Consider the following 107,203-nt stretch of genomic DNA (forward strand, 5'->3'; position numbering starts at 1 on the left):
TTTTTTTAAATTTAAATTTTGTTGCTGCTTCACAGAATTAGGAATTATATATTATGGATTATTATGTTCTTTTAAAAATAAATACCCAGTTTCTGAAGGCTTGTTTCTTCCTCTTGGTCAGAGGAACCTTTCTAGGTGATTGGAGTGGACTTAGCTGAAAGATGGAGCATGGGTAGGACTTCTCTTTTCCTTCTTATTTACCAAGTACTTTTAAAAATCTGATTTCTTTCATTAGAAGCATGGTATTACTTAATCTGTGCATTAAGCATAGTATTACTTCTTTTTTTTAAAAAAAATAAAAAACTGTTTTTCTTAAAAGCAGGTTTAGGTTTACAAAAAAAATTGTGCAGAGAACAGAGAATTCCCATATATTGCCTTCCCTCCCCCTCCCTCCAGTTTCCCTTACTGTTAATACCTTGCATTAATGTGGTCCACTTGCTACAATTGATGAGCCAATATTGATGCATTATTATCAACTAAAGTCCATAGTTTACATTAGGGTTCACTCCTGTTGTTGTACATTCTGTGGGTTGTGATAAATGTATAATGGCCTGTATCCACCATTATCAGATCATACAGAATAGTTTCACTGCCCTAAAACTCCTTTGTGCTCCCCCTATTCATCTCTCCTCCATCCCAAACCCTGGCAATCACTGATATTTTTATTGTCTCCATAGTTTTGCCTTTTCCGGAATGTCATATAGTTGAATTCCTACAGTATGTAGCCTCTCAAATTGACTTCTTTCACTTAGCGATATGCGTTTATGATTCCCTCATGTCTTTAGTGGCTTGATGGTTCATTTTGTTTTACTCCTGAATGATATTCCATTGTATGGATGTACCACATTTTGTTTATCCATTCACCTATTGAAGGACATCTTCCAAAATTTGGAAATTATGAATAAGGCTGCAGTAAATATTCATGTGTAGGGTTTTTTGTGGATATAAGTTTTCAACTCATTTTGGTAAAAACCAAGGAGCACAATTGCCCTTCTTCTTCAATACAATTTTTATATCTGGTATTCATATCTTGATAAATGGTAATTTGCCCTTGATATCTAACTCCTGTGCCTGGGATCCTAATTTCTTGTCCTTAATACTATTTCAGTTTCTGCCATGTATGAATCGCTAAGAATGCCAGACAGATGTCAACAACTTTGTTTTTGAAGAACAAGAAAATGTTTTCAAATCTTGTAGGAACTGTCCCGATACAATTGACACTTATTGATAGAAGTGGACCATGAAATATTCTGTGTACTCTTTCTGTGGATGGATATTTAATAGTCACTCCTACCAAAACACACTGCCTTGTCACTTCTGGTTCCTGTGATCATATACATCTTTCTTTTGATGATATCCCAGCCTGTTTATTCTGATCTAAAACACCATCTAATGAGGAGAGAATCATGACTTCAGAATTCATATTCTCCAGAAGTGTGTGTAATATTGGAAAAAATTCTCAGCCTTTCTTATCTTCAACGTCCTCACTTGTGAAATGGGGCAATAATACCCACCTTGAAAGCTGGTGTTGAGGAATGGAAGCAATGTGAATAAAGCATCTGTATTTCCTATATGCCTGACATATTGGAAGCAATCTGTTGATGGAGTGGTGGTGGTGATGATTAATAACAGCTGTGTGTACAGCCAGGAGAATTAAGTGCTTTGTGCTTCAATAGGGAAATTTTATCTGAAGAGTTAGAATGATGACCAGCACACCTAAACATATCTCCCAATAGCCTCCCTTCTCCTACTGATGTCCACTCATGTTTAAAAGCATTCAGAGCTGTCCCCTTGCCGTTAACATCTAACTCTCTCATGGACTTACCAGCAGGTCCTCCCATCCAACTGCATCACCTCAGGATCTCCAGATCTAATAAATAAGCAATTTTTTCTTTGTCCTGTCACAAATCCTGTTGTCAGCATGGCCTTCCTCCCTCTCCATGCCCGTCTGAGGCTTCCTAATTAATCCAGAAAGCTTCGCTGCATGCTCTGGTCCACATAGTTTGTGCAGTTCCCCTTCTTTCCTGACACCCTCAGAATACTTGGTGACTGGTCATTCATTAGTTCATACTCATAGACTCTTCTTTGTTGTGGTGGTTAATCAACCTCAGCAAGGTCTTGAACTTAGGGACCATGACTTCTATTTCTTGTATTCCCTACAGCGTCCTATCACATAGAGCTCTTTAATTAATCAATGAATTAGTTAATTTGACTCAATCCCAGAAACTAAAAGGTATTAGGCAGCTCAAACCCATAAAGCTACAATAGATTTCTAGGCAACTTTAAAATAAGGAGGATGTTCATTTGTCCAGGAGAGGTCCAGTTTTATTTAGAAATAAGAATATGGACTTATTAAATATCTCCGGATGTCCTTTCTAGGTGATAGCCCCTGTCCTATGTATTCGCCATCTGGGCAACCTTAGGTTGTCTCTGGATGAGCTGGGATTGACCTTTAACATGAGTCACCAGCCTCAGCATCTACCACACCCATGTTGACTTCATCATTTCCTAAGGGGCTTATGCTCAACATTAATGACCACATTAGCCCAAGTGACATGTAATTCGGAAAGCAAGATTTTTTACAACAAAAATAATATGAGAGAGTCAAAATCCAAATAGAATATATTTGTGGGTTATTTCATATTTGTGTTCATGTTATTCTCCTCTCTCTTCTCCACTAACATAGACTGTCCTCTAAGCAAGCTCCTTCTACTGCTGTCACCTGTGACACCGGCAACGCATTTGCTGCAGGGGAAGCTCATTAACAAGGTTAGTAACTCAGTGCAGGGTATTTGTAGGACATTCGTTCTGAGTCTTGAGTCTGAGTCCAGAAAGCAATGGAATATTCCATGTATCCCCCCACATGACTTCTGCTGCCCCCTAGGGTCTGTTTCTCCTGTAAGGGGTCAGAGCTGCCTGGCAGAGGCTGGCTGAAATCAGAGGAATCCTGACTTTAGCTGTTTCAGAAAAGTGACCCAGTGTTTGAAAATGACAAGAACATAATTAAACATGAGTAAAAGGCTTGGAGTCATTCCCGTTCTCCATAAGGGGTGTTCACCAGCGTGACTGTTATTTTTGTGACTATCGCTTTATCTACATTTTGACTAACACTGGGAACACTACCTCTGGGCAACTTAAATGAAAGCTTATTTTCCAGGATGAAATAAATTGGCAGAAATTTCCATTGTTCATCAAATCTGGTGTAAATGGTTTGCCTGAGCTGGATATTTCTGGGTCCTGGGTGCACTCCTGAAGAAACAACTGCTGCTGTTCCAAGTAGAAAGTGGTCGAGCAGACAGCTATTCCACACTTGCAGCTTTTATTTTCTATCACTGAGATGTGAAAAGATAGCCTAAACTATCTGAGAAGGAACAGCATTCAGCTATGCTGGATTTCCAATGCTTCCCAGATTTTGTGCTATTAGCTTATTTTTTCCAACACGGCTCTATGATAACAATCCCCTCCTTTCCCTGCACTCCTGGCCCCTCACGATGTTTTATTATGGTCCTGCTGAAAGAAAAGGTGTCTGTGCATACTGTAGCTCTTCATCTGGCGTCAGGGATTTCCCTTTGATTTGGAAAGAATAATCTTTCAAATTCCGCTATAAAATATACAGGAGGGAGAAAGATTAAGCTCCAGGAATGTGCACCGGTGTTGACATTCGTTCAAATAATGAGCTGAAGGTCATTTTTCTTTAATATTGCTCAGGTGAGTGATCAATTGCTCTAAAGTCTGCATTATCAGCAATGCTGTTCACCACTGATTTATACAACATGGTTTAGCTTCGTCTCCATCCTTCCAGATATTCAAGCCTAGCCAATATTCAGCAGGTACCTCCAAGACATCACGAGCAGCTCCCCAGCCCCCTCCTTGCTCTCCCCCTGGTTCTGCCCGGAATGTTTATGGTGAATAGCCAGCTATCTCCTCCTTGGCAACCGTCCATGCTTTCCTGTAACTGGAATTGCCCACATTCGCATTTGCAAACAGAGGCTCACTCAAGTGTTGCTAAAGGAGAGGGGTGGAGCCAAAAAGCTTTAAAAAGGAAAGGGGAGTCACTCTACTTTTCAAAAAGAGAAACCGCGTTTGGGGAGGAATCGTATGTCCATATTTCTTCTTTCAGCCTCATCAAGCGTCGTGGTTGGAACTTTCCACCAATTCTTTCCTTTTTTTTTTTCCTCTTTCTAGCCTTGGCCCTGCCGCTTTGCCTGTCACAGTGAAGTCCGCGGCAGGCCTCCAGTGCATGGCAGTTAAACTCCGCGAAATTTGTCATAAGGGTGTCAGGTATTTCTTACCGGCTTCCCAAAAACTTAGATAAAGAAATCTTTCCCTGGAGTGTCCCCTTCAGGCTGCATTTTGACGCTGTCTTGAGTTGAAGGAGAAGGAGCTCGAGGGCAACAGGGCAGCAGAGGAAAAGATGCCCCAGGGCTGCAGGCCAACCCGGGTGGACACACTGGGGGTCAGACATACCCACCTTGCTCGGGCTATGCTCAAGCAAAGTCAACTTATTTTCTATTGAGAGTTCAAGCCCGTCAAGATTATGCTGCTGTTCCTTATCATTCTGTTGCCGGTAGTTTTTAAATTTAGTTTTGTTAGCCTCTCAGCACTGCAGCGCTGGAGCTGTCCTGAAGCTGCTCCCTCGGGAAACGGGAATTCTACTTGTGTGGGTAAGTAACCCCATCAAAAGGAGTTCGCGTCTTCCCGGGAACTGCCCTCAGATACCTGTTCATTCCGTCTTGTATACGTGGGCATTTTTTTTTTTTTTTTTTTGGTTTGTCTTTGGGTGTGTATATTTGTTTCCTTTTTGTTTTCTAAGGCTGGCTGTTAGAGCTAATCTGCTACTAACTATAAAAATTCACGGCTCTCAAATCGTTCTTGTGTGTGTGAGTGAATAGGTCTCATTTTTAACTAGCTGAACGTTTCACGTAAACCTCCGTCTTGATTCTGACATGAGGAGTGATTAAATACTTAGTTGATTAGCTTTACACGGGAAACTGGGGAAACAGATGGCTTTTTTTTTTTTTTTTTTTTTGAGATTGTCTCTAAGCCATGAAGAAAAAAATATCCTCCTTCGGATAAATTTGTTTTAAGAACTCAGAGGCTGCTAAAAACCAGTGAAAAATGGGAAGGGAATTGGGAACAAATGTGATTCTATCATTGTGAAAGTTAAGCTAAGTTTCAAGTTAAACCGCCTCCCATTCTCCCTCACTGCTGTTTCTGAAGCTCTGACGCAGCTCCAGTTTTTAGTAACAGGTGCATTGTAATTTTGGGAACTGCTAAGAAACGCTAATATGCCACAACCCCTCCCATATTAAATGGGTTTTTAATCAAGAGTGAGTGGGAATTCTACTGAATGTAAAATAGCAATCCTGAGTAAGGACTTTGCCTGAAAAAATGTCTCTTCCCCCTGCCCCCTCCTCGATTCATTTAATTTAATCCTTGGGTGGGTCTCCAACCTGCTGCTCCAACAAGTTAGACATTTCCATCCATGACAGACCATGAACTGCCCTGATATTCCTTTCTTGGCATTTTGCCCTTCTGAGAAGAAGGCTAGCTCCCAAAAAGAGGTAGATTGAAGGAAATACAGTAGATTTTCCAGAAGAGAAGCCTCTGGAATATAGCACGAAATAGTGGAAATAAAGGGAACACTTCTGAGGCAAACAGCTGTCGTTGGGCTCCTGTCCTGGCCGTCCCGTAAAGGAAGTTACCAGTGAGGAAGTCAGGGCCCTGTCACCAGGCAGCATTTACTGGAACAGGTGAGCAGAGCCCTAGGGTACTGGAAGCAAGGACTGCGTTCTAGTTATCTCCATGTCCCCAGCACCTAGAACATTTCTGCTCTCGTAGTATATGCTCAATAAATTCTTGCTGAATGAATAGAGTGTGTTTCCCTGGTCTGCTAATCAAAGCCCTGAAGAATAGCAATGAAAAGGGAATAACAAAAGACAAAAATGACCTCATGAGCCTGTTACACAGCTGTTGGAGACATAGCTTTGCACATAGTCATGTCGAGTGGACTGGACCGCTTTGGGGTGGAAGTAGTTGGCAAGTGACCAGAGTCAGGCACTGCCATCTGCATGGGATGAGGGGAGATAGTGGGAGCCACTCAAGAAGCAGAACCTGAGAGAGCAAAAATAATACGAAAACGAACTTTTACTCATGGCTTTAGAGTCTCAGGGAACAAGCCGATCCCTGCTAGCAAGTGAGTCTGCACCTCATGCTTCTTGCTGCCCCCCCGCCAGTGGCTCAGAAGTGCCTTCACTGAGGCTGGTTGAAGAAATAAACTTGAAGCCCAGGATAGAGACAATGAGTTAGGGGGACTGTGTCACGGAGTGGAAGGAACAGAGGTTTTAGAAGCAGACATACCTCATTTCAAATCCATGCTACCTACTTAATACTTGAGCTACAGTGGAATATTGCTGAAAAATAATAATGCCCCCTTTCAGAATTGTTGTGTGGATTCCATGAGATAACACGGGAAGTGCACCTGCCACGGAGGCTAGCAGATTGTGCTCAGTAAATGTCGTCTGGGCTCCATATCTTGGCTGAATCTCTTTGATCAAATCCTATCACAAAATGCCTTACTTGAACACTGCAGTGACATGGCACAGACCCCACGGAGGGTGGAATGTCTGGATGCCACTTTGTGACTCTGTCTCTTTGCTCTCTTGTTCCTCGCGAGTCACAGGTTTAAAACCCCTACTTTATACTCCACGTCTCCTGTTAGCTGATAACTGCCTGGGTCACACCCTATGCCCCATGCATTTCAGAGGATAGTATTTCTCCTCTCTAAATAGATATGGTGCCATCATCTTTTTTTCCTCTAATTAAGTTCTACTTGCCTTATTCCTTGCCCCTGGCATTGAGACAGACCACCTGTAGCCAGCCTGACCCAGCAGGAAGAATGCTTTGTGGTCTGATTCAGGTAACTTTATGCAATGTTGTCTTGCATGTGACTGTGAGCCAGAGAAAACAAGTGATAACACAACTGGGTTTTCTTTGTTTCTTCCCTCCCCTACACCTCCTGCTTTTTTTTTTTTTTTTTAAAATCAACTGTGTATTCTGTTAGCTTCTGTTTGAACTACAGTACATAAGGAGAGCAGTAAGGAAAACTGCTGGCCAGTGGCTTCTGAACTTTCAAGCCTATTTGCCCTGGAGGAGAAATAGCAGTTGAAAAGGAACTGTTCCTGTTTTATGTCTGTACCTGCATTATTTATATGAACTTTCCTGGTAAATAGAGTGAAGAAGGAGTACAGGTCAAGCCTCAGAGAGCTGGCTGCAGGCTGGATCCTGGGGCACTAGTTAGCCAACTGGGGAGATCACTTTTAGCAGTAAACAGTGAAATCACTGATTTCAGCACCGGTTAAGGCTTGGTCAGCTTCCCAGTCAAGTGCAAACCAGAGGAACTCCATGATCAAAACCTTGTTTGTTTTTTCAGCCAGTTACGCAAAAGCTTTTTCAAAAAAATCTAACTGCAAAGAAATTACAGGAATGATCTTTTATGCGTACCATGTGAATAAAAACATCACCTAAATACTCAGTGGTTTGTGGTCTTTGAGGGGGAGTAGAGCTTAGTGGTAAAGAGCTTAAATTTTGGAAACTGCCTGCCTGGGTTCAAATCTCAGTTCTGCTGCTTGTGAACTGTGTGTCATTTTCCTCAGTATCAAATAAAGATAACTACTCCCTCCTCCAAGGATTGTTGTCAGGGTTGTGTTAAAGTATTTGTTTTCAATGCTGGCTGTACATTAGAACCACCAATGGGGTTAACATCCGGTCGGTGTGAGTGAGTGAGAGTCCCTTCTGGAGGTGGAACCTGGGCATCTTTTTCTGTTACTCTCCCTTGGTGATTTCAACAGGCATAATGGGCAGCCTGGGTTTAGGACCACTCAGTTAATACATGTAAAGTGCACAAAACAGAGCCTGGCATGTAATAAGCACTCAAAAGTCTTAGCTGCTATTAATATTTTTATTGTTGTTAACATTTTATTGGTGGGAATAGTAGTAGTATCTTCTAAATATGGCTTAGTTTCTTCTATAATAATTGAATTTCTTTTACACATGGAAAAATGCCACATTGAAAAAACCCAATGACAGTTTTATAACATTACAATTTGTAGTCAAAATAATTTCAACATACATAACTTGTATTTCTGTGCTCAAAGGAAATGTTTATTAAAAACCCAGAACTGTATCAAACTGGTTTGAGTGAGTGCCCTTGTGGAACTGCAGCTCCAATATTTGTCTTTCTGTGACATCAACTGATAAAAAATTCCACTGAGTGCAAAGTAAGTCTGCTTGTTAGATTTCTTACCAGTAGTGATTTTAACAACAGCAAAAAACAAGCCACTTGAAAGTATTTAAATTTCTTATGTATTTTTTTCCTTATGTTTGGAACCAATCTCCCTAAGATTTGTAAAGCTGTTGAGGGCATATAAAGGAATGATAAATTAGTTCTTCAAATGAATTTACATTTTTGGGCTAGTTGGGGGTTGTCCATTTTATTTGACATTCAATTTAGAAGTTGGAAGGCGAGACTTATTTGCTTATTTCAGAGTAGAGCAAATAATTGTTTCCCATCAAAAGTAAATGGACTAGTAATTTGGCTTTAGTAAATTCAGAATCTTACTTTATCATCTACAAATTTGCCTTCATAAAAAATCCATTTGAAATAATTCCTTGTATAGAATAAATGGTTGGGCTTTTTTTTTTTTAAACATCAGTAGTCTCCAAACTCCCATCTGTAAAAAAAAAAAAAAAAAAAAAAGTTAAAATGTGGACATACGCTCCCAATACACATTTGTTTATTTATCAGTTACTTACATAATATATATACTAATATTATGAACATTATACAACACATAACATTTCTAACATTTTCTTTCCACACAATAATGAACCATCTTACAATATCTAAGTGGTACACATCCTACTTGGGAGAGACTGTTTCAGAGAACTAGTAAAATGATGGAATAAATGCTTCATCCTTCTTCCTTATTAGCTCAGCTCCTTTCACGTAAGCATGAAGAGAAAAGCAAAAAGGTTGCTAAGTTTTTTTTTAAAGTAAAGGGGAATTATTTATAGTGAATGACTTTTTTCAGAATATGTAATTGTAGAAATAAAAATCGATCTCCCCAGTTGGTTAACTTAGCGCCCCAGGATCCCTCCTGAAGTAGGGTTGCGCTGAAATTCTGCCATAAGGGCCAGAAGAACAGACCACATCCCTAAGAGTGGGTTGGAGTTTCATAAATTCCTCTATGGCCTGCTGGGGTCATAGTATCTTAGGATTTTTAAATAAAAATGGTCTGTGTCTCTATCTCATGTTCTGGAGAAACTCATTGTCCCCATCCTCTATCCTGGAGGATTGCTGGGCAGGGACGGTGATGTGGAAGGAAAGGCTCTGTGTCCACTTGGTCCTTCCACTGAATTATTATTATTATTATTATTATTATTATTTTTTAGAGCTCCTGACTTATTTATTTATTTATTTATTTATTTTTTGGCTGTGTTGGGTCTTCGTTTCTGTGCGAGGGCTTCCTCTAGTTGCCGCAAGCGGGGGGCCACTCTTCATCGCAGTGTGCGGACCTCTCACTGTCGCGGCTTCTCTTGTGGCGGAGCACAGGCTCCAGACGCGCAGCCTCAGTAGTTGTGGCTCACGGGCCCAGTTGCTCCGCGGCATGTGGGGTCTTCCCAGACCAGGGCCCGAACCCGTGTCCCCTGCATTGGCAGGCAGACTCTCAACCACTGCGCCACCAGGGAAGCCCCTTCCACTGAATTATTGACTACTGTGTGCCTTGCTTCCCTCACGTGCTGTCGCTTTCCCACACTCCATTACCTCACACCCACACCACCCTGTTTCACTTCTCAAAAGAGCCAGTGCCTTGGGCTGTGAGGGTACAAACTTAAACTGAAGGCTTGGGGCAAAAAAAAAGTCATGGTCACATCCTGATCCAGCACATCAAACAACTAGAACAAAATGTTTTTCATTCTTGTACTTAAAAGTTAAATAATTGTTTTGTGTGGAAAAGCCTTACCCACCATCCTCTCTTGAGCGCCAGCTTCTCTCCACATTTAGCCATCCCTGTTTCTCCCTCAGTGACCTTGATCTACACCTACTCCTCTTTTTCTCGGCCTCCTTCGTCTGTTTCAGGCAACCATTGTAGATTTATTCCTCCTCCAATTCTGTTTGCTTGATCATAACCTAGGCCTCTCTTTATAAATAATAATTTAAATACCTTAAACAATTTCTAAATAGTACACTGGACTGTTTTAGTAAAAACAAAACAGTTGTTTCTCAGAAGAGAAATTCTGGCCACAGGTTAAACCAATCTTTTCGCTTGTCTTTCCACAATGGGGGAATGTTAAGTTTGAGACAGAAGAGAAGACCAGGTGGTGGGAATGCCACGTGAAGCGGAGACTTTTCCTGAACTCTCAGGCTAGGAAGGGGCTGCGGAGTTCCAGGGTTAGGGGAGCCCTTTCTCTGGCCCGGTGGACACAGTTCAGAAGTGAGGTAGGGCGCTGCCTTGAAAAGAGACCTTCATAAGTCTGGTCTTGGCCAGCCATTTTAAGGTGGGTTGTTCTTCTTTTCTATTAATCACTAGTCATTAAAGAAAATCTGATTAAAAGTTAAAGATTGATCTCACTTGCGCTGAGGAAAATGAGCAAAAGGCCAGTCCCACGTTTCAGGTGAAACGGTAGAATGGCAGGTAGGAGGGACTGTCTCCCACAAACACTGTGACTCCACAGTGATGTGGCCGGAATGGGAGGAGGACGGACGAGAGCCACCAGTGGGTGAAGATGAGAGAGGCAGAATGTTCCCCAGTCAGTGGTCTGCTATTAGGAGAATCAAATTGTTTGGATTATGAAGCAATTATGATGTCTCCTCTCTTATTTTTATCATTGACCCGTAGATTCTATTGTACTAATTTATTTAGATTAATTTATATACTGTCTCTTAATCCAGACAGTTAAAAAAATCAAACATTAGACCTCAGATGAAAGGAAACAAAAATTCCTTATCTGGGAAACTCGCCTTCTAAAATCTGTTCGACATTCTTAACCTTTTAGTCACTTTGATTATAGTGGAGAAAAATCGGAAAAGAAACTAGTAACTTTCCAATATGTGTAAATTGCCTGATCTAAGATATTTCAGCAATTACTTTAATGAAATAGTTTTGCAAACCTGTTCTGAGGAAAAAAATTAAAGACTCAGTAGCTAGCCGCAATAGCTGAAGAACTTTTTCAGAATGTCCAAGTCAGTTTTAAACAATGTACTTTCTTTCAAGGAATTTCTCAGTATTTTTCAAGAAATTCTCAAATTCCACAAAGCAATTTAGTGTTTAGTTAAGTTTTAGTAATAACTCCAAATTTGAGCAATCCTAGGGCTAGGGAACAAAATGTTAGTTTCACTGTGTTATAGTTTCTAATGTTAGAATTAGAATTAACTTTAAGAAAGAACCAGGAACAAAAACAACAACAGCAACAAAGAAAACCTTGAGCATTGAAACATAATTGTCCCCACTGTCTATTTACTTCTTGCCTACAGGTGAATACTTTCATCCAGAACGCTAATACTACTCACCATGAAGGGAGTATTACCTGGATATTAGGTGAACCAGGAATGCAGATTTATTTTGTAGGGATTCTTTATTAACAATAATGTTAATACAAATATTAGCTTTGCATACCATCACTCCAGTCATGTCCCCAGCTGTCCCATTTGCTGGGACCCACAACAAGAAGATGACTGAGATCCAGGCCTGAAAGGATGTGTAATGTTTTTGTCAGGTGTAGAAGAAGAAAAAATTACATTAAACAGAGGAGACCTTTATACTTCTTGAAAGATCTAGCCATATCTGAAAACACATTGTATTTTATATGGCCAATGTAACTAACCTCTGAGGGCAGTTGTGGAATAATACATGTAAATACATGTATGTCTTTCTTTTTTTTTTTTTTTCTACACTTGTCTTTTCTTATTTTCCAGTATCAGATGTATACACAAAAGGGTTATCTTAGCTATCTGGTGGCCAACAAATTTTTGTACAGTATGAATTATGCTAAAGAATAAGCCAAGTAGCAGTACATTTAAAAAATGTATAAGTAAATGAATATTATAGATTTTCCCTAAATATTAGAGTCAGATGAAAATGCAGATTTTTTATAAAGGAAAATTATGTAAATTATGAACTACTAATGCATTGGTATACATCTTCCCTGTATAGTGTCTTATATTCCACTTACTATATTACAAACATTTTTTTTTTTCACACACACACACACTGTATTTTATTTTTACAAGAGATAAATAGACTGACACCAAGCATTGTACATGGATGACCACAACAAAAGCAACAATGATTGCCATTACCAAACATGAAGCACACTCATACTATGTCATAATATTGACATTCAGTCCAATAAACCTCCACTGTAACAGCTCCTTTACTTTGCAGTGAAAATTGATTTGTATATTCTTTGCCTCTGAGTCCTTGTGGGATTTTTTTTTTTTTTTAATTCAGACAGAAAGTCACAAAAATTATACTCATCCTCATCAGTTCACTCAGTCCCATGTAATTAATTGTTTTTTTTCATCTTGATCTTTTGTTAGCACTTTTATGAGTTCATCAGTTTTTCATCAGAGTTCTGAAAATGCTTATTCATTCAGTTCAGCAGTACAGTCAGTTACCAGAAACCTGTACATGTCAGAGTCTTTTCCATGAATTTCTTGAAGATGAAACCCTTTTATAGGAACATATTTGCAAAATCATCAGAGTACACCCAGAACTGTCTGTAAATGACAAAAGCCTTAAAAATGACCACGGTAAAAGATTTGATGAAAGTTCATAATAATGCAGTTGACAAGAAAATTAGTTATTTCTGAGATATACATTTTAAAGTAATAACTAGGATTATTACTTATAACATTATACCAAAACATATAAGATTTTTAGAAATTTCATGTAATGTCTGAAACATTTATATTAACATATTTCCATACATATTTCCATACAAATACAAATATAAGATTTTTAGAAATTTCATGTAATATCTGAAACATTTATATTAACATATTTCCATACAAATACAAATATAAGATTTTTAGAAATTTCATGTAATGTCTGAAACATTTATATTAACATATTTCCATACAAATAACCCAATGAAAGTTTAGTATTAGTTGTTTTGTTTGCTTTTTTATACTGCAGGTTCTTATTAGGCATCAATTTTATACACATCAGTGTATACATGTCAATCCCAATCGCCCAATTCAGCACACCACCATCCCCACCTCACCTCAGTTTTCCCCCCTTGGTGTCCATATGTCCATTCTCTACATCTGTGTCTCAACTTCTGCCCTGCAAACTGGCTCATCTGTACCATTTTTCTAGGTTCCACATACATGCATTAATATATGATATTTGTTTTTCTCTTTCTGACTTACTTCACTCTGTATGACAGTCTCTAGATCCATCCACGTCTCAACAAATGGCTCAATTTCGTTCCTTTTTATGACTGAGTAATATTCCATTGTATATATGTACCACAACTTCTTTATCCATTCGTCTGTTGATGGGCATTTAGGTTGCTTCCATGACCTGGCTATTGTAAATAGTGCTGCAATGAACATTCGGGTGCATGTGTCTTTTTGAATTATGGTTTTCTCTGGGTATATGCCCAGTAGTGGGATTGCTGGGTCATATGGTAATTCTATTTTTAGTTTTTTAAGGAACCTCCATATTGTTCTCCATAGTGGCTGTATCAATTTACATTCCCACCAACAGTGCAAGAGGGTTCCCTTTTCTCCACACCCTCTCCAGCATTTGTTGTTTGTAGATTTTCTGATGATGCCCATTCTAACAGGAGTGAGGTGATACCTCATTGTAGTTTTGATTTGCATTTCTCTAATAATTAGTGATGTTGAGCATCTTTTCATGTGCTTCGTGGCCGTCTGTATGTCTTCTTTGGAGAAATGTCTATTTAGGTCTTCTGCCCATTTTTGGATTGGGGTGATTGTTTCTTTGATATTGAACTGAATGAGCTGTTTATATATTTTGGAGATTAATCCTTTGTCCGTTGATTCATTTGCAAATATTTTCTCCCATTCTGAGGGTTGTCTTTTCGTCTTGTTTATGGTTTCCTTTGCTGTGCAAAAGCTTTGAAGTTTCATTAGGTCCCACTTGTTTATTTTTGTTTTTAATTCCATTACTCTAGGAGGTGGATCAAAGAAGATCTTGCTGTGATTTATGTCAAAGAGTGTTCTTCCTATGTTTTCCTCTAAGAGTTTTATAGTGTCCAGTCTTATATTTAGGTCTCTAATCCATTTTGAGTTTATTTTTGTGTATGGTGTTAGGGAGTATTCTAATTTCATTCTTTTACATGTAGCTGTCCAGTTTTCCCAACACCACTTATTGAAGAGACTGTCTTTTCTCCATTGTATATCTTTGCCTCCTTTGTCATAGATTAGTTGACCATAGGTGCGTGGGTTAATCTCTGGGCTTTCTATCTTGTTCCATTGATCTATGTTTTTGTTTTTGTGCCAGTACCATATTGTCTTGATTACTGTAGCTTTGTAGTATAGTCTGAAGTCAGGGAGTCTGATTCCTCCAGCTCCATTTTTTTCCCTCAAGACTGCTTTGGCTATTCGGGGTCTTTTGTGTCTCCATACAAATTTTAAGATGATTTGTTCTAGCTCCGTAAAAAAGGCCATTGGTAATTTGATAGGGATTGCATTGAATCTGTAGATTGCTTTGGGTAGTATAGTCATTTTCACAATGTTGATTCTTCCAATCCAAGAACATGGTATATCTCTCCATCTGTTGGTATCATCTTTAATTTCTTTCATCAGTGTCTTATAGTTTTCTGCATAGAGGTCTTTTGTCTCCCTAGGTAGGTTTATTCCTAGGTATTTTATTCTTTTTGTTGCAATGGTAAATGGGAGTGCTTCCATAATTTCTCTTTCAGATTTTTCATCATTAGTGTATAGGAATGCAAGAGATTTCTGTGCATTAATTTTGTATCCTGCAACTTTACCATATTCATTAATTAGTTCTAGCAGTTTTCTGGTGGCAGTTTTAGGATTCTCTATGTATAGTATCATGTCATCCGCAAACAGTGACAGTTTTACTTCCTCTTTTCCAATTTGTACTCCTTTTATTTCTTTTTCTTCTCTGATTGCCGTGGCTAGGACTTCCAGAACTATGTTGAATAATAGTGGTGAGAGTGGACATCCTTGTCTCGTTCCTGATCTTAGAGGAAATGCTTTCAGTTTTTCACCATTGAGAATGATGTTTGCTGTGGGTTTGTCCTATATGGCCTTTATTATGTTGAGGTAGGTTCCCTCTATGCCCACTTTCTGGAGAGTTTTTATCAGAAATGGGTGTTGAATTTTGTCAAAAGCTTTTTCTGCATCTATTGAGATGATCATATGGTTTTTATTCTTCAATTTGTTAATATGGTGTATCACATTGATTGATTTGCGTATATTGAAGAATCCTTGCATCCCCGGGATAAATCCCACTTGATCGTGGTGTATGATCCTTTTAATGTGTTGTTGGATTCTGTTTGCTAGTATTTTGTTGAGGATTTTTGCATCTATATTCATCAGTGATATTGGTCTGTAATTTTCTTTTTTTGTAGTGTCTTTGTCTGGTTTTGGTATCAGGGTGATGGTGGCCTCATAGAATGAGTTTGGGAGTGTTCCTTCCTCTGCAATTTTTTGGAAGAGTTTGAGAAGGATGGGTGTTAGCTCTTCTCTAAATGTTTGATAGAATTCACTTGTGAAGCCATCTGGTCCTGGACTTTTGTTTGTTGGAAGATTTTTAATCACAGTTTCAATTTCATTACTTGTGATTGGTCTGTTCATATTTTCTGTTTCTTCCTGATTCAGTCTTGGAAGGTTATACCTTTCTAAGAATTTGTCCATTTCTTCCAGGTTGTCCATTTTATTGGCATAGAGTTGCTTGTAGTAGTCTCTTAGGATGCTTTGTATTTCTGTGGTGTCTGTTGTAACTTCTCCTTTTTCATTTCTGATTTTATTGATTTGAGTCCTCTCCCTCTTTTTCTTGATGAGTCTGGCTAATGGCTTATCAATTTTGTTTATCTTCTCAAAGAACCAACTTTTAGTTGTATTGATCTTTGCTATTGTTTTCTTTGTTTCTATTTCATTTATTTCTGCTCTGATCTTTATGATTTCTTTCCTTCTGCTAACTTTGGGTTTTGTTTGTTCTTCTTTCTCTAGTTTCTTTAGGTGTAAGGTTAGATTGTTTACTTGAGATTTTTCTTGTTTCTTGAGGTAGGCTTGTATAGCTATAAACTTCCCTCTTAGAACCGCTTTTGCTGCATCCCATAGGTTTTGGGTCGTCGTGTTTTCATTGTCATTTGTCTCTAGGTATTTTTTTATTTCCTCTTTGATTTCTTCAGTGATCTCTTGGTTATTTAGTAACGTATTGTTTAGCCTCCATGTGTTTGTCTTTTTTACGTTTTTTTCCCTGTAATTCATTTCTAATCTCATAGCGTTGTGGTCAGAAAAGATGCTTGGTATGATTTCAATTTTCTTAAATTTACTGAGGCTTGATTTGTGACCCAAGATGTGATCTATCCTGGAGAATGTTCCGTGCGCACTTGAGAAGAACGTGTAATCTGCTGTTTTTGGATGGAATGTCCTATATATATCAATTAAATCTATCTGGTCTATTGTGTCATTTAAAACTTCTGTTTCCTTATTTATTTTCATTTTGGATGATCTGTCCATTGGTGTAAGTGAAGTGTTAAAGTCCCCCACTATTATTGTGTTACTGTCGATTTCCTCTTTTATAGCTGTTAGCAGTTGCCTTATGTATTGAGGTGCTCCTATGTTGGGTGCATATATATTTATAATTGTTATATCTTCTTCTTGGATTGATCCCTGGATCATTATGTAGTGTCCTTCCTTGTCTCTTGTAACATTCTTTATTTTAAAGTCTATTTTATCCGATATGAGTATAGCTACTCCAGCTTTCTTTTGATTTCCATTTGCATGGAATATCTTTTTCCATCCCCTCACTTTCAGTCTGTATGTGTCCCTAGGTCTAAAGTGGGTCTCTTGTAGACAGCATATATATGGGTCTTGTTTTTGTATCCATTCAGCCAGTCTATGTCTTTTGGTTGGGGCGTTTAATCCATTCACGTTTAAGGTAATTATCGATATGTATGTTCCTATGACCATTTTCTTAATTGTTTTGGGTTTGTTTTTGTAGGTCCTTTTCTTCTCTTGTGTTTCCCACTTAGAGAAGTTCCTTTAGCATTTGTTGTAGAGCTGGTTTGGTGGTGCTGAATTCTCTTAGCTTTTGCTTGTCTGTAAAGCTTTTGATTTCTCCATCAAATCTAAATGTGATCCTTGCCGGGTAGAGTAATCTTGGTTGTAGGTTCTTCCCTTTCATCACATTAAGTATATCATGCCACTCCCTTCTGGCTTGCAGAGTTTCTGCTGAGAAATCAGCTGTTAACCTTATGGGAGTTCCCTTGTATGTTATTTGTCGTTTTTCCCTTGCTGCTTTCAATAATTTTTCTTTGTCTTTAATTTTTGCCACTTTGATTACTATGTGTCTCGGCGTGTTTCTCCTTGGGTTTATTCTGTATGGGACTCTCTGCGCTTCCTGGACTTGGGTGGCTATTTCCTTTCTCATGTTAGGGAAGTTTTCGACTATAATCTCTTCAAATATTTTCTCTGGTCCTTTCTCTCTCTCTTCTCCTTCTGGGACCTCTATAATGCGAATGTTGTTGCGTTTAATGTTGTCCCAGAGGTCTCTTAGGCTGTCTTCATTTCTTTTCATTCTTTTTTCTTTAGTCTGTTCCGCAGCAGTGAATTCCACCATTCTGTCTTCCAGGTCACTTATCCATTCTTCTGCCTCAGTTATTCTGCTATTGATTCCTTCTAGTGTAGTTTTCATTTCAGTTATTGTATTGGTCATCTCTGTTTGTTTGTTCTTTAATTCTTCTAGGTCTTTGTTAATCATTTCTTGCATCTTCTCAATCTTTGCCTCCATTCTTATTCCGAGGTCCTGGATCATCTTCACTATCATTATTCTGAATTCTTTTTCTGGAAGGTTGCCTATCTCCACTTCATTTAGTTGTTTTTCTGGGGTTTTTTCTTGTTCCTTCATCTGGTACATAGCCCTCTGCCTTTTCATCTTCTCTATCTTTCTGTAACTGTGGTTTTTGGTCCACAGGCTGCAGGATTGTAGTTTTTCTTGCTTCTGTTCTGTATGTCTTTCTTTAGGAGATCTTTTCCTTAACGTCATCATTCAAAACTTTCCTTTGATGCTGGAAATTAGTTAATGTATAGAAACTTCAGTCATTTTAGCCAAATGCAAGGCAGGAACTTCTGCTCTCATCACCTCTTGACCTTTCTAAGTCTGAAGTTTGAATTGGTGTGTGCATCTCTTTTCACTTATGACCTTGATTTTCGTATTCTCCCAAGCCTGGCCATGCTAATGTCGCTCAGTGTCTGGATTTCCCAAGTATTTCCCAGGATACTTAGTACACTGGAGTTTGTGTGAGAATGACAGTGATTCATGGTGGGCACTGATTTATTTGCAAAGTGCCCTCCAGTGTAGGCTAGACGAAGCCTTTCAGAGAAAGGCACTACCTTCTTCCTCCATTCCGAGACACCTATCAGGGTGCTACGGACTAATTTTGTGTGTAGTAAGTGGATTTCATTAATGGGGTGGTTCTTTTTGTGGGTAGTTGGTTGCTAGGATACACAGACAGTCCTAACAACTTCATGGCAGCTGTCTTGTTCTTTAGCACATGGTGTGTCAGTTGAGAAATAGTATTTTATTTTGTTCACTTCAATGCTTTTCTAGTTAAAATTTCAGAAGCTTGAAGAAGGATCTTTCTTCTTCCATAAACTATCCTTGTATGAACAGGTCAAAGATGGAAGACCCCGTCAAACTCAACACTGTCATACACTGTTGACACGAATCCTCTGCATTTTGGGTCCTTCCCTTATGAGGTTTCAAAACATGCCTAGAGGCAGAAGCTACCAGGGATCTTCTGGTGTTTTTTTCCTTCCCCCTGAAGCATGCAATTGTTCTGTTTACTACAGGAATTTAATCTTTCCTTGGTTTGCAAGGAAATTGCAAAGGTTACTATCATTAATGTCAATTTACCCGGTGTGTGGAAGTGTATATCTTTTAGATTCAGGCAATGTTGTTGAGAATTTTAAAAGTTCTAAGTGGATCAAAAGTCTTATTATGTTTTGGGAAACATTTGAAAAAGTTTCTGAAAGCTTTATATTTCTTGGCTATTCTAACGAATCATGGCAAAGATTTCATGTAAGAGGAAAAAAATAAGGTATGTGAAGAAAACTTGCCATCGCGAATCTTAATGCATTTGAAAAGTACCCAATAATGCTCATGAGAGGATGATTGGAGACTGTCTTTCAACATTGATGTGTATCTTCTGGAACAGAAAGCTAAATAGAAGCACCATCTGCATGGATATCCCTCTTTAAAGCAGACTATGTTGATGCATATAAAATGACAAGGTTTTATTCCTTCCAGTAGACAGAATAAAATGCCATTTTCAAACAGAGGATATATTTTTAGACAGAGTGAATTGTGGTCGATGCTTTACACGAGTGGATTGATCTTGTCCCAGGAAAAACTGGAGCTGTTTTGGACAGGTGGTGGTTCCAGTGTGGCACTTGCTTGTTGCCTTGCTTTGCATGAAGGAGTCTCTCACGCCTAGTGAGTGCACTATGCCTGGCAGGTTCTGATAGGCCTTAGCTGTTGAAATGGACAAGGTCCAATTATGTAGCTGATATGAGCTGCTAATACTTACCTCACAGGATTGTGATGAAGACTAAATAAATTAATTCGTGTAAGGTGCTTAGGATCTTGCCCAACACACAGTGAGTTCTCAGTAAATATTAGCTATTACTCTACCAAATACCATAGCTAAGACATATTAGAAACACCTTTGCTTTGTGTAATTTTTCTAATACCTGTTTCTTCAGATGTTCAACAGTTCTTAGAGAAATCTGAAGTTGGTTTCTTGGCATGAGCCAAGTCCTAACAATCACCTAGGGTATTCTCTGTGATTTGTTACTATCCTTGATGTAAAGTATGGTACAAAATCCCCAATTAATTAATTTTTCTAAGTAATTATTCTTAGGGTTTGTCACATTTGCCTTCAACATTCCAAGAAACTTATATGAAGCATTTTTCTCTGTATTTATATAGCAATGCCTACAGCTAGGGCCCAGAAATTAGCACTGGTCAGGGTGGTATAATAAGAACAATGGAAATGGACTCAGGAAACATCTAAGTTCCAACACTTCTTCATTTTCTTTTCTTTCTGTCTCTTCGTCTAGAAACATTCAGAATTCAGTATCTATAGGCAAATATTTGTTTAGCCTTGCAATATGAGGAACATGATTGTAAAGGTAGGAAAAGGAGAAGATAATTGTGTTAGTTATAAATGAGACCAACACCAAATTTTGTACGTTTAATAAAATTTTTACAGATTTAATCAATTGATTAATTTTGTAGACTTCTTTCAGAGAGTTGAGCTTTTGGTGTCACTTGGGGCAGGTTGTTTGCTTTAGGTTATTGTTTTATTTCCTTTATTAGAGCTCATAATGACACATTATTGATTTGGTATTTGAAGTTTAGAGAAGCAGAGAGATGGAAACATTTCACAGAAAATAGGGGTTAAGATGAATAACATCTATTTATGAATTTACCACAAGCTCAGGATTCCTTCAAAAATACGGCAAACAAGGAAACTATTGAATTCTGTAAGACAGGCAGGTTAGGAATTGATAAATGTTAGATTAGAAAGGACCTTCAAAATCATCTAGCCCAGCTGCCTCGTGTTACAGATGAGAGGTTGAAATCCAGAGGGATGAAGTAACTCACCAGGTTCCTAAGAGAACTGGAATTCAGGACCCTCAACTCATTTTACAACATATACCAAGCACATGTTACCTTCCACAACTGATGTTGAAAACCCACCAATGTAATGATTTTATTACTTCTTTCTACTGAAAAGTATTAATAATGTTAAGTTAGTGTAGGGAAAGTCTCTTACTAGCTCTCTATGTTGAAAGCGCTTTGAAAGTAGGACTGAGGTTTCCTTTTATAAATACACCAATTATACCAATGAATTAATTCAAATCAGTTCAACAAATATTTATTGAACATCAGTTATGTGTTTGGACTGACAGTGATGACCTCGTTGATCCAGGTGCCCAGGGTGTCCTGAGGGACAGTGAGAGTCTCAGCTTAGAGGGCGAGGTGTGGGTGGGCTGCAGTTTACCTGATGCCTTGTGGACCATATTAGTTGGTTTTATCAAAGCTCACTCTTACAAAATCTAACAAGTGACTTAAAAACCCTCCTGCGAAGGAAGTAAAGATGGCAGACAATGCTAATAATGCAAGCCCAAGAAGATAATGAGGAAAGAACAGCACTGACCCCTTATTCTCAGAATGAGCTCTTTGTTGGCTGCATAAGGGATAAAAACATTTAGATTTGACAAAAAGGAGAAATTAACAAGAAGGAAGCCTGAAAAATGGATTTATGCTTACTACCATTATTAGTGATAAATCTCAAAACAAGTGCAAATTTGCCTCAAAATGTTAGCTAATGAAGCCATCAGGACAAGCAAGATGTTTAAGAATAAGTATCCAGAATGCGAAGATTAACTCTTTATGATTTTCACAGTTGTGTTCAAAGTTATGATATGCAAGACTACATACCGTAAGCTTACTGATAAAAAGTTAGAAGGCTCCCTTGAGGTTTCTGACGTTACAGCAAAAATGGTAAAGCCTCTATAAGTTGAAATATGCAATAACAAAATTTTTGTGACTGTTGCCTAAGTTTTTCAGTCATTAGGGCTAATGTGGTCTCTGGAAACAGGAGTTATAACCATCAATGTAAAAATAAACTACCCTCACAAGTCTGCACTGCCAAAAAAAAAAAAAAAAAAAGGTAAAGCCTCACACTATTAGTGAAATACTTGTCTTCCTGCTCCCTGCTGTGGTAAAACATGCCTGAAGTAATACATGGAAAACCACATGGCAACAGATTAAATGTGTTCTTTTGTCAGCAAATACTACTGAAAACTTCACAGAAGGCATTACTGAAATTTTAAAGAAGTAAGTATTAGAAAAATTATACAGTTTGAGTGAGAGTAAAAGTGTTTCTGCTATATCTCAGCTTATGGTATTTTCTAGAGACTAAGAGTGAACATTTACTGAGAACTCACTATATGTAAGGGAAAATTCTAAGGTCTTGGCATGAATTTATTTAGTCTTCATAATAATCCTATGAAGTACTATTATCATTTCCCTTTCCAAGATGAAGGAACCTATGCACAGAGAGGTTAAGTAATGAGCTGAAAGTCACACAGCTATTATAAGTAATAGTGGAGCCAGTAAAGAGTCAACATGGGTATTCTGTCTCCAGTGCCAGTGATCTTAGCCACTCTTGTATTTGCCTCTCTGTTTCAACAATGAAATGCACAAAGAACGGAGATACTTTTTTATAAGCCAATAAAAGAAAGATGCATCAGAGAAGAAATTTTCTCAGTAGTCAATGACTTCTTTATATATTAACAAATATATTGTGAAAAAAATAGTATGCATGTACTCAGTGGCAATGGAGCCACATCAACAAAAAGCGTTCTTGGGTGAGATGACAGCAGACCCTACAGTACAGTCTCCACAGTTTCACAGGGAATCAGGGCAGCAAAATCACTGAAACTGGAATTGCACAAAGTGCAGTGGGGCATCTCTGATGTCATTATTTCTATAAAAACAAGACTAAACTAGAGTCTTTATAATACTTTGTATTGAATGGGGAGTAACCATGAAAATATTTGTCCCACATGCTTCCTGCAGAGTATCTGGAAGCAAAGCACTTATGACAATAATCAAATGTTACATATTTTTCTTTTTAAAAAGGGACAAGTATTTCACATTTTTTTACCTTTTCTGTGATGATAAATTGGTGTCAGTGGTATGCTACTCAAAAAATAACTAAAACAACAGAACTTTATCCCTTCCAGTTAAAGGTGACATTCTAACAACGAGTGAGAAAGTGACTTGCTGATTGTAGGAAATTTATGATGAAGAGAGTGATTTGAAAACTGATGATGTTGGAAATGTTTCTATTGTCATGTGATTTGGTTGTTGAATCAATGTCAATATGTCACTTATTAAAAACTCTCTCTTATCTACCTCAGGGCCTTTGCACTGGCTCTTCTTTCTGGTTGGAAGGCTCTCACCCCACATATCTACTTGGCCCACCCTGCTCTTCTGTCTTTTCTCAATTTCACTTCCCCCATGAGGCCTTCTCTGACCACAGTTCTAACCTGCTCCACCCATCCTGTTACTGCCCACCCCTCTTTTTCTTTTTTTCTTCTGTGACACCTATCTGACCTCTGGTACACAGTGCAATTTACTGATTTACTCTGAAAAAACAAAAAAACAAAACAAAACAAAAAAACTCTCATGTCTGCATTCTTAAAAAAAATGCCTGTAAACAGAGTTTTCCAAACTGTTTTTAAAAACTTCTAAATTAAGAATTTTTGTCCTTTCAATTCCACTTGCTAAGAATATAAAATGCAACACCTGGTTAGTTTGCATTTACTGATTAAAGTACAGGAAGGCAGAAATTTGCTAGTCTAATTCAATAAAATTTGTGAATAATTGATAGATGTAATTAAAAGGCATATTTTGTGATTTTGTAAATATAGCCAATGAAGCATCTTATATTTGATATAGATATAATTGTGAAATATCTATTTTGTCTATGACAGTTATCAAAGACTAAATATCAAAACATATTGAACTTTAAACCAAATTTTTGAACTCCTATATTAAATTCAATCTTTTCAGTAGATGCAAATGAATGTTGCATAAACTCAATTTTTAACATGCAGAGGGACTTTTGGGGCTGTGTGACATCTGCAACTAGAAATGTCCAGCAGAAAGTAGAAAATACAGAGGCAAAACTCATAGGGCAGGTCAAGATAGTGATTTCCGTGTGTGTGTGTGTGTGTGTGTGTGTGTTTGTAAGAAATATCTGGAAAAAAATTTTAATGTTGGGGAATGCATTTTAGTATGGTAACATTAATCTTTAAATAAAATTGAGCGTAATTTATGCTGACAAGCTGAGGGATAAACATGCTTACTTAAGATGAAGGATTACCTACAGCACAGGAACCTTCTGACAGCATTCACTGTTCTGCAAAACTGCATTATTATGAGTTTTTAAAAAGTTATAGTGAGGAATTCCCTGGCAGTCCAGTGGACTCTGCACTTTCACTGCAGAGGGCACGGGTTCAATGCCTGGTCGGGGAACTAAGATCCCATGTACAGCACGGCCAAAAAAAAAAAAAAGTGATAGTGAGCTGTGGTATAAGCTGAGTGATAGACACATAAATTAATGGAACAGACTAGAAAGTCCAGAAATAGACTTACATAAATATGGTCATTTGATCTCTGACAAAGGTGCAAAAGCAATTCAGTAGAGAAAGGATAGTCTTTTCAACGTATGATGTTGGATCAATTAGACATCCATGAGCAAAATAATCTCAACCTAAACCACACACCTTATACAAAGATTAACTCAAAATAGATTATAGATCTAAATTTAAGATGTAAAAGTTTAAAGCTTTTAGGAGAAAACATAGAAATCTTTATGTCCTGGAGTTGAGTTCTTAGAAATGACACCAAAAGCATGATATACAAAGGACAAAAATTATAAATTGTACCTCATCAAAATTGAAACTTTTGCTCTGCCATAGACAATGTCAAGAGGATGAAAACACAAGCTGTGTGCTGGAAGAAAACATTTGCAAAGCAGGCATCTGACAAAGGACTTGTATCCAACATATATTTTTTAAAAACCTATCAAATGCAATAATAAGAAAATAAATAACCTAGTTTAAAATGGGCAAAGGATTTAAACAGATATATTCAACAAAAGGATATAAGGATAGTAAGTAAATCCATGAAAAGATGTTCACCATTGTTAACTGTTTTAGGCTGAATATGGCCCCCAAATATATCTATGTCTTAATTCCTGGAACTTGTGAATGTGACCTTACATGGCAAAAGGGACTTCACAAATGTGATCTTGAAATGGGGTGATTATCCTGGATTATCTAGGTGGATCCTAAACGTACTCACCAGCATCCTTAAGAGAGGGAGGCCAGAATGTCAAAGGAGAAAGAAGATGATGGAAACAGAGAGACGTTTGAAGATGATACACTGCTGTCTTTGAAGATGGAGAAAGGGGCCATGAGTCAAGGAATCCAGGGAACACATTATATATGGGATGCAACATATTATAGAATTAGATATAAAAGTATCCAGGTGAGGTAATTATAGGAATCCATTGAAAGAGACCCACTTTCTGATTAGTTCCTGGAACATGGATGGTTGCAGAGAATCCAGCCTTTTGGTCAGCTTCCTGAAGTGGGTTCCTTGACGGAGCTGAACTACAAGACGCTAAACAATGAGTTCCTGATGAATTCAGTTTGGGATAAGCATGATGTCTAAAAGCTAAATCTGTGATCAGAAAGACATGGCTTTAAATCCCCAGTTGGTTATTTATTGGACATGTGACTTGTAGCAAGTTAGTGGCTCTAAACTTCAGTTTCTTCTGTAAAATGAAGATGCCAGGAGCATCTACCTCCTAACGTTACCCAATTAAATCAAATAATGCATTTAATGTGCTACCCCAGAGATAGCACTCAAGATGTTGGCTGTTACTATTCGGATGGTATTTACCACCCACCTTCTTGGAGAATCAGAGTGTATAATAGCAGATTAAAGACTCTGAGCAGCTCTGTTGAAAAGAACAAGTTTAATTTTCTAGAATTTGCTAGCCTCAGTTACTATCCTGAGGACCTGGTAATGGATTCTCTTTAGCTTGATAATGAGAATGTGGGTGAGGAAGGGACTATTTTTTGCTCCAGATGACTCATTTCTACCACCACTCAGGGACTAGGGTGGCAATCTTCACATTTTTCAGAGCTTTCCTTACAGAATTAAGATTCTGTAACCGAGCAGGACCCTATGGGGCCATCCCACGACAGACCCCTTCCCCCTCCCCTCTGCTTCAGCTCCTCTTTGTAGGACCTAGATAACAGTCTTGGATGCACGTTTCCTGAGTTGTTTTACAGATGCTAAAACCCCCACCAAATGGAAGAAATTAACTACTTGATGACCGTGAGCACACAGCACTGCCCCCCAATACACACCTGTTGGAGCCTAAGGATGAATATAGTTAACCCCTGTGACGCCGCCCTGTTACCTCGCCATCAACCAATCAGAGAATTGTGCGCGAGCTGATCACACAGCGTGGGATGCCATTCCCTCACCTTCCTTTAAAAATGCTTTGCTGTAACCCATGGGGGAGTCCAAGGTTTCTGAGCACTAGCTGTCCTGGACTCCTTGTATGACTCCCTACAATAAACGCTGCACTTTCCTTCAAACCACAACCTGGTGTCTGTAGATTGGCTTTACTGTGCACAGGCAAGAGGACCCAATTTTGGTTTGGTAGCAATTTAAGTTCACATCTCCTGGCTCACCTTTCTAGATGTATGATTTCTTATTTTAAAAAAAAATTTATTGACGTAGAGTCGATTTACAATGTTGTGTTAATTTCTGCTGTACAGCAAAGTGATTCACTTATACATATATATATATTTTCATATTCTTTTCCATTATGGTTTACCACAGGATATTGAATATAGTTCCCTGTGCTGTACAGTAGGACCCTGTTGTTTATCCATCCTATATATAATAGTTTGCATCTGTTAATCCCAAACTCCCAATTGTTCCCTCCTCCCTGGCCCCCTGCCCCTTGGCAACCACAAGCCTGTTCTCTACCTCTGTGAGTCTGTTTCTGTTTCATAGATACGTTCATTTGTGTCATATTTTAGATTCCACATATAAGTGATATCATATGGTATTTGTCTTTCTCTTTCTGACTTTGCTTAGTATGATAATCTCTGGGTTCATCCATGTTGCTGCAAATGGCATGATTTCATTTTTTTTATGGCTAATATTCCATTATATATATGTGCCACATCTTCTTTATCCATTCATCTGTCGGTGGACACTTAGGTTACTTCCATGTCCTGGCTATTGTAAATAGTGCTGCAATGAACACTGTTGTACATGACTCTTTGAATTATGATTTTCTCAGGGTATATGCCCAGTAGGGGGATGGCTGGGTCATATGGTAGTTCTGTTTTTAGTTTTTTAAGGAACCTCCATACTGTCCTCCATAGTGGCTGTATCAATTTACATTCCCACCAACAGTGCAAGAGGGTTCCCTTTTCTCCACACCCTCTCCAGCATTTATTGTTTGTAGATTTTTTGATGATGGCCATTCTGACCGGTGTGAGGTGATACCTCATTGTAGTTTTGATTTGCATTTCTCTAATAATTAGTGATGTTGAGCATTTTTCATGTGCTTTTTGGCCATCTATATGTCTTTTTTGGAGAAATGTCAATTTAGATCTTCTGCCCATTTTTTGATTGGGTTGTTTTTTTGTTATTGAGTTGTATAAGCTGTTTGTATTCAATGTATTATTTCTGAGTCACCTGGCTTCTATCTCACCTGTCCTGAATTTTGACCCTAATGAGTAAGCTGAGAAGAAAGCCGTGATTGCTCAAAAAGTAAATGTGTGCCCTTTTAGGAAAAGGAAAAGGAATTGAGAAAAAGAAGATGAGGATAGTCTTTTAGAGTGAAATAAAACTTTCTGCACTTCATAAAACCCAGATATTATTCAAATCAGCCCCTTGGGAGGTAGGAATAAATGACTCCTATCAGGGGCTTAGGTAGGAGCAGGTGAGGAGGTGTCAGGCTTTCTTACATCAGGCCTGTCAGTTTAAATCTACATTCTTTTCTCATAGTGTCATTGAATCCTGAAAGTCCAGAGTTCCATTTTCTCTTTTGTCCTGTGAGCCTTCTTCAGTCTGCCTTCAGATTTAGAGCAGGAAACCTGTGGCGGTGAGGGCAGGTGGCAGTGTCGGCCTGAGAAGACTAAGCGTTGGCATGTCTTGCTAACATGCTTGCCAGTATCCTTGATGTGTTAACCAGGTCCCACGAGCTTTTGCCCCCAAGGCCCAAAGAAGACAGTCAATTTCTCTTCTCATTTACCTGGGTGGGGCTGCTTCTCCAGACTCAGAGCAGATGAAGGGGTGATGGTTGTGAAATATTCTGTTTCTGCCACCCACATCCCCACCCCTTTCAATCAAAAACTGCTTTTTATAATTGATCTCTGTGCTCTGGAGACCCCAGATCTTCAATGTGCTCCAAACATTCTGGACTCCTTTCTAATTCCTGAAGATCCCCTACTAATCCCCAGGTTGAGAAGTCAGAGGTTCCAATTGATTTGCTGTGACCTGTTTGCTGTCTTTGGGTTTGTATTCCTTAGACATGATGTTTGATTTTCTATGCACTTCCTTCTCACTGAACTGCACCCAAAGTAAATGCTGCGGGTTTTGACATGGGAAAGTTTAGCTGTTCAAACATACACACCCTGCTGACAAATCCACAGATTGTACCACACACCAGTGTTTATAGAGTCTTTGACAGGTTTGAAAAAACACTAACTTATTTATCATTTCCAGTGTCCTACAGTCTAATGACTATTTCACCAGGCCTAATTCTCAAAGTCTTTAACTTTCTTTTAAATCATATTACAATTCATTTTCACAAATGTTCATCCCAGGCCCTGGTTTACACAAAATGATGCTGACAATGTAGGAATGGTGTTTTGAGGGAGGTGGAATAAAAATCTGTTACAGAAGTAAAATGAAGATTGTAATGTCTTGACACATAACCCAGAGCAATGCAGGAAAGAGTACTGCATTGGGAGGATAGTGCATGGGTTCTAATTCCAGCTCCACCATCAACTGTAGGTGGGACTCTGGGAAGCGTCGCTGAATTTCCTCATCTGAACTAGATCTACGATTTCCAAATTCACCAAGATATAAGAATCACCTGGATTGTCTGTTCAAAAAACAGATTCCTAGTCCTCAGCCCGGCCTTACTGAAACGGAATTTCCAGGGAAGGGATCTGCAAAAGATACACACACACACACACGCGCGCGCGCATGCGCGCACGCACAGAACACCCTGTGTGATTGTTTTGAACAAACAGTTTTGGGAAACACTGAACTAGGTAATGTCTAGGGTCTTCTAGTTCTGAGAGCTATGGTAAAACACTGGATGCTAGGATTCACCTGTGAATGAGAAAAATCTGAAGATAAAATTTATTCATTATTCATACTTAGTATTTTCATAAATATTTGTTCTTTGAAAAGCTATCGAAGTTAATGCTATGGTCTGTGTTTTATGGATCTAAGTGTTTTCCAGATTTATTTTTTCTCTTTGATTCATTGACTGTAATGTCTGGCCTATCTAGCCCGTGGTGTTATATTAAGGATAAATGAGACCAGGATGTGAAAGTTTGTTATTATTATTATTGTTGTTGTTAGTAAAATAACTACCATAGGATAGATTCTGCTTTTATTAATTTGATAGACCTGCTAGTGTCTATGTCTTCATTCATATTGGTAAAAAGCCCAGACAAATTAAAAAATACAATTATTTCTTCATTAATTTATTGATTTAGGAAAAAATTTTGAGTCCTTACTATGTACAAAGCATTATGCTATGTTCTATCTAAAATGTTTAGAGTGCTTTTCCTTTCTCCTTTTTTTTTTACCTGGAAACCTATTTAGTAGTACTTTGGAATGAATCAAATGTTTTATCGATCTCATCAATGTATCAATGCATTAGGAAATTAATAACATGTATTGACACATCTATTCAGTTTACACAGGATGCATGGTACACATTTCAAAGGGAGGATTCCTGGCAACAAATCCACAGGCCTGCAGCAATCTGTGGCCCACAGATTAGTAGCTCTCTATTTAGGGTGTCTTTTCCTATGCCTTCCTTTTCTCCGTGATACATTGCTATAAGAGAAATGAGTTATAATGACATTCTAGTCCACGGGTTCAAACCTGAACAGTGGTACAACCCTACGCAGTGAGACCTTGGTTGTGGGAATATGTAATGGCAAATCATATTTGTGTAGTGCTTCACAAATAATGAAATAGTTTCATATCTATAATTTCATTTTCTTTCCCCAGTAGTCCTCTGATATGGGCTGGGGAGGTCCTGTGAGATGTCCAGAGAAACTAGTGAGCCGGGGCTGGAAACCAGGCCTCCTGGCTCTCAGTTTAATGCCCTTTCCATTTCTCCTGTGATACCTCTGATTCTACAGCTAGAATGGCAATGGAGAATGGGCTGTCCTACACATCTCTGCCAGGGGTCTTGTGCTGTGGAAAAGATATGGGAAGAGTGATTTGAGCCAATTCTTTTAGACATTTATAAAGGCACCTATTTCAAAACTCTCACGATCTTACACTTCTCCCTTCTCTTGTATCTCTATTCCAATATATTCTCTAAAGTGGAGCTAATGTTTCTGACTCTAGAACATAATCCCCAAGTAAGAGGATGTTAATTCATCATCATTTGAAATCCTTAGAACAGTAAACACATTTATTATGTCACATTAAGTTATTAAGGTTTAATATTAAAACAGAATGGAGTCAGCCCAGCAGGGCAGTGAGAATATGTTAGAATTCTTCTCCAATCCCCCACTCATCCCAGTGGTTAACTGGTATAGTTATCTAAAGGCAGAATGGCAGAAGCCTCCTCATCCTCAGTCAGGAAAGACCAAGGAAACTAACCCTTGCTAACCGTGGCTGCAGAGTATGACACGGTCCCCTGACATCGTCTTGGAGCATTGGAGGCAAGCTCTATGTGGAGTCGGCCAATAATTTCTGCTGAGATTTCCAAAGAGAGGTATCAGGTACCCAAGCAGGTGTTGAGTACTTGGGAGTCTGAGTGGGTAGATGGTCATCACCTGGAACAGGACGGGACCCCAGGCATAGGGTTAGGATACAGGGCAAGGCCTTGTAGGAATCGAGAGATCCACTGAGGTCCACCACTCAGATTTGGCAAATAAAAGTTTAGGGCACTCAGTTACTTGAATTTTAAATTTCAGGTAAACAGTGAATAATTTTTTAGGGTAAAGGATGTCCCATGCAATATACATGTAATTCAAATTTAACTGGGAGTCGTAAATTTTATGTGGCAATGTTAACAGGGACAAAATATTTCAGAGCTTTCATGGATAGCATTTCAATTTTTCCTGATTCCGCTCAAGACCTCTAGGTTTCACTATGTTGTTCTTTGTCAGTAACCTGGATGCTCTGTTCATAAGGTAAGACTAGAGGAGGGAGATCCATTTCCAAAACAGTAATATCTGAAATTTTATTTCCAATTTACATCATGAAATTTGACATTCATACAGACCCTCTTTACAATAGAATACAGTAGGTAGTTTCTTTTTGAACATAAAAATAACATTATTAAGCTAGAAAGTGTCTTTCTCTTCAAATATTTCTTTTTTCATAATTTGGCAATGTTCATTTCTTACAATTTGTGGAGAAAATGATTTACAAAGTTAATTGTGAACATCTACAGGAAGTCTTTATTATCTAAACAATGGTATTTTTTTTAAATATAAAAGCAGGATTTAAAAAATTAATTGTGAGGACTTCTCTGGCAGTCCAGTGGTTAAGACTCCAAACTTCCAAAACAGCAGGTGAGGGTTCGATACCTGGTTGGGGAAATAAGATCCTACATGCCGTACCATGCGGCGCAACCAAAAAAATTTAAAAATTAATTCTGCTTGTGCTATTTGTCATGGGGAAGTATTTTGTCTTAATCAGATAAAATATCATTGAAAACATACTGTTTGGTTTCTTTCTTCCTATGCAGGTCCTGCACCCTTCTTAATTTTCTCCCATGGAAACAGGATCTTTAGGATTGACTTAGAAGGAACTAATCATGAGCAATTGGTGGCAGATGCTGGCATATCCACGATCATGGATTTTCATTACAGTGAAGAAAGAATCTATTGGGTCGATCTAGAAAGACAACTTTTGCAAAGAGTTTTTCTGAATGGGACAAGCCAAGAGGTAAAGTACCATTTCCCATGGCATTCGAGGGATTTTTGAACAGGCTGTCAAATATGATATAGCAAATTCATAACATATAGATAAATGAAAATTACATTACATTGCAAATACGCGTCTGGCATATGTAGGTATTTATTTAATCTGCATCTGTGGTATCATGTTACTGAACAAGCCCATGCATGCGGCATTGATATTCAGAAGTCCCCAACAGGAGAAAGTGAGGATTTCAATGTAATTTTGAAAAGATGTAAGTTTATTAAGCCAGATCACCATTTTATGGTTAAAACAGATGATTTACATGATTATTTTCTACTCCAGTGGTTCTCAGCTGGTGGCAATTTTGCCCCTCAGGGGACATTTGGCAATGTCAAGAAATATTTTTGATTGTCACAACTGGACTGGGGAGAAGAGAAGGTGTGCTAGAGGCCAGGGCTGCTGCTAGTCATACTACAATATGTAGGACAGTCCTCCACAACAAAGAATACCAGGCCCCGCATGTCAATTGCGCTGAGGCGGAGAAACCCTGTCTCATCTGTGTAAAATCTCTGTCATGGGTTTGTGCACCTAATATTTAGGAAGAAAATCTTTTTTCTTTTTATCCTCCAGGTGTTCGCACTCTGGAAAAGAAATAATAAAGCAGGTGATAGATATAAAATATTTTGCTTCAATCACATACAAAAGATCTTTTACCTTCTTAATTAGTAGAACCCTTAAATGAGTCCCAGCAGGAATGGTCTCTCCTGGGAGATGGATTACAGAGAGCAGGTGGCCAGAGAAACCTTAAGCATTTATTCCCAACACAAAGTGCCTGCTGTTTGTTTTTGGGGTTTTTGTTTTTTTTTTTTTTTTAAACACAACTTTCTCCCTCCAATTATTCTTAAAGCCTTCCATTAGGCACTAATCTGTTTTATCACATCTCTAATACTCACTAATCTCACTTTTAACAAAGATGGCTACTCATTACTCTCCAGCCATCTGTAGACTGGTTTCAAAATCTTGAGTTTAAGAATTTGGAGGGTTTCCTGTCAGAGAACAGGAAAAAGCATTAAATAGTTGTGGAATTTGTGGCAAGTCATTAAGAAAGGATTGGCCTGAAGCCTAAAATCCACTAGTATTAGTCCCTGCTTCGGGTTAAAACATTGTTTATAAAGGACAACCATGAAAAGGCAAACAATTTACCGGGGTGAACTAATATCTTAGCAATTAGTTAAATGGATTGGCTAAATTACTTTGTATGGGATGTAGGAATAGCACAGACTCTGAGACTGATTTCTGCCCAACTCTGTGTTTGCTGATTTCACATTGGTAGCTGAAAATCAGTGATTGTGGGAATATTTCCACCACAGAAATCTGCCATGGTACAAATCGGGGCTTCCTCCAATCTCTCACCCTCCACGCACCTAGAGGACCGGTTTACCTGCACATGCTGGAACTAGGAGATAACTGAGGTTTGGTTAAGTTGTTTTTATCGCGAGAGAGCATAAAGAAAAGCCCTGCTATTCAGATCCTGGGGACAGAGCCTGAAGGCAATGAGGACTTTTAGAAAGGGAGGGACCTGGAAGGTCCCTTTATAAATGGAGGAAGAGGGGCCAGAAGAAATTAATCTACTTCATGCCCCTATGCACAAACTCCAAGGGAATCTTGCCAGAATTTAGCAAAGCTTGGAATTGGGTTCAGGTGAGAACCTGGAAAATTCCGTTAGCAAATGGAATTGAATAAACTAACCTTAAGGTAGCATGGAAATTCCACTGTTACTATAGTTGAAATTATTAATACTTTATGGCTGATTGCCTAATTTCAATAAATATAGAATAAATTTTCATCTCAAAGCTGTGATATAAATACTATGCCCAGAAATATTCATATGGGAGGATGAATATTGCTGCATCTATGACTAGTTTATCATTTAAATTTTGGGAATGCACAAAAATGACAAGAACTTAAAAGAATAAACTTTGATACATAACAATAAAAACAATTTTGTTGTTAATGGGGAAATATTAATAACAATTTTAAAATTTGATTTTACAGAAAATATGCGAGATAGAGAAAAATGTTTCAGGAATGGCAATAAATTGGATCAATGAAGAACTTATTTGGTCAAATCAACAGGAAGGAATCATTACAGTAACAGATATGAAAGGAAACAATTCCCGTGTTCTCTTAAGCGCCTTAAAATATCCTGCAAATATAGCAGTTGATCCAGTAGAAAGGTAAATTCTGCTGGTTTTGGACATTGAAATATATTTCAAAATCTGAAATTCATGGAATCATAACATTTTGACTTAAAGAGACCTCCTGATTGAGACCAAGACTCTCTTTTACAATGCACAAACACCATTTTCAATAGGGCGTTTGCCTGGGTTTGAACTAAGGCAGGCTTGCTCTACCAGTAGCACTCTTGACTACCATGGTTTCCTGCTAGAGAAGCGTAATTCTCCTTCTAACTTGAAATCACACGGAATTGCCATAACAGGGCAATAAATATTTGTTGAGTTGAATTTTCATTCAAAATAGTCAAACTCGTCCTGTGCAGACATCCGGTGATTACTGAAAAACTGAGAGAAGTCAGCCATTTCAGTGACCTTACATTCAATTATGTGTCTACGTGATGTGTTTGCCCTCAGGTTTATGTTTTGGTCTTCAGAGGTGGCGGGCAGCCTTCACAGAGCAGATCTCGGTGGTGTGGAAGTGAAGCTTCTGTTAGAGACATCAGAGAAAATAACAGCTGTGTCATTGGATGTGCTTGATAAACGGCTCTTTTGGATTCAGTACCATAGAGAAAGAAGCAATTCTCGTATTTGTTCCTGTGATTACGATGGAGGTTCCGTCCATTTTAGCAAACATCGCACACAGTAAGTTTTGCTTTTGGTATATAATAACACAATTGCCATTTGAAGTTTGTGGGATAAATGAATTTTACTTTTGTCAGCTAAACTGGTGTAGTGGTTTAGTACAGATTTTGGAGTCCAAAAACTTGAGCTCAAGTCCCAGATTTACTATTTATTAGGTGAGTGACTTGGGCAGGTTACACGACTTCTCTCATCTTGTTTCCTTTAATGTGGGTGTTGGAGTAGGGAGGGAAGAAAAAGTGCCCACTGAACTGAAATGGTATTTTGAGACTGAAGAGCAAGGCAGGCAGCTCTATATAAGCAATGGATCAGTATATTATAGGGTAACTTTCTCAGAGGGTGGGATTGGGTGGGCAGCGATCCAGAGCATTTGTAGCTGCACTCCACACTCCCAAGGGGCCACTGAGACAGTTTTACAGTTAACCTAGGGTATGGGGATATGTGCTTGGAAACAGGAAGTGCATTCCTCGGTCAAGATTTATTCCTAAGTCTTGTGGGTGCTGGAAATACGACAGTGAAGGTCTTCATCATTTTATGGGGACTAAGAGAGCATAGAGGCCACCCGATCCTAATGATTATTAAACAATATCTATTATTTACAAAGCCCTTGACAACAGAGAAGTTATTTACTGCACAGTACAGTCCTGGGTAGGGTCAGCGGAAGGATAGGAGGAATTGTACGGGCCCAAGATGGCATCAGTTATGCTGAGAGCCATACAGTGGGGATAATAATAGGACCTATTTCTTGGGATTATTGTGAAGATTAAGTAAAGAAACACAGATAAAAATAATTAACAGAGTATTTGGCATATAATAAATTTTCACATGCTGGTTATAGTTATTCTTTTTGGAATTACTATGTCATATGTTTTGTGAAGCATCTGTCTTTCATTTGATTTGCTATCTTGCCAGCAACTGACTCTAGCTTGTGGCAAGAGGCAGCAATTAGGTGTGCAAAATTGACACAACCTGAAGTCCACTCTTATCCTGTTCCTGTTTTCTTCCCTATTTTATTTTCACCACACTTATGTGCTGAGAGGCCAAAGAATGAGACAATGGATCTGGAGCTAAAAATCGTATCCTATTAATTAAGATTGTGGCTACATAGAGAAAAATTTAAACTTAACATCTGTTTCTAACCCTAAATGAGAAACAATTGAAAACCTAGGTGATTAAAATTCAGACAATAAATTGAAATGAAGTGAAACTTTAATAAGCCCAGAAGAAATGTTCTGCCATTCTTTATGTGTTTTTCCTGTTGTTTTTAGGCACAATTTTTTTGCGATGTCCCTTTTTGGTGATCGTATTTTCTATTCAACATGGAAAAAGAAGACAATTTGGATAGCTAACAAGCACACTGGGAAGAATATGGTTAAAATTAACCTCAGTCCTTCACTTGTCCCACCTGGTGGAATTAAAGGAGTGCATCCACTCGTACAGCCCAAGGCAGAGAGTGATCCTTGGGCACCTGGTGAGGCATCTTTGACCTCAAACAGGGTCTGGCATAGCCCCCACCTGCCTACTTTCTCACGACAGATACCTAGGAGTCATCCTTGATTTCTCCCACTGCCTCACCCTCAATTTCCAATGTACCGCCGAATCCTTTGCATTCTACCTCCTAAATACATCTCAAATGTCCACTCCCCGCCCCCCCAGCTGCCACCACCACAGTCCAAACAGCCAGCATATCTTCTCTGGCCTATTGTAGCAGCTACTTAATTAATCTTTCTGTTTTCTCCTCTGGCCTTTAAATAGTAAATCTGATCTGTTAACCCCCCCTGCTTAAAATATTTCAAAAGCTTTCCTTTGCATTTAGATCGAAATTTAACATTTAACCAGGCCTATCAATATTTGACCAATCTGATCCAGCATCCTTTCCTCCTCCCCTCACTGGACTCTAGCACAAGTCTTCCTGTAGTTCTTCAGACATGCCAAGCTCCTTCATATCTTCGGGTTTTTGCAGTCACTCTTCTCTCTGCCTAGACTTCTCTTCAGTTCTGAGCTTAACTGTCATGTCCTCAGGTAGGCCTTCTCTGGTCCTCCGAGCAAAGTAGGCCCCTTCACCTCCTATCTTTCTCTCGATAGATATTCACTGAACTCATCAAACGTGGGATTACATACCACTTGGCTTTCTTTTTGATTTTCTCTCCCACTTGATTATAAATGCCATGCATGCAGGGACCATATCGGACAGATGGATGGATGGACAGATTGGCGTAAACCACCCTATATTCAGTGGTTATTTGTTTATTTATAAAGAATTAGTAAAATGAATGGATTAACTGAATCTAGTCGTAGTCCCAAATTTCTACTTTCAAATGTAGACTTCTCTGAATTCTGTTGAAGGACGAAGGGAACGAAAAGTGCCCACTGAACTGAGGAAGCATCTTAAGACCGAAAAATGAGGCAGGCAGCTCCGTATAATCAGTGGATTGATTTATTATAGAGTAATGTACAGGGTGGGATTGGAATGGGGCAGACAATGATCTGGAAGCATTCACAGCTGTACTCTGCACTGCCGAGGGGCCACTGGGACAATTTTATAGTGAACCTGGGGTATGGGGGTCCGTGCTTGGAAACAGCGTTTATGAATGGGTCACTAGACTCATGGGTGCCAGGAATATGTCAGGGAAGGTTTTCATCATTGTTTGGGGACTAAAAGAGTATAGAGGCTACCTGGTCCTTATGATTATTACCTACAAAGCCCTTGATGACAGAGAAGTGATTCACTGCACAGCACGGTCCTGGGTAGGGTCAGTGGAAGGACAGGAGAAACTGTAAGGGCCCAAGATGACGTCAGTTATACTAACAGTCATACAAATTCCTTCACATATAATCCTTTTTTTAGGTAGGCTGTCTTGATATGGCTTATATACCACATAAATTATGTTACACTAACATCTGCCTTTATGTAAAAATTTTATTTCAAGAGGGTTTTAAAATATATTTAATTTCATCTGCAACTAGCCTTGTGAGTTTCCAAAATAAAGATGGAATTGTTTGTTTTCTCTTCTTTCTACCTGTTGGAAGCCACTAGGATTTGGTAATAATGTGGGACATGGTAGGGACTAAGATTCCCTCCCACAATTAGTGTATAAATGGGTCTGTACCTGCCCTCGACATAGCTCCTGAAGAGAGCTGGAGGGACTGAACAGAGAACAGGCGTGAGACTGTCAAAGGGAGGTTAGAATCTAGGGGGAATTGACATTGTTGTTTCTTATATCCTCAGGCACGTAACTAATAGTCCAAATGCTTTTAATCTATTTCTTTAAAAAACTTAGATAGAAACTATAATTTAACTTGTGTAATGACTATATTTTCAATGCAAGAAATGAGAAACTGCAAGGACAAATTCCTAGAGATGAAGCATTTGTTCAGGCAAGTTTTTTTTTTAATTCACTTATTTGAATTTAAAAAGCAAGAGTTGTGGTAAACAATTCACCTGTGGCTTGAGCACAACATTAAAGAACAACAACCAAGTAGCAAGACTATAAAATAGATGGTGACCATATTCCACACATAAAGGCAGTGGATCTGATAGACTGCCAGTTACCTTACATGGGAAATTTCGACTCAAGCTCAGATACAACTTATTGTCCAAGTGGTGATGACTCACAATAAAATTAGAACCAACAACTATAATTCTATGAATAAATAATTATTCATAGTAGTTAGGGATATCATTATCATCATCATCACTATATCTTACATTTATATGTAACCTTGTAATTTCCAAAGTATTTTCTTGGGCATTATCATATTGGTTTGTCACAGCAACATTGTGAGACAGAAAGGTCCTCAATTATTGTACTCATTTCGTAATTGAAAAATATGAAGCCTAGAGAAATAGAGTGACTTTTCCAGGATTACACGCCTTGTAAATGATGGATTCTGGAAAAAATTCCTGTCTGTCACTTTAGTGTTCTTTCTACCATAAACAGGTAAGCTCTTCAGAGTCCTTCACTATTACTTGGCCTCTTTGATGGGGAGTTCAAACAGGATATTGAAAGCAGGAATTTCAGGAGAAAATCTACAATAATGCACTATAAAACAATGTGGCAAATATTAGAATTTGATTGGAAAGACGGTGCCAGCTGCAGAGCTACAGGCAAACCTGGAATCTAGAAGGCAGTTGGCACTGGAGATACTGGCTTTAGTTATTGATCAAAGGATGGGCTTCATATGAGGTCCAAGTGCAAAGGACTTTTGATTTCAAGAGTACTGTTGCTTTGGCTATCATCAAATAGGTTTAAATTGTTTTAGTGCCATGTACAGCAGAAATTCTTCACCTGAGATGTAGGGTTGTGAAGCCCTTGATTGTATATGTTAGAGGAAGATATGCAATTGTCCCTCCAGGGAGATGGTACCTAACTTCCATCAGGTTCTCAAAGTACCTGATAGCCTTCACATTTAAAGATGTACTTCTCTGGAGGCTGGTTAATTCCTGCTGAAGAATAGGCTTACAATTGTAGCTCTTCTGGCAGAGTGAATAGTAGTAGTACCTTGGTTTGCAAGGCATTTAGTAGTGAGACTACTTCAGTGAGGAGATAGCTGAGAAAAATCATGTAACTTGGTTGATATTATTTTTGTTATAAAATATATGTATTTATACAAATAAGAGGACCAACAAACTTACCTCATGAAAAATGCCTAAACTATCATTTATCAAAATGTTCTCCAAATGCTAGTTCTGTAAGGGTTATTTGGAAGGAAGAAACATTTTAGGGTCAGATGATTTAGACAGACTGCGTTAAATAAAGTTAAGCAGGTTGTTTTTTTCTCAAGTGATTTCTCAGAACCACTCAGACGGTTATGTGCACTGTTAATCTCTAAGGGCTGTATAACCTGTGGCATTTTTCTATTTTATTTCCTGTGCAGTAGCCTGTTTGACTCCTGAATATATTATTTTTAGTCCAGACCTCTTTCTTGAGATATAGACAAATGAAGAGGGGGAGGGGGAGCCTGAGGCATAGTGAGAGCTAAGCTGCAGAAAAAAGTGATTTCAAACATTGGGGATTTATTCATAATAGACAAAAGGAAGCAGCCCTGATGAAGACCAAGGGCAAGGGTGGGGCTTACAAAGGCAAAGCCACAGAGCTCCACAATGGTCCACAGCTTGTCCATTAGGATTGGCTGGTTATAGAGGAGTTCGATGCAGCAGATTGATGCGCCCAAGTCGAGGTAGTAGAGCCACAGTTTCAGCATCAGGCTGGTTTTCTGATGATTCTGACCTATTTCCTGAGAGTAGTCACTCTGGTGCCTCCTCTTGCTGTCTGCTTCCTCCAGGATCAGGGTCCTGCTGGGGCCACATTGGATGTGCACATTCAGGCTCGGCACAAGTTTCCTTCTCAAGGCCCACGTGTTTATCTGCCTTCTGAGCATTTCTACTTGGATTTCTTGCAAGTGCTTCAGGAACAAAGGAAATAACGGACCCACTCACTTTCCCCTCCCTTCTCCCCAGCTCCTCTCCCTCCAGTGTCCCTACTTTGGTGAGTAGCATTTTACCTCCACCTCGACAGGCAGAAATCTAGGAGTTGCCCTTTCCTCCCTCTTTCTCACTCCAACGCCATGAAATCAATCTCCAGCTCCTGACAATTCCACTACCTACCATCTAACCACTTGGGCCCCTCTCAGAGCCCTCTATCCCTGGCCTCCACTTAATTCATGTCCCCCACCTCCCTTTTCCATGCTGCAGGGAGTATAACCCTTCAAAACGAAGAACCCAATCATGTCGTTCCTGGGTTAAAATCAGTTGTCAGCTCTCAGTTGCCAGTAATAAAACCCAGTCTTTTTATCTAACCGGTTCACGGGGTACCCCGTTCATTTCTCCGCTTCCACTCTCACCATTTTCTGCATTAAAGTCTGGGCTGCAGCCATCCTCAAAGATTTGACTTCCTCCAGGGAGGCACGCTTGCTCTCTCCTCCAGCCTTTCAGCATGTTCTGGAATACTTTTTTTTTTTTTTTTGGCTACATGGCTTGCGGCTCTCAGTTCCCCGACCAGGGATTGAACCTGGGCCATGGCGGTGAAAGCCCTGAATCCTAACCACAAGGCCGCCAGGGAACTCTCTGGGAAGCACTCTTTCTAATTCTCGGCAGTGGCTTACTCGTCATCCTCTGAGAAACAGCTCCAATATCACTTCTTTCAGGAACACTTTCCCTGACCTCCTCACTCAGAGCCTCAGTAGCTATTTGCAGAAAATAGCAGATTTCCCCTGTCACAGGGCACTTATCATGTTTTGCCGTAATCGTCTGTCTTCCTCAACTTCCTTTGTCCTATGAGCACACAGAATACAACTCTCCATTGTACTCCCAGTGCCTAGAGGACATTTAATAAACCACAGTTGGAAAGAAAAAAGACTGAGAAAAACACCCTTTGGTACCCTCTCCCTGCTAAATAATACCACGAGGAACAAGTTCTAAAGATATTGAATATCTGAATACGTGTTGCCTTTCTTCCATGTTGTAAGCCCCTTGCCCTTGGTCAGACAGTCTTCAGCAAGCCTGCTCCCTTTTGTATAGTTATGAATAAATCCCAGTGTTTTAAATCAGTTTTCTCTGCAGCAGATCTTTGCAGCTTAACTCTAGTGAGAGTCTTTTTCAGAGTCTTTTAGACTCTTTTATGCTTCAGTCTTTTTCTTCTTTCTTTTCATTAAGTGGTCTAGGTTTCAGGAAAAAGGTCTGGGCTAGAAATAATAGATTTGGTAGTCACATGGGCTGCTGTGTAGGAAATAGAAAAATGGCACAGGTTGTATTGCTCTTAGAAATAATAGTCATGACCGTTGACTGGGTGCAGAATGATCTGCTCTGGGCTTCTACATTATCTTGTTTAATCTCTACAACAACCCTACAAATTAAGTGTGATTATTAGTACCATTTTATAGATTACAAAGCTGAGGTTCAGAGATGTCACAATTGCTTGTTCAAGGTCACACTGGGGTGGACCTGAGATTTGAACCCAGGCAGACTGACACCATGCTGCCTCCCCAGCTACCGTCTCACTATTGTCTATAGTTTCCTATCTTAGGTTTGCCTTAATTGTTTTGGGATAACCTGTCATTTGGCATATTCTTGTCTATCCATGGCCTGCTGGTGGTTAAATGCTTCAGTTTGCACAGATTATGGGGCCCAAACCTTATTTTTTTTCTCTTTTAAAAATTTTTTCCACTTCAGGAACTCAGAAAATCAATCTCTCTCTCTCTGTCTCTCTCTCTCTCACTCACACACACACAAGCACACACACACACACACACACACACACACACACACACTCCTTCTCTGGCGCTCTGAAAAGAGACACAGACTTGATCTCACATTTCTGTTGTCATGATTAAATTTATTAGGCAGCAGTGTTCTCCTGGCTGCCCTGACACCTATACTGTTAGAGCTGTCCCTCAGTACCCATGGGGATTTGTTCGGACTCTGGCCAATACCAAAATCCGAGGATGCACTAGTCCCTTATAAAATAGTGTAGTATTTGCATATTACCTAACGTCCTTCCTTGTACTTTAAATCATCTCTAGATTACTTATCATACCTAACACAATATAAATACTATGTAAATAGTTGTAAACACAATGTAAATACTATGTAAACAGTCTCTGGCACAAGGCAAATTCAAATTTTGTTTTTTGAAACTTTTGGAATTTTTTTAAAGAATATTTTTGATCCACGGTTGGTTGAATATGCAGATGTGGAACTCATGGATACAAAGGGCAGACTGTATAGGAATCTCAGAGCCAGTGTGGGAACTTCTTTGTATACAGTGTTAATGGCATTATTTCAAGCTCAACATTTGGAGAATTTGCAACTATAGTTTTACTGCTCACAGATGTTCTTTTGTAAAAGGTGCAAACAATTTTGCTTTCTTCTGTGATTCTTTAAAATGTAGATTCTAGTTTTAAGCTCATAAGAGAATTTCAAAAGCGTCTTCTTTGGAAAATGAAGCACATCTGTCATCAATACTGTTTAAAATACTTTGCATTCATTTCATGCAGAAAAATGTTGCTGAATTTCTTTAATTCTGAGAGTTCCTGAAGGAGAACTGTCTCCACCTAGAAATGTACCTGCTTATGGAAGTGACTAGTGTAGCTAAAACTGCCCAGGTGGGACTCTAATTCATTTTGATTATGTCATTGCTGGGGTTTCTACTGTAAAACCTTGGTTTTTTGGATACCTCTAGAAAAGAATCATCCTAGATATATGAATCTTTTTTTCACATAATTTTTTCTTAAAATGTAAATATTGTGGTAAAGTACATATAACATAAAATATATCATCTTAGCCATTTTTAAGTGTACAGTTAGGTGGCATTAAGTACATTCACAGTTTTTGTGCAACCATCACCACCATTAATCTCCATAAATCTTATCATCTTGTAAAACTGAAACTCTACACCCATTAAATGAGAACTCCCCATTTCTGCCTCTCCTCAGCCCCTGGCAACCACCGTTCTCCTTTCTGTCTCTGTGATTTTGACTACTACTCTAAGGACCTCATATAAGTGTAATCATACAATATTCCTCTTTTTGTGACTGGTTTATTTCACTCAGCAAAATGTCCTCAAGATACATCTGTTTTGTAGCATGTGTCAGAATTTCTTTTCTTTTTAAGGCTGAATAATATCCCACTGCATGTGTATATCACATTTTGCTTATCTGTTTATCCTTTGATAAACACTTGGGTTGCTTCCATGTTTTAGCTATTGGGAATAGTCCTGCTACAAACATGGGTCTGCAAATATCTTTTTGAGATGCTGCTTTTAATTCTTTTGAACGTATACTCAGAAGTGAATTGTTGGATCATACGGTAATTTTACTTTTAATTTTTTGAAGGCCCATTATACTGTTTTCCACAGCGGCTGTACTATTTTACATTTACACCAACAGTGCACAAGGATTCCAATTTCTCCATATCCTCATCTACACTTATATTCTGTTTTCATATAGTTTAAATTATCAGTTCAAACACCCAAAGCTCTGTTATTTATTACAGAAATCTTAGCAAATTATGGATTTCTGTACTTCCTAACATATTTATAGATATTGACATTTTCTTAATGATGAGGGTCACATTTACAAAGATGCACATCATTGGGGCAAGAATAGGACTGATTTGAGGCAAAGCTGCGTTTTTAATGCAGGTTTGCCCTGACACCAAATGGCTGCCATGTGAAGTGCCTTTTAAATACTTGGAATGGCTCTTTATCAGTTTTCTATCTTTCTTGCTGTTGTCTCTTGCTTCCTGCTGGTTTCCATATGCCTGGCTGTGGCCTCTTTATTTTCTGAGACTTTTTCCTGCCATTCATTTGTTGAGGAACCCAGATCATTTGTCCCTTAGAATTTCCCACATTCTGGATTTTTCAGATTCTATCCCCGTGGTGTCATTTAACATGATTCTGTTTTTCCTAGACACTGGTAGTTTTAGCCTAGACGCCTTATCAGATTCAGATTTTGTGCAAGAGTACTTTATAGGTGGTACTGCAGGTAGTACCTCATGCTTCCTAGTGACCACGCCAGAGGGCTGGGTCTCCATTCTTTTTGTGATGTTCAAGATCCATCAGTGGTTCAGGTGTTGCCAGCCTGGTCTGTCCATTATAGCGTTTCCTATCAGCCTTTTGTGTAATGGCTTTACAAGCTATTAATTGTCATTGCTTAGAGGCATTTTTTCATTAGAGGTTTGAAGTAATGACATTCTAATTCTATCACTGCTTATTAGTTGAATAACTTTTCCACATCAGCTCTATGATTTCCCTGAGGAGCATCTTTTATAGGAAAGGTAAATTAAATGCTTGATTTAATCTTTCCCTTAATTTATCTGTTTTCAGAATAAAGGGTTAGTGTATCCTCCAGAGGTGACCTTCTTTTAAAAAAAGCATCTTTATAAATTCAAGGATGTAAAAAATATTTGAAATGTTTTTATTCATTGCAGTTATTATCATTTTCACACTCAGATTATGCCGTCTTTCTCCAGGAGATAAGCCTGAGATAAGCCTTCTAGTTGTGGGAAAGATGACCAGTAACTAACCCTTGGTGGTCTAGAATGCCGGGCTGAGGCCGTGTCTGGGCTCAGCAAGAGAGAACATCGGAATCATGTAGCCACTCCTGCTAGTGGGGAATACACTGCGGATGGGGGTGGTAGCAATGGGAGCGGAGACCTCCACACCTTGTGTTTGCATCTTCATGCTGTGGACTGGCCAAGCTCCTCAGAAATAGGTCTGAAATAAGGAAAGACTGAGTGGGCCTGAGGGGTGCATCTGAGAGTAAAAGGCATTTATTTTTTAACTGGTCAGAGGCTGTTGATTTGTTTACTTTCTTTTTGTTTTTAAGATTTTTTTAAGTGGTCCATTGTTAAAAATCTTTATTGAATTTGTTACAATATTGCTTCTGTTTTATGTGTTGGTTTTTTGGCCACTGATGCATGTGGGATCTTAGCTCCCTGACCAGGATCAAACCCACACCCCCTGCATTGGAAGGAGAAGTCTTAACCACTGGACCACCAGGGAAGTCCCAATTTCTTTACTTTCTGATTCTTAGGTTTAGATGGATAAGGATACCAAGTAGCTAAGTTCTGGCTAAGTGATTTTTTTTTTTTTTTTTTTTTTAACTATAATTAGGAATTCCAATAGCACAGAATAACCATTCTTGTTTCTTCCTTCTTATTTTCTATTAACAAAGAAGAATAAACTTCTATATTATACAGTTTGGGAAGTTTTTTGGGGAAGGTGAGGGAGTCATTTATTCAGGGAACTCACTAATGAAAAAGACAATAAGTAAATAAAACAAAAATCATAGACATTTATAGAAAAAAATATATATAATTTATATATTTTATTATACATAAAATATATAGCATAACATATTAATATGTTAATATATTAACTTTATTATGTATCAGTATATAATGGTATATATTAATATATAATATTAATAATATAAATATATATATTCTATAAAAGCCCATAATTATATTATATATATATATATATATATACGTAAGTATATGTATATACATATACACATACAAACATATTATATACATTGAAGAGATGAGGTCTGTCATTGAAGACTTGAGCTTGAGTCCCACTCCTACCCCTTATTACTTATATGTGATCCTTAAAATACTATTTCCTAATCTGTAAAATGGAAGACAATAATTGCTCTGCATAGCTCAAGGGCTTGTTATAAAAATTACATGTGATAATGTAAATACTTTATAAAATGTTATTCAAATTTTTAACTATTGGGGGTGCTAAATATTTACTTAAAAGAATGATTCAAGTGAATGGGTTCAAATGGAAGAGACTGGAAAGGCTTTGTTGATGAGGTGAGTCTGACACTCAATTTGAGGTAGAGAGAAAGGTGTGATCAGTGGAAAGAAGCAGGTTCGGGAATCCCACGTGTGTTGTTTCAGAAGTGCGCCAGGGTAAAATCTATAGTTTGCTTGGCTGTAGCAAAGCTCATGAGAGCTTGTGAGTCGGGCAGTTATTGAAGGCGCAGTTGGTGGTGGACATTAAACTCCATGATTAAGGAGCTTTAATTTGATCTCAAAGGTAATTAGGCTCCGCTGCTGGGCTCTGGGAGGGGTGTTACCTGAGGTCAGCAGCAGCATTCTGAGTGCTAGCTTCAGCCTAATTTGAAGCTAAAGAACAGCAGAAGATTAAGGAGATTAAACAAAATACAGCCCTCAATCCTCTATGTTTTGCCTCTTCCTGAAATGACCTTTTAAGTGTTTAGTGTCTGAATTCGGGTCACATCATCAGCACAGCCATTCAGAGACGAATAGTGATTGCTTTCCTGCCTATGTTCATCATTGAATAGTAATGTATATTGTTAATAAGTATCATTAAAACCATCATCAGTATGGTATAGTGGAAAGAACACTGACCATCTATTTGAGTTCTAACTCTGAGGTTGACTGGAAATTCAAGGAGAAACCAGATAAAGGAGTTAAGTTGCAGGTTTCATGATCACAGGTTTTTGTGCATGTGTTCCAGATGTTTGTTGCACCCCTGTGTTGTAAAGGGCACCAGGTTAGGTGCTATTGGGACTATAAATGTGAATAGGATACATGTTTTATCCTCAGAAGCTTACTGATTAATGAAAAAGATATATACATATATTTACATAATTGTGATGATGTTGATGATTATAATAAGAACACACAGAAGAACAGGAAGAGATAGTAGAAAAGTACAAAAAAAAAAGGATAAATAACATTGGATCTAGATGAAGAACAGAGCAATTTCCTGTACCCTAGACACTAATTGTTTTCTCTGTAAGTCAGTTTGAATCTCCATTAACATATCAAAAGCAAGTATTAAGGTTTGAGAATCTTTAGAGGTATAAATTTAGAGGAATTTACAACAAACATTTGATTCTGTATAGAACCATAATTTTTTTTTAAGTGAGGGATCTCAGAGAATATCTACTTCGACACTTTTATTTCATGGAAACTGAAGTCAAAGGGATAAAGTGATTTTATGTAAAAGGCAGGACGAAGACAGAACTCAGTTTTCCCAATTCTTAATGCAGTGGTTGTCTATCATACTGGGTTTGGAAAGATTTTTATAGGGGATATTTACAGGAAGCATAATCTCTCAATTTTTGGTTACCTCAAGAAAGTAGTAGCACTTTGGTGCTATTGAAAGGCTATTAAAAGGTGCTATTAATCAGGCCTTTCTGGATTTTTGTTGTTGTTCATTTGTAAATGTTATAAAAAATACAGTTAAAACAATCACATGCTCTTTTTTAGAAATTTGAATTAGGTACATTTTGTCTCCAGTATATTTGTGAGTTTCTGACTTTAGTCATTTACTTTAAAAATTGGGGTCATTTTGGTTTTAATTTTCTTAATTAAAATTTTGATATGTGAAGCGTGTAGGAACATGAAAAACAATGTTACTAAACATGCGTAATTGGCATAAAAACCGTGGACAAGAAACAAAATTTTTGGAATCAATATCCAAAAACTATTCAGTGTAGGGCTTCCCTGGTCGCAGGGTGGATAGGAATCTTCCTGCCAATGCAGGGGATATGGGTTCGTTCCCTGGTCCGGGAAGATCCCACATGCCACGGAGCAGCTAGGCCCGTGAGCCACAACTACTGAGCCTGCGCTCTAGAGCTCGCGAGCCACAACTACTGAAGTCTGTGCCCCTAGAACCCGTGCTCCGCAACGGGAGGGGCCGCCGCAGTGAGGGGCCCGCGCGCCGCAGGGAAGAGTAGCCCCCGCTCGCCCCAACTAGAGAAAGCCCGGGCGCAGCAACGAAGACCAAATGCAGCCAAAAATAAATAAATAAAAAAAAATTTTTTTTAATTATATAAAAACTATGCAGTGTAAATCTTAACTGACTTAGTTGACAATATTGCAACAGTATTAAATAATTGTGCATGTAATTCTATCAAGAGATCTGAATAAACAAGTTTAAAATAACTAAAGAAATAACATAGATTAGCTAAAAGGAGGCGTACATAACTGAGGTGAAAGTGGGATATTCCATTAGTACTTTAGGCCAGTGTTTCTCAAAGTGTGGTGTAAAGACTCCAGCGTCAGAATCATTCCAGATTCCTTTCCCTTGATGTATCAAATCAGAATCTCTAGAGGGTGACATGCCCCCCAGCTGGTCTCAAAGTACATTAGAAACATTTTCAAGGGGGCAAGAATATGTTTCTAATGTGCGATGCTTTGTTGGTCAAGAAAAGTGTTTAGTAACTTGAAGTAGAAGGAAAGGGGTAGAGTCAGCGTGAGGAGCCGCCTTTCTAAGTAGACAGAGACCAGAGAAACAAACCTACATGGAGGACCGTCTCAGCCTCTTGCACTACTGTGCTCAGGCTCTCGCTGGCTTGTTTCTTGTGTCTTTCACAGCAAGGCTGTGATTTTAGTGGGCTCCTCCCCTTACTCACAGGCTCTCACTGATCTCAGCTATGCCAGGTCTCCTGGTGCCTGACCCCAGTCCTCTTCCCCTGCCGTCACCTATTGCCAGAGCTCTGGCCTCCATAACTACATGCACCTTGAGAGCTGCCCTCAAATTCAAGCTTACCTCTGTATTTCCCAGAGCATTTCACAAAGTCATTATTAAAATTGGCAAAAAAATGAGAAGGAACAAAATTCGAACAGGGATATATGTGTTACTAGTTTAGCCCTTGACTCTGGCATTGAAAACCAAAGGTACCAAGTTGGCCATTTGTTGTTCAATGTATTTGGCTAATTTAATCCAAGCACCTACCTTACTGAGCAGATTTTACTACTCGCCCTGGGCTGTTTTGTCAAACATGGAATGCTGGCAGCAATAAACTCAGAAACTTGGGGATAAGACATATGGCAGTGGTATATACTGTCGGAAAGAAGTTGTTCTTTACATAATGATCCTAAAAACAGATAAATATATAGATCTGACCTATAAATATCATACTTAAGAAGAGATGTTCTTCGTTTTGCAGCCTTTTTTGCTTCTTAAACAGATATTTCATTTTCAGCATTTCTGTTTATTGCCTTATTTATTTTTTAAATAAATAAATACTTTTGATAAAAGCAGGTCAAAAAGAAAAAGCTATTAAGTTGTGCTTAGTGTTCGTAACCCAAGGAATGACATCTCCACGTAATTAGTATGTCCTGTCCCGAGAGCTACTGTAGGAGAGATACAACTAGGGAAATAAATGGGCTTCAGAATGCTGAGTAATCTGGGCTAATGTTCGACCCTAGAGCAGTGCCCCCTCCGTGAGACAACACCCCTGCTGATGTCACGGGAAGATTAGAGTTCTTAGGAGCCATGAGGGGATCATGCATTGCCCCTGTGAAAACACACCTCCACTCCAAATTAACCGCCTTCTCTTTTAGATCAGAAACTCTGCAAACTGAGGAAAGGTAACTGCAGAAGCAGCACGTGTGGGCAAGAGCCTAAGTCCCGTGTGTGCATGTGTGCAGAGGGATACGCTTTAAGCCAAGATGGAAAGAACTGTGAAGGTAATGTGTGGTGAGCAAGCACAGCCCACCAGAACCTCCATGTGAAACCAATTTCAAGTTTCCTCCTTTTTTTCCCCCAGAAAAGCAATTTTATTTTTTCCCCAATTTTAAAGCCCTTGTAACACTTTCAGGTCTCCTTTATATCTTGTGTTCCCAGATCAGATACTTTCAGAGGCTACTCAGGGATTGATATAAGGCAGGGATTCTCTGAGTGGACTCTACGGAGCTCTGTGGGTTTGACGGTGTGCAAAATGTCAGTATTGTCAAGTTTTTTAGGGGAGTAGTTCCGTAGCTCTCATGAGATCCTCAAAGGGTATGTGACTCCCACATCTCATCACATAACTGTTTGGTAGGAATCTTGAGAAACGGCACCTTGGCTGGTTATCTGGGGCTCATCCTATTGTGAGACTCCAGGCCCGATGTAATTAACCCAAGGAGAAATGCCATGTCCTTTCTCCTGGGACGTCCAGTGAGTTACCGATGAAAAGAATCCAATGGCTGCAACGTACAATCAGTGGAATTAGTTGGGGTGAGACTTCAGGTCAACCTGGCATCTGCCTGTTAAGTGCAGTCTCCTGCTTACGTGGGACTAGTGGGCGAGAGCCATAGCATAGAACAGTGATCTGGAAGGCTGGGTTTCAGCCAGAGTAAAGCTGCTAGGGGATGTTCCCACATTCAGGTGAAGGGCTCCTGTCAGCATCGAGAAAGCTGAAGAGCAAAGCAGGGGATATCCTGCCCTTGTCAAGAAATTTCTAGGGTCCTTGCCTTAAATGGCTATATCTTTTCAGGGGAAATAGTACTACTTTATCCCATGAGTAATTTTAATATGAAAATCTGTATTTGAAAGTATAAACTGTGACAGTTTAAACCATGGCTTTCATGATAATTGAACTAATTTCTTTCTCTCTTTGTTAGAGTAGCAAAAACAGTCTTGCCATGGTCAGTTACAGCAGATAGAGGTGTGAGATACCCTACTTTTTGCTGACTTATTAGTGATAACTACAATTTATTTTCAAAAATAACCATCTGACTGTTTTACTGTTGTTATGGTGTAGATGTCAACGAGTGTGCCTTTTGGAATCATGGCTGTACTCTTGGGTGTGAAAACATCCCTGGATCCTATTATTGCACATGCCCTGTAGGATTTGTTCTGCTACCTGATGGGAAACGGTGTCACCGTAAGTCACAACAAGTATTTATTGCATTATTTCCTCCATTTTCACTGATGTTGCTAAGGTGGCTATGATCTGGGTTGGTGGTCCTTGATCAACAGTATGCATCAGGAGTACCTTGGAGTTTTATTTTGGTTTGTTTTTTAAAATGTGAATGACCAGACTCTATCCCAGACCTGTTAAATCAAAACCTCCAACAAGCATGTATTTATATATTTTACTGTTTATTTATCCATATTTTATTATAGTTCATTATATATCTCTGAAAGGTAAGCATGTAAAAAACATAATCATGATACACTATTACATCTAAAAAACTAGCTCGAATTCCCTAATATCTAATGCCCAGTCAGTTTTCAGGTATAACCACAATACCATTATCACAACTAAAAAAATTAACAATAATTCCCTAATAACATCAAGTATCTAGTCAGTTTTCAAATTATCTTAAAAATTTTTCAACAGTTGATTTGTTTGACTAGGTATCCAAACAAGCTCTGTGTGTTATACTGATATTAGCTGATACCTCTCTTTCTTATCCTACAGATTCCCTCTCCTCTTTTTTTCCCCTTGCAAGTATTTGCTGAAGAAACTGTTTTTTTCCTGCAGAGTTTCTCACACTCTGGATTTTACTGAACACACTTCTAAGATGTCCCTGTCCTTCTCAAACTTGTAGTTAGATCTGCAGGCTTGATCAGATTAGGCTTTGAAATTTTGACAATAATACTTCATTGGTATGCTTATACTTCCATCAGGAGACACATAACATCTGGTTGTTTCTCCCTCTGTCATCCGTTCTAAAGTTCCCCAATGGTCTTTCTTCTTCTTTTTTTAAAAAACAAACTCTGGACAGTTTTACTGAAGAAAAAATATGCATGATTTACTTTTCACCAGTCCATTCTGGCATTCTTCTAATGCTGTCAGAATCACCTGGGTCAATAATAGCTAGTGTGCATGTTACTGACCCTTTCCAGTCAGTTCTCACAAGGGTCCTCCTGCCCGGCATCGCTAGTGCCAATAGGACGAGACCGAGTTTGGTTCAGAAGCAAAGGAAAGCTTTATTACTGGACCAGAGATTGGAGAGATGCGAGCTCCCCTCCATAGTACCCGCTCCCCGACAGGCCGGGGGCAGGGCTGCTTTATAGGATTCTCCACAGCTGGGAGGGGGCGGGGTTCCCACTGGGCACACACAAGCGTGCTGCTCAGGCTTCAGGTCGCAGTGCTGGGCGCAGGGTCTCTGCCCACGGCTGTCGCTGCCGTGTTGAATCGAGGAGTCGAGCACAGTGCTTCTGCATACGGCCCACCGAGCTGCAGTATCAGGTGCAGCAGTTCTGCGCTGGGAACTCTGATCCCATGTGTTAGGCGCAAGGCCTCTGCACACGGCCCCCTACATGCAACTGAAACGAGACTAAGCCCAAAGAAGAGGTTAGACCTTATCTTATCACCTAGATTCCATCTTATTTTTCCCAAGGACCCCAGTGGGCTTTGCCAGTGACATACATACTCTAGTATTTTCCACATGCTGTGCCCAATTCAATATTATTGCCACTGTAGTGGTGGCCACCAGTTTGGGCCAACATGGTGTAGTACTCTATTTCAGATTTCCACAAGGCTGGGCGTTTGTTGGTGAGGATGACCAGTTTCTCTTTGCCTTGTCTGAACATTTCCAGAATCTGCTTGTACCTGCAGCACTTACTTTCCACTTTCTATAATGAGTTGGAGCGTAGAGTTGATCAGGCCCAGCAACTTTTTCGTCTTCTTTTCGGCCACCATTTTTCTGCCTTAGGGTGGGACTGCCCCCAACCAAGAGCAGCTGCCAAGACTGCTGGGAGCAAGAAAGAGCCCAGTCTTCTTTCAAGGAATGGTTGTAGTGGCCATTAACATTCATTTCCTAGATTCATTATTTCATCAGGGGATTTGAATGATCATATCTAGTTCTAATATTTCTTTTTAATCATTAATTGTAATACCTTTATAAAAAGAATGTTCTCTCATTAACTATTTGGTGACTTCAAGATACAATTCTTACAGTTAAGGCAGTATAAATGATGAATTTTTTTCTCTTTGTTTACTTATATTTAGGATAACTTTGAGGAAACTAGAGTCATTTTCCAAAATTAGAAGTCCTTCTTTAATTTGTTTTAGATTTGAAACTTTTTCTTTATTTTTATATCTCCATTACCACAGCAATTCATAAATGTTCAATCATTATTTAACTTATTCTTTTCAGGATATCATTTTTTTTGTTAGCAACTGAATTTACCAAATTTCCATAAATCTGATTTAACACTAATCTTGACCTTATTTTTCATTAATTAGAGTTAATTTCCTGCCCAAGCAATGTGTCTGAATGCAGTCATGATTGTGTTCTGACATCAGACGGTCCCATATGTTTCTGTCCTGAAGGCTCAGTGCTTGAGACAGATGGGAAAACCTGTAGTGGTAAGTTTATTTACCTATCGTTTGTTTGAAAACATTCATTTTCTAACTGACACCTAAAAATCCATCTACTGACAAAGGAGAATAGATTTTCCAACATTACACATTGAAAGATATTTACATAATGGATTAACATATGGATTTAAATAAGATTTTTGGTTTTTGTTTTTAGATAGCATAGTGTAGTGGTTATGAGCAAGAGCTTTGAAGCTAGACAGCCCTGAGATAGCATTACCAGTTACTAGCAGCGTTGTTTTGGACTAGTTACTTGCCCTCTTTTGGTCTCAGTTTCCTCATCTGTAGAGGTTAATGATACGTGCCTCCAGGATTTGTGACCAGCATTAAACAAGATGGTGGATGTGGACTGCTTAGCCTGTTCCTTGCACCTATGAATACCTCCCTACTTTTATCTTCATAGAGACTTAAGCATATAGAGTGAAGGCTATAACTCAAAATCAGCAAAGAGTTATGTGTGACATTTTTTTAAAGAAAAAGAGCAAAAGAAGTCAGACCAAAAATGTGAGAGAGAAGAAAATATATTAATCACTAGGAAGAATTAGACCAGCTGCCAAACTCGTCAAAATGCATTTTCTATTCCAGCCAGCTGCCAGTGTGCTTGTTCACAAATTCAGTGATAGAACAAGAAGACAAGGGTCATTGGGATGTGAAGGATTAACACTGAAGATGTCAGGTTATAGGGAAGTAGAGTATGGTGACATTTTCCTCCTAATCTCTGAAAACTAAGCTTGATTGTGACGGTATGAATGATTGTGGAAATGGTTTTAAAAAGCAACGTATATTTGGTTCACCTTAATATTTTGATGAAAAATTGATATTTTTTTAATAACATAGCATCATTACCAAGGAATTATTTTTTGTAGGTTGTTCATCTCCCGATAATGGTGGATGTAGCCAGCTCTGCATCCCTCTCAGCCCAGTATCCTGGGAATGTGGCTGCATTCCGGGGTATGACCTACAACTGGACAAAAAGAGCTGTACAGCCTCAGGTTAGTGCTGTGAACATTTGAAAGCGGGTCTCTGCAAAAAAGATTATGTGAAAAACAACATTTTATTTAGAAAGTGTTAAATTGCTTTTGGCTTCTGCATAGAAAGTCTGATTTTTTAATTTTTGGAAATGGAAAACAAATCACATTATAAATATAAATAACATAAATTAATATTATATAAATAACAATTCTGTGTTTGAGGAACATTTTGAAGTTAATTAGCGTTAAGCAAAGATTTACTATAACATCAGGTATGGCATTCCAGTATATGTGAAAGTCATAACCAGAATAGTCTTAAAACAATTTATAGTTAAGGGGCATTTAATAAATATTTGTTGATTGATTTGATTTTTATCTCTCTGGTGAATGTAATAATCGTAATACTTTGACAAGTTCTGTCCTTTTCATGACAAAATTTAATATAAAGTTGTGTGCTTCAACTATTTTTTCATCTTCTAATATTACATCTCATGTCCTTCAACAGCCTTGGAAATCCTAGATTTATGCCAAATTGATTTAATCTCTCCTGGGGTTCATTATGCCTGTAACCCGGGATAACATAATGATGAACCTACAGAGTTTGCCTTAGACCCCAGTACTCTTAACTTCTCAGGGCCTTAGTTAATATAGCATAATCTGAGCTCTGAAAATTATCAGGGGTCTAGTTATTAACTCACATAATCATACCTCCATTTTAAAAGTGTCCAGACCAGAGAAGGGTATTTTTTGGACATGAATTAATACAATCTGCTAATATTAATGTTTCAATATGTGTGAATCAAGGAGATTACAGAGCATAAGACTTACATCATTTAGTTAAGATGTTTGTTACTTAATACTGTCTCTTTCTATAAGTAATTTGTATTTTAAAAGCAGGCACCTAGACAGGGAGGAAACCAGTGATGAAATTCTGGCCATATGTCACCTCATGGGAAAGGAAGTCTTCTTGCCTCTCTTAACCTACACCGTACTAGTGGGAAATTAAGAAACAAGTACTGCAGAAATTAAGGAAGAGGGTACAATGAACGGGAAGAGTCAGAAGTGCCTTTTGGGTTCCAAGGCATATTTTAAATGCAACCATATTTAAATTTGGTTCTTAGGACCACCACCGTTTTTGCTGTTTGCCAATTCTCAAGATATTCGACACGTGCATTTTGATGGAACAGATTATGGAATCCTGCTCAGCCAGCAAATAGGAATGGTTTTTGCCCTAGATCATGACCCTGTGGAAAATAAGGTATGATTTTGCTACTTGAACAGATGTGGCTGTGCTTTAAGGACAGAGTGGAGGATTTTATCCTAACAGATGACCTGGGTTACTTGAAAATCCTCTGCTAAGCTCAGAACAATTAGGCAAAGAAAAATTTAAATGTAGATATTAAAACATCACTTGAGAAAGTTTTAAGGATGTTTCTGTTATCATAACCTTACCTGGTTCCTTGCTGTGATTCAGCCATTTTATTGGGGATAATTTGAACAGAATCTGAAGTTTAGTTTCCTCTTTGGAAATGAGAAGAGGAAGCTAGCACAGTGCCATACACACAGGAAGAGCACCATAAATAGGTTTTTATTTATTTGTGTTTTGGGAGAAATAGGAGGTTGAGGTGCAGCATAGGAAGTATGGATTACTAATTTGCATTCAATACATGTCCTTAAGGGAGGAAATTCAGTGACCTCCTAACCATGAAAACCAAGAAACATAAGTTTTACAGCTCATGTGTGAATGGCAGTCTAACACAACATTATTTATATAATAATTTTACATGAGGTTTTTTTTGTATAAACATTAGAATTTCTAAATTATCAACCCAATCAGCTGACCGTTTGGTCTTTAATTTCTTGTTATCTTTATGCTAGGTTAGAATGTGCTTGAAATGATATGTTACAGTGTCTTCCGGAGGTTAATCAGCCAATAATTATGAAGTTACATAGTTATTAATCTCCCTCCATAATGATTTAGTTATTACTAGATGGTGCATTAATTCCTAGAATTTTAAACCTTGTGCTTTTGTTTCTTCCTGATTTGAAGCATTCTGGGAAATGGCCAAAAGAGGCAGAGAGTGAAGCAAATTGATTCCGTGTTTAATTGGTATGGATTGATAGCCAAATATAACTACTTTTGCAAATAGAAGTTTTGTAATTAAATACTAGCAAACAATTCTTTTTTTTTTCTTCTATGAACTGAATCTATTTGACTCCATAGAAGAATTATATTAACAGGAAAAAATTAATAGAATCAGTTCAAGATTCATTTATTACCAAATTAGTTTTTTTCCCACACAGTCAGTAGTTTTTACAACTAGGTGAATAAGGAAACCTAAAATGAACTTTAAGTCATGTGGCTTATTCATGGTTTTTCATTTCTCTGGTCAATGTTCTCATTTTCTTGCTTCTCAAACTGTGGTCCTTAGACCAGTGACATCAACATCACCTGGAGCTTGTTAGAACTGCAGATTCTCAGGCTCCACTGCGACCACTGAATCAGAATCTGCATTTTAACAAGATTCCCAGGTGATTCATGTGCACATTTGAGTTTGAGAAGCAGAGCACTAGCAGAGTATTTTTTAATATAAGAAGTGCCCATTTTTGTATTATGGAATAGAACCTTTTCTATTTTATCCAGAAAGATGATAATCCTTTATTTAATTACCATTTTATGAATATTCTCATTACTGATGATAGGTTTATGTACATATATGTACTCACAGTTAATATTCCACATATGCTATCATTAAATTGTCAGCTAACCCATAACAATTTTTTATTCTTGTACCTGTTTGATAGTCTGCATACTAGACTGAAAAAGAACTTTGCATCTTCAAGGTATGTTCTGTTGGACAAAATCTATTAATTAAAATGAAATTATCTACAGTTAGAGATGAAAGGAACTTTAGCAAATACCTAGTCTGACTTTGTCATTTTTATAGCTGAGAAAATTGAGATTAAATGACTTAACCATGTACACTGTTATTGGGAATGTAAATTGGTGCAGCCACTGTGGAAAACAGTATGGAGGGTTCTCAATAAGCTCAAAATAAACCCAGCAATATAACCCAGCAGTTCCACTCGTGGGTATATATCAGAAAAAAACAAAAACACTAATTCAAAAAGATACATGCACCCCAATGTTCATAGCAGAATTATCTACAATTTCCAAGATATGGAAGCAACCTAAGTATCCATCAGCAGATGAATGGATAAAGAAGATGTGGTACCTACACACACACACACACACACACACACACACACACACACACACACACAATGGAATACTACTCAGCCATAAAAAGAGTGAAATTTTGCCATTTGAAGCAGCATGGATGGACTTGGAGGGTATTATACTCAGTGAAATAAGCCAGACAGAGGAAGACAAATACTGTATGTTATCACTTATATGTGTAATCCAAAAAATACAACAAACTAGTGAATATAACAAGAAAGAAGCAGACTCACAGATATAGAGAACAAACTAGTAGTTACCAGTAGGGAGAAGGAAGTGGGGAGGGGCAATATAGGGGGAGGGGATTAAGAGGTACAAACTATTATGTAAAAAATAAGATACAAGGATATATTGTACAACACAGGGAATATAGTCAGTATTTTATAATAACTATAAATGGAACACAAACTTTAAAAATTGTGAATCGCTATATTATATACCTATAACTTATATAATATTGTATATCAACTACACTTCAATTTTAAAATAAATAAATAAATAAAATGATTTAACCAAGGCAGTCAAACAAATAAGTGTCAAAACTGGGAGAGGAAGCTGTGTCTCCTGACTTGCAGCGAAGTGGAATCCTGTGGATCAAGCAGTAGAAGTTAAAGCTCAGCTTGTAGCCCCCATTAAACTGCTCATCTTTGTTCCCTTTCAGGCTGTAGAAGCCGTTAGAGTTCAAGTATGATGGCTTTGTTATTGACCAATGATCAAAGATAAGCACATTACCCATAGCAATAGAAATATGTGCCAGGCACAAGGCTAAGAACTTATATATATAAAACTAATGCGCTTCATAGTATTATCCCCATTTTACCAATGAGGAAACTGAGCCTCTGAGACACTGATAAACTTGCTTAAGTTTACACATATCTGGGAAGCAACCCAGGTGGAGTTCAGTTACAGGTGTGTCTATCTCCAAAGCCCAGCTCTTAACTATTGTACTGTATAATATAAAGATTTACTAACCTCATTTGTATATATTCCGCATTAAGTTTTTAAACAAATCAAACTGAAATGCCTGTGTTCTCTTTTGTAGATATACTTTGCCCATACAGCCCTAAAGTGGATAGAGAGAGCAAATATGGATGGTTCCCAGCGAGAAAGGCTTATTGAGGAAGAAGTAGGTGTGCCAGAAGGTCTTGCTGTAGACTGGATTGGCCGTAAATTCTATTGGACAGACAGAGGGTAGGTTTCCTCTTTCAGTTTTAAGCCACATGGGAGGGGAGTGATTAGATAGGTAATACAGCTGGCCTCACCCTCCACTTTGAACGCAGGAAAATATTGCTGGGCACCTGACTGGGACCGGAGAAAAGATGCCCCCAGTGCTGTCCACAGTCCCTCCACCCCCTCCCCACCACCAAACAGGACATTCCTCCATTTAATCAAGACTGTATCTTTCATCACAGTCTGTATCCATGGGCAAATTTTGAGGACCAAGAAAGCAGCATGTGTTTTTGCATTTCAGGCTATTGGTTGTAATCAGGGAAACACAAAACCTGTCTGGATATAATCAACAAGCATTCTCGGAGCGTCTGCTATGGATCAGGCTCTCTCCTAGGTAGCATGGGAGACACACAGGAGCGTGAGGAGCGCTCCATGTTTCCAGTCACCTTACAGTTTAGCCAGGGAGATAAGACATGAGTACACAGGGAAAACTAATACCAATGCTTGGTCTAAATCTCAGTACAAGAAATATCCTAAGGTCATGCATAAATAATTGCCAAATGAAGGATGGATACTCCCAGAGGGGGCTCTGGAAGGGGCTTCAGGGATCAACTTCCCTTCATTTTACAGGTGGGGAAACGAAGGCTCAGAAAGGCTAAGTGATTCATTCAAGGTTGCACAACATTTAAGTGACAAGTCTTGCTAGAACCCACATGTTGGCTCTCAGTTAAGTGAGCACGAAGAGCTTCACACTGAAGTTGTGAGCAAAGTCCTCATGAGGTGGGAGAGATGGTCTGTTTCCCTCTGATGGGCAACAACAGGACCAGAGAGAAGTTGTGGTGTGTCTGTCCTCTGGGCACACTGCTCTTGGGGCTGCAGGAAGCACTGCTGCACTTGGTGTGTATGTGTGTGTGTGTGTGTGTGTGTGTGTGTGTGTGTGCGCGCGTGTGTGGCCTTGTGAGCCCCAGGAATGGGGTAGGAGAAGGGGGAAGAAGGAAGCGGCTGCATCCCTTGTGTGTGCTAATGAGAGCCCACTTCCTGCTTCTGAGCAAGAAAGAGCCAGCCACGGAGTACCTCCCAGAAGAAGGTTAGAGATTCCATGCTCTGGGATACTTTCTCAGAGTAACTTAAAGCTATGGAGAGACCTGGTGGCCAACCCAAACCTCTGGCACCTCTGCAACCTTGTTAAAGTAAAAGAAGAGAGAATTAATTAGGGTTTCACCTCTGAAATCAGTGGTCCCAACATAGAGGAAGAAGTCCCAGGGAGTAAGTTTATATGCTTGAGGCTTGAGGGTAGGCTTTCTATGTTCCAGAAAATCTCTTTTGGTCTGGATAACCCATGGGAAACAAACAGGCTTTTAAAAATGAGCCAGATGCATGATGTGGTGCCCAGTTACCAATAATATGGCATTTCTATAACCAGAGTGAGTATATTTTAAATAATTAATTCAATCATTTGTTCATTTAACCATACCTTCATTCCATTCCTTTATCCTTTGGGTATTTATTCATTTATTGAATAACTGAAATGCACCAGATACTGCGCTAAGAGCTTTATATCCATATTGACTCCCCAAAACGTAAGTCTTCTTATCCCCAATTTAAAGATTAAAAAATTGAGAATCAAAGAGGTAAATTAACTTTCCTAAGGTCAAGCAGCCAGCAAGTACTGGATCTGGAATTTGAACTCAACGATGACCATTTCCAAAGCTTGTGTTTTTAATAATCATAGTACGTACTGCCCTCTACAACCAGGGTCAGTTAAATGTCCTCGATCCAGAGTCACATAACAAATGAAAGTCAACTTCAGTTATAACAATGCTAAAAATCTTAATAATGGCCTTCTCTGTTTTGAACCTACCTAAAAGGACATTTAAAATATTAGCTGCACATAATAATAGAGCTTGTACACGGCTGTTCTAGGAAATGTTATTAGGACAGCAGATGTCTGCCACTTTTGCCCCTCTAAGGATGCTGGGTCTCCTCATATTTCCCACATTTGCACGGCACCTCTAATTTTACGTGTTTGATTAATAGCACCATAGTACCTACTGCTGAGGCAATGCCTTCAGGAGATAGACAGGCACCACCGTATCCTGGAGGATCAGACCTCAGATTCTCTAGTTCATTGACTTGAGTAATAATAAGCCCTTCTCATGTCCTCGGCAGCTGCTAAGAGAAAACCTTTAATTTGTCTGGAAATGAGAGGTTTATAGTTTGAAAACCTTAATATTAGCTAGAAATTGGATTTAACTAACTGGGATTCCAAGCTTGTGATATTAGATTATATAGTAACTCTTAACCAAGTAAAAGAACCAGAATGGATGCTTACCATTTACATTGGCTTAGGAAAAGACAGATTCAAATTAACATCTGACTGTAGGAAGGAAGCAGATTGATAATTCCACTGGCAGTGCTATTATTTAGTATTAAGGAATCCTGATTCCCAAAGTCAAATGCCTAGTAAAAAGAATCAAGAGGGAAACAATATATCTGTTTGCTCTTCCTTTTGAGGTAACAAAAACTACCATGAGGTAAAAAATCACTCTTCTAGGGTTCTGAATGGACAACTCTTGCCCTGGAAATAGGGTGGGTTTAGAGGATCCCAGTGGTGGCACTGAGACCAATTAGATAACAAATATGAAGAGAAAGATACTCCACTAGATTAAGGGTTATGCTTGAACTCACGTGAACCCAAATGTCCGCCCTTGTCTTTGCTGTCTCATGACCAACACTGGAGTTCAAGATGTGCTTTGTGGCTGAATCAGATAGAAGTGTGTTATTGGGTGACCCCCCTTGGGGAGCTTTGAGAGTAAATTCCAGCAATCCTGCCCGAGACAGCTCCAGAGTCAGGAGCTCATGTCGGTCTCAATTCTCGTCACCTTACTCCTGCTCAGAACAGTAAGAATTTAGAGATGATGTAACAATGAAATCAGAACTGACAGTTTTATTTCCCCTGGTCACAAGCAAGTGGCTTCAGAATTCCTTCCGTCAAGGGAACAAGCACAGTGACAGTTGTGACGGAGTGAATTTGACACATGGAGTTCAAAAATACCTTCCACTTCATCTGGGAATAAAATTATCTTTTAAAAGTGGCGCTGGAGTATAAATGAGTTCAAATTATCCACTGCCCTCAGTTGGTAGTTTGCAAAGTGGATTTGACCCAGCCCAGGCCCTGAGCCAATTTTACCTCTATCTCCCTCCTGCATATGGCCCATGAGGAAGAATAGATCAAGCCCGGACCCCCGTCTAGAAAGGGCACTTGAACAAGCCACCTGCAGAAGGTCTCCTGAGTGTTTTGTAGCACAGGGAGGAGGGACTGGGCTTGCCCTGTGTTTCTGGGCAGGCCTGTTGCACACATTGCCTGCAAGGACGAGGAGTAGGCCTTTCCAAATGTTTATCGAATGGATTAAAGATAGTTGTCCTTTCTAGTTTGCAGTAGGGAGATGGGGCGAGCAGGTGGCACGGGGTGGGGAAGGGAGGTTCTTTTTAATCTCCTCTGTTGTGGTCCTGCCTGCTCAGGGAACCTGCTGGGGCTCACCGTGCACTCCAGCCAGCCACCCGCACCGACTCTGCCAGTCGCGTTCTGTACAGTCTCTGTATTACAGTTCCCTCTCCCTCTCTTCCCTCCTCTCCTGCCCATCCTCCTCCCTCCCCATCCCCCCCACACCCCCCCTCCGCTTCGGTCTCCCTCCCCTTTGCTCTCCAGCTGATCTCTAACTCTTTAAGGACAGAGCCGGGTTTTGTTTACTATTGTATCTCCAGTGCTTAGGTCAATCCCTGACACACACTAGGTGCTGAGGAAGTGTCTATTTGATAATAAAGGTTTGTTTGACAAATAAATGGAAAAATTAGAAAGCAAGAATTTTCTCCCCTGCCAGATTCCAAAGAGTTATTATTATTTTTTAATGTTAAGAGTAGCAAAGAGTATTTCAGTACTCCCATTTGTCTTAGAATCAGATGGAAGAAAATTAAAGTCAGTGTAAGTCTGCTCCTACTGTCCTCGTGTTGATTGTCTCTGTGGCCCTTCGAGGTCTACTCTGCTTCCTCCCTGTGATCTGTGAACACCAGGCTGAGGCTTTTATTGGTTCCGCCAGGAGCTGGGAGGTTGTGAAGAGAAAGGGATGGTGGCATTTGCACTTCCTGGCTTTATCCCTGCCAGGCCACTGACACAGAACCCTCTTACCTTATCCTTTCACGGTGTATTTTAATTGCTTGGGATAAATATTGGGAAACTAATTTAAACACTGTGTTAAAAAAAACAGTAGACTTCGCGTATGTGTTACTCCTGACGTGTGTGTGTTCATGTGCACACCTGTGATAGGGGAGTTTAGAATGCCTATTTTGCTTTTCAGTAAGCAACAGGGAAAACAAGTATTTTTGTCTAAAAAGTAAAGTTGATATAATAAGCCCCTTTATATTACATGCATTTTAGGAAATCTCTCATTGAAGGGAGTGATTTAAATGGGAAGTATCGTGAAATAATCATTAAGGAGGGCATCTCTCAGCCACGAGGACTTGCTGTTCATCCAATGGCCAAGTAAGTATTTGTGAAAATAAGGCCCTTTCTGTGGAGGTCATAGGACAGTTTATGTTTGGTGTGCTAGTGTCCAAAATTTGTCTTAAGACCTCAGGTGGTCAGTGGAATCAGAAACCAAGAAAATCCATGAGATTTGTTCAAATGTTCAGAAATGGTATGGCTAGCATAACTTCCTCATCCTTTTAATGTCTTTTGTTTTTCCTATAGAAAACTTTATTGTTTCGATACCCTTTCATTTTAAGCAAATTCAATTTCTTTTTGAAAAGAAGTGGGTTGTAATTCATTAATCAATGAAGCATAAGCCCCTTACACTATGTACTTTCTTTAAAAACTACATTGTTTCTTGAGAGAGGATGATATTTGGATTGCATGGCTTATGAATTCTATTTAGAAAAATCATAAGTTCCAGTGATAGGTCATTCCTAGATTTAGGGAAGAGGAAAGAAAAATCGTGAAATGTTAGGAGGTTCTATGTTGTTAATTGTGAATTAGTGACAAATGTTGGTTTAAGTTTAGAGAATTAAGTTAAGGAGAATAACTAATTCCTTCCTAGTTAAAAATCAAGGATAAAAGCTCATCCTATTTTATTTATAATGGAAATTTTATGATGGTCTGTGGGAAATAATAAACTGGTAGAAATAGATAATTAATTTGGAGCCAGCCGCATGATTAAAACAATGAGAATGTAACCATCTCTAAACAAGCCAGTGAAAAGATACTGAACCATATTGAATTCAAAAAATGTGCCTCAGCACCTGATTTACAGAACTTAAAATTGACCAGGTTAACTGAGTATATAGTATAAGACAGGATAATAGATAAATATGCTCTTCCCTTTATGTTGTAATTTTACATATACAGCAAGGTTTACATATGCATAGCAGAGGGACAGGCTAGCAAGATTCCATTGCCTTTTGTAGCATGAAACGCTAATTTAAGAATATGCACTCAAACACTTTTGGTTAGTAATATACTACAAGTTTTTAAACTAACAGCTCCTTTTTTATCCAATCATCTGAGCCTTAATTCAGCATTTTCTGTCCAAGTTGTTGTACATAGAGAAGGTAATTTTTTTCTTTTGAAAATTGTGTCCAATATTCAGTGCTATACTTTCTCTTTCTGTATTCCTTGGTGTACCACTTTAGTTTATCCTAAAGTGATTTTCATTGATGTTTTTAATAATGAAAGAATAAAAGAATTTTTTTTCCTTGCAAGTTTTATTTGTTGTGTGCTTTCTTGATTAAAGGAGATTATTCTGGACTGAGATGGGGATTAATCCACGAATTGAAAGTTCTTCCCTTCAAGGCATTGGCCGACTGGTTATAGCTAGCTCGGATCTGGTCTGGCCCAGTGGAATAACAATTGATTACTTAACTGACAAGTTGTATTGGTGCGATGCCAAGCAGTCTGTGATTGAAATGTCCAATCTGGATGGTTCAAAACGCCAAAGACTTGCCCAGAACGATGTAGGTGAGGCTTTGGAATGGGTGATTTCTTCAACTTGATTGAGTGTTGATGAGTGTTAAATACAAAATGTGTTTACACACACATACACTCACTCACCCCCCCCCACACACACCCTTAAACATATGGTGAGAAAGGAATACAGACAAACAGACTAACAGATTTCTGCAGAGATTTATGAGCTACAAAGATTACTTTAACATTGGAATATTGGATAAAAAATAGTGATGCATAATCATTTCTCTTTGCCAAGATTTCTTAAAATCAGAATGAAAATATTAAACATTTTAAAGCTTCTTTAAGAATAAGAACTTGTTCAGCTACTATCATTTCTTACGTTTTCTCAAATGTCATTTTCACAAGTGATAGTATCACCTTTAGCCATTCATGTGCAAAGGTTAATACAGTTTTCCCTCCTGTTATATTTTCAGATTTTGCATGGGGTGTCATGTATTTTCATAAATAGTTTTGAAACACTGTAGCCTATGCTAACTGTTAAAAGAGAAGTACAAACTGTTATGACATTATATAGCAGTAGGAGATTCATTTTGACTCAGGGAATCTGCAAAGACAGTATTTGAACTGGGCCATGTGGTAAATAGATGGTGATAAAACATTATCATTTGAGATAAGGCTGCAAAAATTGGTCTTTGTATGTTAGTACTGCCAGGATATGTTAACTGAAATTAATTCTGAACGTACTAAGGAGCCATTGCATATTCTTAAGCAGGAAACGTATCTGATAATATTGGTATATCAGCATAACCACTTAGGTAACAGTATAAGTGTTGGATTGGAATTTGGAGAGAAGGAAATGAGTTAGGAGGTTATGATAATTGTTCAGTCAACAGTTAATAAAGGCCTGAGCTAGAAGATTTCCATTTAAAAAGTAGAATGGAGGATTAGAATATTACAAAAATCACTGTGAATGAAAAACTGAGAGGATTTGGTAACAGATTGGATGTCAAAAGAAAGCCAAGGTGATGTTAAAGATGCTTTGGGAATTTAGAAACTGGTTGGTTGGGAAGATGAAAAAACATGGTCTTTCTCTTTTGGGAAGAAGCTAACAAACTAATAATCCATGTAAGGTATTTATTTTGCCCTTTCTCTTCGGTAATGAATTTCTAGATTTGTATTTTACATTAAATAAATCAAGATAAATATAATTAAAAATTTTACACACTTCCAAGCTTCTTTAAAAATTGACATACTTCATAATAAATTATAAGCTTGTGTATAATTGTAGACTTTAATCATCCATGTGCCATTATAGGAAGTGGAGATACAGTGGAGAGTAAAACAATTATGGTTCCTGTGAAGTCACGGAGTCTAGTAGGGGAGATGTACATTGTTAAAAAATACATCTCCCAAATAAATGTAAAGTTATAGCTTTGATATACGGAGGTATAAAGGGATTTGGAAATTCCTAACTAGAATGTAAAGACAACATATTCTAAACCAAAAAAGCATAGGAGATATTTTGTAAATAATTTGTATTGCTATAATCTGTGACTAATGCAACTTCCTATTAAATACAAATACAAATAATCTGGTATGTAAACATCTAAATAACCGTTCCTACCATTACAGTGCCATCTACTGGTAGTTCAACTGTGGCTCCCCTGTAAACAAAAAATAAGGAAGATTATATCTAGTGTGGGGTTTGTGTTGAAAAACAATAGCTAATTCTGACACATACTACAACATAGATGAACCCTGAGGACATTTTGCTAAATGAAATAAGCCAGTCACAGAAGACCAATATTGTATGATTCTACTTACTTAGGGTATCTAGAATAGGCACACTTATAGAAACAGAAAGTAGTATAGTATTTGCCAGGGACTAGGGGGAGGGAAAAACAGGAAGTTGTTCAATGGGTATAGATTTTCAGTTTTGCAAGATGAAAAAATTTCTGGAAATTGGTTGCACAGCAATGTGAATGTATTTAACATTACTGAAACTGTGGGTTAAGTCTTAGGCTTCGATGGTAAATTTTGTATTATGCATTTTTTTATCACAGCAAACAAAACAAAATAATAACTATATAGAAAATTCCCTTCCTGCATTTATGGCTTTAATTTGGGACAAAGGCTAGAGACCAAAATGAATCTTAATGGCCCTGGTCAATAATGATGGGTGGAGATTCATTTCACCTGGAAAAATCGTTTGAGTTTGCTGCCGGTAGAGGGCGACATTCACCCTAATCCACCAAATCCATTGCTCATTAGCAAAAAGACTGGCCTGGGGAATGTGACTGGATGTGATCAAAGCTTCCAAACCTAGGGTCCTTAGCTTTAGCCTCTAACCACTTGAGATAGTATATTAAAACATTCCCCAGCTTACTAAATACTGGACTATCTTATCAGAGCTGTTTCAGTGGCATGGAGAGGTGGGTTTAGTTGAGGTAGGATCAGAAGAGGCCACTTAGGGGTCGATTGGAGCCATGAAAATGGAAGCAGCAGATAATAAATAACTTCCAAAAAACTTGTCTGAGAAGGGAAGGAAAGAGACAAAAAGACGTTAGAGGGGTCAAGGGGATGAGGGAATTAAGATAGGAGAGACCTGAACATATTAATCAGCTAAGGGAAAGAAGCTGGTAAGATGAAGAGAATAGAAGAGAATTAATATAAATGAAAGGAGTAATTGACAGAACAAGGTGCTAGAGAAGGCAGGAGCACAGTCAATGGACTAATTTTAGTTAAGAGGAGAGATAGGAAAGGAAATGTATTGGTGGAGATGGGAATTTGAGGAGGCTATTACTCAATTACCTGAGATTTTTTTAAATGTAAAAATCTCAATTTACAGCAACCTGTAAATTTAGTCTACTACTTACTACTGCCATTCAAAAGACAAGGAACCTAAGACAAAGAGGGGTAAAATAACTTACCCAACTTACCCAGTCAAGTTGTTTAGTCTATAAATAGTGACAGAATCACTGAACACAGAAACATTCCTGCTATTCCTGACATAATACCATTATGAGTGGTATTATGTCAATCACCCACATTCTCCCACTCTCTGAATGCTGGATGACCATGGGCTTTGCTAGGACTTCATACCACCAGGCTCCCACTCTAAGAAGAGGTTCCCTCATCATGTGGCTTCTCCTTGATGTAGGTGGCTCAAGGAAGTGGCTCATACATTGCTTAGCGGCTGTATTAAAGAATTGATTTAGTGTAGGAATTGGATATCTGTTTCAGGCCTTGTCCTTTCAAAAATATTCATGGCAAAGACAAGATGTTTGTAATGGATCTGAACTGCTTCCAGGTCACCCATTTGCTGTGGCTGTGTTTGAGGATCATGTGTGGTTCTCTGATTGGACTATGCCATCGGTAATAAGGGTGAACAAGAGGACTGGCAAAAATAGGGTACGTCTCCGAGGCAGCATGCTGAAGCCCTCATCACTGGTTGTAGTTCATCCATTGGCAAAACCAGGTACACTGGACGCAGTCTTTCTTTGACTGGCATCTGCAACTCTTTTAATCGTTTGACGGCAGGGAAGGGGGTGTGTGTTGCACTTCTCACTAATTTGGGTAGATGTTAAGATCTGCTGAGATTTGGATTTCGTTTAAACTAAGATAGTCTGGTAATAAGTTTGGGCTTTATCTCTCCAACCTCAGCTTTTCTTCTCCTGAGTAGCTTTTACTTATTTGCTCCTTTTCAAAGACTTTTGGGTTAAAGGCACTAAGGGCAGGGGAGGGGATGGGTGGGGGGAGCGATTTAGAAACCCGCAGTGGAAGCTTCTGCCTACACTGGGCTTTTCCCCACCTCCTGAGAATGCAAGTGAGTGAGCTTCAGCCAGGAGTAGGTAAGCAAATGGAAAAGCCACTTAGTTTCCCATAGTAACTCTTCTTTCTGAATCACCGTTTGTCAGTTCGACTAGATTATGAGTCAGGAAATAGGAGTCCTATCTTCCCAAATAGCTTCTTGAACAAAGGTACTGGCTAAACTCAATAAATACTCCTAAGGTAATAACATTCTGAGCTTTTCTTAGAACCAGTGGCTCTTTATAGGTACTCTTCTGAAATAGCTCTTGATATAAACAGCTCCATTTAGATAGTTTCTTTCCCCCAAAGCTGTACACTGATTTTACACCTTTTCATCTCCAAGCCCATCTGTGAATGTACCTCCTCTCTGCTAGGAGCAGATCCCTGCTTACATCGAAACGGAGGCTGTGAACATATTTGCGAAGAGAGGTTTGGAACTGCTCAGTGTTTGTGTCGTGAAGGTTTTGTGAAAGCTCCAGATGGAAAAACGTGTCTGGCTCTGAATGGCCATCAGATATTGGCAGGTAATATGATAAACTATGTGGCCAAATTATCTTACTTTAGCTCAGGAATATTGTTCTACATTGATTTTTATGCTTGTGCTAATTTTTAATATTTTGTATTATTAAAAGCTCCCTTGCTTTAAGCGATGCCAAGCTGTCTTTTTTTTTTTTTTTCCCTCTGATGAGTTTGGCCTCCTCATTACAAACTAAATTCAATTGACTTCCTCTAGCTGTAAAATTAATGAACAAAAGATAATATTCAAAGTCTTAAGTTCCAGTGTTCCAGCCCCCCATTTTTGGTGGAGTAGCCCATCCTTGGAAATAAATGCCAGTATTTTACCAATTCAGGGAATGTTCAAAGACATTTTGTTTAGAAGTTTTATGGCCTCGATTTTAGAGGTAGTCATATATAAACCCCCTGCCACATGACTGTCTTTATATGAAAAGCAAAGTCCTTTGTAATAAATAAGTTTAGGATACCAGACAGGTGTAGGGAATCCAGCCCGACAAGGCTTGTGATCCACGGTTTTAAAAACTAAACGTGACTTTGAGGAAGAAGAGATCTAATATGACATGTAAACAGTAGTACTGATTTACTTCCCTTGAATGTGCATCCAAACAGGTAAGGTGTATTTGGATTCATCTCTTGATATCTTATACCAAAGAGAACTTAAATTTTATTTTAGATGTTTTTTAAAAATTCATATTTATCCAATAGGCATGATATGTTAGGTGACATTGACAGCAAATAAATGGATTAATTTATCCATGGACCAGAATTGGATATTTTGGATTTTCTGAACTTTCTATCAATTGTTGCCTTAGGATAACAGTTCTCAATCTTTTTGGTTTCAGAACCTTTTTACACTCTTAAAAATGATTGAAAAACTCGAGTTTTTGTTTGTGTGGGTTATATTTATCAAGATTTATGATATTAGAAATTAAGACTAAAAATTTTAATATCTCTAAAGTTACAGTAATATTCCATTATATGTGAACATGTTTTTATGAAAAGAAATGAAATAACTATTTTTCAAAACAAAAATATGTAGTAAGAAGAATGGCATTGTTTTACATTTATATCTTTAATATCTGACTTAATAGAGGGCAGCCAGATTCTCCCATCTGCCCCTCTGTTAAAGCTGTTGCTGTGTTGTTTTGTTTGAAGCCTATGAAGAAAATCTGGCATCAGACACACATGGAGCTGGAAGAGGGAAGATTGCTTAATAGCCTTTTCAGAGGACTTTTTTGTATATCTTCTTTTGATATTATACATATATCAGAACTAGACAGATGGTAGTTTCTTAGAGTTAGTTGCTATGTTGAATCTGAAGCCATATCAATGAACTTCTTGTCCTCTGCTATGTTAAAACCCAGTGTTCTGTTTTGCACTTTGAGTGGATCTTTTACCATGCATGATTTTGTTGCATCATGTTTTGGTCATTTAAAAATATTGATTGACTGAGTTATGCAAGTCTGCCAAATATCACATTAATATACCTACAATAACATTAATTATTATTATCAAACTCATCAGAAAAGTCTTTGAGTATCTGGATTTTGTTAAAATTTTTTTGTGGAAAATTTTCCAGAATTCTACTTTCCACTTGAAAGCTTACATTTTATTACTGGCAACAAGCACTGTGAGCTAATTTTCCTTGAAGTGACGGCATCACTTCATTCATTTTTGAGAAAATATCAAATCCCCAAATGTTAATGACATAGTTTATCAAACATTCTTTCAGGTAAAAATCATGTTCAATGAAAAAAAAAAGAGCCTAGTTTTAGCTCGTATCTCTGAGCTCACAGGTGCCTTTCCTGCAGACAGCCGTCATAACTTCAGTGTGTGCACAGTGTTTTATGTGCTGCTTCCCATTTCATTACGCAGAAGATTAAAGAGCCAGGTAGTCCACGGTCAAGATTTTCAAAAATTAGTAATTTTACTGCTCCATCATGGGCTTTTAAAGGTGAAACTGGAGCGTGTGTGTGTGCGCATGTGTGTGTGTGTATGTGGCAGTGAAGAACGTGACCACAGTAGAGAACATGCTACTAGTATCATGACTTGATTCACGCTAAAGCACCACACTTTCACCCATGTCTGCTTTTGCCCCATCAGTATCAATGTTGACAATGAAAATAACAATACAGTTATTTGCCTTTTATGAAAATAGTTTTGACCTTCTAGATGCCATGCAGTGAGACCCCAGGGATCCATGGGCCACACTTAGAGAATACACAGTGTTTTAGGGGTTCCATTTCTTCCATGTTCTGGGGAGTTGCATAGGTTCCATGACTATGTTAAATTATAGCTTGTTTATGCCCTTCCACATTTCTAAATACTGGCAAAATCAGGCTAAAATAAATGTCATAAGCAGCCTAAAGGAGAAGGGGTATATATGAAAGGCAGGTTGGGGAGATCATCTCACTAATTTGTCCTCAGTAATGGCGAGCAGTGATTATGAGCTGATTATGTTCGTAAGGATTTTGGTATTCTACTTTTATTGTTTTTGCCAGTACCGAGAAGGGTCCTGTCTTTCCTCCCTACTGGCTCTCCCCAGCCTCAATTATAAGTTCATGGAGTGAAGCTGAGACGGTGTGGTGTAGCAGAGAAGGTTTTCTAAGCCACCAAGACCCTGGTAGTTTTTCTGAATCCTCCGACTGTAAGAAAGAGTCTGAACTCACAACCAGCAAACAGCCATAAATACAAATTAACTCAAACATTTCTTGAATCACAAAAGGTAAATTAATTGTATCCGTTGGCCTTCAATAGGTAGTGGAGCAGATCTGAGTAACGGAGTAATACCGTTGGACATCTTACCCAGCAGTAGAGAGCTTGAAGATAATATTACAGAATCTCAACATACGCTAGTGGCTGAAATCATGGTGTCAGGTATGAATAATGAGTTCTCCAATACAGCTTTGGTTCCAACAATTTCCATCCTACTAATTAGAAATTCTGAACGAACTCTCTAACTTAATGTTGACTAAATCTACAAAAAGCTAGTGAAGACAAACTTTGGACTCAAACTTTGATCCTTCTCTTCTGAATGGTTTATCTGAGGAAGATGGCTCCATATTAGAGTGGACATGAACTTTACTCATTGAGAGTCGTTGGACTGAATCTTTTTTGAAGAAATCTAACTTGGAAACAAAAGTGAAAAATAGGCCAGGACAGATTTGGGTGTATCCCCATCCATGCCTAGTATTTTTGGTGTTTGGCCCATTTAGCTTTACTTCCGTCAGTGTGAAAAGCAGATGGTAGTTGATAAGCACATATAGGCTGGTTGCTTCAGCTGCTCCAGAAAGTCCACAAACAGCAAATGTTAGATTTTTTTTTCTTCTATAAGATATTGCCCATTTATCACCAAAATGCTAGATAATTTATTCAGTGTGTAACGACTTTAGGGAACCTAATTCTTTTATACTCTGTGTTCACTCATGAAGCTAGTGGTTTTCAAACTGGGCTTAGCTCAGCCCTAAAGCTTCTGCAAACCCCACCCCTTCTTCATGCTAAGTCTCTGCCTTTCAATCAGTGCAGCTCTGCTTTGAAGCATTTTATTTATTTATATTTCTGAGTGAGACTTAATTTTATTACTGTATGTGGCTAAAAATAAATTTGAGAACTCCACATTGGGACATTATATACACTTAAGCACAACTTTTGTGGTCGGCAAACTACAATTTTCGAGGCCCTGGGACCTCTTACCCTTCCTTATAGGATTTTATCAGTGTGATTTTTGATAAAATACAAAGAGGTGAATATTTTTAGTAATAATAATTTTTACAGAGCTTTAGAGTTTACCAGGTCCTTTAAGTATATCCTCTAATTTGACCCTTATCACAATCTATCATTTTACAGATTTGAAAACTAAGATATGTGAAGTTAGTGACTCGACCAAAGATTTTGAAAATTATGACCAAGTAATTAATTCATATCAAGAAAAGAATTACTGGAAACATTGTCATGTTAGGAATATTATTCATTTGGTGACTATTTATTTACCATACACCGTGCTAAATGCTGGTGATACCATACTTAGCTAAATATAGCCCCAGCCTCCAAGGTCATAGTCAGATGTGTAGACAATGTGGTAGAATAAAACAATATACATAATATATATTAGCAGTATAGAGAACCTTTTCAAAGTCACTAGGGATCCCTAGAGGTTCATAGAGGATATTTTGAAAGGCTAATGTTTGAGGGACTCAAAGACCAAGGTGAATGACAGACAGTAAATTAGGCCACGTGGGTGGCATGGGGGAGTGACAAAATGGCTAAAGATTTGGAATACATATATAACAGGCTGTGTTTGGCTTCATGCCTGGAGACTGCACTCTGCCTCGTGTGGAATAAATGAAATTGATTGTCTTGATGAAGATTACCTCATCTTTCCCTCCCTGGATTGTGTTCTATTTTGTCTTAGCCTGTAAAGTTTTAGTTCTACCTGTGTTAGGCTAAGGGGTCTTATTTATATTTTGTTGTGAAATTTCATTTCAAACAAGTATCTATACTAAAAAAAATTTGAAAACTTTATGTTAGATTTTAGGTCCATATCTTTTTATTCTCCAAAGACACAGAGTGATATGGAGCAAGTAGATCTGTGTACAACATGGCAAAGAGATTCAATCATAAAAAGTTTCATTGTCAAATTCACTAAAATCACGAATTCTTCTAAATTCATGAATAAAATGTAAAATTCTTAACTTAGCCTATTGATCCCTGGAGAAACTAGCCTGTACCCACCTCACCAGCCTCAGTTGGTGCCCTTCTATCCCCAGCTTTCTATGGCCTGCTTCCATTACATGGGCCTTGCCTGTAACATGCAGGTGTTGTTTTCTCAGCCTACAGGGCTCTTTCTAACCCCACCTCCCCAAGTCCTGTGTATCCTTCAGATCTCAGCTTAATATGCTCTTTCTCAGAAAGCCTTTCCTAGTCTCCTGACCAAGTGAGGCGAGAGCTGTTTCAGCTCCCTTGGGACCCAGTATTTTTTCTTGATTGTGCTTATTACACCTATACTTCAATAAATAATCATGTAAGGAAACAGAGCCCTTGTCTATATTCTCCACCACTGTATTTTTGGCCCTCATTAGGATCTGGCACATAGTAGGTACTTCAAAATGAATTAATTTTGTTAATTTTACAAACAGACCCCAGAGTCTTTTCTAGTGTGATAAGGCTAATTCTGATTCAGGCTGTCACAATACTCTTCTTCTTTATCATTCTTATCTAGATATGTAAATATAATATTTTATAGTTCTCAAAAGATTCTTTTAAAAAATCACTTTTTCTTCAAGTTCTTACAACAACCACGTGAAGTAGACTGGACGGAAACTGCCATCTGCATTTTAGAGAAGAGGCACGTGAAGCATATGCATGGCTTCCTTGTGGAGCTAGTCTGCGGCAGGAGGAGCTTTGGCTGTGGCTCATTCCTCCTGCAACTGCACATGCATTGCTTTTCATTATGCAAAGCTGCCTTGGGGTTTGCAAGTCACCAAATAAATCCTGAATCATATGTTAATTTAAGATAATTCCGCAAGTGATTTAAAATGTCTTGGGTAATTTGATACTGTCCACCATACACTCTGAACAGCCTTGTGATTTGGGAGCTAGTCTTCCAAATAAATGCTGAATCCAATGGTTAATTGGGTTAGTCTGAACTTAACCATCTCGAAGAGTCATGAGTGACAGGAGGTGACCAAGCAAGCATGAAAGGCCCGTGTTCCCACAAGAAAAATCTTCTCACTCAAATAGCTAAGCAAATCAAACGCAATTACCCGATGGCTGCATTCACATGGCACCTGACTCCTATTTAGATCATTTAACTTTCTTTAATTTATGGGCAACTTTGGAGGGTTTCTTGACCTCCTCTATACTCAGATGAGCAAATTTACCAGTGAAAAGACAGAAGATAGTTTATATCCTACTGTGGTATGTCAGGTACCCCCAACTCCAACAGAGAGGAGGCATTTGGAGAATGATTATATACATAAGTAGCTAAAGGAAAAAACAACTTGCTCATGTTTATGGCTCAAAAGGCAACTCTGTCTTCTGGGGCATTTGCATTTCATTGGAGTATGAAATCAAATGATCCATTTACAGCATTTAGTTTGTATGGTTCATGACTCTGTAAAAGTCCCTTGAGGTGGGGCTTCCCTGGTGGCGCAGTGGTTAAGAATCCGCCTGCCAATGCAGGGGACACGGGTTCGAGCCCTGGTCCGGGAAGATCTCACATGCTGCAGAGCAGCTAAGCCCGTGCGCCACAACTACTGAGCCTGTGCTCTAGAAACCCCGAGCCACAACTACTGAAGCCGGCACGCCTAGAGCCCGTGCTCCGCAACAAGAGAAGCCACCGCAATGAGAAGCCTGCACTCTGCAACGAAGAGTAGCCCCCGCTCACCGCAACTAGAGAAAGCCCGCGCACAGTAACAAAGACCCAACACAGCCAAAATTAATAAATTTGAAAAAAAAAAAAGTGCCTTGAGGTTTGCAAGTCACAGCATAAATCTTGATAATAAACATACATTTTGACATACATATTCTATTATATATCAAACATAATTTTAGTAAATTGACAATAAATCTTTTTATGATTAAATCTCTTTGCCATGTTGGTACACAGATCTACTTGCTACATATTAGTTGCGTATCTTTGAGAGATAAGAATATATTGACCCCTTTTGTATGTCACAACGGTTGGGAATTCTCGAATAAAGCAATACAATTTTTGAAGTTTGAGTCCATTTAGTCCTAGAAATTGTATAGTTCAAATTTGCAAATGCTTTAAAAAATTATAAATAAGTTCACATGGGGGTCTTTGAACACCACATAATTCTTTAAGACTAAAGATTTGTTGAGAGCATGTAAACAGAAACATATGGTTTGTGGATCCTTTAATATAGATATAGCTTACAGATCAGCACAGTGTTTCTATTTGGAGGTTAACCTGCCCCAGAACTTGAGAAAGGAAGTACTGGAATTTTCCGTAGAATGCAAAACATTGAAGTCCATTTTCTCCTCTGAGGTCTGGAAATAATCCTGTGGGGTTCTCGCTGTTTGCAGATGATGATGAGTGTGGTGCCTTGGGATGCAGTACACAGGCTTGGTGTGTTTCAGAGGGAGAGAATGTCACGTGTCGGTGTTTGAAAGGATTTGCCGGAGATGGAAAACTGTGTTCTGGTAAGAGCAAAATCCAAATACACATAATATCTGGAAAATAGTGAATCAGAAACATTCTCTCAGATCATACTGATTCAAAATCTCCAGAAGGATTTATGTTACCCTCAGGATTAAATACATTATTTGATATTAGCTAAAAAGATAATGGGTGTATGAATAGAAAATAAGAAACATGTAACATATTGTTATATTACATTGAGTTATATTAAAATTCCATAATATAGACAATTGACATTAAGGAGAAGAATTTTTTTTAATATAATTGATTTTTTAAAAAAATTTATTTATTTCATTTACTTTATTTTTGGCTGTGTTGGATCTTTGTTGCTGCACACAGGCTTTCTCTAGTCGTTGCGAACGGGGGCTACTCTTAGTTGCGGTGCACGGGCTTCTCATCACGGTGGCTTCTCTTGTTGCAGAGCATGGGCTCTAGGCACGTGGGCTTCAGTAGTTGTGGCACGCAGGCCCAGTAGTTGTGGCTCATGGGCTTAGTTGCTCCACGGCATGTGGGATCTTCCCGGATCAGGGCTCAAACCTGTGTCCCCTGCATTGGCAGGCGGATTCTTAACCACTGCGCCACCAGGGAAGCCCCAAGGAGAAGAATTTATAATTAGCTTTAAAAGCATGAATCTGAGTTCAAGTCAAATTTATAAACTCCCCGATTCCAATAAAAACACAGCTTTTCCCCCCAAAGGCTTAGGTCATAAGTTTTAGTTTATTAAATAGGTTTTGCTGGATGGGTTACTATTTTACATTGATAGCCGTTATTGTAAATGTTCTTATGGTCTGAAACTCTGGCACAAAGTGATTTACTTACACATACTTAGCTAGTCAAACACTGAGAAATCTGTAAAAATTGATTCAGAAATGAACTTTAAATCCAAGATGCAGGGTTTGCATCACATTTGCAAGCAGTACCTGTCAATGGCTGGATGATTGTATGTACGATTATACTATCCTTTCCTACTCTTTTCCTTTATACCAGGGTTGCCTGTGTATTTCACTAGCTCATCATTTTGCCCACAGATATAGATGAATGTCAGCTGGGTATCTCAGTTTGCCCTCCCACCTCCTCCAAGTGCATCAATACTGAAGGTGGCCACGTCTGCCGGTGCTCAGAAGGCTACCAGGGAGATGGGATCCACTGCCTCGGTAAGAGAGCTGTGTGCGGAGGGCCAACGGTGAAGGCAGGCCTTGGAGAGTCACCAAACACTGGGTGTGGCGGGCTGAGAAAAGACAGGAGAGAACTGCGGTGACACACATGTTAAGACTAAAAGAGGAGTTGTGTGATCTGTTCAAACTGACATATTTCAGTTTTTGGTAAATAGTCAATTGCGTGCCCTTTGGCTGTGACCACACTAGTCAGCTTCTACACTCTGCAGAGGCTGTTTTCCCCTCTGCCTTTCTAATTCTTTCTCCGGGGGTTGAGTGACATCAGTGCCTCGTTGATAACTCCACACCTCGAGCCATCATGGGGGGAACTGGACAGCATTTTCTTTGACGCTGAATTTGGCAATTGAACCGTGGTGAACTGCAGAGCTGATGTGGGTTTGTTGGAGGTCACGGCTGTGTGTAATGGGAAGGAAGCGTGGTTCTGTGAAAGGGCTCACCGGCTGGCTCTTGATAAGTTCGAGCCGTTGACATTTAGAATCAAGCAAGGAATGATTAAGACCTCTTTCATAATCACCGTCCTCTGCCAAGGTCTGGGTGTGGCTTGCTGGGTAGGGAGTTCACTTAGTGGATGTCATGTACCATTCCAGGTGTAACACAACGTCACCGTACAAGTGAAGACCTGCCTGAAGCCATCTTGGCCCAGTAAAATAGTTATCTCAAGTTTTATGGGGCTTTAACATGTCTCTTTCAGTGTTTTCCTTTCCTTCTGAAAACATAAAAATCTTTTCACTGTGAGGGGAAGATACCTTGATAACAAACTAAAATGGCATTGCTTTCTCCCACATGTTGAAGTTAAAGATGAAGTATCTGTCATAACTACCAATTTTCTGGATCTGGTTGGTTTAAATCAGACCTTTATCAGATTAGTTTTGTAGAGTCCACAGACATCTGTAAAGGCTCTTTAAGCACATATTTGGCTGTCAATTGGGAAAATGTCACTGCTCTAACTAAGCAGGCTCATGGATAATTTAGACAAACAGGCTTTATATTTAATTTACTTTGAAGAAAAAGGAAGGTGTACTTTCTTGGATGTTTAAACTCATTATACTCTGGATTCTCACTCTGTTACTCACCCATCTCCTTCCATGGAGCAGAGTGTCATGGCCCAGCCTGCCTGGTTGGCATGGCGTCTCGGGCCACATGGAAGCACTGAGCTTGTTCTTGTTCTCCGCACTGCCCCCCAGCCCCATGTATATATAGTAGATATAGAGAGGTAGTAGATATAGTGCTTTGAACCATGCCTGGCACACAATAAGTGCTATATAAAACTGTTGTTGTTATTCTTAAGAGTAGTTGTGTTTCTTGGCCAACAGTACATCATTGTTTTTCCTTCTCTCTCATTCTCAAGGTGATAGTTCATAGAGATTACAGTAGGATGTCAGTTTAAAAAAAAAAAAAAAAGACTCCCTTTGGGCTATTCAGGTTAGTGATTCAATGTGGCAAATATTTAATTGACCCCTATTAGTGCAAAGACACAGTGCTAGGATCTGTGAGGAATACCAAGATGAGGAAGGCAGTCCTTGCTTACATGGAGAATATGATCTGAAAGAAATGCAGCTGTGATAAGTGGTGAAGAAAAGTATGCATCATAAGAGAAGTAAAAACTAAGTGGAAGTTCAGAACTGGTAGACATATCTCTTTGAGGTATTGGGAAAGACTTCATGGAGGAAGTATCATTTTGGATGGAACTGGGGGCATAAGTACATTTTTATTATGCAGAAATGTGAAGGAGTGGGGAGCATCTCAGGCATGAACATATCACAGGTCTTATTTGGGGGAAGGGGGGTAGAGAAAAGCCTAGAGCCTTAAGTATAGACTGTGTGTCTATACTGTGTGAAGGAGAACAAAAACTGAGTCTGGCGAGGTGGTGTCTCCATCTGCTCTGGCTACCATAAAAAGTACTGTGTAGACTGGGTGGCCTAAACAACAGACATTTATTTTCTTAGAGTTCTGGAGGCCATAAGTCCCAGATTAAGGTGCTGGCAGATTTGGTTCCTGGCGAGGACTCTTCCTGGCTTGCAGACGGCCCCCTTCTTGCTCCACACTCACATGCCCTTTCCTCTGTGGCTTGTGGAGAGAGTGAGAGAGGGAGAGAGAGATACCTCTGGTATCTCTTCCTCTTCTTAGAAGGACATCAATCCTGTTGGATGAGGGCCTCACTCTTATGACTTCATATAAGCTTGATTGCTTCCTCATAGGTCCTGTCTCCAAGTATAGTCACTCTGGGGGTTAGGGCTTCAACATAAGAATTTTGGGGAGATGCAATTCAGTCCATAACAGGTAAGTTGAGTTATATTTGTGGAAAACTAGAATCTGAAAGTCAGGCATTGGGGTTTTACTTCTCTAGACCAGCACCATCCAGTAGAAATATAATGTCAGTCACATATGTAATTTTTAATTTTTTGTAGCTACATTACAAAAAGCAAAAAGAAACAGGTGAAATTAATTTTAATAATATTTTATTTAATTCAATATATATCCCAAATATTAGCAGCTTAATGTGTAATCAATATAAAAATTATTAGTATCATCATTATTATTATTATTATTTTTGATGTGGACCATTTTTAAAGTCTTTATTGAATTTGTTACAATATTGCTTCTGTTTTATGTTTTGGTTTTGTGGCCACGAGGCATGTGGGATCTTAGCTCCTGGACCAGGGATCAAACCCACACCCCCTGCACTGGAAGGTGAAGTCTTAACCACTGGACCACGAGGGAAGTCCCTCATCATTATTTTTTAATTGGAGTATAGTTGCTTTACAATGTTGTGTTAGTTTCTGCTGTACAGCAAGTGAATCAGCTATACGTATACGTATATCCCCTCTTTTTTGGATTTCCTTCCCATTTAGGTCACCACAGAGCACTGTGTAGAGTTCCCTGTGCTATACAGTTGGTTCTCATTAGTTATCTATAATATAAAAATTATTGATATATTTTATGTTCTTTCACAGTTGGTACTATGTCCACAAAATCTGGCGTGTGTTTTACACCTACAGTCCATTTCAGTGTAGACTAGCTGCAGTTCAGGTGCTCAATACCCACATATGGTGATGGCTACTGTATTAGGCAGCACAGCTCTAGGAAACAGACAGCTACTGGCAGCATCTGAGTCAAGTGGTGCAGTGACGGGAGATGTGGTTCGGGAAGATTAACGTGGCACTGGTGTTTAGGAGAGAAATGGAGGAGAGATGGGATGCAGGGAATGTTGTAAGGCTGCTCCTCTTACAGCAATGGAAACTTGAAGAGAAGAAGGACCTAAAGGTTAGGGTGGTGGTAACTGAGAAAAGAAAAGATGGGTAGTTGGGAAAAAAAGTGATGACTTCGTTCATATTTATGTAAAAAAGGCAAAAATGTTGAATTTGATATGATCTGAACTACTAAATGTTTACCTAGAGATAGTTTACCATCTCCAGCTTTCCCACTGAGCCACATGTGCTGGGAAATTTCCTTTCCTTCCAAGCAGTAGGAAAACTTCCAGCCTCGTGTCAGGAGTTTACCTGCGTGGGCATGCGGCCAAGGGGCCCAGTCCATCTCTCTCTTCAACATTTATAATAGAATTTTTGAATCTAAAAATGTATAGAGCTCTGAGAACATATGGCATGACAGAAGTTGAAGATGCTCCCTTTCCAGAATATTGGGTTTTCCAATTATACGACCCTCTGTTCTCCTCTGCACCCTACTTTTCTCTTTCCTACTCCCTTTTCCTGACAGATATTGATGAGTGCCAACTGGGCGTGCACACCTGTGGGGAAAATGCTGCCTGTACAAATACGGAGGGAAACTACACCTGCACATGTGCTGGCAACTTGTCTGAACCTGGACGGATTTGCCCTGGTAGGTGGGTGGGTGGTCCAGATCCAAGGGGAGAGACTTGATTCTGAAAAAATCAGTACCCAAGTGTATTTCCATTAGAGCTTCTAGAAATCATTCAGTTCAATCAGGCTGGTGAGTTTACTTTCCTGATTAGATTGATGCTGGGGTTGAGAATGTGAAATGGCCCAAGTTTTCTTAATTTAATAGCATCTGGAATAAATCCTTTTTTATTATTCACAATTCAATAAAGGTGGGAACACAGGTGGTTCTCTTTAACTATGCAGCTAATGTCCTGATTTGTAGTGTTGATTTTGGGGGCTGCTGGAAAAGCTCTGCAGGGCTAGACAGGTTGAGGAGGATGTCCGGACTCTTAGCATTTTGAATCACTTTCAAGGATTTTAAAATAAGCTTTTTCTGAACTTAAAATTTTTAATCTAAAGGTAGAATCCCATTTTTAATGAACTGAAAGAAGTAGCAAAATCACTACTTTTTTTTTTTTTCATTCCTTTAGGAAATAGCTGTTGCCAAAGTGAAGAGGTAGATACTATTTCGTCTTGTTATATAAGGGGGAATATGGTTTGCAGAGGAATTGTTTTTATAAATAAAGTTGGAGTTTCAAGGGATATCAGTGTTCATCTATGCCATCTCTCCAGTTTCAAAATGGTTCTATTCCATTCTAGAGATTTGACATATGTAATTTGAAATTCTTAATAAAATTGCATTTAATTTTTTAAAAATCAAGTCAGTATTTCTTGATCTGAATTAGAACCTTAAAAAATGTTAATAATGGTCACTTCCTGCTTCCTGAACCCTCCCCCATAACAGCAGTATCTTCTCACCATCAGCACCCAGAAGGGGAGCTGGCTTCAGAGACCCTAGAAGCCAGGGTCAGCTAAGTCACTGCCAGCTATTTACCTGTCTCAGCTCTGCAAGCAGAAAACATCCTGAGAAAGGAAGGTTCTGCACTTGCTCGGGTCTCTGTTTTTTTAGCATGTTATTTTCTCAAATAATTTGCTCTTCTTAAAGGTACTGAAAGACTCCTAATATTTATATAGTCAGCTACACACCCTAATGTTTTCCTTTTAAAGAGCAGCAAGCCATTCAATGAAACGGACTTCCCCGCTTTGGCGTCCCCTCTGTTATGGTAACATTTCCTTTCTGTCAAAGTTGCTAGTCTTGTCTTTGAGGGCTCCCCTGCAACTTAAATAGTTTTTAGAAGAAAGTCGCGTGTGGGAGAAATTTTTGAGACTCCCAGGAAACTAGGGGTAGTGGACTGTGTAGTGGTAGGTGGTTTATAAGGCATGAAGAGGTACTGTTGTTCAGTGAGACGCTCTTAAGCTAACTGCTGTTTCACACAGCGTGTGCTTTTGGATGATGGATGTGCTTTTATAATGAGATCTGCACTCGGAATTCATATGGTCTTGGGATTGACCATTCTCTTACAGCTTCCAGCATGCTTTATGTCAAATAATGCTGAACCTAAGGAAAGAATGGCTGGTTCCATGGTGAAGGACACGAGGTGTGGTTAAGAAAGTGAAACTGTTGTTCTATATCACACCTATTGTTCTATCTCACAAATTGTTCACAGAAACTACTTCCTGATATTGATATCTGAAAGACCCCAATCACTTCAGAAAGTAAAAGAAATGCCTTTGCTTCTTCTAGACTCGACTCCACCGTCTCATCCCAGGGACGATGGCCGCTCTTCTGTGAGAAATATTTACCCCGAATGTCCCCCGTCCCATGATGGGTACTGCCTCCACGGCGGTGTGTGTATGTATCTTGAAGCAGTCGACAGCTATGCCTGCAAGTAAGTCAAGCTATTTTTCTGATGGCACAGAGATATGATATTGCAGCCCATAACTTTTAGCAGATTCAGAAAACTTATATTGAGATTTTTCTATAATTAGGCTTTTCCATAGGGAAAAATATATAATTTATATATGTAACCCTATATTTACATATATAAATTGTGTGTGTATTACACCTTTCCTGCATATTTCACCACCCCCCGCCCCTAACCCGGTGCTAGTGATAAATATTAAATGTAAGGAACTGGTTATTTTCCCTCTTACTTAAATAACTTGATGTTACTACTGGTACAGGCTGGGAAATAAACTGAGAGAATTTCTTAAAACTTTGATTTATTTTCTGCCAAATAGATGGAGTGCACCAATGCTATGTTTCTGAATTTTAAAAAGTGTTATATATATTCACACTGGACTTCTTGCCTTCAATGCTCAAAACTAACATATTTTTTCCCTCTTGACTTCCTAATGGTTGGCATTTACATTTTTGTTGTTTGGTAACAACTGCTGGATGCAGCCATGGCTGCCTTTGCTCTGCTTTTGTCCCCGTGATGATTTCGGTGGGCTAAGTGTCAACCTGAAGAGAGGGTTCAAGGAAGCCCTGGAACTATGAGGTGTTCCTACCGCACTCACTCAGAAACCATGCCCCTCAGTTTTTAGTAAAAACCACACCCAGAAGATCTAGTTTTGTATCAAATCTTACTTTTAATTACTTTCATAATTTGAAGGCAATCTGAGAGAATTGATTGATACTGAAAAATGAATAGGTCTCCTATGGCTGGACTCCTGACTCATTGATAATTTTCTCTGTGCCTAGTGAAGGAATGATGAAATACTTCGATCCTCACAAATAGATGCTGTAAGCTTAGAGGCTTTGATTATTTTATCACTAATAATCAGCAGAAACATCGTCTAAATTATAAGAAGAATAAGTTATATTCTGTGACAAAGTATATGGCCTTGCATTATAAATCACGTCAGCCTGACACAAACAGTGAAAAATGCTCATGAATATTAGCAAAAATGACTCAGTTCTAATAGAAATCTGCTTTCATATTCATATTTCATGCTGTGATTTTCTAACCTAAGATAAATTTAGTACTTAATCATCCTTGATTTTGATCATAAGAATCAAATTGTTTTTACCTGTTCATAGCTTCTTGTTGTTACAGATAATGAAATTATGAAAACAAGTGTCCTAGCAATGGTCTGTGTTTCTCTCTGACACTTTAACTTTGGGTTATTAAAGACATTATAGACCTAGAGTCTGTCATACAAAGTGAAGTAAGTCAGAAAGAGAAAAACAAATACCGTATGCTAACACATATATATGGAATCTAAAAAAAATAAATGGTTCTGAAGAACCTAGGGGCAGGACAGGAATAAACACGCAGATGTAGAGAATGGACTTGAGGACACGGGGAAGGGGAAGGGGAAGCTGGGACGAAGTGAGAGAGTGGCATGGACATATATACACTACCAAATGTAAAATAGATAGCTAGTGGGAAGCAGCCGCATAGCACAGGGAGATTAGCTCGGTGCTTTGTGACCACCTAGAGGGGTGGGATAGGGAGGGTGGGAGGGAGACACAAGAGGGAGGGGTTATAGGGATATATGTATACATATAGCTGATTCACTTTGTTATACAGCAGAAACTAACACACCATTGTAAAGCAATTATACTCCAATAAAGATGTTAAAAAAAAAAAGGACATTATAAAAAGAAGAAGGGTACTGCAGGGTTGCCTATTGCAGTCAGCACGTTAATTTCATTTGGACCTGATAGCAGCAATTCATTAAATGATTTGTGAACTCTTTAGCACACTGCTTTCCTTGCTGTCATTAAATCCTGATGAATATATTATACTCCCCTAATAATGTTTCAAACACGAGTTGCTACAAAATGACAATTAAGCTGGATCTAACACTTAAATTTAAGGACCTTTAATCAAAAGCAACATTTAAAATATCACCAGAGTTCCCATTAATCAGGATCATAACTTTGTTTTTGAATTCTATATTTAATAAAAGTGTGGTTTAATCAGATGTCTAACCCTTCCCTCCTTCCCCACCCCCAATGACCTAACCTTGTAGTTTTTTAATTCCATAATAACACATCCCTAAGGAGTGCTTCCCAGTCCAGCTTTTATTAGAAACACTTCACAGGCATCATTCCACACAGAGTGTTCTTAACGTTGTGAGCACGTTAATAAAGGAATGCGCTTCCTTCCTTGTTTGGAGGCAACGAAAGCTCCCCTCAGATGCAGGACCCCCTGGCTGCCCCGGGGATGCAGAGGATGTGAGAACTGGAAGTCTCCACACCCAAGGTCCTCCTCACAGATCCCCCGCTCTGGGGATTCTCAGAGGACCCCAAACCTCCCGAGCACAGAAGAGGTCCTCGTTCATTCTGGTTTGGCTTTGAACCAACCCACACCCTATGGGGCAGGTCTTCTTCAGCCCAAGTTCTCCCAATAACGGTGCCGTGAAATGTTTCATGAAAAAAGGGTTGTGAATGGGCAGAAGACCTAAACAGACATTTCTCCAAAGAAGACATACAGATTGCCAACAAACACATGAAAGGATGCTCAACATCACTAATCATTAGAGAAATGCAAATCAAAACTACAATGAGGTATCACCTCACACTGATCAGAATGGCCATCATCAAAAAATCTAGAAACAATAAATGCTGGAGAGGGTGTGGAGAAAAGGGAACCCTCTTGCACTGTTGGTGGGAATGTAAATTGATACAGCCACTATGGAGAACAGTATGGAGGTTCCTTAAAAAATTAAAAATAGAACTACCATACGACCCAGCAATCCCACTACTGTGCATATACCCTGAGAAAACCATAATTCAAAAAGAGTCATGTACCACAATGTTTATTGCAGCACAATTTACAATAGCCAGGACATGGAAGCAACCTAGGTGTCCATTGACAGATGAATGGATAAAGAAGATGTGGCACATACATACAATGGAATATTAGCCATAAAAAGAAACAATTGAGTTATTTGTAGTGAAGTGGATGGACCTCGAGTCTGTCATAACAGAGTGAAGTAAGTCAGAAAGAGAAAAACAAATACCGTATGCTAACATATATATGTGGAATCTAAAAGAAAAAAAAAGGTTTTGAAGAACCTAGGGGCAGGACAGGAATAAAGACGCAGATGTAGAGAATGGACTTGAGGACATGGGGAGGGGGAAGGGTAAGCTGGGACGAAGTGAGATAGTGGAATGGACATATATACACTACCAAATGTAAAATAGATAGCTAGTGGGAAGGAGCTGCATAGCACAGGGAGATCAGCTCAGTGCTTTGTAACCACCTAGAGGGGTGGGATAGGGAGGGTGTGAGGGAGGGAGATGCAAGAGGGAAGAGATATGGGGACATATGTATATGTATAACTGATTCACTTTGTTATAAAGCAGAAACTAACAGACCATTGTAAAGCAATTATACTCCAAAAAAGATGTTTAAAAAAAAACAAAAAACCTAAAGAACTAGTGGAGCATGGCCTGCCCTTGTGAAATGCTGGCTGATTGCTTTGGGCCTTATAAGGCTGAGAGGCTTTGATATTGCAGCCTCCTTGGCTCCCAGTTCTCTTGTCACGTGCTTGGCATATTCCTTGAGACCCTAAGATCTATGAAAGGATTGGAGATGTGGCCTATTAATATCAAACAGTTTAAAAGTAGCTTCTAGGCGTTGATAGTAAACGTCTATAACCAAGGACAGCTAGAATTAAAACAGCATACAGGAAAGCCGGGAATAACCTGATGGTCCTTTATGCTTCCTACACTCAGATCCTGCATTCTCTGGTAGGATCACTTCTAGAAGAATAGTTTTTCAGAGGTGCATGGAACTTAAAACTCTTTTTGGAAGTGGCCCAATGTAGTAGAAAGAACACAGACTTTGAAATCAGAGAACCATTTGAATCAAACCTGCCATTCACTAGCTGTGTGAAAAATTACTTAACTCCTTTGAGTCTCACTTTCCTCGTCTATAAAATGGGAATATGCCATCAAAAATAAAATGAATAAAAGTACCTAGTACAATATTGGAAACCTAAGGTGCATAACAAACACTAGTTACTTTCCCTCCTGTCTTTGAAAGTGACTAGCCAAAGCTCCTATAACCAACTCAGGTAGAACTAGGACTAGACTTGAGACCTTCTGGGCCTTCATGCATGACTTCATCTATGATGCATGCTTTGTCTAATACTTTTCCCTTGCTGCCTCTTCCCCCCATGGGGACTGGTGTCAGTCCTCTGTGTATTCATTCCTTTACCTCCCTTTGGAACAAAGTGGGGACATGGATATACAGTGAGTGGATCCAGGGCCAAGGTGAAGAAATTCCTAACAAGTGAGAGACACAAAATTTCTAATAGAATATTTTTAAAGTTTATGATCTTGCAAAGAATAATAGAATATAGTTCTACCCAAGATCCTGAGAGTTTCTGGAAGCATGTGTTCCCAGTAGATGGCAGCATTGTTTCATTTACTTTCATCTAAAGGTTCGCAGCCTGTGTTGCCCGCTGGTAATTCCAGTAACAATTTCACTAATGAAACAGCAGGATGTTGGTGAATGCCTCTTTTTCCTCCACTTAGTTTTTCTCCCTTGAAGAAGTAGGCAAATGCTTGTGTGTCACCACCGAGTCCTTCTGAGTCTGTGATTTTAAAAAAGAAGGAAAAATGGTTTCCTCTGCAGACTAGTCTATGCTTCCAGTTCAGAGACTACTCAACATTCTTTTACAACCTGGTCTCAAGTGAAAGACTCTGCTTTGAATTCTTCCTTCCTTTGACCTATACTCATTGCAGTCTGGCTGAACATTTGTTCGAAAACTCCCTTGGCTCTTAGGGCAGGGTTGCTTTATGTTGGTCTTAGAGGAAGCTTCACAGGATTTTAGCCTAACAGAAATTGATCTTTGATCAATGTTCTGCAGTGCCTTATAGAGGCGGTATGCAAATAATCCCCCATTAATCCCAGGGCCAACAGACCAATGGCGGAAGTCTGTGTTGCATTAACTTGTAAATTAGAGTGCTTTCAACTGACCCCTGATGGATTTTCCGTATGTCCAAAGAGCTGAAGCTGAAATGCAGAGGTTGAGAGACGGCTGGATATTGAGTGCTAAAATATAAGCGTTTTGGGCCTTGGCTCACTGCTGACCTCTGTTTGTATGTTGTCACAGCTGTGTCGTTGGCTACGTCGGGGAGCGGTGTCAGCACCGAGACCTGAAGTGGTGGGAGCTGCGCCATGCCGGCCGCGGACGGCAGCGGAGCACCACCGCGGTGGCCGTCTGCGTGGTGGTGCTGGTCCTGCTACTGCTCTTGGGGCTGTGCGGGGCTCAGAGATACAGGTGACTTTGCTTCCATTGGAACCTTCAACCTCCTTCTAGCCCCTCCCAGGGGCTTCTTGAGATGAGCTGCTTCTACACACTTATTTCATTTAAAAACTGGAATAACAGTAAAAGGAAACAAAAAATGGTCCAGGATTTCATTGCTCTAAAACATCAGTGCTTTTACTGTTCCATTCCAGTCTTTGTTCATAAACCTATGTAGTTTCCTGGGTTGTTATTTAACCTCACACGTTTTTATATTCCACTTTTTTTCTTTTAGCACCATGTGCTTCCTCTCACGCCATCCCCAGCCTGTATGACTATAATTTTTCATGGGTGCCATCCATTGAGTTGATTTCCCACAAAGTATTAACTTCTGTTCAAGAAACTCAGTTATCTTCCCTAACTTGGAAGGAAGTTTCCGGTCCTTGGAGTTTATGTTTTTAATCATTTCAAGTTAAAAGTTTAAAACTGTGGAACAATAATATTTACACATTTATTTAAAAAAAAAACAAAAAACCCCCACTACATTAGGGTGAAGAAATGGGCATCACATTGTTTGCTCATTTTCCACTTTCTTAAAAAGTAAGACAGCATCCTCTGCTATCCTCAATATTGAAAAGCATTTTATGCACTGTTGTAGTTTGTCTGGCATATATGACTTAATAAATGCTTTTTGTTATTGTTATGATTTTCTATGAACTGTAATCTTCCCCAAGGAGTCACACGTTCCAAATCCTTTTCTATCTTGAGACACAGGATTCTCAGGCAAAAACTTGAAATTTTAATTCAGGGGTTCATCAGTAACCATTGTACTTTTTAGCCTGGTGTTCAATCAATATCTTGGATATTTGTAGGAAGAATATTGAATAATCAGCGTTTCATCCCATTGGACAGAATGCCAAAAGGAAAGTAGATGATTGGCAAATAATGTAGAAAAAAATGGAAGGAAGAAACAAGTCCAAGTGTACTGTAATTATTAGGTATTTTTTCTTATTCTATGGACTATGACATAGTAAGTAATATGCTGCTAAGTTCAAACTAAAACTGCCAGTTTAAATATTGCCACGTCACTAATGTACACCAATAAATACAGATCTAGCATTGGGTTTGTAAGTTAGGTGTGTTTAGCCATTTTCTTTAAAGAGTTAAAATCAGTTATTCCTCCCTTTGTGTCAGTCTGACCTGTTTTGTCTAGATTGACTGTCTGACACTATTTGTCTTGTGTATCTCTGAAAAGATTGTTTGTGGAACTAAATAATTTAAAAAGTATTGTAATATTATTACTTCATAAAACTTGTTGCGGACTTCCCTGGCGGTCCAGTGGTTAAGACTTTGCCTTCCAATGCAGGGGATGCGGGTTTGATCCCTGGTCAGGGAGCTAAGATCCCACATGCCTTGCGGCCAAAAAACCAAAACATAAAACAGAAGCAGTATTATAACAGATTCAATAAAAAAGACTTTAAAAAATAAAAATAAAAAAATAAAACGATTTCTTGGAAGGACCGCTTTGTAAAAAAATCAACAGGAAGTATTATGTCACAAACTATAACTTGCAAATTTGGAACTGTTTACATTAACCACTTCAATTTTTTCCTTGATGCTTTTGATTAAAAATAATAACCCACACTATTTCCTGATGGGGTTCCATCTGTTTCATGGAATTCACAGCTCCTGGGATGGGGCTTCCACAACAGCCCTTACCTTCCTTATTGCCCTTCCTCCGATGGTCAGACAGGCGTGTTTGACTGAGGGTTACACTTCTAGAGGGAATTAAGATGCCATCTGCCCTGAGATAGCAGCACTATTTTGGAATCTTGAGGCTGGCTGGTGGTCTTCCCCACAACCTTTCCTTCATTGGCTTCCCTTAAATGGCTGCTCAGTATGTGATGCACCTGTCTCTCTCCCTCTCAAGGCTATGCTTTGAGGACAGGGATCCCACTTTCATGTTAGGTCTCCCTCCCTTTCACCCCCTCCCCCAGGGCATGACACCATGCCTTGCATAGACCTGGAAGGAGCCTAGGCTTTGCATCTGTCGACTGAAAAAAAAAAAAGCACAACGTGAGAGTTATGAGTTAAGTTTTATTGGGGGCAAAATGAGGACTATAGCCCAGGAGACAGCATTTCAGATGGCTCTGAGAAACTGCTCCAAAGAGGTAGGGGGCAAGGTCAGTATATATGTGACTTTGGTGAAGGGGGAGTACAGGCAATCAAGCACATATTTTTTGCAGAAGGTTGCTGCTAGTCTCGTGAAGGTTACTGCTACTCGTGAGGAGGAGACGTCACCATGAAGGATTTTAGTGCTTTGCTAGATACAAGGAGATGCAAGAATTGGGCTCATAAAATCTTTTCCTGAGAATATCTAATTATCTAAGGACCTGTTCTGCCAGTTTTTCGCAGAGCACAGAGTGCCTCATTCCTGATCTCCGCACTCAACTCCTTTCAGGGGGTGTTGAAGGTCAGCAGCTGCTGCAGCTCGTGATATAATCCTTGTAGAGGTAGATGGCAGGTGCCAATATGTAGTTGGCACAGCATTGTGACCCGGCTCCTGGGCTGCCCTTGGTAGCTGTGTGCCTTGGGTTCATCACTACTATCTTCCAGTCCCACTGGCTTCACTTGTAAAATGAAGCTAATATAGTGTGTGTCGCACAATTGCTGTGGTACTATTTCCATAGGCACCCCCTCCCCACAAATTCTAAGTCGATTTAGGTAGAGATTTTGTTGTGTTGTTTTTCCATTGTTATGTCTCCAGTACTAGGACAGGGCCTAGGATATAGTTAGTACTCAATCGATACGTCCATGAATAAATGAATGAATGAATGCATGGCTTCCCGCCCACCCCATGCCCTCCTACCCCTCGTCACGGTACCTTGGAAAGAGTGAAGCATCATCTGGAAAATAATGCAGGGAAGGATGCCTTAAAACCCAAAGTTAGGCTTCTAGTTTCCTTAATACTTCTTCTCTCCCATGCATTTTAAGTACCTACATTTCAGTAGCAAAAGTAGTTGTCCTTGACCATCACTACGTAGGCTACTGTTTTATTTTGTTTTGAGATTGTCTGATATTTTGGCTCTATGGCAGGACTCAGAAGCTGCTATCGAAAAATCCAAAGAATCCTTATGACGAGTCGAGCAGAGATGTGAGCAGTGTCAGGCCTGCAGATGACGAGGCTGGGATGTCCTCTTGCCCCCAACCTTGGGTAATGTGACCACAGTACATGAAACAAGAAATTAAATACATGAAGCAAGAAATGTAAAGCAATAAAGCTTTACGTTAATCCCAGTTCATTTTTTTTCTCATTCTTCACTGAGTTCGGAGAGACTGGAATCTATTATAGCTTCCAGCTGGTGTTAATGTTACCTAACACCACAACAAGTGGGAGGTCCTGGGTGGGCAGTGAGGGTGGGGGAACTGTGTCCTAAATTAAAGTAATCAGATAAGCTAAACTAGTGCCATAATGGAATGCACGAGACATTTATGGGATCTTTTTTCTAGCATGTACTTTCTTGCTATAAGTTAGCTTTTTGTGTGTTTGTGAAAAGTCTTTCCCCATTTTTAGGCGATCCCTTTCAGATGGATGTCTTAAAAACCCAAGATTATGCTCCTAATTTTGTTAAAATTTCTTTTCTCACACACATTTTAAGTCCTTACACTTCAGCAGCAAAACAGTTGCCAGATTTAGCAAATAAAAATACAGGACACCTAGTTAAATTCATACTAATACTGAAAGTTCAATTTTAAATTCAAATTTTACTGGGTATCCTGTATTTTATCTGGCAACCCTGTATATTTTCCAAAAAGCATAGTAATTGCGAAGTTCAAAATGCTTCATAGATCATCCACTTCAGTAATTGATCTTAGAACACTAGAGGGCAGACTTGGGACAGGCTCTCTTGAAATTGCTGGAATTTCCATTTTTCAGAATCCCGTCAGAGATAGCTTGACTGGTTCAGTGTGTGTTGTTGGTATCATTTGTGGTATATGTCGTGGAAGAGGCTGGACTATATGGCAGGTCCGTGGGGAATTGAAACCTGTGGGCACATAGGGAAAAGGTTATTAGGGAGAGGTTGTCAAGGGGCAAAGACATCATTTGGGGTCCTTCCCACATCACTTCTCCCACTCCCCAGCCTCTACTTCATGTGCATTTCAGAGAACAGCTTTCCTGTGGCTATGCTTTTGACTAACAAGTGACCATCTGTCTCTGCCTGTTATAGGCATTCAGTGTATACTTATTTTTTGGTGGAACTTGAGTACAGAAATACAATAAGAAATGTGAATTCTGGCTTTACTCTTCCAACCAGTTGGCTAATTTTCAGCAAGTCACTGAACCCCGGTTTCTTCATCAGGACTCCAAGGCGTTTGGATTACATGAGCTCTAAGATCCCTCCTGTCTCTGGAGATTCCCTAAGTGTGTGGTTCTGGGTGGACTTAGTTATAGAATGTCCTCAGTTCTTTGAAGCTTCATGCTTGTGGACTCTTTAATTTTCCAGATCTCATTGTCAGCCTGTACAGTACTTCCTTCAGGTTTTGGGTAGCAAGTTTAGTTCATCTTATTTAAATCATGGGAGAGAAGGAGAAATACAATCTGTATCTTATTTCTTAAAAAATCAAAAACACTTGCTGCTGTCATGAGCAGCATGCTGTCTCCGGGCTGTGGTGAGAGGCTCAGTCTCCCAGCCGTCAGAACTGTCGTTGACACCAGCGGCTGCTGCAGATATCAGTGGGAGTGGGCGAGAGCTGAACACCCAAACTAGGAGGAGGAGCAGCAGAAACAGTTTGGTTCCATCAGCTGCCTTCCCCAACCCAGGCCAGAATCCCGGAACCTATGTTCTTCTGGCAGAGAGGCATGTGGTTGGAAAACTGGCAGTGCAGTGGGCTGGATTTTAACTTAAGCCAGAAAAATGGGCATGTGCCCTTAAACAGTGGGTCATGTATTCGTTTTGCAATGAGTTACTGCGGGAGACCATCGATGAAGAGGAGGTGGCGAAGGGTGATTAGTGTTGTGGAAAATAAGAAAATGAAAACGTGTTCAGAGGATCCACCGTTCTCTCACCAACATTTCTCTCCCTAATCGACTCTACTCATCTTGATTCCTATACTTGTCTCAAGGAGAAATATGACCAAGGAGATTTTTTTCTATTCTCTCTTCCTCATTGTATTTCTGAGCTATGGGCTCATTATGTGGAGGGTACATTTCTGAACCAGTAGAGCATTGGTTCAGAACCTTGGGGCAGTCTCTCTGCTGGGTTACTGATTGGCAAGGAAGGACGTCACCAAACTGCATCCTTCATCCTGGGGCATGGGGTCACTTCTTTTCTCTCCTTTTATCTTTGATCTGCTTTAATCTCTAATCTCTCTGGTGTGAATGTGAGCCAGTGAACTCTGGTTAGCCTGCATTGCAAGTGCCCAATCAAATGTGGACAGTACAAACAATGACAAAACTAATCATTTTGTTGACCAAAGAGAAATAATGTTGTTTTCTGAGCCTGCCTTTTAGAATTCTGGTTCCCAAGCTGTTCAAGCATGAAAAGACATTTCATGGATCCCGGCAAAATAGTAGCTGCATTATTAGTTCTTATTACCCACTAATGAGCCCAAATTATTCAGAACTTGATAGCATGTTTAAGTGAATTTTCCTAATTAAGCACACACACATATTTGAAAAGTTGGAGCACATACATGGGCGAGATATTATTTGTCTGGCCTGTGGGCAATGCTTAGAACACTTGTGGATTCATGTACGGGTAGTGCTAGGTGCTTTAATAGAGAGTAACAGAAGCTTTCTAACTGAAAACTGAATCTTTCATTAGCCAGAGAGACAAATTTGACAGGGCCTTTCTTTTGGCTTTTACCTTCTATAAGGTGGACATGAAGCCATAGATTTTATTTAACGTATGTTGAGATAATTTATGGATTTTAACAATGTCCTCTCTCTCCCTTTTGTTTGCTGCAGTTTGTGGTTATAAAGGAACATCAAAACTTCAGCAATGGGAGTCAACCTGTAGCCCTCAAGGACGGCCTGGTGGCAGATGTTGGCCAGTTTTCTTCCCTGGAGCCTGGTGAATGATTATCTTTACCTGGATCTTGAATGTTTCCCTGAATGTGAAAAGTCTCATCTACACACAGAAACAGTGAATAGTGAAATTGTATAAGCTGTGTAAGCAGCTGGCTGTATTGGAATGCCATAGAACTTTAGAGAAATATGTTTAGACTAGATTCCTGTTTACCTGAGGTTACCATGTTCACCCAAAACTCTGGTCACATAGCAGTCTGCTAGGTCCCCTTAAGCAAGCACACAACGAGTCACTCCTTATTTTGATTTAGATTGGGTTTTGAGGTCATTCTTGGGGTTCGGGATCGATATTGGCAGCTGTAGGTATGGTTCCAGTGAAATTGCAAGTGGCTCCAAGAAAATGTGTTCCATGTTTTAGAAGGAAGGATTCTTGTGAATTTAAGTTGATCTGGGGGTTCTCCTAGGGATTTGGGAGTATTTAAGTCTTATCAGGAGCTAGCCCTCAACCAGATGCCTGGCCGTCTGTGAAATCCAGCCAGACCCCTGCGAGAGGGGCTGTAAAATCAACCCATATTTTCAGGCTGTTCTGGAGCTCAATCTGCTTCCAGTAGAAATGGAGTTACGTATGATTCAACATAATACTTTTGTCAAGAGTTGTATTAAGATAAATTTCTTGGGCTTGGGTCTCAGATATCATGGTTATATTTCCTAACTCAGAGGACAACGTTGAATATGCTTTTTGTATCATAAACCTTCAGAAAGGTTCAGAGAAACTTTGAGCCAACAAAACCACTTCCTCTGCTAATGAGAGGCGCTTCAGCCCCACTTATATTTTCTGATATTTGCCCTTCATAAATATGCTTATTACCGTTCTCTTCTCCTCAGACTTCCTCGTAGAGAGAACATAGGCTTCTTGTTATGAAAAAACTCACTCCAAATCCCCCTCTCATACATGTGTTGCCACATAACCCAAATTTAGTATAACTTTCTTTCCTAATTTGAGGAAGGCTCTGGATATTAAGATATACTTCAGAATTGAATATTAAAACTACAATAAATATTATATATATGTATATATATCATTAAAAGTGTTGTTAATCGGGATAATGAAAACATTTAGCATTTTCAAAAGTTGCTTGGGTTTTTGTTGTTATTAGTAGCATTTTTGAATGTAATGGAATATCTTGTTTTACATAGTACTTTTTCTTGAGGAGCTAAAAGCAAATAATTCTTTGTTATGAAGATAATCTCCTTTAGAGGTATATATAATGTAATTTTGTAAGATATTCAGTAGCACAATTAAGAGAGTGTGGTTAAACTCAGACAAGAACTAAGGACTCAGTTAGCTGAATACTCAGGAAAAATTAGAATCTCTCTCTTTTTACTCATTCTATTGCAAACAGTTTGACCCATTCTCTATGAGCCACTCATAATACCTGTCTCCCAATATGAGTGATCATATCCCCAGTCATGTCCAGCCATCTCATAAATGCCTGTTGTGAAAGTGCATGTGGAGACTGGAGATGGGGAGGTAGGGTGGGAAATAAGATAAAAGATCAAGATTGGCTCTGAGCCAATTCTTTCTCTACCCTGGAAAACCCATTAAGCCACAGGCAACACTAGTGGTGCCTCCATAGAACCATATTCATTGACCTCAGCCAACATCAACTGGTGCAAGTTATGTGCAGAGTATCATGCTAGGGGATAGGAATGCAAGTGCATTTAAAACCTGAGCTCTGTCCTCAAGTCATTTATGGGCCAAATGGGGACAGAGGAGGTACACAGAGAAAGCTAAGTAGCAACGTCAGGTAGCACAGTCCTTTGAATCATCTTACTAACCAAAACTATTTTAATTTTTAAAAAATTGGGTCCAGAATGGTTTGAAAATGGGTTCATTTGTGTCTCATATTTCAGGCCTACTCTCCAGCCACTACTATTAAGGTCTGTCTTGCTGGACATTGTGAGTGATGTGAATAATGAAATGTCTTTTTTCTCTTGTACAGGGTCATTGCAACCAACATCATGGAGACAGGAGCCCCAGATGTATATGGCCACAGAACAAGGATGCTGTGTTTCATCATCCAGTGATAAAGGCTCTAGTCACCGGAGAATGAAGTGTAGCTTTCATCGCCCCTCCTATGGGCCATGGCCCATTGCTGGGGGAGTTGAGAAGTCCCATTCTCTCCCGTCAGCTTACCCATTATGGCAACAAAGAGCTCCGGATCCACCACACCAAATGGAGCTGACTCAGTGAAAGCTGGAATTAAAAGTAAGATCAAGAGGAACAAACTGTATTGATGGATAGTCATACTTCATTTCAAAAAGTAGAGGAAAAAATACAGATTTTCATTCTACAATCTCTACAACTAATCACCTACTCAGCGTCGGAGACAAATACGTATTGTGCTTTTGCTTCTTCCTTCAAGCAGTCTCACTGCAGATTTTCAAGTAAAAGTAACCTGGAGAATCACTGGGTAACTCATTAGAAACCAAAATGGGGAAAGTAGTGCTTTGTAAACTGTGTTGTCTTCAATATTCAATACAGACAGATTTTTTTTTTTCCTGCAGCCCCAGAAGAAATTTGGGGTTAAAACAATCAATCATACAGGTTGGGTCAGTTATAAAGTAATTTCTCTTAACTGGACAGAACATTTAGCTCAATCTTATGAAATGGTTAGGATATTAAAATTATTGTTATTGATATAATACATCAGTAGGCATTTAACTTATCATTGGTGTGGTCCATGCTGGTAATTTTGCAGAATGAATTTTGATAAATTAATGTAAAATGTACTAACTTAGAACCTGATTTCTTCCAAATTGGATGGCTTATTTTTTCTTTAAAAATCTTTGAATGAAAACATTTAATTTTTAAAACATTACCCAAGAGACTTCTGTGTTTCTGACATTACTATTCTTTCCCCCACATAATTTTTTCTCTAATGAAAATGGTAAATTATCCCTTTGTATGTTTGCACAGAATTTTTACTTATTTTCAAAATATGAGATTGTAAGCAAATTGCCTGATTTATTTTAATTTTGGACAGCAATCAATTTCTTCTAATTATTTAAATAAAATCAGCATTAAACCTAAACATTTTATTGTACTCCTGGTTAAGTAATAAATTATAGTTTAAGGAGATGTTAGAGTTGAAGCAAAGTGATATTCTAAGCTTGCTATTGTTACTTTACAAAAAAAAATCATATTTGAAATCTTTCTCTCTAACGTTAAAAAGTAAAATTTCACAAAGTGTTCCAATTAAATATCATTCTTGCAGCCAAGACACTGTTACTACAAATTACACAACCTAATACTGTAACTGTGGATTGTTTGGGGCTTTGGATTATTCAGTTTACGCATTAACTAGTCCCTTTGCTTATCTTTTCTTTCCTTTCTCTTGAACTCCTTGGACTTTGGTTACACCAGAAGTCAGCATGAAAAGGAGTTGAAGCACATCTCAAGTAGATACTTCTTAGAAGTTTTGGTAAAGATTTCGTGGTGGAGTTAATTCAGATTTTTCTGTATTCAGTTTTGCTTTAATTGATAGTTGATAACCTGGAGGATCAGAAGATCTGTCTTTTATTTCTTTTTTTTTTAAAATTAATTAATTAATTTATTCTTGGCTGTGTTGGGGCTTCGTTTCTGTGCGAGGGCTTTCTCCAGTTGCGGCGAGCGGGGGCCACTCTTCATCGTGGTGCGCAGGCCTCTCACTATCGCGGCCTCTCTTGTTGCGGAGCACAGGCTCCAGAAGTGCAGGCTCAGTAGTTGTGGCTCACGGGCCCAGTTGCTCCGCGGCATGTGGGATCTTCCCAGACCAGGGCTCGAACCCATGTCCCCTGCTTTGGCAGGCAGATTCTCAACCACTGCGCCACCAGGGGAGCCCCTGTCTTTTATTTCTAATGAGTGAACTGACCTCAGAAAAAATGTAGTCATAATTCTCCCAATGATGGGAAAATTATATTTGTAAGTGTGAATATTTTTTCTTCTTCCAAAAGTGAGCATTTTTGAAACTTTAAGTGTTTAGATTACATTTTTGTATTTTAGCACCTCTTTTAGGATTCCAGCAATAACCAAAGCGATGACATGAGACCACAATAGCCCATAACATAGCATTATCTTTGAACCGTTATCTTCAAGCTGTGCAGTGAATCTGATACCTCATAAACTGGGACCCTGTGTCCTTGATCAGGATCTATCATTGTCTCCCTGGTCAAAGTAGAGAGAAAACGCACTTTGTGTCCTTAACAAGTCACCCTGAAAGAGTTTTCCTTTGCTGAGGCTCCCACGTCTCTACCAGAAATATCCTCCTTTAAGAATCTATTTTTTTAAAAGAGCATTTTCATCTAAGATATTCAGTCTGGAAAAAATGCAAATCAAAAAAATTTTTTTTTTATAAATTTATTTATTTACTTATTTATTTATTTTTTGGCTGCGTTGGGTCTTTGTTGCTGCATGTGGGCTTTCTCTGTTTGTGGCGAGCTGGGCCTACTCTTTGTTGCGGTGCGCAGGTTTCTCATTGCCATGGCTTCTCTTGTTGCGGAGCACGGGCTCTAGGCACAAGGGCTTCAGTAGTTGTGGCACATGGGCTTAGTTGCTCCGAGGCATGTGGGATCTTCCTGGACCAGGGCTCGAACCCATGTCCCCTGCATTGGCAGGCGGATTCTTAACCACTGCGCCACCAGGGAAGTCCCTCAAATATTTTTATTTCCTAAATCTCATGGTCTCATTGTGCACAATGCCTGATTGTGATCCTACTTGACTAAATGTCACCTGCTACATAACATGAGCATCCTGCCCTCTTTTCTAGCACCTAATAGAAGGCTTAGCATACTCTATTCTTTTGAAAGCGTATGGTTCCAGTTCCACCTATTAACCTTGATTTCCAACTGATATCCTCTTCATGTGAATAAATGATTATCGTGTGATTATTGAAAATGTGTTAAAAACACTAAATAAGTTATTTAAAAACATACAAACAAACCAACAAAAAGGCTGGGAGAAAGGGAAAATATCTAGGTAATTTAAGCAGCTGTGACAGGCAACGTTTTGTTGTTGTTTACTTTCTCTTTCTTCTTTTTTTTAAATCCTTAAATGAGAAACCCTCTCTGCATTGTTTCATCCTGAGCTCTTCCACTCCAGACACGCCTGAAGCAGAGTTCTTTCCCGTTTGGAACTTGACAGGGTTTCTGTCGCTAGTAGCCTATGCTTACAACAACGTAGCTCAGTAGGAAAATAATGTGATGGACATGGATCCTTAGTTAATCACTCACATATCTGAACCGGAGAATTTAGGAAGCACATAAATTACCAAACAGGAAAATTTCCTAGCTGGTGGTCATTTCCTATTTTTTCTCCTCTGCAGTGAATATTTGACCCTTCTGACATAGTTCAATTTCCATTTCTGGTGGGCCAGAAGGAAAATTATGATGTGCCTTACTCAACAATTAAGCCTTCAGAGTGCATTCTAAACTAAGCGTTGTCAATCCCAGATTAATGCCTGAATTATTTGGGTTCTTATTTTTCATTTATATCACTCACCTGCCAAAATAATAAAGTATAGTAAAACTGTATTATTCAGAATTTTAGGGAGTCATTTGGAGAGTGAGGCAGGTGCTTGCACCGTGGTTTCTTTAGCTCTAAAATGAGGCATCTTTTGTATGAAACAACTTAAAGTAACAGCAACGCCAACACAAACTAAGGTGTTATTTCTACCACTGAGGTATTGAGGTAATCAAGGCCTTACTGCTTTAGAAACCAAATATTCTTTTCTAAAAAAAAATCAATTTAAGATAGCACTCTTTTTCTACCACTCTATGAAACACGCTGCACGTAATTACACATTTTCTTGATGACGTAAGAACTTCATTACACACCAGGCATAATATAATGCTACAGTTTTGTGAGAGTCAGAGCTTCTTTGCTGCATACAAAGATCCTTAGAACTTGAGTCCAAATACTTTAACCTGTTATTTTTTTATTCCTTTTATGAACTTTTAAGCTGTCAGCTCTCATGACTCTATCAATTACCTTCCATAGATGCTCCTTATCACCTTCCTTGTTGCTTCTGTTTTGTAAACTTGGCGTTCAGATTACCAAGCAAGTTAGCACTGTAAGTAAAGTAAGCGTAAATGTATAGTCCTGAAGGAGAGCGTAAGTACATTTCCTGTGTAAAGTACTTAGGTTTTAGCCCTTAAACTTTTTTTAAAATATAGATTTATTTATTTTTATTTATTTATTTTCGGCTGCGTTGCTGTGTGTGGGCTTTCTCTAGTTGTGGCGAGTGGGCTTCTCGTTGCAGTGGCTTCTCTTGTTGCAGAGCACGGGCTCTAGGCACGCGGGCTTCAGTAGTTGTGGTGTGCGGGCTTCAGTAGTTGCGGCGCATGGGCTTAGTTGCTCCTCAGCATGTGAGATCTTCCCGGACCAGGGATCGAACCTGTGTCCCCTGCATTGGCAGGTGGATTCTTAACCACTGCGCCACCAGGGAAGTCCCAGCCCTTAAACTTTTGACATGTTGCATCCTTTTATTTTTTCCTTACTCTTCTCAGCTGCATTCTCAGAGTCCAGATACATCGATTCCAGATAGAGGAGGTGGTGTGGGTACGTTTAATGACAATACAGAATGTAGTGGTTATGAAGATGGTCTCTGAAGTCAATAAAACTGAATTCAAATCCCATTGTGTCACTTAACTAGCTTTGTTACCATGTTCAAACTACTTAATCTCTCTTAGCTTCAATTTCCTCATCTGTAGAATGGGGAGAATAACAGTACTGTTGTCAGAGGACTGTTGTGATTTTTACATAAAATAATGCATGTAGAGTACTTAGCATAATGCTTACCATGAAATTAAATGTTGTTATTATAGTTATTATTTTGCCCTTTCCTGAGACCACTGTTTTAATAGCATTAATTTACATTATGGTGACCTTGTTTTTTCTGCTTCTAATCCAGGCAATTGGCACGTGAAGATGGGGCAAAGAGCAGAACCCTAAACCCCTGGGTCAAAATTTTAAGAGGCATTATGCACAAATATCAAGACAGACTAAACATTCAATTTCATTTTTACATTAAAATCACTACCTTAGACATTTACATTTGGGACATGTTGGTCGTTTATTCATCAAGTTTTATGCATTGGATAGAGAAATTAATGAGAATATTAATTCATGACTATATTAGTATGAGACAACACTGTGCAGCTTATCTGTGCCTTGATAGAACTGCGAAAAACATTTGTTTGTTTTTATCTATTTTTTAAAGGCAGGAAGTTTATAAACAGAAGAGGTCCTTGAGAAACTATCATAAGGCTTCTACTGAAAAATCTCAGATGGTAATTAAATATCCCATGTGTTGTAAGAATAACCCCCTTGTATATTATAGTGAGATATTTCTCTAACATTTGTTGGCAGCTGCTAAGCCAAGCAGAAATACACTGTAGAATGTGGACATTAGTTTTAAATGCTTATTAATTTGTTAGAGCTGGAGACAGCAGCACAAAAGATGTAGGTGGTAGCTTCCAATGATCAGTAAGAAAATGTATAATTAGAGTTCTGGAACCACTTGATCTCTGTCAACAACAACTTTCCAAATTTTTCACTATCATTACCTGCTTTTAGTATTTATACCTGTTGCCTCAATGATAAGGAAATACCATTTCCCCAATGAAATTAAAAGGAGAAATAGACAAATCCACAATTATAGTTGGAGACTTGAAGACTCCTCACTCAGTAACTGACAGAATTAGTACACAGAAAATCAGTAAGGCTATAGAAGACCTGAACAACTCTATCAACCAACTTGATCAACCTGACATTTATAGAACACTCTACCCAATAACAGTAGTATATACCTTATTTTCAAGTGGTCACGGAACATTCACTGAGATAAACTATATTCTGGGCCACAAATTTCCTTAACAAATTTTTTTAAATATATAATTAACCCTTAAATAACATGGAGATTAGGGGCACTGACCCCTCACACAGTCAAAAATCCACATACAACTTCACAGTCAGTTCTCTGTATCCAAAGTTCTGTATCTGCAAATTCAACCAACCATGAATGATGTAGTAATATTGTATGCATTTATTGGAAAAAATCCTCATATAAGTGGGCCTGTGCAGCTCAAAACTGTTGTTCAAGGGTCAACTATATATCATACAAAGGATGTCCTATGACTATAAAAAAATTAAACTTGAAATCAAAAGTAGAAAAATACCAGGAAAATCCCTAAATATTTAAAATTGAACAATACACTTATAAATCACCTATGGCCCAAACAGGAAGTTTCAAAGGAAATTAGAAAATATTTTGAACTAAATTAAACTGAAAACACACACACAAAAAATAAATTTAAAAATTAAAAAAAATAAAAAATAAAAACTATGGTAATGACTGGACTGTGACTGAGTTTTTAAACCATTTATACCCAAATCTCATTTAAGCTACCTAGTCCCATAGATGTGGGTATATATGATAGTTTGCACATAGATGTGGGTATATATGATAGTTTGCACATAGATGTGGGTATATATGATAGTTTGCACTGGGGTCAAAAAGCCTTTGTATCTGTGTTATTAAAATATTTTTCTCCAGAGTTCTATCATACATTTATTTGCACTGTGCTTTTAATTTTATTTATTTATTTATTCATTCATTTATTTAATGATTTAGGTCTTTTTATTTTTTATTTAAGTATAATTGCTTTACAATGTTGTGTTAGTTTCAGCTGTAGCATGGTGCTTTGTAATTTAATAAGGATTTTTGTATTCATTATCTTATTCAACCTCATTAATTCTCACACCCAAACTATAAAGTTAGTGAGGCAGATATTCTTTCCATTGTACTTATTCTTAAAGATAGATTATGTCCAAAACTGAAGGAAAGTGAAGATGAATAATAAAATACATTACTAGAGATAAAAATTACTTCATAATGATAAAATGTTCAATTTGCCAGAAATATAATTCTAAAATCATGTACTCTTAATACCCTGCCTCAAATATATAAAGCAAAAAATTGACAACTTACAAGAAGTACTGACGAAAACACTATCACAGTAGGAGATTTTACCATACTACTTTTGGTAGTTAATAAACTTAGGAGACAAATTAGTAAGGATATAGAAGACTTTAAAGTATAATTTTTCCATTTGGATATATATAGTACACATAGAAATTCATGAACGTTAGTATTTGCTAGTCCATAATGTATCTTCAGCAAGTTTCATAAGACCACATGAATGTGGTGGTATAAACCATATTCTCTGACCATAATGAAGTTGAGTTAGAGTTAAATGATAAGTGATAATGAGAGTGCTTGGAAATTACAAAAACACTCCTAAATAACTTATGGGTGAAAGATGAAACCATAATGGAAATCATAATCATAATGGAACTGAACAATTGTGAAAATTCTGTATACCACAATTTATGGTGTATAACTAAACTGACATTTAGAGGGAATTTTAAACCTTTATATCTTATATAGGAAAAAAGACTGAAAGTTAGTGAGTTAAGAAGCACCCAGCTGAAGAAATTTTTAAAAAGCAGAATAAATCCAAAGAAAGTATAAGCAAAGATATCATAAAGAGCAGAAATTAATGAAATAAAAAATATAAGAAAATTTAAAAAGCCAAAAGTTAGTTGTTTGAAAAAAATTTAACAAATTTATGACAAAATTAATTGGGAAAAAATAATGAACAACTATATAATGTTATGGATGAAAAGAGCATAAAACTATAGACATGGTCATGATTTTTTAAAAAAAGGAAATCGTATGAATAACTTTGACAATAAAATTTTAAATTTAGGCCAAATGGACAATTGCCTAGGGAAAAAAAAAAAATCAGCTTACCAAACTTTCAGAGAAAGAAAGAGTTTTAAACCCATTAAAGAAATTTAAAAATTTAAAATTCTTCCCACAAGGAAAATACTAAACATTACATATTTGGTAGCTTTGCATTGTATCAACTGGGTAAACTGGAACTGTTTCGCAGAATTTCCTCCTTGTATGTTTTTGTGATACAGTTGGTCATCATGGTTAGATGCAGTGAAAGACAGATGCACAGGTGCCAGTGAGTCCTCACTCTTCCCCATAGTGATTGCTGCCAGGTTGCAGATTGTTCTCTCTCTCCCTTATTTGGTGTTAATCTCTTTTTCCTGACTGTTGACCCTAATGCACACCAGTGATCCCAGTTCCACCACTAGACACAGATGCAGACGTCTTCCATTGACCTCCCCACCAGCTCTGCTTCAGCTACCACTTGAAAGGTAAGAGTGCCTGGTGTGCAGATTTCTCTGTAAACTTCACCTTATCCATGCATTCCATTGCATCAAGAGTGCTGATCAGTGACTTCTCTGACTGTCCAAATCCCCTCTCTGGATCTTACTTTCCCAGCTCCTCCTGCAATTAGGTAAGATCTAATTTCTATAACAAATTCTTTATTCCATATACCTAGTTGTTTGCTTCCTTGATTTAATCTTAACTGACATAACAGTAAAATTCAACCAAATATTCAAGATATAGCTAATTCTTATATTATACAAATACTTCCATAGAATAAAAAAGGAAAATGAGAAGATATGTTGATGGCAAATAAGCATATAAAAAAATGATCCGCACAATTTTTAATTTACATTTTAAAACAACAATGAGATACTGCTACATACCTATTAGAATGGCCAAAATCTGGAACATAGACAACACCAAATGCTGGCAAGGATTTAGAACAACAGGAACTCTAATTCATTGCTAGTGGAAATGCAAAATGGTACAGCCACTTTGGAAGACAGTTTGACTATTTCTTATAAAACTAAACATACTCTTAGCATATGATCCAGCAATCAACTTTTTGGTATTTACTTAAAGGAGTTGAAAAGTTATGTCCACACGAAAACCTTCACATTGGTGTTTATAACAGCTTTATTCATAATTGCCAAAACTTGGAAGCAATCAAGATGTCCTTCCATAGGTGAATGAATAAACTGTGATAATCCAGATAATGGAATATTATTTAGCACTAAAAAGAAATGAGCTATCAAAGCTATGAAAAGATGTGGAGGAATCTTAAAAAAAATTCCTACGTGAAAGAAGCCAATTGAAAAAGGCTACCAGTATGATTCCAACTATACAACATTCTGGAGAAGACAAAACTATGACAACAATAAAAGATCAGTGGTTGCCAGGGGTTAAGGGAGAGACATGAATAGGTGGAACACAGAGGATTTTTAAAGCAGTGAAAATATTCTGATGATACTATAATGAGGGACACATGTCATATGTTTTTCCAAACTGAGAGAAGGTACAACGCCAAGAGTGAATCTTAAGGTAAACTGTGGACTTTGGGTGTTTATGATGTGTCAGTGTAGTTTCATCAATTGTAACAAATGTACCATTCTGGTGGGGGCTGTCAGTAATGGGGAAGGCTATGCATGTGTGGGGGCAAGAGGCATATGGGATATCCCTGTACCTTCCTCTCAATTTTGCTGTGAACCTAAAACTGCTCTAAAAAAATAAAGTCTTTTTTTTTAAGGAAAACACTCTCTATCTCATTTTATGGTGTTAATATAACACTTATTTCTAAAGTAGACAAGTATAGCACAAGAAAAAATGATTACAAGCCAAAGTCATTTATGGGTATAGTTGTAAAAGGCCTGAACAAAAGACTAACAAATGAATTCAGCAATTTATTAAAAAGATAGCATATCATGACCAAATGGCAATTATATAATAAATGAAAATTTGGTTAAATATTTAAACCAATAAGTATAACAGTAACAAATAAAAAGAGAAAAAAATAATAAATGCAGAAAAGGTTTTCAATAAAATTTAACATCCATGCATGGCAAAGATCTTAGCAAAATACAAAGAAAAGTGAAATCCCTTAACTTGGTGAAGGAAAATCTGCTAAAATCCCACACAGCAAACATTATAGTTAATGGTGAAATGTTGAAGATCAGAGTCAAACCAAGGATGCCCTACTAGCATCACTTCCACTCAACCTGGCACTAGATGTTGTAGACAGTAATTTGACAGCACCATAATATTCCAAAAATAATGAGATTAAATTTTTAAAATATGTAAAGATTGAAAACAAGGGACTTAAACTCTCATTATTTTAATATGATACAGTTGTTCATAGAGAACACAAAAGAATCTACAGTTAAATTGCAAGAAGTAATACAAAATCATACCTCAGTAATACTAATTAGAAAATATAGTTAAAATACATATTAATTACAATAGTAGTATAAATATGAAGTAACCATGAATAAATCTAACAGGGTCCAAGCTATGTTGGAGAAAATTTAAAACTTGGTGAAAAGATACAAAAGAGACCCTAAAGAAGATATACCATGTTCATGGATAGGAGGTCTTACTATATCTCCTCAAACAGATATTTAGATTCAATAACATTTTAATAAAAATTTCATGTTTTTAAAGTAAAACTTGACAAACTGATTCTAAAATTTAAATGGAAAGTTATAAAAGTCTAGCATATCAGAAATTTCCTGCTGTGAATAATTAGAAAATTGCATAAAATACAAACAACAATCTATTTGAAGGCATCAGAGAGCTACTAAGGCAGTGAGAATTTGAAGGGTTAAATCTTGGAGAGAAGGAATGGAAAATGCAAAGAGATGAAACACATTTATTGTTACTTTTCTTCTTGAGGCATTTGCCAACCTATAAACAGAAGACTAAAAGGATAAGAGGAGAATAACA

General features: G+C 38.6%; 1 protein-coding gene and 1 pseudogene across 3 annotated transcripts; one reads left to right on the forward strand and one right to left on the reverse strand.

Moving 5' to 3' along the window:
* Positions 1-4,073: 4,073 nt before the first annotated feature.
* On the forward strand, positions 4,074-106,259 carry EGF (epidermal growth factor). 2 transcript variants are annotated; one of them, XM_082462765.1, is made up of 25 exons: positions 4,076-4,664; positions 31,861-32,060; positions 34,092-34,273; positions 34,688-34,915; positions 36,181-36,383; positions 49,746-49,871; positions 50,927-51,049; positions 53,363-53,485; positions 54,364-54,489; positions 55,590-55,726; positions 58,752-58,900; positions 63,315-63,419; positions 64,666-64,889; positions 68,152-68,319; positions 69,026-69,175; positions 71,925-72,044; positions 76,215-76,331; positions 77,358-77,483; positions 81,219-81,341; positions 82,986-83,130; positions 88,319-88,486; positions 91,547-91,664; positions 94,419-94,524; positions 96,482-101,807; positions 104,665-106,259. In XM_082462765.1, the coding sequence occupies exons 1-24, from the start codon at positions 4,538-4,540 to the stop codon at positions 96,730-96,732; spliced, it is 3,645 nt and encodes a 1,214-aa protein (XP_082318891.1). In that variant the 5' UTR covers positions 4,076-4,537; the 3' UTR covers positions 96,733-101,807; positions 104,665-106,259. The 2 variants fall into 2 exon arrangements, with proteins under 2 accessions (XP_082318892.1, XP_082318891.1); XM_082462766.1 differs by lacking the exons at positions 88,319-88,486; positions 91,547-91,664; positions 104,665-106,259 and having other exon boundaries at positions 4,074-4,664; positions 71,922-72,044; positions 96,482-96,506.
* LOC309661467 lies at positions 51,056-53,352 on the reverse strand (annotated as a pseudogene). The gene is made up of 3 exons: positions 52,555-53,352; positions 52,151-52,430; positions 51,056-52,084 (listed from the first exon to the last, which is right to left on the reverse strand). The product of its transcript is annotated as an uncharacterized misc_RNA (transcript).
* Positions 106,260-107,203: the final 944 nt, after the last annotated feature.

This window comes from Balaenoptera physalus (assembly GCF_965194825.1).
Source record: "Balaenoptera physalus genome assembly, chromosome: 5".
Classification (NCBI taxonomy): Eukaryota; Metazoa; Chordata; class Mammalia; order Artiodactyla; family Balaenopteridae; genus Balaenoptera; species Balaenoptera physalus.

Coding starts and splice junctions, on each gene's coding strand:
- EGF (XM_082462765.1), top strand. CDS start 4,538: ATGCTGCTGTTCCTTATCATTCTGTTGCCGGTAGTTTTTAAATTTAGT. Junction 4,665..31,860: donor CGGGAATTCTACTTGTGTGG/GTAAGTAACCCC, acceptor CTTCCTATGCAG/GTCCTGCACCCTTCTTAATT. Junction 77,484..81,218: donor AGATGGGATCCACTGCCTCG/GTAAGAGAGCTG, acceptor TTTTCCTGACAG/ATATTGATGAGTGCCAACTG.